This window comes from Papio anubis, chromosome 12, assembly GCF_008728515.1.
Source record: "Papio anubis isolate 15944 chromosome 12, Panubis1.0, whole genome shotgun sequence".
NCBI classification, from domain to species: Eukaryota; Metazoa; Chordata; class Mammalia; order Primates; family Cercopithecidae; genus Papio; species Papio anubis.
Window position 1 is genome coordinate 113,669,733 of NC_044987.1, and position 130,666 is coordinate 113,800,398.

The 130,666-nt window shown below is 57.7% G+C and overlaps 13 protein-coding genes and 1 long non-coding RNA gene across 35 annotated transcripts in view; 11 read left to right on the forward strand and 3 right to left on the reverse strand.

Annotated features, from left to right (window-relative positions):
- Positions 1-286: 286 nt before the first annotated feature.
- FKBP2 (FKBP prolyl isomerase 2) lies at positions 287-3,431 on the forward strand. 6 transcript variants are annotated; one of them, XM_003909619.3, is made up of 6 exons: positions 287-447; positions 1,702-1,876; positions 2,506-2,618; positions 2,758-2,804; positions 3,145-3,180; positions 3,272-3,431. In XM_003909619.3, the coding sequence occupies exons 2-6, from the start codon at positions 1,706-1,708 to the stop codon at positions 3,331-3,333; spliced, it is 429 nt and encodes a 142-aa protein (XP_003909668.1). In that variant the 5' UTR covers positions 287-447; positions 1,702-1,705; the 3' UTR covers positions 3,334-3,431. The 6 variants fall into 6 exon arrangements, with proteins under 6 accessions (XP_003909668.1, XP_003909670.1, XP_031509531.1 ...); XM_003909621.2 differs by having other exon boundaries at positions 443-553; XM_031653671.1 differs by lacking the exon at positions 287-447 and adding an exon at positions 764-852.
- On the forward strand, positions 567-1,431 carry LOC116269777 (translation initiation factor IF-2). Its single transcript, XM_031653670.1, has one exon. The coding sequence runs from the start codon at positions 595-597 to the stop codon at positions 1,393-1,395; it is 801 nt and encodes a 266-aa protein (XP_031509530.1). The 5' UTR covers positions 567-594; the 3' UTR covers positions 1,396-1,431.
- Positions 3,432-3,770: 339 nt separating the features above from the next.
- PPP1R14B (protein phosphatase 1 regulatory inhibitor subunit 14B) lies at positions 3,771-6,109 on the reverse strand. The gene is given in 5 exon segments (XM_003909618.4): positions 3,771-4,114; positions 4,215-4,247; positions 4,489-4,572; positions 5,683-5,964; positions 5,966-6,109. Coding segments are annotated over 5 exon segments (597 nt in total). The 5' UTR covers positions 6,095-6,109; the 3' UTR covers positions 3,771-4,045.
- Positions 6,110-6,211: 102 nt separating this feature from the next.
- On the forward strand, positions 6,212-7,479 carry LOC108581887. The gene is made up of 2 exons (XR_001894722.3): positions 6,212-6,528; positions 7,220-7,479. It is a non-coding gene; the product is annotated as an uncharacterized LOC108581887 (long non-coding RNA).
- Positions 7,480-10,742: 3,263 nt separating this feature from the next.
- On the forward strand, positions 10,743-29,461 carry PLCB3 (phospholipase C beta 3). Of its 2 annotated transcripts, XM_009185744.3 has the most exons (32): positions 10,743-11,011; positions 13,539-13,616; positions 13,872-13,940; positions 14,027-14,167; positions 14,363-14,442; positions 14,525-14,578; positions 14,670-14,745; positions 14,850-14,950; positions 15,507-15,673; positions 15,749-15,895; positions 18,493-18,733; positions 18,898-18,982; positions 19,071-19,257; positions 19,904-20,109; positions 21,527-21,623; positions 21,707-21,791; positions 22,078-22,202; positions 22,532-22,686; positions 22,772-22,933; positions 23,622-23,721; positions 23,815-23,919; positions 24,141-24,232; positions 25,068-25,221; positions 25,310-25,345; positions 25,429-25,621; positions 26,006-26,159; positions 26,246-26,322; positions 26,434-26,523; positions 26,614-26,671; positions 27,311-27,397; positions 27,479-27,698; positions 28,577-29,461. In XM_009185744.3, the coding sequence occupies exons 1-31, from the start codon at positions 10,913-10,915 to the stop codon at positions 27,680-27,682; spliced, it is 3,705 nt and encodes a 1,234-aa protein (XP_009184008.1). In that variant the 5' UTR covers positions 10,743-10,912; the 3' UTR covers positions 27,683-27,698; positions 28,577-29,461. The 2 variants fall into 2 exon arrangements, with proteins under 2 accessions (XP_009184008.1, XP_003909666.1); XM_003909617.4 differs by lacking the exon at positions 28,577-29,461 and having other exon boundaries at positions 27,479-28,036.
- A 408-nt stretch (positions 29,462-29,869) lies between these two features.
- BAD (BCL2 associated agonist of cell death) lies at positions 29,870-46,009 on the reverse strand. 2 transcript variants are annotated; one of them, XM_017948297.2, is made up of 4 exons: positions 45,904-46,009; positions 45,011-45,205; positions 31,197-31,387; positions 29,870-30,375 (listed from the first exon to the last, which is right to left on the reverse strand). In XM_017948297.2, the coding sequence occupies exons 2-4, from the start codon at positions 45,195-45,197 to the stop codon at positions 30,250-30,252; spliced, it is 504 nt and encodes a 167-aa protein (XP_017803786.1). In that variant the 5' UTR covers positions 45,198-45,205; positions 45,904-46,009; the 3' UTR covers positions 29,870-30,249. The 2 variants fall into 2 exon arrangements, with proteins under 2 accessions (XP_017803786.1, XP_017803785.1); XM_017948296.3 differs by lacking the exon at positions 45,904-46,009 and adding an exon at positions 45,472-45,588.
- A 34-nt stretch (positions 46,010-46,043) lies between these two features.
- On the forward strand, positions 46,044-50,317 carry GPR137 (G protein-coupled receptor 137). Of its 5 annotated transcripts, none has more exons than XM_009185742.2 (8): positions 46,044-46,221; positions 47,340-47,711; positions 47,795-47,844; positions 48,551-48,776; positions 48,896-49,045; positions 49,171-49,299; positions 49,433-49,551; positions 49,971-50,317. In XM_009185742.2, the coding sequence occupies exons 2-8, from the start codon at positions 47,355-47,357 to the stop codon at positions 50,236-50,238; spliced, it is 1,299 nt and encodes a 432-aa protein (XP_009184006.1). In that variant the 5' UTR covers positions 46,044-46,221; positions 47,340-47,354; the 3' UTR covers positions 50,239-50,317. The 5 variants fall into 5 exon arrangements, with proteins under 5 accessions (XP_009184006.1, XP_009184007.1, XP_021781306.1 ...); XM_009185743.3 differs by lacking the exon at positions 46,044-46,221 and adding an exon at positions 46,285-46,405; XM_021925614.2 differs by lacking the exon at positions 46,044-46,221 and adding an exon at positions 46,288-46,448.
- A 2,999-nt stretch (positions 50,318-53,316) lies between these two features.
- On the forward strand, positions 53,317-60,600 carry KCNK4 (potassium two pore domain channel subfamily K member 4). The gene is made up of 6 exons (XM_031653672.1): positions 53,317-54,052; positions 57,412-57,535; positions 57,670-57,830; positions 58,022-58,208; positions 58,664-58,803; positions 59,922-60,600. The coding sequence occupies exons 1-6, from the start codon at positions 53,864-53,866 to the stop codon at positions 60,300-60,302; spliced, it is 1,182 nt and encodes a 393-aa protein (XP_031509532.1). The 5' UTR covers positions 53,317-53,863; the 3' UTR covers positions 60,303-60,600.
- Positions 60,601-60,868: 268 nt separating this feature from the next.
- Positions 60,869-65,010, forward strand: CATSPERZ (catsper channel auxiliary subunit zeta). Of its 2 annotated transcripts, none has more exons than XM_031653673.1 (5): positions 60,869-61,010; positions 61,241-61,571; positions 63,739-63,818; positions 64,038-64,148; positions 64,781-65,010. In XM_031653673.1, exons 1-5 carry the CDS (start codon positions 60,990-60,992, stop codon positions 64,790-64,792), a joined length of 555 nt encoding a protein of 184 aa, XP_031509533.1. In that variant the 5' UTR covers positions 60,869-60,989; the 3' UTR covers positions 64,793-65,010. The 2 variants fall into 2 exon arrangements, with proteins under 2 accessions (XP_031509533.1, XP_003909658.1); XM_003909609.4 differs by having other exon boundaries at positions 60,875-61,010; positions 64,038-64,104.
- A 743-nt stretch (positions 65,011-65,753) lies between these two features.
- ESRRA (estrogen related receptor alpha) lies at positions 65,754-76,127 on the forward strand. Of its 3 annotated transcripts, none has more exons than XM_003909632.4 (7): positions 65,754-65,965; positions 67,411-67,747; positions 73,359-73,475; positions 73,648-73,776; positions 74,131-74,298; positions 74,388-74,657; positions 75,094-76,127. In XM_003909632.4, the coding sequence occupies exons 2-7, from the start codon at positions 67,423-67,425 to the stop codon at positions 75,351-75,353; spliced, it is 1,269 nt and encodes a 422-aa protein (XP_003909681.2). In that variant the 5' UTR covers positions 65,754-65,965; positions 67,411-67,422; the 3' UTR covers positions 75,354-76,127. The 3 variants fall into 3 exon arrangements, with proteins under 3 accessions (XP_003909681.2, XP_009183995.1, XP_009183996.1); XM_009185731.4 differs by lacking the exon at positions 65,754-65,965 and adding an exon at positions 66,057-66,922; XM_009185732.4 differs by lacking the exon at positions 65,754-65,965 and adding an exon at positions 66,057-66,678.
- On the reverse strand, positions 75,939-78,023 carry TRMT112 (tRNA methyltransferase subunit 11-2). The gene is made up of 5 exons (XM_009185733.4): positions 77,962-78,023; positions 76,832-77,060; positions 76,651-76,752; positions 76,446-76,535; positions 75,939-76,356 (listed from the first exon to the last, which is right to left on the reverse strand). Exons 1-5 carry the CDS (start codon positions 77,982-77,984, stop codon positions 76,249-76,251), a joined length of 552 nt encoding a protein of 183 aa, XP_009183997.1. The 5' UTR covers positions 77,985-78,023; the 3' UTR covers positions 75,939-76,248.
- On the forward strand, positions 77,480-81,928 carry PRDX5 (peroxiredoxin 5). 3 transcript variants are annotated; one of them, XM_003909610.4, is made up of 6 exons: positions 77,480-77,779; positions 79,117-79,251; positions 80,020-80,151; positions 80,224-80,262; positions 80,366-80,427; positions 81,703-81,928. In XM_003909610.4, exons 1-6 carry the CDS (start codon positions 77,606-77,608, stop codon positions 81,806-81,808), a joined length of 648 nt encoding a protein of 215 aa, XP_003909659.1. In that variant the 5' UTR covers positions 77,480-77,605; the 3' UTR covers positions 81,809-81,928. The 3 variants fall into 3 exon arrangements, with proteins under 3 accessions (XP_003909659.1, XP_009183998.1, XP_009183999.1); XM_009185734.3 differs by lacking the exon at positions 80,020-80,151; XM_009185735.2 differs by lacking the exon at positions 79,117-79,251 and having other exon boundaries at positions 77,516-77,779.
- Positions 81,929-101,326: 19,398 nt separating this feature from the next.
- CCDC88B (coiled-coil domain containing 88B) lies at positions 101,327-118,335 on the forward strand. Of its 5 annotated transcripts, none has more exons than XR_004177578.1 (28): positions 101,327-101,462; positions 101,716-101,861; positions 101,995-102,106; positions 102,197-102,266; positions 102,358-102,416; positions 102,509-102,592; positions 102,687-102,830; positions 103,082-103,227; positions 103,382-103,463; positions 103,610-103,768; positions 104,245-104,391; positions 104,573-104,681; positions 104,845-104,981; positions 105,063-106,223; positions 110,399-110,526; positions 110,619-110,736; positions 112,220-112,315; positions 112,564-112,704; positions 113,218-113,474; positions 113,809-113,952; positions 114,119-114,305; positions 114,418-114,563; positions 114,778-114,876; positions 115,067-115,107; positions 115,185-115,233; positions 116,013-116,219; positions 116,379-116,447; positions 117,840-118,335. XR_004177578.1 is itself a non-coding variant. In XM_031653674.1 (28 exons), the coding sequence occupies exons 1-28, from the start codon at positions 101,403-101,405 to the stop codon at positions 118,203-118,205; spliced, it is 4,662 nt and encodes a 1,553-aa protein (XP_031509534.1). In that variant the 5' UTR covers positions 101,327-101,402; the 3' UTR covers positions 118,206-118,335. The 5 variants fall into 5 exon arrangements, 3 of the variants coding, with proteins under 3 accessions (XP_031509534.1, XP_031509535.1, XP_031509536.1); XM_031653674.1 differs by having other exon boundaries at positions 115,067-115,109; positions 115,189-115,233; XM_031653675.1 differs by having other exon boundaries at positions 115,067-115,233.
- A 318-nt stretch (positions 118,336-118,653) lies between these two features.
- The window catches only part of RPS6KA4 (ribosomal protein S6 kinase A4), a 14,868-nt gene continuing 2,855 nt past the window's right edge, over positions 118,654-130,666 (forward strand). The window contains exons 1-13 of one of the 2 annotated variants that reach the window (XM_003909604.5): positions 118,654-119,978; positions 120,066-120,137; positions 120,849-121,067; positions 121,163-121,278; positions 122,137-122,244; positions 122,469-122,549; positions 122,641-122,744; positions 122,854-123,004; positions 126,296-126,460; positions 129,145-129,273; positions 129,465-129,598; positions 129,697-129,790; positions 130,432-130,605. In XM_003909604.5, coding sequence (XP_003909653.1) covers positions 119,924-119,978; positions 120,066-120,137; positions 120,849-121,067; positions 121,163-121,278; positions 122,137-122,244; positions 122,469-122,549; positions 122,641-122,744; positions 122,854-123,004; positions 126,296-126,460; positions 129,145-129,273; positions 129,465-129,598; positions 129,697-129,790; positions 130,432-130,605 — 1,602 coding nt within the window. In that variant the 5' untranslated portion in view covers positions 118,654-119,923. The remainder of the gene's footprint in view (positions 119,979-120,065; positions 120,138-120,848; positions 121,068-121,162; positions 121,279-122,136; positions 122,245-122,468; positions 122,550-122,640; positions 122,745-122,853; positions 123,005-126,295; positions 126,461-129,144; positions 129,274-129,464; positions 129,599-129,696; positions 129,791-130,431; positions 130,606-130,666) is intronic. The other variant, XM_003909606.3, reaches the window with a different exon arrangement.

Consider the following 130,666-nt stretch of genomic DNA (forward strand, 5'->3'; position numbering starts at 1 on the left):
AGAACACAGCCGACCCGTAATTCAAACCTGAGGGTCACTGTGAAGCCCAGGCGCTTTCCACAGCGACTGAGGGCTGTGGGCTATGATGAGGCCTGGGAAAACAGAAGTGCTGTGGGAGAGGCTGGAGGCGACTTGAAATGGCGCCTCAAGACCCCCTCCGGGAACCCACGCCGGCCTGACCTTACTATCACCTCGGCCGGAAGTGCCTCCGGCCTTTTCGGAAGTCACTTTCACCTAACCTTACAGACTACCGCTCCGCCGGAAGTGACGCAGCAGCGCCGTCGTGGGGGCGGGGCTAGGGAAAGACCCGCGCCAGCGGGCGTGTGGCCGCGGGTTTCGCACGGCCCAATGAGGGAGGGCGGCGTGGCCCGGCCTGGTAGCGACAAGGACGCGCCTGCGCAGAGGCGGCACCACCACCGGGGTTGACTCCGGGGGCGCGGCGAGGAGGTGAGCGGGGGCCACAGCCCGGGCTGGGGGGAGCCGGGGTGCAAGAGGGCAGGCTGGATCAGGCCGGGCAGGAGCGGACCGGGCTCCGAGTGTCAACGAGAGCTAGGTGACTAGGAAATTGGGGGTGGGGGCCGGAGCTGTCCGGAGATGCCGCAGGGGGAGGGTTCTCACGCCGCACGGGGCGGAGCCCTGGGACTCGGGGCGGGACGTGGAACCGGGACGGGTGGGACCTCCGAGCTGGTGCCAGTGGAAGGCGGAGCCCGGCGGCAGGGGGCGGAGCTAGGAAGGTCGGGGGACGGAGCCTGGCTCTTGAAGGAGGAGGAGCTGGAGGAGGTGAAAGGCGGAGCCTCGGGGTCGGAAGCAGAGGGGGACGGAGCGCAGGCGCTGGGGGCGGGGCTTCAGCCGGTGAGTGGCGTGGCTACGGCTCCGGAAAAAGGGTCTAGTTCTGTCGAAGGCGGGGCTGCAGGCCCAGGGGCGGCACCGCGTCCTTCGAAGGGCGGTGCCAAGGAGTCAAGGGAGGAGCCCGGCCCGACTAATGGCCCCGGGCGTCCTCGCGGGGGTGGTCTCCGTGGTGGCCGGGCTTGGGGACGCGGTAGGCCGAGAACTCCACCGGGAGAGGTGGTGTGGGTGGAGCGGGCTCGGCGGCCAGAAGACACAGGGCCAGTCTGGGTGCCCCGGAGACCCCCAAGGGCTCAGAGTTGGGGCGGCGCCTCGGGCGGAGGCACAGGACCAGGCTGGGGGGTATCTCCCGAGGACCCGGGCTCCTCGGAGCCACCCAGCGGGGATGTGTGGGTGCCTCGGGGCCGGCCCCCGGCAGCGGCCGCAGAGGTGTGGGTGTGCTGGGCCGGGGGCAGCTGGGTGTGGCGTGAGTGGGACCGCCCAGTCGGGGCAACTGCAGTGCAGCCAGATAGGGTCTGGACTTTACGCAAAGGGACAGGCGGGAACTGAAGAGCGGAGGTGGGGACCGGGAGGGAGGGAAGGTATGGGGGTGAGCAAAGGGGCGGGGCCCTGGCTGCTGTGGCCTCCCCTGACCCCCTCCCCCCGCTGCTGGGGTCCTCGGCCAAGCCCCCTTCTCACTGGACTGGTAAGTGTGGCCCCGGAGCCCGGGGGAGAGGGCGGTGACCCGGGACAAAGGGGATTCCCCGGGGCAAGCAAGATGCAGTGGTGGTGGAACCCTCCTGTTACCTACCCGTGCTCCATATTCTCCCTGCCCTCCCCCACGTTCAGTCGGTCGGTCGGGGTCTGTGCCCACAGAAACATGAGGCTGAGCTGGGTCCGGGTCCTGACAGTACTGTCCATCTGCCTGAGCGCCGTGGCCACGGCCACGGGGGCCGAGGGCAAAAGGAAGCTGCAGATCGGGGTCAAGAAGCGGGTGGACCACTGTCCCATCAAATCGCGTAAAGGGGATGTCCTGCACATGCACTACACGGTGAGTGGGATGGGCGGGCCTTTTGGAAGTGGATGGGGCTTCCAAGGACCAGAACGTGCTTGGGAGTCTGGTTCTCCATCAGCCAGGTAGATGACCTTGGACAAGTCCCCTCTCCCCTCTAAGCCAGTTTCCATGGTTCTGCCTTGTCCTTGCCTACTGCCCAGGTGGGCACCAGCAGGCAGTGACAGTATACTGTGAGCTGCCCAAGGCTCTGTCCTCTTAAAAAACTATGACCAGCCGGGCACAGTGGCTCACCCCAGTAATCCCAGCACTTTGGGAGGCCAAGGCACGTGATCACCTGAGGTCAGGAATTTGAGACCAGCTTGGCCTCATGATGAAATTTTCTCTACTGAAAATACAAAATTAGCCGGGGGTGGTGGCAGGCGCCTATAATCCCAGCTACTTCGGAGGCTGAGGTGGGAGAATTGGTTGAACCCGGGAGGCAGAGGCTGCAGTGAGGCAAGATCATGCCACTGTACTCCAGCCATGGCAACAGAGACTCCATCTCAAAAAACAAAAAGGACTGACCACCAGTGCTGTGGGGGCCAGCTTGATGGGGAAAGCAGCTGAGGGAGGGGGACGTCTGGGGTGGTCCCCTCTTCCTCACTGGCCTTCTCCTGGTCCCACAGGGGAAGCTGGAAGATGGGACAGAGTTTGACAGCAGCCTGCCCCAGAACCAGCCCTTTGTCTTCTCCCTTGGCACAGGCCAGGTCATCAAGGGCTGGGACCAGGGGCTGTTGGGGTGAGTCATGGGGGAATGGGCTTGGGAGCGGGGGCGTGCATGGCCACCGCCCAGGAGGTAAGCTGTGGGAGGCAAGCCCCAAGAATACAAGACAGAGGCCCTGGGTGCTGCCATGGGCTGAGCATGTGTCTTCCTGCAGGATGTGTGAGGGGGAGAAGCGCAAGCTGGTGATCCCGTCTGAGCTGGGTAAGAGGCCCCTCCTGAGGGTGCAGAGCAGGTTGCGGTGTGTGACTGGGAAGGGTGAAAGCTGCTTCAGCCTTTCATTGGTCTTCACCATATCCATTCATTACAATACACGCCTTCTCCAAGTTTGGCTGTCTAGCAGTGAGTACAGGGCAGGATCCTTGAAGCACTCAGCTGTAGTGGCCCAACTCTGCCCTTGCCAGGCCTTTGGCACCCCCTTCCCATCTCCATTACCCTTCTCCATTTCTGGCCTTCTTGCTGAGAGGGGCAGAACACCTTCCCTTTGCCGAAGCTGGAAGGGAGCTTGGCCGTCACTGACTGTTTCTTTGTGCATCTTCAACAGGGTATGGAGAGCGGGGAGCTCCCCCAAAGATTCCAGGTAGTAAACCTTTTGACGCCCCCCATCACCTGCAGCCAGCCCATCTCCCTGTGGCCCTGGTTGGCCTTTTGACTCCCCTTCTCCCCTACAGGTGGTGCAACCCTGGTGTTCGAGGTGGAGCTGCTCAAAATCGAGCGACGATCTGAGCTGTAACCAGACTGGGGAGGGGTAGGGGGAGAGGCCCCCATCAGGGACCAGACTGTTCCAAAAACAAAACAAAACAAAAAAAACAAAAAAACTTAAAAGCCCAAGGAGTAAGCCTGTGTGTGTTTGTGGGCCCTTAGAGACTCAGAGACCTCAGCTCTGGCATACCCCACCACCTTCTCTTTTCCTGACTGTGGAGCCTTGGGGATCTAGGCTCAATGGACATGGTGGCCCTTGCCCAGAGAAAAAGGAGTGTTCCTGCCTGCCAGCAGCAATAGCACTGCTCCCCACAGCTCCCCAGCCACTTCCAGCCCCTGGTCTGGGAGCCAGCACTGGGCTATCATCATGGCTACATGGCCCTCAGGAAGGCCTGTGGTCACCTGGGGAGAAGCTGAGCTGGCAGAAGTCACAGAGCAGGGTGCCCCCTAAGAGACCAGCCGAGCCTGTTAGCTGCACCAAAGGCATCTCCTAGCTTTATTAACGGGCCCGCGCTGCAGAGTCAATATAAAAACACAAAAAGTCCCATCAGTTTAATAACAATAAAAAACCCCAAAAGTGGAAAACTGAGGGGGCAGGGGAAGAGACCCCTGGGCCAGGGGCACGAGGAGCCCTGCTCATGGCACCAGGCCTGGCCGCAGGGTCCCCCGGTATTGCTGTTGCTACGAGGTCAGGGGGCAGCGATTGTCCTGTGGGAGCCACCGTTCGCCTGGGTCGGGGACCCTCACTTCTTCTGGGGTGTGCTCAGCTTCTGCATGCCCCGGATCTTGTCCAGCAGGCCAGAGATGAAGGCCTGGGTGGGAGGATAAACATTAAGGAGACCAAACCCCTAGACGACAGGAGCCAGGCTCCCCTCCCCCCCGCCCCCCCCCCCCCCCGGGGAAATCTCTTACCTCTGTGGGTTTGTAACAGTCAACCAGCAGCTCCTAGCAGGGGATAGGGGAGGAAGGATAAGTGAGTCCTCTGGAGTGGGGGCCTGGAGCTCACCTTTACCGACTTCCAAGGGACTGGGGCCACCCTGAGGCACAGGAGATGCCACAACCACCTCACAGCTAGGCATTGGCCCCATTCCGCTGAGGCAGGAGCTGAGGCTTGAGGGCCTGGCTCCACAGCCTCGCTTTCCCAGGGCAGTGCCTCAGGCAACCCGCTGCCCCTCAGCCCCCTCACCTTGACCCTGGCAGCCCGGGCATCATCACTCTCCATGTCCAGGAGCTCATCCACATCAATCTCCAGTTCTGGGATCTCCTCTTCCTGGGGTGGGGGTGGGGGAGGAGGGAGAGACATGAGCCTGAGTTGGAGAGAGGGGTTGAGGCCCCTGCCTACCTCTGAGGAACCCGGCCCTCTGCCCAGCAGACACAACGGCAGCTGCTCTGAGGAGGAAAACAGATCAGGCCCGTGCCAAGGCAAACTGCCCAAAGCAGGGTGGGGGGGGGAGCTTCCTGTCCCTGCCAGTGGGCACCAGGGGTGCCAGACAAGGCCAGACAGCCAGGGCTGGGGACCTTGGGCTGGGAATCCAGCAGATGTGTCTCCCCAACATCCGGGCCCCCCATCTCACCAGAGCACCGGTGGGTGCAGCTGTCCCAGCTTATCATGCCCCCTTCCCCTCCCCCAAACACCTGTCACAGCTCCCCGGGAGCGAGGAGGAAGTGAAGGCTGAGGGGTCACTGGGAAGGACCCAGGCCTGGCAAAGAGGAAACAAAGAGCCCATGCTTTGGTGAGGGAGGGGTGCCCACCACCCTGCCCCACCCTCCGCAGGAAGCCCCTATCCTGTTTGTGGTCAGCTGCATTCCAGGGCTGGGCTAGGGTAGGCAGGCAGCACCAGGCAAGCCCACTCCTCCACCCTGCCCCCCGGGGCCTGAGTCACCGTCTGAACAACCAGGGAGTCATGGGGGTGGAGAAGCAGAGCCCAGAAAGCGGGCTAGCCTGCACGCACGCCAAGATGGAGCTCCAGGCTAGCCCACAGAACAGCCCAGCCCCAGTCGCCTACCAGACCAGCCCCGTGTAACCACAGTCTAAGCCAGTGGGCACCAGGCGGTGAGACCTCCTGCCGCTGCCAGCCCAGACTAGCCCCCTTGCCTCTTGCCCAAGGCCCAGGCCACCCCTTGAGGCTTCTGGAGGACACTAAGCTGGACGCGGGGAGTGGCATAATGGGGGCCAGGGTCCGAGGCAGCGGAGAAGATAGAAGTGACTTAGGTCAGGGAAGAAAGAGTATATATTGGGGGCAGGGAGTGCAGAGGGGAGGGGAGCGCGCAGGGAAGCAGAGCGCCCTTTGACTCCGGTGACAGGCAAGCTCATAGTGGGGCTCCCAGGCGGACCGGCTCGAGACCGATTTTGGGGTGTCGGCGCGGGGTGGGAACACACCTGGCAGTCGTAGAGGCGCGTAAGCTGCTCCAGGATCCACTCCTCTAGGTTGAGGCGCTTCCGTAGTTCCTTGCGGTCATACTTGACGGTGACCTTCCCTTGGCGCCTCACTGGGCCCTCATCGTCCGCGCCACCCGGGCCCTCTCCTGCGGCCCCGGGGGGGCTCTGAAAGTAGACGCGTGGTCCTGGGCCGCCACTGCCCGGCCCGGGGGCCGGGGCCGCCAACGCCGCGCCCCCCGCCGTGCCGCTGTCCGCCATGGCGGCCGCCGGGGCCACGTGCGCGCGTTGGGCCCCTCCCTGCGCCGCCGCCTCCGGGACGCCCGCCGGCTGGCTCGGGTTAGCTCGCCGGCTCAGCTCCGCGCGGCTCCGCGGCGAGGGCGGCGGCGGGGGCGCCCGGGGGCAGCTGCAGCATGCGGAGCCCCCGGGCCTGGCCTGGCCGCGCCCCGCCCCCTCCCCGCCGATCCGCCCGCCCTTTGTCCCCCGCGGCCGCCGCCCGAGCTGCCGCCGCCGAAGCGCTTTCTCTGTCTAGCTCTTCCTCCGCCCCCCGACCACACCCCCTTAAAGGGCCAGCCCCTCTACGGGCCCCTCTCCCCTACTCCGCCCCCGGGCAGGGGTAGGGGAGGGTCTATTCGGCAAGGGGAGGCCTAGCTGTCCGTTTCGCCCCCAAATGCAACCTTCCAGTCCCGAACCCAGGCGTTCTAAGCGCTCAGGACGACGATTTGCGCTCACGCCAGGACCCTAGTCCTCATTGGACCCTTCCTCATTCTATCCTCATTGAGGCCATCTGAGAATAGGAGCCATCTGAGAATGCAGGGGAGTGGACATCATGTGCAGACAGGGAGTCTGGTGAGGAGACGCTGCGGTCCCCGATGTTCAGGTCCTCCAGCCCTCGGCCGGCGAGGGGCAAACGGGCTGCTCCGCACGGACCCACACGTGGACTGGGCTCCCGGGAAAGTAGGAGTGGAGAAGGCGGGCAGGAGCTGTTCGGGTCCCTAGACTCTGACTAGCAGGTCCCACGCCCCCAGCGGAGGAAGCCGGGGCTGGGGGGTGAGCGGTGGCACCCGGCCGGCCCGAACGGCCGACCCCGGGCAGCCACCGCCCACCGGCAAGATGGCGCGGGGCTCGGGCTTGTGGGAAACGGAGTCCGCGCCCGGCACCGCCCCTCCCCCGCTGTGCGGCCAGGCCGGGAAGCGCAAAGTTGTTTGGGGCCTCCTCTGCGCCCCGCGACCCGTGTGTGCACAGAGGGGGAAACTAAGGCGCAAAGAGCTGGGCAGTGCGGGGGCCGGGACTCATAATAATAAAGGCGATAATCGCGGCTGCCCCTACAAGCGTGCGTCCGGACCGCCGCCCAGTCGGCTCCGCCGAGAGGGGGCCTTGCCGGGGCTTCTGCACGCCAGCCCTGCGGCCCCTCGGTCCTTCACATAGCCCTGGCTCACCTCCTATAAGTGGACGGCGCATCCCGTTCCCTCCTCTACTTGATTTTCTGCATCTTTAAATGGCCTCATTCATTCGTTTATTGTCTGTCTCCCACTTTTAGATTGTGAGTTCCGTGGGGCTGAGCCCTGCTTGGACATGGCCTGCTGGTGCCACCAGGCTTGAATGGTCTTCAAATCCACTGCTATTAGGCAAATTATCTGGTTCCCGCTGAACCCCAGCACCTAGAACTATGTCACACTCAGTAGGTCGCCGCATTGGTTGAACAAATGATTTTGAAAGAATGAATGGCTTCCTCTGTGCCTGCATTTCCTCAGAAGGTTGTAACAAAGATTAAATAGGAAAATTCGTAGAAAGTTCAATTACTACACCACAGAGGTTAATTAAGTCGCACTTCTAGATAAAACGGGAGATGAGACTTTGAACCCAGGCTGTGTAGCTCAAACCCCCGACACGAAGTCTCTACTCAACCTTCTCGCCTCCCTGTAGACACCACCCAGTAAGGCTGCGCAGCTCCCGGGGGAAATTTCTGTGGAAGGCAGGCTCACCTTGTGCCATCCCAAACAGAGTCTTGGATCTGAGAGGCAATGTTTCTGCTCCAGCCCCTCACAGACACTCTTTGGATGTTGTGGGGGGAAGCCCTCTGCAGTGGGTGGGGTTCAGAGATGGATTGGGATTGGCCCCGGGGTCACACAGCTGGGGCTGCATCCAAACTCCAACCCAGGACGTTGGGCTCCTCCTTTGCCCTACAGTCAGAGAGAGGAGACAAAGAGAAGACTGAGGCTGGGCATTGTAAGGGCGATGGGCTCACAGGGCTCAGTTCAGGGAAGGGTAGAGTGAGCTGACCCCTCCCCTTCCTGTGCCCCTCCTCTGGCCTCAGCCTCCCTTCAGCCAGTCTGGGCCCCGAGGAAGGGCTGACCCTCACTCTTGCGGATTAGACAGGATCCACCCTCTATACCGGGAGCCCCGTCTGTGGCCTGGCCTCCTGCCCTAAGCCTGGCCTGACAGGAGGATCACTTGACCCCAGTCCAAATTTCCCACCACACCCCACCAGGCCAGGCCAGCTTCCTCTGAACCCAAGCATTGTTTGCACCTTGCAGGTGCACACGGATTAAAGGGGAAGACCCTCAAACAGCCCCTAATGCCCAACAGCTTCCGTGGAAGTGGGGCCTGCAGGCCATGAGGACCTCCAGCCCTAGCTCTGCCCCCAAGATGCTATGACCCTGAGCACTGACCTTTCTGTCTGTCCTCCCTCAGGGTTGGTGTGAAGGTCTCCGGCCATGTCCACAGGTCAGGCATTCTTCCTGACTCTCCCTCTTTCCCCCTCCTGTGCCATGCCCAGGCACACCCAGATTCCTGTCCAGTTCCCATGGCTATCCACCCAAGATGACTTGGTGCAGGTGGGCATGCTGGCCTGCCACCTGCTTGGAAGCTGGGCCACAGAACCTTAGTCTTGGAGTAGAAGAACTGGGTTCAAATCCTGGCTCTGCCCCATGGGCTGGGAGGCTGTTTGCAAGTCATTTACCTGCCCAGAGCCTCTTCACGGGGCTTGCGGTCCTGACCTCTTGTGGTTGGGACCCGTGCCCAGCCCTGGCCCTCCTGCCTGAGCCCTACTGGGACTGGAGTGTACCACTGCTCCTCCTCCTTCTAGCCTCAGGCTGTGGCCTCCTCGGCCCTACCCCTCCCAGGGCCCCAGCCCCCCTCCATTAGAGTACATCATTGAAGCAGAGGCTCTGGGGAGGGTCCTGTGGGTCAAGACCGCTCCTTAATCAAGGGGAGAGTCCGGAAAGGCTTCCTGCCTTCACCATTACTGCCTGCTGAGAAACCCTATTACCGTTACCAAGGATGGAAGTGTCTGGGAAGGAAGGAGCCCTGTAATGGGGGCTGCCCTGGCCTCCGGAGACACAGGGTTGGGGGAGGAGAGAGGCTTAAGCCCAGGAAACAGGTGCCTATCCTGTTTTTTTCCCCAAGGAGCTGCCGCCCAATGCTTCTCTAAAGTACCCTTGCCCAAGGCCTAGGGCCCACAGCTGAGACCCCCTAAGCTAAAGCCTTGGCTCCAGGCTTTGCTAGCCCTGGCACAGGCTGGAGGTTCCCCTGCCCCAGAGCCGACCTATGCCCTTTGCTCCCTCCCTGGTGTCCCCACAGCTTCCAGCCACTCATGTCCCACCCATTTGCTTATGTATCTAACAACCTTTAGGTTCTGGACAAGGTGACTGAGGCACCTAGAGAGACTAGGTTCTGCCACTAGCAAGAGGCTGCTAGCAAGAGCCGGACTTGAACTCCAGCCTGTGAGGGCAGAGGCCAAGCTCCACCTTGCATGGCTCTGTTTTCCCAATGAGGTCTAGAGGCTCCTGGGCCTCAGGAAGTGGGAGGGTTGAAATCCTCCTAAGAAGCCGTGTGACCTTGGGCAAGTCCCTTCCCCTCTCTGGGCCTCAAGTGGAGATCGTAATCACACCCCACAAGGCCAGGGCTGAGAGCTAGGAGATCTGCTAGGTTAGACTTGATGGAGAACTTGGTGGGGTGTGGAGGAAGGCCAGGGCCAGGCAGGGGTCCTTGTGGGGGTCTCAGAGCCTGGGGCAAAGGGGCCTGCAGGGGAGCGCCTCCTCCGCTGACCCCTCCTCCCCCAGAGCCAGCTGCATCTCTTTCTGGGTTTCTAGGTGACTTGGCTGGCCCCTCTGGATGAGTTCTACTTTAAACCTGCTGCTGTTACTGCCTCTGTATTGGGGGGGCTCCCACAGGGGCCCCCAGGCAGGAACCCCCCCCCACCAGCCAAGCCCTGCGGGAGGGGCTGCAGCCCCCACCCATCCCATTGCCCATGCGCCTTCCCCGCTCCCATCCCTGGAACGCAGATTTCAGGGCACCTGCTGTGGGCCAGGCACTGCAGAGCCCCTCCTCAACCCTCCTGTCTGGGGACACCCGCAAAGCTTCTGACCCCTCTAGGCAGACAACAGCGTCCCCCCCGCGGTTCCCAGCCAAGAGGCTCACAGTCAGGCTCCAGTCATGGGAGTCTGCGGCAACAAGAAGGGGGCTGTTCTAGGGCCCACTCTCGAAGACCAGGATGCTTGGGTCCTCAGAGGAGGTGGCAGGCGCCCGGCCTCCCTGGGCCAGGGACGGGGGAGGGGCGCCTGCCGGCGGGAGGCCCATTAGCCGGCTAAGTGCTCCCAGGGAGGGGGGACCGCGCAGCAGAAGAGTGGGTGAGGCGAAGCCAGGGCAGAGGGGGGCGGGAGAAGCTTTTCCTGCATTCAGCTAAGTGCGGCAGAAGAGGGTGGGCGACAGGGCTCTGCGGCGACCCCCGGCCCAAGTCCAGCTCTCCAGTGGTATTGCAGCCCCCGTCGCTCAGAAACCTCAGTGGGCTGATCCCGGACCGCCTTAAGCAGCGCCCTCTACACCCAGTCCCTCCAGCTGCTCCCCAACAGCCACTTCGGCCCCCAGCACCCTCCTTCCTCCATAGGCCTGAAGAATCAGGTCCTGCTGAGCCCCGCAGCAAAGCCCCCAACCGGTTCGCGTGCCCCTGCCCCAATCCTTGCTCCGGCTGCAGTCGCCGCCCCGGCCGCCAGGGGGAGCCGACGCGGGGCGGGCGGGTCCGACGCGGCGGGAGGGGGCGGGGCCCGGGAGGCCCCGCCCCGCCCCCGCCCCGCCCGGGCCCCGCCGAGGCTCTGGTCGGTCCGGGACAGACTGGCGGGCGGGCGGGCTGGTACTGACGCCGCGGGGCCGAAGCGGGCCGGGCGGTGGGAGCAGCGGCGCCGTCAGTCCCCGTCAGGGCTCCGTGGGTCCCCGACCCGCCCCTGGCCCGGCCATGGCGGGCGCCCAGCCCGGCGTCCACGCGCTGCAGCTGGAGCCGCCCACCGTGGTGGAGACCCTGCGGCGCGGGAGTAAGTTCATCAAATGGGACGAGGTAAGCGTGCGGGCCCCTGCTCCGCCCCGATCCCAGGACTCTTTCTGTCAAGCTCGACCAGTCGCTGGGGACCCCTACCCCAGCCTCGCCTGCCCGTGGCGCCACCCTCATCCCAGTCTGGCGGCGTCCCGGAAACTTAAGTCCCCGATCGTCTCCGTAATGAAGACTTTGTCCCCCCAACTCCCAGTCTCTCAGCTCTGGAAAACTGGGCTCCACTCCTTGGCGCAGAGACTTTGAACCCCAATAAACCCCGTTCCCCCGTTTTCATTCGCCCTTCCCACCACTCCCTGCCAGACTAATTCTGGTTCCCCGATCCTGGCCTGGTCCCCAGACCCCTGCCCAGCACTAGACTCCCCGGCTGCAGGACCCTGACCTCCAGGCTGGCTTGGGGCATCCTCATTCTGGGTGTGTGCCAGGGCGTCCCTCCTCTCCCCGGTGCCCTGCCTGAACAGTCCTCGTCCATTCATCATTTTTCCCCCTATTCTGGTTGGCACCCCTTCGCCCTGCTTCTAGATCCCAGCTCAGCTCCCTGCTCAGGTGGGAGCACCCAGTCACCCCCTAGGGAAGACTTTGCCCCCCAAGTTCCTCCACCCCTGGGAACTTTGCTCCCCACTCCTTAGGCTTGGGATCTTGAACCCCAATACATCCTGGCCCCCCTTTCCCTGTCCTGCCCCTGGTGCTTCCCAAATGCCCGTGTCCCCACCTTTGGCTGCCCATCCCCATCCTGGGTCCCCTCTTCTGCCCCCTGGGCCTCTCCTTCCCCAGGGCCTCCACCCGGCCGGCCTGAGCTTCCTCGCGGCTCCTTCCCAGTCAGGCCACGGGCCTGGAAGACTCTGGGCTCTTTTCCGGCTGGGTGGGGCCCCGGGGTAGGCGTGGGAGCTGGGGGGAGGAGATGGGGGCGTGGCCCGAAGCGGCAGGTGTGTGAGGAGGGGTGCCTGGGTGCCCCAGAGGCCGGGGGAGACCCCTCCCCCCAGGCTGGCCTGAAGGGAAAAGTTTCTTCTTTTCCTTCCACTGTGATAAACCCAAATAAGGAAGTGGGAACAGGGAGAGGGCCCTGGGGGTGGGGTGGGGGGTGCAGACAGAGGCTTGGGGCAGGAGAGCAGGGGGCCTGGGCTGTCTTTGAGAGCCAGACCTCTGGGGAGAGGTTGGGGGGAAACCCGAGGGGCAGTACCCATAGACTCCCCTCCCCCCTCGGCACACCACTGGGGGGCCTCAGACTCAAGGTAGGGTTGGGAATCCCGAGAGGGGCTGGGGGCTGGGTGTCAGCACACTGAAGTGGGGAGGCCTATGCATCCCCAAAGTTTTGAGGCCTTCTGTCCCTTCTGTTCCCAGATGAACACCCATACTTTGTAAGCAAAGCCTGCCATGGGTGGGGCTGCTGCAATCCCCATTCTCCAGAAAAGGAAACTGAGGTCTGGAAAGCAGAGACTTATCCCAGGCCCCACAATGGGGTGTGGCTGAGGCCAGGAGCTGGGAGTCTCCGCTCCCTGCTTCCCAGGTCACAGGACGCTGCGACCACACTGCCTGCAAGCAAGTCCTGGCTCCAATGACCTCGGGCAGGCTACGAAGTGTGCCTGTAACTAAGTGTCCTCATCTGTGAAATGGGAGTGACAACAGCACATCTCTTAGGCTGGTTAGAGGGCCTTTGTGTGCTCGAAGATGCTAGGTGCATAGAACTGTACCCGGTGTGCAGTAGGGGCGACGTGTGTATATGAGATGTATTGATAATGACAGTATTGTCCACCAGACACTGAGCAGCTGTTTAGGGGTGGTGCCCAACATGAGGTGGGGTCCTTTTCTGGCTGGAAGAGCCTGGAATAGGAGGGTTCTACCTGTAGCCACTTGGTCAGTCTGGCCCTGGCTGAGTCTAAGCCCTGGAGAACAGTCCCTCTGGCTGCTGGTCCTGAGTCACACGGGGTGGCCCTGGGAGTTTGCCAGGGACCGGGCCCTTCTCAGAAAATGGTGCTGGCATGCACTTCCCTGCCCCCTGCCAGCTGCAGGGCTGTTTGAGGGAGGAAGAGCTCACTGCCCTGTCCTGAGAGTAGGGCGAGTCCCCTTCTAGGGGGACTGTTCTTCTGTAAGATGGGATGAGCTTTGAAGCTGTGAGGGCCCCGGCAGATGTGGTAAGGTGAATAGTGGACTTTGAGGCAGACCAAGGGGTCATTGTGGTATCCCAAGGGATGCAGAAGGGCAGTGGGAGTCAGACTTCTCACTTTCATGCCTTAAACATTCTGTAGTGGGGTGAATTAGGGGGGCTGTCACCGTCACAGAGCTCTCAGCACTTCTGGGGAAATGGAGCCCAGGATGGGGGCTGGGGAGCCCTTCCAGGTGTGACACTGAATGTCACACCTAGGACCTTGGCTTTGTTCTGAGGGCCACAGGCAGCCACACAGGACCTGTGGACTGGATGAGGTTTTGTCTTAGCTCACGGGCAGGAACTCTGGGGTGCATGATGGGAGAGCCCCAGGTGCCAGGCCTGCACCACAGCCCTCACTCCCTGACCCCTGCTGCCCTGTGCCGTCCCCAGGAGACCTCCAGTCGGAACCTGGTGACCCTGCGTGTGGACCCCAGTGGCTTCTTCTTGTACTGGACAGGCCCCAACATGGTGAGGGGGGGCGCTGGTGCAGCTCGCTCAGGCCAAAGGCCCCTGTCCCAGAACCCTGCCCTGCCCATGGGGGTGGGGCCCCGCTGCAGGCTGACCTCTCCCACTGCTGCCCAGACAGGAAGTGCTCAGGGCAGGAGCTGAGGCTGGGGCTATTGCCAGGGGCTGGCCACTCCCTGGCCTGGGTAGGGAGCTTGGAGGCTCCTGGCTGTCACCCTACAGCCTCTCATACCCAGCCCGGCATCTGGTTCCCCCCAGGAGGTGGACACACTGGACATCAGTTCCATCAGGGACACACGGACAGGCCGGTACGCCCGTCTGCCCAAGGTGAGTGATGGAACCTGGGAGTGAAGACCACAGCGAGGCTGTGAGGCCTGGGAGCTCCTCCTCACCCTTCGCTGTCACCTACTCAGGACCCCAAGATCCGGGAAGTTCTGGGCTTTGGGGGTCCCGATGCCCGGCTGGAGGAGAAGCTGATGACGGTGGTGTCTGGGCCGGACCCAGTGAACACAGTGTTCTTGAACTTCATGGCCGTGCAGGATGACACAGCCAAGGTGGGCTGGCACCAAGGGGACAAGCGGGGAGTCACTGTCTTTTTCTGTGAGTTGGCCGTCACTTACCGAACACCTGCTGTGTTCTAGGCTGCTCTGTGACCTACTGTGTACCAGAGATAGTTGTGGACCTGGGTTGTGGCTGGGCAGCCCCTCTGTCCCCCATTCACCGCCTCCCCATGTATACTGGCCCCCCAGGTCTGGTCCGAGGAGCTGTTCAAGCTGGCTATGAACATCCTGGCTCAGAACGCCTCCCGGAACACCTTCCTGCGCAAAGCGTGAGCCCCAGGCCACCTGAGGGGGAGCCGGGGGGTTCACGTGGCCGTTTTCAGGGTGTGACCTCTTCACCTGCCTCCCCAGATACACGAAGCTGAAGCTGCAGGTGAACCAGGATGGTCGGATCCCCGTCAAGAAGTGAGCACCCCTTCCCCCAGCACCTTCCTCCTGCCCTGACCTTGGTAGCCTTTGTCCTCCACTGACCCTCAACCCCTCCTGCCCGCATCAGCATCCTGAAGATGTTCTCAGCAGACAAGAAGCGGGTGGAGACTGCACTGGAATCCTGTGGCCTCAATTTCAACCGGGTGTGTGGGGTGGGGGCAGGGGCGGGGTGGGGTGTCATGGTGGGCACCCACCCTTCCGGGGCTGACTGCCCCTGGCCTCTCACCCCACACTCCTTGACCTCCAGAGTGAGTCCATCCGGCCTGATGAGTTTTCCTTGGAAATCTTTGAGCGGTTCCTGAACAAGCTGTGTCTGCGGCCGGACATTGACAAGATCCTGCTGGAGATGTGAGCAGGGCCTAGCCTGCCTCCCAGCCCCTGTGCTCTGTGTTTGGCTTTTGCTTAGTGCGCCTCTAGCTCAATGGGGAGAGGGGAAACTGGTGGGCCGGGTCCTGGAGCGCCGGGGGCAGGTGGGAGTGCCCGGGGAGAACCTATCAATGATATGCCTGTGCTCAGAGCGGCTATTTCTGCCCCTCAGTTACAGGTAGCTCTGGGCTAACCCTGTACCAGGGTTGGTTTAATCAGCCCACTCTGCAATGGGGTCCAAGGCTCAGGTGTGTTGTGAGGTCTGGAAGCAAGGGGTGGTGGGCTGATCACTTGGCAGCTCCTCAGCCCTGGCCATTGCCAGTGCCCACTAGTCTGTTGCCTTGACAATCCTGAGTGGTCAGGAGAGTGAACGGGGAAACTGAGGCCCAGAGGTTGGCCGTGACTCACCTAGAGTCCCACTCACTGGGTGCCAGACCCAGGAGTAGGCTTTCTGACTCCTTTGCCCAGGGCAAGGGCTTGGTGAGGGGATGGGAGCCCTGCAAGGCTCCATCCTCACCCGGCTTCCTGCCCCCTCCAGAGGTGCCAAGGGCAAGCCATACCTGACACTGGAGCAGCTCATGGACTTCATCAACCAGAAGCAACGCGACCCGAGACTCAACGAAGTGCTGTACCCGCCGCTGCGGCCCTCCCAGGCCCGACTGCTCATCGAAAAGTATGAGCCCAACCAGCAGTTTCTGGAGCGAGGTGAGCTGGCCAGGGTGCAGGTGGGCGGGGGCAGGTGGGGCCCCAGCTGACCCTGCTGATCCCCTCCCACCCCAGACCAGATGTCCATGGAGGGCTTTAGCCGCTACCTGGGAGGCGAGGAGAACGGTATCCTGCCCCTGGAAGCCCTGGATCTGAGCGCCGACATGACCCAGCCGCTGAGTGCCTACTTCATCAACTCCTCGCATAACACCTATCTCACTGGTGAGCGGGGAGCAAGGGTGGGGCCCATGACCTCTGCCCTGTAACCCTTGCATTGCCCCACTCCTCCTGGGTCACAGTCCTTTTGGCCCATTTGCTCATTCATCGGCCAGTGCTGGGGATGCAGGCAGGGAACAGGCAGTGGCCCTGAGCAGGGGGCCTCTCTACGGGAGCGTGCCCCATGGTGGCTTTACCAGGCAAGGACTGAATGGTTTATGGGGTTAGGGGCCTGCAGCAGGAGAGACTGTGCATTTTTTTTTGACGGGAGTCTTATGCTGTGTCACCCAGGCTGAGTGCGCAGTGGCTGATCTCCTGCTCACTGCAAGCCTCGGGCCCCAGGTTCACTTATTCCTCCTGCCTCAGCTCCCAGCTGGGACTACAGGCTCGGGCCACCACTTCCGGGCTAGTTTTTGTATTTTTAGTAGAGACGGGTTTCACCCATGCTAGCCAGGATGGTCTCATCTCCTGACCTCGTGATCCACCCGGCCGGGCTCCCCAAAGTGCTGGGATTATGGCTTGAGCCACTGCTACCGGCCGATTTCTTTTTTTTTTTTTTTTTTGAGATGGAGTTTCCTTGTTGCCCAGGCTAGAGTGCAATGGGAGATGGGATCTCGGCTCACCTAGTCCTGCCTGCCAAGCTCAAGTGATTCTCCTGCCTCAGCCTCCCAAGCAGTTGGGATTACAGGCATGCTACTCACATGCCCAAAGTCACCAGGCCAGGACAAGCCCACACAATCAGGCTGCTCTCAAACTGACCTCAGGTGACCTGCCTGCCCCGCCTCCCAAAGTGCTGGGATTATAGGCATGAGCCATCACACCACCTGCAGGGTGCTTTTTTTTTTTTTTTTTTTTTTGAGACGGAGTTCACTTTGTCGCCCAGGCTGGAGTGCAGTGGCGCCGATCTCGCCACTGCAAGCTCCACCTCCCGGGTTCACGCCCATTCTCCGCCAGTCTGGTAGTTGGGGACTACAGGCGCCACCACTCGCTAGTTTTTTGTATTTCTAGTAGAGACGGGTTTCACCATGTTAGCTAGGATGGTCTCATCTCCTGACCTCGTGATCCACTCCGCCGCCTCCCAAAGTGCTGGGATTACAGGCTTGAGCCACCGCTACCGCCGCGAGGGGTGCTTTTAAGAGGCTGGAAGGGAGTTGGGTGTGGGTGACTCATGCCTGTAATCCCAGAACTTTGGGAGGCTAAGGCAGGCAGATCACTTGAGCCCAGGTTTCAAGAGACCAGCCTTGGCACATAGCATGACCCCATCTCTACAAATAATTTTAAAAATTAGCTGGGTATTGTGGCGCATGCCTGTGGTCCCAGCTGCTTCTGGGAGGCTGAGGTGGGAGTATCCCTTTGGTTCTGGGAAGGTTGAGGGCAGGAGCAGCTGTGATTGCACCACTGCACTCCAGCCTGGGTGACAGAGTGAGACTCCCTTTCTCAAAAAAAAAATTAAATAACATTAATTAAAAAAAGCAGAGCCAGGCTTAGTGGCTCAAGCCTGTAATCCCAGCACTTTGGGAGGCCGAGACGCATGATCACGAGGTCAGGAGATCGAGACCACCCTGGCTAACCCGTGAAACCCCGCCTCTACTAAAAAAAAAAAATACAAAAACTAGCCGGCGAGGAGCGGGAGCCTGTAGTCCCAACTACCGGGAGGCTAAGGCAGGAGAATGGCTGGAACCCGCAGGCTGGAGCTTGCAGTGAGCTGAGATCCAGCCACTGCACTCCAGCCTGGGTGCATAGATGACCGCCCGCAAAAAAATAATAATTAAAAAAAAGCAGAAAGGGAAGCTGGAGGGGGCAGGGTGCAGAGTGCTGGGGATAGGTGCCTGTTAAGAGAGGGAGAGCAAGGCAAGCTAGGCCCAGGGACCCAGAGGCACTTGGATTCATCCTGAGTGGGAGGGAGAGGCCTTTTGGAGGGTGAAGCAGAAGAGGTGATGTGACCTGATATGATATGTTCTTAGAAGGATGATGCCAGGTGCTCTGTAGAGACTGGATTCAGGCCAGGAGCAGTGACTCACGCCTGTAATCCCAGCACTTTGAGAGGCTGAGGTGTGTGGATCACCTGAGGTCAGGAGTTTGAGACCAGCCTGGCCAACATGGTGAAACCCTGTCTCTACTAAAAATACCAAAATTAGCCAGGCATAGTGGTGGGCGCCTGTAATCCCAGCTACTAGGGAGGCTGAGGCAGGAGAATCGCTTGAACCAAGGAGGCGGAGGTTGCAGTGAGCCAAGGTCCTGCCACCGCACTCCAGCCTGGGCGACCGAGTGAGATTCGGTCTCAGAAAAAAAAAAAAAGACAGAGAGATTGGATTGGAGGCAGGGAGGCCTGAGTCTTCCACACAGGAAGTGGTGTGAGCTGTGCCAGGGCCGAGATGGGTGGAGGGAGGGAGGAGAGGGGGCGATTGTTGAGTCAGTGGGGAGCTATAGTGAGCCTCGGGGATGACTCCCCCAGCTCACGCTGGTGGGATGGTCAGGTGGTGGGTATCCATCTGAGAGATGGAGAGCCCTCTGCAAATCCAGCATGGCCTGGTTCCGGGTGGGGCCGGGATGGTGAGGAGCTGGGCTGGTGGGCGGCCTTGGTGACAGAGCCTTGCCCCCAGCTGGGCAGCTGGCTGGGACCTCGTCGGTGGAGATGTACCGCCAGGTGCTGCTGTGGGGCTGCCGCTGTGTGGAGCTGGATGTGTGGAAAGGACGGCCGCCCGAGGAGGAACCCTTCATCACCCATGGCTTCACCATGACCACGGAGGTGCCTCTGCGCGACGTGCTGGAGGCCATTGCCGAGACTGCCTTCAAGACCTCGCCCTACCCCGTCATCCTCTCCTTCGAGAACCACGTGGACTCGTGAGTGAGCCCCTGGCATGAAACCCCATGGACCCAGGGACAGCCCTCCCGCCTCAGCACTGTTGGACTGCTCAGGGACCTCCAACCCTGTGAACCGCCACTGACCTGTCCTGTAGACCCCAGCTTCCCCTAGGGACCTCTGACCTCTGACCTCGGCTCCGCAGGGCAAAGCAGCAGGCAAAGATGGCTGAGTACTGCCGCTCCATCTTTGGAGATGCGCTACTCATCGAGCCTCTGGACAAGTACCCGGTACGGGGGCTCAGAGCGAGGGTGGGGGTATGCGGGCCACGGTGCTGTGGACCTGGTCCAGGGCCCTGACTCGTCCATGCCTGCCCAGCTGGCCCCAGGTGTTCCCCTGCCCAGCCCCCAGGACCTGATGGGCCGTATCCTGGTGAAGAACAAGAAGCGGCACAGACCCAGCACAGGTGGCCCAGACAGCGCCGGGCGCAAGCGGCCGCTGGAGCAGAGCAATTCGGCCCTGAGCGAGAGCTCCGCTGCCACTGAGCCCTCCTCCCCGCAGCTTGGTAGGCCCCAGCCTGGCCCGCCACCCTGACCTGACCCCAGCCTCTGGCCTCATGCTGTCGGCGCTGTGACACTTCATCCCAGACCCCCAGCCCACCCTCCCGCCTCGCTGTGCACCTGTTCCCACAACTGGCCTCTCTCCTCACCACCTGTTGGCTGGTGTGGGGCCTCTGACCCCTGACCTCAGGTGCATGCCTCACCGAGCTGCATTGAGTCCACCTGCCCAGTTAGTTATCATTTCAGCTCACCTCTGACCTCTTACCCCTGACGATTCACTTCACTATGCCCCCTCCTTAGACATGGCTCTGACTTACCCGTGACCTGTAACCCCTCTGTGTCATCTCTTACCCCGCTATTAAGGCTGTGGTACCCTACTTCCTGACTTCTCACCCTACTGAACCACCCTATCTGCCTCCCTGCTGAATATCACCCCAGACCTTTACCTTTGACCTATGACCCCTCTCAACCACTACTGGATTTAATACTGTCTGACCCCTGACCTCTTGGCCTCTCCCCAAGCCACACTTCTCTGAGAGTACCCCTTGAATTCCCCACTGAGTCACCTGCACACACTGGGAAAAACCCCTTCACGCTTCCTAAGCAGCTGTGTGGTCCTGACCCCTGACCTTGTGGCCCTGTCCTCTGCAGGGTCGCCCAGCTCTGACAGCTGCCCAGGCCTGAGCAACGGGGAGGAGGGGGCCCTTGAGAAGCCCAGCCTGGAGCCTCGGAAGTCTTTGGGTGAGGAGGGCCTGAACCGGGGCCCCTATGCTCTTGGACCTGCTGACCGTGAGGATGAGGAGGAAGATGAGGAAGAGGAGGAGCAGACAGACCCCAAAAAGCCGACCACAGATGAGGTCAGGCCCAGAGGGTGGGCAGGTCGGGGAGGTAGCATCTATTTACCTCCCAAGTAGTTTATTACCTCCACTGGGGGCTGAGGGTCTGACCACCAACAAGACCGACATCACCCTGCGCCCTGGGGCTCAGTGTGGGTGTGAGTGAAGGTGGGAGGAGGGGTCTTCAGTCATCAGGAATGGAAACAAGCATACAGTTCTCCTGGTGATGTGGCCTGGGAGGTGCGAGTTAGGGCACAGAACTGGCAGAGGGCAGCCCTGGGCAGGGAGGTGGGGCTGGCAGAGCTCAGGAAGGGGGACAGCATGTGCAAAGGTCCTAGGGCAGAGCCAGGGGGTGCAGGAGCGGGGAGCGTTGTCATGGGGAGCGTTGAGTAGCTGTGAGGAGTGGTATAGAAAAAACCAGTCTGGGCCGGGCGCGGTGGCTCAAGCCTGTAATCCCAGCACTTTGGGAGGCCGAGACGGGCGGATCACGAGGTCAGGAGATCGAGACCATCCTGGCTAACATGGTGAAACCCCGTCTCTACTAAAAAATACAAAAAACTAGCCTCCCAAGTGAGCTGGGACTACAGACGCCACTGCCACCTCCAGCCTGGGCGACGGAGCGAGACTCCGTCTCCAAAAAAAAAAAAAAAAAAAGAAAAAACCAGTCTGAGCCGGGCATGGTGGCTCACACCTGTAATCCCAGCTACTCAGCAGGCGGAGGTACGAGAATCCCTTGAACCTGGGAGGTGGAGCTTGCAGTGAGCTGAGATCGTGCCGTTGCTACGATTTTGTAGCCTGGGCTACAAAAGGAGACTCTGTCTCAAAAAAAAAAAAAAGACATTGCTATAAAGACAATTACTGGGGCAATTAGTGAAATTTAAAGATGAACTACATATTAGATAATATGTCAATGTTTTGTTTCCTGAATTTAATTATTGTATTGGAGTTATATAAGAGAATGTCCATATATGCTGAAGTATTTATGGGTAAAGGGTCATGATGTCTGTAATTTACTCCCAAATGATTCAGTAAAAGTAATGATAATTTTAACACCTATATGTGCTGGGCGAGGTGGCTCACACCTGTAATCCCAACACTTTGGGAGGCCGAGGTGGGCGAGTCACCTGAGGTCGGGAGGTTCAAGACCAGCCTGGCCAACATGGTGAAAGCCCCTCTCTACTAAAATTACATAAATTAGCCGGGCAAGGTGGTGGGCGCCTGTAATCCCAGCTACTTGGGAGGCTGAGGCAGGAAAATTGCTTGAGCCAGGTGGTGTCCAGGGCGCATCAGTGAGACCCTGGGAAGAAGATTGTTGGCACCACCAGCAGTGCATGGATAGTGGTGGGAAGAGGGTCAGCACCTCCTTCATGGGGGGCAGGTGAGGGAATGGCCAGCTGTGGTGGGAGTGGCACTGCTGACCCTGGGTTGGGGCCCACAGGGCACGGCCAGCAGCGAGGTGAATGCCACTGAGGAGATGTCCACGCTTGTCAACTACATCGAGCCTGTCAAGTTCAAGTCCTTTGAGGCTGCTCGAAGTGAGTAGGGGTGGGTGGCAGCCATGGGAGCTTGCCCAGCTCAGCCCTGCCAGGTCTGATGCCGTCTCTTGGCTCACCCCAAGAGAGGAACAAATGCTTCGAGATGTCGTCCTTCGTGGAGACCAAGGCCATGGAGCAACTGACCAAGAGCCCCATGGAGTTTGTGGAGTATCCTTTGAAGGTGCTGTGGGCGGGCAGGCCAGAGTGGGGCGCTTGGAGGCTGGCTGTGGTGTTCTGTCCCCACGTGTGCCACCTGCACAGGGTGCTGGCCCTCCGGCGGCCCTCCTGCACCCTGGCCTGTGGCTTGGGCAGGTCCAGGCAGTCTCAGGGGGCATGGCTAGGCTGAGAAATGGAGGCTGGGTGTGGGAGTCACAGGAGCACGTGGCTGAGGCCGGAGGTGAAGGCTGATGGGGTGGGCCTTGGCACCTGTGTGGCCCCTGACCACCAACCTCAGATACAACAAGCAGCAGCTCAGCCGCATCTACCCCAAGGGCACCCGCGTGGACTCCTCCAACTACATGCCCCAGCTCTTCTGGAACGTAGGGTGCCAGCTTGTTGCGCTCAACTTCCAGACCCTCGGTGAGCCCTGGCCCCCTCCATCTTGATCCCGACCCTCAGTCTTACTGACTTCTGACCCATGATCCTGCTGGTCTTGCCTGAACAGACCTCTGACCCTGTCTAATCCCAGATCCCAGGGGAACCCAGCCCCCGACTCACCCGCCTCCTGCCCTTGGCTGATGCCAGACCCCTCCCCTGTCTGATCTGTCCTGGATCCGGACCCTGATGCCATTTGAGCCCACCCCTGGCCCTGGACCTTGGATGCCATCTGACCTGATGGTCTCCCGTTCCCCACATGGCACCGTCCTGCGTGATCCCTGGCCCTGCTCGACTGGCCCATGGCACCCCAGATGTGGCGATGCAGCTCAATGCGGGCGTTTTTGAGTACAACGGGCGCAGCGGGTACCTGCTCAAGCCGGAGTTCATGCGGCGGCCTGACAAATCCTTCGACCCCTTCACTGAGGTCATCGTGGATGGCATCGTGGCCAATGCCTTGCGGGTCAAGGTGGGGCCTGGGGGTGCTCAGGCCAGGGATGTCCTGGGGGCAGGACTCTCAGCATCTGCCTCACCTTCCTTGGCCCACCCCCCAGGTGATCTCGGGGCAGTTCCTATCCGACAGGAAGGTGGGCATCTACGTGGAGGTGGACATGTTTGGCCTCCCTGTTGACACGCGGCGCAAGTACCGCACCCGGACCTCTCAGGGGAACTCATTCAACCCCGTGTGGGATGAGGAGCCCTTCGACTTCCCCAAGGTGAGCCTGGCCCCCGCACCTGCTCAGGCACAGGGCAGATCCAGCACAGACCGCCCCGGTTCTTGGGTGGGAGAACAAAAACCAAGCACACTGTTGGCGACTGGGGATCAGAAAGCGGGGGGCACCATGGGTCCCCCAGGACCTGCCTGTCCGAGCGTCAGGCTCCCTGCCCTCCTCAGGGTAAGACACCAGGGTGAGAAGGTGAGATGGGGTTGGGGGGTGTCAGCTAGAGATCTTGTATCCTCTGCGAGGAGTGAACGCAGCCTGCCCCATCTCCGAGGCAGGAGCTGAGGTCACAACCCCAAGCTCATATCCGCTCTTCCGCACCCTGCACGGCCCTGCATGGACGCGGCCTCTGCTCCCAACCTAGGCGCATGCGTTCTTGGTTTCCTGCTCATGGCTCACTCGCGTTTCTAAACTGGCGATGACCAGAACTGTCTGTGGGGGCCCTGAAGGGGCCTGGCTGCCTGTCATCTTGCCTCAGGGTCCTGATGGCTATAGTCATCCATTAGGCCAGGCCATGGAGTTGGGGTCAGCCATCAGCTTAGTGGCAGTGGTGACTGATGGTCAGTAGGCCAGCTTGTCTAAAGGTCTGCTCTGTTAGGCTTTGATGGCTGTGGTTGGCTGTGGCCTGGTGGCCACGTGGCTCAGGGTCAGCCCCGTGGCTCAGCTCCAGTCTGGCCCACAGGTGGTGCTGCCTACGTTGGCTTCACTTCGCATCGCAGCCTTTGAGGAGGGGGGTAAATTTGTAGGGCACCGGATCCTGCCTGTCTCTGCCATCCGCTCTGGTGAGGCCTTGGTGGGCTCTGGGAAGCACAGCGGGCAGTGGGTAGGGCCCCCGCCTGGCCTAGCAACCCAACCTTGCCTTCCTGCCCACCCAGGGTACCACTACGTCTGCCTGCGGAACGAGGCCAACCAGCCGCTGTGCCTTCCGGCCCTGCTCATCTACACTGAAGCCTCGGACTACATTCCTGATGACCACCAGGGTGAGCTGGGGGTGGGCAGGGCCGGCCTGGCCAGGGAGTGTGAGGGACAAGGGCCATCCCCAGGGTCTGGGAGTTGCCGAGCTGGATGGCCCCGACTGAGTGGGGAACAGATCCACAGATCCAAGGACAAGCTCTGGAATTCCTCATTGTGACCAGAGCTGGCGGGTGGGGGTGGCCTGGGGGCTCTGTCTCTGAGACCCTGGCCTTCTGCCTCCCCGCAGACTACGCGGAGGCCCTGATCAACCCCATTAAGCACGTCAGCCTGATGGACCAGAGGGCCCGGCAGCTGGCCGCCCTCATTGGGGAGAGTGAGGTGAGCCGGGGCAGGGCAGGGCTCAGGCTCACTGTGACCCAGGGGGCCTCTGGACACGACTGCTGTGGCCACGTGAGGAGGAGGCTTCTGGTCTCTCTAGTGCAACAGGCTTGGCAGCCCTGGGATTTTGCGGAGATGAAAACCACCCATTTGCATTCAGGGTGCCTTCAGGTCAGACCTGGGCTGGAATTCCTCCAGCCTATACAGGCTCCGAGTGGGGGTACAGGGGTCCCACTCACTTTGTCAGGGCAGTGCGAAGCCACAGAAGCTGTTCATATGTGGTGTCCTGGGAGCCATGAGGAGGGCAGTGGCTCAGAGGGGTCAGGCTCAGAGGTTCACCTGTGCTTCCAGACCCAGTCCCCCCGGGGCCCGTGGCAGGCAGGCAGGGAGAGAGGACTGCAATTAGGGCTGCCCGGAGCTGTTAGTGGAGAGGCTGGTGCCCACTCTGCGGCTGGTGGAGTCCTCTGTTGATTTAATCAGGAGCTGAGCAGCAAGGAAAATGAGCGACTGTAGGCAAGGCTGGGGGACATAGGCAGGGGAGGAGAGGAGGCTTGGGGCTGGGCCAGGCCTTTCCAGAACAATCTGGGTGTTCCTGAGCGCATGCAGTGGGCTGGCATTATGTTATCTTCCCCACAGCCCATGTGGAAAAGGGGTTTAGAAAGGCTTGATTTATAGCTCTTTTCATGCAGACAGCCTCCTGTTACAGAGCAGCTCAGCAGTGGCTTGGACTAAGGGAAGCTGACAGGGGTGCTAGGGGCCCCGGGAAGTGGTAGAGGACAGAAGGGTCTGGAGGGAACAGCATTTCTGGAAAGAGCATTCTCCTTTCTCCCTATAGGCTCAGGCTGGCCAAGAGATGTGCCAGGACACCCAGTCTCAGCAGCTGGGGTCTCAGCTGTCCCCAAACCCCACCCCTAGCCCACTGGATGCCTCCCCCCGCCGGCCCCCCGGCCCCACCGCCTCCCCTACCAGCACCTCCCTCAGCAGCCCAGGTAAGGAGCAGCTCGGGTCAGGGGTGGGCTGCAGGGAGGTGCCCCACCACCCTGTCCTTCAGCTCCTCACAGGGCCTCTGTTCCCTAGGGCAGCGCGACGATCTCATCGCCAGCATCCTCTCAGGTAGGGGGCGGGGTACCTGGAGGCCGGGGGGCTGCCTTGCAGTTTCCCCCACCCCCCGCCTACCTTTCCTCTGCCACTCCCAGAGGTGGCCCCCACCCCGCTGGATGAGCTCCGAGGTCACAAGGCTCTGGTCAAGCTCCAGAGCCGGCAAGAGCGAGACCTGCGGGAGCTGCGCAAGAAGCATCAGCGGAAGGCAGTCACCCTCACCCGCCGCCTGCTGGATGGCCTGGCTCAGGCACAGGCTGAGGGCAGGTGCCGGCTGCGGCCAGGTGCCCTGTGAGTGTCTGGGCCGCCTGTGTGCTATGTGTGCTGGGTGCACTGAAGTGAACATGGGGGTCGGTGGGCATGGAGAGATGGCAAGAGCCGCTCCTTGACCCCCAGGGAGGAGGGTTCGGGTGCAAGGATGGAGGAGGCTTTCCACACCAGGCACCTCCGTGTCCCCCAGGGAGTGACATCTCTTTTGAAGTCCATGAGGATCGTGTTGCCCAAACAGGCTCCCATCACTTGTGCGGAGCTAACAGGCCTCCTGGTTTGCATAACAGACCTGGCCCCATGGGGTGGTGTCTGCCATCGCTTGCCGGGGTGTGCCCCCCCACACACCCTCCCCATCCCAGTTCATGTGACGGACCCAAGCATCACCCAGAGGGGTTCTCCTCGCAGAGGCGGGGCCGCTGATGTGGAGGACACGAAGGAGGGGGAGGACGAGGCAAAGCGGTATCAGGAGTTCCAGAACAGACAGGTGCAGAGCCTGCTGGAGCTGCGGGAGGCCCAGGTGGACGCAGAGGCCCAGCGGAGGCTGGAGCATCTGAGACAGGTAGGGGGCCTGCAGTGGCCAGGGAAAGCCTCCTGGATAGACTGGTCATCAACCCGGCATCACCTGTCGGCTCCCTGTGTCCATAGGCTCTGCAGCGGCTCAGGGAGGTCGTCCTTGATGCAAACACAACTCAGTTCAAGAGGCTGAAAGAGATGAACGAGAGGTGAAGGCCTAGGATGGTCTATGGGAAGGGCTGAGGACTTCTAATACAGAAGGAAGGCAGAGTCTGTGCTTCTGCCGCTGACCCCTCCTTTTTCCCTGCTGGCTTCTCAAGGGAGAAGAAGGAACTGCAGAAGATCCTGGACAGAAAGCGCCATAACAGCATCTCGGAGGCCAAGACGAGGGACAAGCATAAGAAGGAAGCGTAAGGGCACCGGGGCCGGGGGCCACCTGGGTACTGGGGAGGCAGGGCGGGTGTCTGGGCCCCGAGCCATCCTGCATTGCTCCTGTGCAGGGAACTGACGGAGATTAACCGTCGGCACATCACTGAGTCAGTCAACTCCATCCGTCGGGTGAGTTGGGCTCCTGGGCCACCCTACCCCACGTCCCTTCCTTCACTCATCAGACACCCTTCTCCGTGCCTGGCCTGGTGCCACGTTGCCCTCAAAGTTCTTCTAGAGCCTTTCTCGAGTGCCCAACAGCTCCAGGGTACCCGCATCATACCCAAAGCCAACTGTCTGCACCAGTGCCCCTGGCTTTGGTGTCCTTGGGCCCGGTCCTTTCACAAACCTGATACATCACCCTGGGAGCCTTCACCCACCTGACTTCCTTTATTTTTCTTTGAGACAGAGTCTCACTTTGTCACCCAGGCTGGAGTGCAGTGGTGCAATCTTGGCTCACTGCAACCTCTGCCTCTTGGGTTCAAGCAATTCTCTTGCCTCAGCCTCCCAAGTAGCTGGGATTACAGGCGTCCGCCACTACACCTGGCTAATTTTTGTATTTTTAGTAGAGATGGGGTTTCACCATGTTGGCCAGGCTGGTCTGGAACTCCTGACCTCAGGTGATCTGCCCACCTCGGCCTCCCAAAGTGCTGGGATTACAGGTGTGAGCCACTGCGCCTGGCCTCGCCCACCTGACTTCTATACCCAGCCAGAGCCTCGAGGCCCTAGCCCCTCAGGGCCCCTCAGCTGAGCCCTTGCCCACCCCTGTAGCTGGAGGAGGCCCAGAAGCAGCGGCATGACCGTCTTGTGGCTGGGCAGCAGCAGGTCCTGCAACAGCTGGCAGAAGAGGAGCCCAAGGTGAGGCCATGGGCGAACAGGCGGGCAGATGGGGTGCAAGGCAGCCAGGCCTCGCCTGTGATGCCCGTCCTCCTCCCACAGCTGCTGGCCCAGCTGGCCCAGGAGTGTCAGGAGCAGCGGGCGAGGCTCCCCCAGGAGATCCGCAGGAGCCTGCTGGGCGAGATGCCGGAGGGGCTGGGGGATGGGCTTCTGGTGGCCTGTGCCAGCAACGGTCACGCACCTGGGAGCAGCGGGCACCTGTCGGGCGCTGACTCGGAGAGCCAGGAGGAGAACACGCAGCTCTGAACTGGCTGAGCAAGAGGTGGCCACAGGGCCAGGGTGGGCGCTGGGTGGAGGGCAGGAGACAACGACACTAATGCTTTTTTTTTTTTAACTTTTTATCTAGAAATTTTATTTTTTTAAACCTGGGGCAAGTACCTGAGCTAACTCCCTTCATCCTCCTGGGGCCCCTCCTTCCTGCCCTCAGTCTTAGGTTAGGGCCCTGGTCAGGGCTTTGCTCCCCGTGACACCCACACCCTCGAGGTAGCAGTGTCTCCTCCCTTCCCTGGGAGAGCTGCTGGAGCTTCAGGAAGTAGGTGTCACATTTTTTCTCTATTCTTTGGGGATTTTTTTTACATGAATAAAAGTGGATTTCAGGGACCCTGTGTGCAGTGTGATTTGGGGTGAGAGGACTCTGTACGTTTCCTCATCTGTAAAATGGGCTTTGGGCGTTTGGTGGGGTTGAGGGCACGCCTCCAGCCAAGGACTGCTGGGTTGAACCTGAGCCTGCCCTGCCGAGTCTGCTGAGCTTCCCTGTTCCTGTTCCTCCATCCCCACGACTTTCATCTCTCCGAGGCTCTCCCTATTCTCTCTTCGCTGAGGCTCAGGCCTCTGCTTCAGGAAGCCTTCCCTGCCCCGCTTCCTGTGGCCTGATATGACCCAAACGCCTAGCATCTTCCGCCCGGGCTGCTCTGGGCCCCCGACAGGCAGTTGACTCTATCGGGTGATGGATCAGCCAGGGTGGAGCAGGGCAGCTCAGAACCTGCCCAACACCAGGGGACGGGGGTCTTCAGAGAGAGGTGGGCAGTAGGCCTGCCTGTGACCCTGAGGGAAGGGAAGTGGACAGTCACAGACATGCAGGGGCTGGGCCACCCAGCATACCCTCATCCCTGTGAGGGAGATATTATGCCTGTTTTACAGATGAGGAGACTGAGGCCTGGAGCCATCTCTCATGTGCCAGGCCACAGCTAAATCAAGATGTCCTGACCTGGAGGCAGGGCGGGCCTGGACCGTGGTGGACTGTCTTCAGCCAGCCTGGACCTGTCCTATGCCTCAAGACCAGCGAAAAGTGGCGGAGAGCCCACAGTGCGGGCTCGAGGGCGGGGCTGGGCTCGCAGCAGGGTCGGCTTGGCACCTCTTCAAGGCCTCTCCCAGCTTCCTGGCTCTTCCTAGGCTGCCCGCCTGCATCCCTCCTCCAGGGGAAGGAGGCCTCTTATCTGGGCTTATCTCCTGCCAATTGAGTATCTTCTTTGCTTTGTTTTTGCTGCAGCCTCAGGCAAACAGATGGGGTGGGGAGGCCAGGGAAATAGGCTCCGGAGTAGGGCCCTCCTCCCTCAGGGTCAGTGCAGTGGCCCCAGACTTCCTCACTTCTGCTGTGGGGCCCTGCCCTATCCCCTAGTTCTGCTCACTCCAGTGTATTCCATATCCAGGCTCCTCAGCAGCCAACTCCCATCTTCCTGACTCTAGCTGGTGTCCACTGAGGGACACCAGCTAAATTGCTAACTCCTGGGTGTGACATTCCAGCCCCTCGGAAGCCTGGCCTCTACTGCTCCCCTGTCCTTCCACGGGTCCACTCCTCCCTGCGCCGGGAGGGATGACCCTCCCCCTCACCTTCAGGTAGCGGCTCTAGCCGCCTCCTCCCTGAAGCCCTCTGACTGCCCTGCCGACTTCGGGCCCTCGGGAGCTTCCGAGAGCAGGGCCGTCGCGCAACGGATCTCTGTGCCCAGCACGAAGCACCGGGCCGGGTTACAGGGGGCGCCAATAAATCTTTCTGGAACGGAGCCCCCGCTCTGTTCGGGTCCCTGCGTGAAGCCTCGGTTTCCAGCGACCGGGCTGCTGCCAGCCTGGCTCCGCCGCTCCCTCCCGCCCCGCGCGGTCTGCCAGGCCCCCGGGCCGGCCATACAGCAGCTGACCCAGCTAGGTCAGTCCTATAAGGGCTGACCCAAATAGAAGCGAGTGACCCTCCCTGGGGGGCCGCGGCGCGGTTTACAAAGCGCGAGATTCGGCGGCCGGCAGCGCTGCGGTCCCAATGCGCGTGCTGGGGACTTGGACCTGGGCCTCACAGCCCTGGCCCGCGAGCCGCCGCGACCCCTTCCGTCTCTGTCGCGGATGTCAGGCAAAGCCTATATCCCTCGTAAGACAGCGGCCTCTTTTGAAAGTATCCGTGAGAGCACTACCCGGCCTGCGGAGCCCCAGTCGACGCACAGAAAAGGCTCGGCGGCACAGACGCGGGCTTTATTAACATTTAGTAGTGAGCGCGGCCCGCGGGACATCGCGGGGACTCGGGTCCGGGTGACGCAACGGTTAAGCCTGGTTCACGACTTGGCGCAGGCACTTGGAGGGTAGCCCGGAGCCGGAGGGCGGGGCCACGAGCCACTTCTGGCGGCTATGGGCGGAAAACCCAAAACTTCCGATGGGACCAAGCCTTCTGCGGCTTCACATGCACCGGAAGGGAATCTGGGTCAGCCCTCCCACCGAAAGAGGGAGCACGGATCCTCTTTTGCATAAGGCCTGAGGGAAGCACTTCCGCCCATATCCAAGATGGCCGACCAGGACAGTGAGAGCGGGTGGAGTTTCGGGGCGTGGAGCGAAGGTCACTGGGAGGGGGCGGAGCTTCCCCTGCCCAAGTTCCGATCCCACCAGGACTGGAAGACTCGCGTCCAGCTGGAGCTTTGCCGCATCTGCGTCGCTGTGCCCGCGCTCTTCGGGCGAGGAAGTCCCTTCCGGGTTGTGGGAGAAAAGGGTTACATGAGTTAGATTACCATGGCAGCTGGTGCCAGGCTCTCCACTTCCGTGAGCCTTCCTCTAAGTGAGATCGGGGGGAGATAATGAAGGCCACAACTCCCAGGAGGCTCCACGCCGGGTGGTCAGGGACGCTCGGGAGGACGCATGGGCCCCCAGGAATGGGAACTGGTTAGATCCCAGGAATTCCGTGCCGGGGACGGGAAGAGAGGATGCCTAGGGCCCTAAATGGAAAGGCCAGAGCTGGAGACCTAGCACCCAGAAGATGGGACCGCAATTCAAGAATCAAGGCTGGGAGTGGTGGTGAGCGCCTGTAATCCCAGCACTTTGGGAGGTTGAGGCGGGAGGATCCTTTGAGGCCAGGAGTTCCAGGATGCGATGAGGCGTCATCGCACCACTGCACTCCAGCCTGGGCGACAGAGCGCACAGGTGCCAGCAAGGAGCACAAATACCAGCATGCCTAGTCTTCCAAGAATTCGGGGAATCCAAGAGCTTTGGCCTGGAGTGGGAGCTAGACTACACGTCCCAGCATGCCCTGTGACACACACACCCCCACATCCAACCACCAGGAGGGGGAAATTCTGGGACTTGGAAGGGAAGAGCTGGCGGGGCGGGGGGGTTAGGGGGAGGTCTTGTGACTACAAATCCCATAATGCTATGGAGCTAGGAAGGGGCAGGACGGCGTTGGGGAGGGATCGTGGGACATCAGATCCGGACGTGCCTTGGGACTAGGAAGGGACAAACCGGCGCGGGGCGGCCTGGGACTGCAGGTCCTGGCACGCGGGGGACCGGCGCTCACCTTAAAGGAGTCCACAAACTCGTCACTCATCCTCCGGAGCTCGCGGCCATAACGCTGTGCTGCCCAGAGGTTGGGGGGCGCGGAGCGCGAGCGGCCCCGAAAGGGGCTGGGCTCCTCCTCCATCCCTTCGTCCTCCTCCGTCCCCGCGGGGTAGGAGCTGTGGCGACTCCGCGTCTCCACAGCCCCAGCGCCTGGAGAGGGTCAGTGGGTAGGGGGCGACGTTAATCTCAGCTCCTCTAAGTCCCTGGCCCTGCCTGAACCCTCCCCATCAGCTCTGCAGGCCCACTCGTAGGTCTTCCAGGGGCGCATCACAGTCCACCTCTCGGAGCCCCAGTCCCTTCCAGGGAAGCTCTAGGGCCTTTGTTGAAGATTCAGGTTAACTTTTCATTAATCCCACGAATCCTTACTGAGTGCCAATAATGGGTGAGGCCCTGTGCCCGGCACAAAATAAGGGCATAAGAAATACTAGTTACATCACGAGGTCCGGGGATCGAGACCATCCGGCCAACATGGTGAAACCCCATCTCTACTCAAAACACAAAAATTAGCTGGGCATAGTGGCGCACGCCTGTAGTCTCAGCTACTTGGGAGGCTGAGGCAGGAGAATCGCTTGAGCCCGGGAGGCAGAGGTTGCAGTGAGCTGAGATCGTGCCACTGCACTCCAGCCTGGGTGACAGAGTAAGAATCCGTCTCAGAAGAAAAAAAAAAAAAAGAAAGGCATATTATTAGAGCAAAACCTTCATGGGGCTTCGTGGCAAGCCCTGGGTTGGTAGCTATTTCATAGCGTCTATTCTACATCAGCGGAAGCCAATCCCTTGGACAGGAAAGTGTCCTGCCACAGCTGGCAGGATTGAACGCTGCCTCTGCAAGGGACCTGCAAAGCCCCTGGAGAACAAGAACCTGTCCGCTACATGTCTGCATCCCCCCCAGAGCCTTCTTTGGAGACAGTGTCTGGAACTGTTGACGTTTTTAGGTACCATTGATGGTGCACTTATGTGTAGGCCAAGACATTCCCTCATTATCCTCCTAACCACCCTAGGAGGTGAGTACTAAACATGCTTAGGTGAGAAGACAGAAGCTTAGAGAGTTAAGACTTGCCCAGTTTCTGTGAAGCTGTGGAGGCCTGAGGCTGGAAGGTTCCAAAGGCTTGGTGGAATCCAGAGTCCAGTGATTATCAGTGGAGCTCTGTGTCTCTCCCCTTGTCTATTCAGCCTTTGACTCTCTGAGCCTGTGTCCTCACCTTTATGAGGGGATAATCCTAGCCCTGACTCCCAGTGATTGTGTAAAGGTCACATAAAATAAAAAAATGTGAAAGTGCTTTGTGGCTGGGTGTGATTCCTCACACCTGTAATCCCAGCACTTTGGGAGGCCGAGGCAGGCAGATTACTTGAGTTCAGGAGTTTGAGACCAGCCTAGGCAACATCGCAAAACCCCATCTCTACTAATTTAAAAAAATTATAGGCCGGGTGCGGTGGCTCACGCCTGTAATCCCAGCACTTTGGGAGGTCGAGGCGGGCGGATCACAAGGTCAGATCAAAACCACCCTGGTTAACATGGTGAAACCCCGTTCTCTACTAAAAATAAAAAAACAAAACAAAACAAAAAATTAGCCGAGCATAGTGGTGGGTGCCTGTAGTCCCAGCTATGCGGGAGGCTGAGGCAGGAGAATGGCGTGAACCCTGGAGGTGGAGCTTGCAGTGAGCGGAGATCACGCCACTGCACTCCAGCCTGGGCGACAGAGCGAGACTCTGTCTCAAAATAAATAAATAAATAAATAAATAATAATAATAAAAGAAGGCCAGACGGGCAGTGGCTCATGCCAGTAATCCGAGCACTTTGGGAGGCCAAGGCAGGTGGATCACCTGAGGTCAGGAGTTCGAGACCATCCTGGCCTCAAACTGGTGAAATCTTGTCTCTACTAAAAATACAAAAATTAGGTGTGGTGGTTCACGCCTGTAGTCCCAGCTCCACAGGAGGCTGAAGCAGGAGAATCGCTTGAACCCAGCAGGTGGAGGTTGCAGTGAGCCGAGATTGTGCCATTGCACTCCAGCCTGGGCGGCAAAGCGAGACTCTGTCTCTAATAATAATAATAATAATAATGACAAAAGAAAAAAGAAAGTGCTTTGCAGGCCGCAAATACACTATGGGTTATTATTCAGAGGCCCGCCTACTGTTTGAACTGTGTTTGAACTGTGCTCCATGCCATCTCCCGACTGCTGCCAACTCCACTCTTCTACCCAGACTGATAAAGACTTGGAACCACGCCCTGGAGCAAACACTCAGAGCACAATGATAGAGTGAGAAGCAGGTGGGGGGCTGGGCGCGGCGGCTCACGCCTGTAATCCCAACACTTTGGGAGACCGAGGTGGGGGGATCACGAGGTCAGGAGTTCAAGACCAGCCTGACCAAGATGGTATACCCCATCTCTACTAAAGATACAAAAAAATTAGCCAGGCGGGGTGGCAGGTGCCTGTAATCCCAGCTACTCGGGAGGCTGAGGCAGAAGAATCGCTTGAACCTGGGCAGCAGAGGTTACAGTGAGCCGAGATCACGCCACTGCACCCGTCTCAAAAAAAAAAAAAAAAAATAGAGGCAGGTAGGGAACATACTTGGTGTTTATGGAAAAGTATGTCTGTCAGGGAGCTCTTTGGAGATGGTAAATTACAGGCCAGGAACTGAAAGCGGGGGATAACCATCAGAATGTCTCTTCTCCCCTCAGAGGACCTGAGGCAAGGCCTGTGGGCCAGTGCAGGGCCTCCAGGGGTCCCAGCTAGGACACATAAATGAGACACATGACTAAGAAAGCAGGTAGGCGGCTGGGCGCAGTGGCTCACGTGTTTAATCCCAGCACTTTGGGAGGCCGAGGCGGGTGTATCACAAGGTCAGGAGATCGAGACCATCCTAGCTAACACGGCAAAACCCCATCTCTACTAAAAATACAAAAAAATTGGCCGGGTACGGTGGTTCACGCCTGTAATCCCAGCACTTTGGGAGGCTGAGGTGGGTGGATCACCTGAGGTCGGGAGTTCGAGACCAGCCTAACCAACATGGAGAAACCCTGTCTTTACTAAAAATACAAAATTGGCTGGGCGTGGTGGCACATGACTATAATCCCAGCTACTAGGGAGGCTGAGGCAGGAGAATCGCTTGAACCTGGGAGGCGGAGGTTGCGGTGAGCCGAGATCGTGCCATTGCACTCCAGCCTGGGCAACAAGAGTGCAACTCCGTCTCAAAAACAAAAAACAAAAAACAAACAAACAAAACAATTAGCTGGGCTTGGTGGCGGGCGCCTGTAGTCCCAGCTACTTGGGAGGCCGAGGCAGGAGAATAGTGTGAACTCGGGAGGCGGAGCTTGCAGTGATCCGAGATCGAGCCACTGCACTCCAGCCTGGGCAACAAGAGTGAAACTCCATCGCCAAAAAAGAAAAAGAAAAAGAAAAAGAAAGCAAGCAAGTGGGCGTAGTGGCTCACGCCAGTAATCCCAACAGTTTGGGAGGCTGAGGCAGGTGGATCACTTGAGGCCAGGAGTTCGAGATCAGCCTGACCAACATGGTAAAACCCCATCTCTACTAAAAATACAAAAAAAAAAAAAAAAAAGGCCGGGCGTGGTGGCTCACGCCTGTAATCCCAGCACTTTGGGAGCCTGAGGCAGGTGGATCACGAGGTCAGGAGTTCAAGACCAGCCTGACCAACATGGTGAAACCCCGTCTCTATTAAAAATACAAAAATAAGCCGGGTGTGGTGGCGCGAGCCTGTAATCTCAGCTACTTAGGAGGCTGAGGCAGGAGAATCACTTGAACCTGGGAGGCAGAGGTTGCAGTGAGCTGAGATTGTACCACTGCATTCCAGCCTGGGTGGTAGAGCAAGACTCTGTTTCAAAAAAAAAAAAGAAAAAAAGAAATTAGCCAGGCATGGTGGCGTGGGCCTATATTCCCAGCTACTAGGGAGGTTGAGGCACAAGAATCGCTTGAACCTGGGAGGCAGAGGTTGCAGTGAGCTGAGATCTCGCCATTGCATTCCAGCCTGGGAGTCACAGTGAGACTTTGTTTCAACAACAACAACAAAAAAAGCAAGGAAGGGAACAAGAGGATGGAATCCGGAAAGGCCTAGGGTAAGGTAAGGTGCGATCAGAGTGCCTGGCCATTCTGAGCACCACCAAAGCCCGGAGCTGCCCCCAGGTCAGGTGGGGATTCCTTAAGACCCCAGAGGAGTGAGGTGGCAGTAGGGAGAGGCAGACTAGGTCAGGAGTAAAGATGACAGATGAGAGCTGGATGTGGCGGCTCATGCCTGTAATCTCAGCACTTTGGAAGGCTGAAGGATTTTGGATAGGGGCAGGAGAGCCAGGAACAGAAGGGACACTGACGGAACAGGCCTGTCCGCAGAGTAATTTCCAGTTCTGTGGGGTGGTGGATGTGGAGCAGGGGTCAGCTAGGTGGGCTGGGCCCTGGTCAAATTCCTGCTCTGACCTTGGCCCATTCTCCAACCCTTTGGGGCCCCAGTGTCTTCTGTGAAATGGAGGCAGTTCCCTATCTGCCAGGACCACCGTGACAACAAATGAGAGCAGGAGAGCCCCTACCTGCCCCTCACAGCCTGAGGGCTCTGAGAGTCCCAGCGAGGGGAATACCCAGCTCTCCCCATTGTATAGATGAGGAAACAGAGGCAGAGGTTAGGAACTTGCCTGAGGCCATGTGACTGGGACAGCCTGCTTAGCCACCTAAATACGAAGGAAACAGCAGCTGTTCTCCTCCACTAGCTCTGAGTGGGGCCACAGGACCACTGCGCTTGCCGGACACAAGGCCCCACAGGTGGAAGGTGAGTGACTTGCACCCAGGCACTTGGCCTGGGCACCGCCCTTTGCCCAGGGATCAGAACAAGCAGCAGACACTGGCCAGGTACGGTGGATGGTCGGAAGCCCTCCCTGTGTATTCATTCATTTGATCCTCGCCACACCCTATCAGGGAGCTTCCTCATGGTTGCCACTTTACAGAGGGAGAAACTAAGGCAGAGAGCCTAAGTAACTTGCCCAAGGTCACAGAGCTAGTAGGTAGCAGAGCTGGGATCCCAACCCAACCAATGTGGCTTCAGGGGCTGTGTGCTTGGCTGTCATGCCCCAGGCTCCTCTCAGCTGTACCGTGGGCTGCCTTGGAGGCCTAGGCTGGGGAAGGCTCCCTTGGGCGTTCTGCTGGCACCAGTTCTGCCAGGAGCCTGTCCTATGGGGTGGGAGTTTCTCACCAAATTCGTGGACTTAGCAACGCCAAGCCAGTTGTTATCAAGATGACACTCATTTGTGTAAATTGAATTATATACATGTAAGTACAAATATATATATATTTGTGTGTGTATATATATGTGTGTGTATATATTTGTGTGTGTGTGTGTGTATATATATATGTATGTATTTTCTCTTTAGAGGGAATCTTGCTTTGTCACCCAGGCTAGAGTGCAGTGATGTGATCTTGGCTCACTGCAACCCCTGCTCACCGGGTTCAAATGATTCTCCTGCCTCAGCCTCCTGAGTAGCTGGGATTACAGGCGCCTGCTACCATGCCTGGGTAATTTTTGTATTTTTAGTAGAGACGGGGTTTCACCGTGTTGGTGGGGCTGGTCTTGAACTCCTGACCTCAGGTGATTCATGTGCCTCGGCCCCCCAAAGTGCTGGGATTACAGGCCTGAGCCACCATGCCCAGCCCTAAACTGAATTTTTAAAAAGTGTCCTATTTATGGGAAAAAAACCCTGTGAATTCCCTGGGGGAAGGGGAGGGCTGGGGCAGGGCCTGGGCCAGCCTCTCCCTCCTCTGGGGAAGGAAGGGGGTGTGGCTCCTCCTTGGGTGCAAGCGTGGGTGGGTGCCCAGGCCTGCCTACTCTTGCCATCCGTCTAGAGCCTGGCCCGGGGCTGGGGTGTGGAAGCGGGGGATGGTGGCTGTGGCTAGAAGTGCCCCAGGCCCCAGCATGGCACCTTCAGCTTTACATTCTCTGCGTGTTGGGCTTCTGAGTCAGTGGCTGGGGCAGACATCGGTGCTGATGCTTCCGCGAGCATCCTTGCACTGGGATTTTCAGAGTCCTCAGATTCCCAAGAAGGAGAATACCAAGCTCTCCCTGTTTTACAGATGAGGAAACAGGGGCACACTTAATTACAACACTCTTGCACACTGAATTGCACACTTAATTAAAACAGTGGTGTTCTAGACCATTTGGAGCAGTCAAGCTCTGCCATCAGGCAGGGCTGGGTTTGGATCCTGCCCCAACCACATACCGACCACACACAATCTGCTGCCGGGGGAGGCTGACGTCACGGTGGCCAGTGCTGCCACCCCACCCTGGGAAGACACTTGCAGCCTGTCAGCCTCTGGCACCTGCAGGCTTCGGCCTTGACGTTAGCCTTCCAGGACAGAAGCCCCTTCAGGCCTGCAAAGAACAATCCCCAGTCTTGCTCAGAGCTGGTAAAATCAGAAAGCACTCTAAAGTTGGCAAATGTTTCCTTTTTCTTTTTAAAAAACAGTGACAGGCCGGGCGCGGTGGCTCAAGCCTGTAATCCCAGCACTTTGGGAGGCCGAGATGGGCGGATCACGAGGTCAGGAGATCGAGACCATCCTGGCTAACACGGTGAAACACCGTCTCTACTAAGAAATATAAAAAATAGCCGGGCGAGGTGGCAGCTCCTGTAGTCCCAGCTACTCGGGAGGCTGAGGCCGGAGAATGGCGTGAACCCAGGAGGCGGAGCTTGCAGTGAGCTGAGATCCGGCCACTGCACTCCAGCCTGGGCGACAGCGCGAGACTCCATCTCAAAAAAAAAAAAACAGTGACAGGGTCTCTGTCACCCAGTCTGGAGTGCAGTGGCACGATCTCAGCTCACTGCAGCCTCAAAATCCTAAGCTCAATTAATCTTCCCACCTCAGCCTCCCGAGTAGCTTGGACTACAGGCACCACCATGCCCAGCTAATTTTTTAATTTAAAAAAATTTTTAGAGACAGGGTCTTGCCATCTTTCCCAGGCTGGTCTTGAACTCCTGAGCTCAAGTGATCCTCCTGCCTCGGCCTCCTGAAGTGCTGGGATTACAGGCATGAGCTACTAAGGCCGGCTGGTAAATGTTTGTTCACTTTCTTTTCCCTTTTCCCGTTAGCTGGAAATGTTTTCTATAAAGGGGGTTCAGTGGGCCACATGGTCTCTGTGACAACCACTCAGCTTTGTGGCCAGAGCTGAAAGGAAACCATAATCAATGTGTAAATGAATACACTGCACCTTGCTGTGTTCCACTAACACTTTCTTTAGGGACCTGGAAATTTGAATTTCATAGAATGTTCACGTTACAAAATATAGTTCTTTGGATTTTTGTCCACAATTTTAAAATGTAGGCCCAATGTGGTGGCTCATGCCTGTAATCCCAACACTTTGGGAGGCCAAGGCAAAAGGACTGCTTGAGGCCAGGAGTTTGAGACCAGCCTGAGCAACATAGAAAGACCCTTGTTTCTATGAAAATTAAAATAAAAAATTAGCCAGGCATTGTGGCATGCACCTGTAGTCCCAGCTACTTAGGAAGCTGAGGTGGGAGGATGGCTGGAGCCCAGAAATTCAAGGCTTTATAAATATATAAAATACTGGGCCAGGCGCGATGGCTCATGCCTGTAATTCCAGCACTTTGGGAGGCCGAGGCGGGTGGATCACGAGGTCAGGAGATCGAGACCATCCTGGCTAACACGGTGAAACCCCGTCTGTACTAAAAAAAATACAAAAAATTAGCCAGGCGTGGTGGCGGGCGCCTGTAATCCCAGCTACTCGGGAGGCTGAGGCAGGAGAATTGCTTGAACCCAGGAGGCGGAGGCTGCAGTGAGCCGAGATTATGTCACTGCACTCTCCAGCCTGGGCAACAGAGCTCAACTCAGTCTCAAAAAAAAAAAAAAAAAAAAAATTACTGACTGGGTGTGGTGGCTAGCACTTTGGGAGGCCAAGGCAGGAGGATCAGTTGAGGTCAAGAGTGAGACACCAGCCTGGCCAAGGTGGCAAAACCTCATCTCTAATAAAATACACAAAAAAATTAGCTGGGTGTGGTGGTGTGCGCCTGTAGTCTCAGCTACTCGGGAGGCTGAGGCAAGAAAATCACCTGAACCGGCCGGACGTGGTGGCTCACGCCTGTAATCCCAGCACTTTGGGAGGCCGAGGTGGGTGGATCACGAGGTCAGGAGATCGAGACCATCCTGGCTAACACGGTGAAACCCCGTCTCTACTAAAAACACAAAAAATTAACCGGGCGTGGTGGCGGGCGTCTGTAGTCCCAGCTACTGGGGAGGCTGAGGCAGGAGAATGGCGTGAACCCGGGAGGTGGAGCTTGCAGTGAGCTGAGATCGTGCCACTGCACTCCAGTCTGGGAGACACAGCGAGACTCTGTCTCAAAAAAAAAAAAAAAAAAAAAAAAAAAAGAAAATCACCTGAACCTGGAAGGTAGAAGTTGCTGCGAGGCGAGATTGCACCACTGCACTCCAGCCTGGGCAACAGAGCGAGACTCCATCTTGGGGAAAAAAAATTATATATATATTTACATATATATAAATACATATATAATAAAAATATATACATAAAGTAATAACAATGTCAGTACTAATAATAAGAGCAGCAAACACTTAGCCCCTCCTCTGTGCCAGGCACTGTTTCCAAGCACTTTTCCTGTATTAACTCATCAGGTCCTTGCTATACCCCTGCGAGGTTGGACTAGTTCTATTCCCGCTTACAGATGAGGAAACTCAGGTAGATGGAGTTCATTAACCTGCTCAAGCTCAACCTGCTAGGAAGGGCAGAGCCACATTTGAACCTGCAGTCTGGCCCAGGGGCTAGCACTGGGCTGCTTCTCTCTGCCTCTCCACTGTACACACCTGTTTCAGACACTGGGCTGTGTGGGCTGTCACAGCACAAGGTGGCTGCGGTCCCTGCCCTGGGGCACCTTAGCCTCCAGCAGGGGCCTGGTGGCAGGGGCTGTGAAGAGTGACCGAACCAAGTGTGAGCTGCTCTGCGCAGGTAGAGGGGCAGACGCCCCGTGGCTCTGGAAGGGCACTGGCACTTGCTGATCTCTTTTGGGAAATCACTTGCTTTGGAGACACTGAAAACTACATCAAAAGGTTCAGAAATCCAGCTCTGTCCTCACCTAGCAGCTGTCTTCTCCCGCAGCCCTCTTTCCTTCGGGTCTGCAGCTGGGGGTGGGGGGAGGTGTCGCCCGCTTTGCTCCTTATTACCTCGCAGGCCCCTCCCATGCCCTGCTCCTGGGTCAAGTCCATGGCCAGTGCAGAATGTTACTCCTGTCCTCTGCCACTCCACCAGCACCCCATCTCCTTTCTGTACCTTGCTACTCCTTCTATCATGATCTTGTCCCACTCTCCCCTCAGACTCATTCCCAGGGACATAACCTAGGCCTTGTCACCATCAAATAACTCCATCCCAAGCTTCCCACCAGCTGACCCGACCTGTGTGGATCATACCCCTGGGACCCCAACTCCAACCATGCTGCGGCTTCCCAGGGCTTGCTACTTTCCCTGAAGCTCAGCCAGCTTGGACCCCACACCTACCCTTCCTTCCTTTGCACACACTTGAAGCCCCTACCCCTAACTGGGCTGAGACAAGCACGACTCTGATTGACTCCAACTCCCAGCCAGCTCCCACTAGCACCCTGCTAAAAATCCCACCAGATGCTTAAAATCCACCTCTAGTGGCCGGGCGTGGTGGCTCATGCCTGTAATCCCAGCACTTTGGGAGGCCGAGGCAGGTGGATCACGAGGTCAGGAGTTCGAGACCAGCCTGGTCAACATGGTGAAACCCTGTCTCTACTAAAAATACAAAAATTAGCTGGGCATGGTGGCACATGCCTGTAATCCCAGCAAGACTCCATTCCAAAAAAAAAAAAAAAAGCCACCTCTAGCCCACCCTCTAGGGTGGCTTCCAGATCCTTCCCCACCCTTCAGTGTTTCTTCTCTATTAAACGCAACTTCATCTTACTGGATGCTCAAGCCAGATTCCTTGGTGTTGGCTGGGCTCTGTGGCTCATGCCTGTAATCCCAGCACTTTGGGAGGCCAAGATCACTTGGGGCCAGGAGTTCAAGACCAGCCTGGCCAACATAGCAAGACCTTATCTCTAAAATTAATAATAATTTATTTTATTTTTATTTATTTTTTGTTTTTTGAGATGGAATCTTGCTCTGTCACCCAGGCTGGAGTGCAGTGGCACAATTTCAGCTCACTGCAACCTCCACCTCCTGGGTTCATCCAGTCCATCAGCAGATCCTGCCAGTTCTGCTTTAAAAATAAATCCAGAGGCCAGCTACTTCTCACCACCTCCCTGGTGACTTTCTGAATGTCTAAATCTGACCATGCTGCCTCTGTTCAAAGCCTTTCCAGGTTTTCACCCAAAGGCAAAGTCAGAGTCCTTACAATGACCTCCAACTTTAGGTCTCCAAAGACCCTTTCCTAACCCCCTCCCCTAGGCCCACCCTAGCTGGGAGCAGGTGTTGCCCTCAGGGCCTTAGCACCTGCCCTTCCCTCTGCCTGGAACTCTCTTCCCATCCTCCCTGTGGCCTTGGTTCCAGTGGTGCTTCTCACCAAGTGAGTGCTGACCACCTCTGCTACCATCACTCCCCCAGCCCCGTGACTCTGGAGTCTCTTTTTTTTTTTTTTTTTTTTTTTTTTTTTTTGAACCCAGAGTCACCAAGCTCTCTCTGCTGCCCAGGCTGGAGTGCAGTGGCGGATCTCAGCTCACTGCAAGCTCCGCCTCCGGGTTCCATCATTCTCCTGTCTCAGCCTCCCGGTAGTTGGGACTACAGGCCACGCCACAGCCCGGCTAGTTTTTGTATTTTAGTAGAGACGGGGTTTCACCGTGTTAGCCAGGATGGTCTCGATCTCCTGACCTCGTGATCCGCCCGTCTCGGCCTCCCAAAGTGCTGGGATTACAGGCTTGAGCCACCGCGCCCGGCCGACTCTGGATTCTCTTAACTCTTTCTCTCTTTTTTTTTTTTTTTTTTTGAGACGGAGTCTCACTCTGTTGCCAGGCTAGAATGCAGTGGTGCGATCTTGGCTTATTGCAACCTCCGCCTCCCGGGTTCAAGTGATTCTCCTGCCTCAGCCTCCTGAGTAGCTGGGACTATAGGTGCGTGCCACCATGCTTGGCTAATTTTTGTATTTTTAGTAGAGATGGGGTTTCACCATGTTGGCCAGGCTGGTCTCCATGTCTTGACCTTGTGATCCGCTCGCCTCAGCCTCCCAAAGTGTTGAAATTACAGGTGTAAGCCTCCGCGCCCAGCTTCTCTTTTTTTTTTTTTTTTTTTTTTTTTTTTTTTTTTTGAGACGGAGTCTCGCTCTGTCGCCCAGGCTGGAGTGCAGTGGCCGGATCTCAGCTCACTGCAAGCTCCGCCTCCCGGGTTCACGCCATTCTCCGGCCTCAGCCTCCCGAGTAGCTGGGACTACAGGCGCCCGCCACCTCGCCCAGCTAGTTTTTTGTATTTCTTAGTAGAGACGGGGTTTCACCATGTTAGCCAGGATGGTCTCGATCTCCTGACCTCGTGATCCACCCGTCTCGGCCTCCCAAAGTGCTGGGATTACAGGCTTGAGCCACCGCGCCCGGCCTCCAGCTTCTCTTAACTCTTACATGCTGCCCCCATACAAATCTTCTCATCCATGATAGGATGCACTTTTGTGCTTGTCTGCTTATGGACCCACCACGTCACTAGAATGTAAGCTCCACGAGGGCAAGGATTCCTGATGCTTGGGTTCACCGAGGTCCCCCTAGCAACTGGAACAACCTGTGTCACATGGTGAACACTCACTCTGAGACACGAGTCAATGCTGAGTGTGTGTGGCGGGGGGCAGAAAGCAGGGGGAGTTTGTGAGCAGAAAAACAGCCAAGTGCAAGCTCAGGAAGTTAAAGAAAGCTGTGGAGGCCGAGCATGGTGGCTCACGCCAGTAATCCCAACACTCTGGGAGGCCAAGATGAGAGGATCGCTTGGGCCCAGGAATTCGAGACCAGGCTGGGCAACAAAGCAAGACCCCACCTCTACAAAAAATAAAAAATGAGCTGGTGTGGCAGCATGTACCTGTGGTCCCAGCTGTTCTGGAGGCTGAGGCAGGAGGATTGTTTGAGCCCAGGAGTTTGAGACCTGCCTGGGCAACAAAAGGAGACCCGCCCCTGCCCTCGTCTCTAATGAAAACATGAAAAATGTCGGGCGTGGTGGCTCACGCCTGTAATTCCAACACCTTGGGAGGCCGAGGCGGGCGGATCACAAGGTCAGGAGATAGAGACCACCCTGGCTAACATGGTGAAACCCTATGTCTACTAAAAATACAAAAAATTAGCCGGGCATGGTGACACATGCCTGTAGTCCCAGCTACCTGAAAGACTGAGGCAGGAGAATTGCTGGAACCCAGGAGGCGGAAGTTGCAGTGAGCTGAGATTGCACCACTGCACTCCAGCCTGGGTGGCAGAGTGAGACTCTGTCTCAAAAAAAAAAAAAAAAAAAAAAGAAAAAGTTAAAAATAAATTAACTAGGTGTAGTCCACACACCTGTATTCCCAGTTACTTGGGAGGGTAAGGTGGGAGGATCGCTTAAGCCCAGAAGTTCTAGGCTGCAGTGAGCTGAGATCACACCTCTGTACTCCACACCTCTGTACTCCCTCCTAGGTGATAGAGCGAGACCCTGTCTCAAAACAAACAAAACAACAACAACAAAAAAAGAAAGCAAGCTATGGGATCCAATCTGAGAGAATCGAGTGTGTGTGTTTGTGCGTAAGAGAGGGAGGGGAAGGAGGCCTCTTAAGCCTTCTTAATCCTGAAAATGGGAAGGAGGTTGTTTAAGCTTCAGTGCCAGAGTGACATGACCTAGTTTTCTATTTTTAGAGATGGGGTCTGGCTATGTTGCCCAGGTTGGTCTTGAATTCCTGGGCTCAAGCCAGCCTCCTGAGTTGCTGGGACTACAGACATGGGCCACCCCACCTGGCTTGACCTGGTTTTTGTGTTCAGAAGATATATGTTGTTGTTCCAGGTGCCAAGGCCAGTGCTGGGCACAGGGGTGGTGGAGCCTACTGAGAAATGGACACTGAACCCCAGTGTCTATCCTTCCATCTTGGAGCCTGTGCTTCCCACCCCACACAGCCCTGCTGTCTGGGAGGACCGTCTGCCCCTTGAGGTCACCTGCCCCTGGCCTTTGTGCCAGGACAGGCCTGCTGTGGGTGCAAGCCTCGGGGCAAGAAAGAACACATCTGGGAGCTGGAAGGCCCAGTCCCAGGGAAAGCATGGAGCCTGGGGCAGGGCACCAAGGAGTCTTCCAGCCCCCACCTTCTCAGGAAAGAAATGCCAGGCAGGTATGGCCTTAGGTAGGCCCCTTTTCCTTTTCGGATCACTGCCTGCCTGCCTGTCACTAATTTCTGTCCTGGCCCCACACTAATAGCTGCCATATATATATATATATATATATATTTTAAGAGATGGAGTCTCCCTAAGTCACCCAGGCTGGCTTTGAACTTCTGGGCTCAAGCGATCCTCCTGCCTTGGCCTTCCAAAGTGCTGGGATTACAGGTGTGATCCGTCATGCCTGGCAGCTACCATTTTTTAGCTTTAATGTGCACCAGCTCTGTAATCAAGTGCATCCTATATGTTCCTGCTAATTAACTCAATAGTTCTACAATGGTGGTTATTAATTGCTCTGTTTTACAAAAGAGGAAACTGAGGCTCTGAGAGGTTAGGGACCGACCCAAAGCCTTCAGTGCCCGTGGATACAACTGGGATGCAGGGAGCCAGTGGGCTGGGGGTGAGGTGACCCGGCAGGTGGAGGTGGTGGGGTACTCACCTCCATGATGGCTGCTGCTGGTTGGCTGCTCCTGCTGGTGACTGGCGTCCCACAGGAGGCCTGGGGCCTGGCGATGATGCTTGCCGGAGTCTGAGGGCTTGTCCCCCGCGGGGCTGGGGCCCAGGCCCCTCTCTGCAGAGCTGGAGTCTTCCTGCTCACTAGGCTCAAACTCTGGGATCTGGAACATGCTCTGGGCTATGAGGACAAGATGTTAGGTAGTCAAGGCACAGCTGGGGCCAACGGTGGCCCTGGAAGGCAGAGGCAGGTACCCTTGGCTCCCTCTCCCACCCTAGGGCCCCCAGGCCCGCCAGGCCTCCCGGGCCCTCATTTGTCTGCTGGGTCTGGCCTGGCAGGGAGCTGATGCTGTCGGCTCAGGGCCTCAATCTCCCCTCAGAACCCTGGTGGACCCAGGCCCCTACCCAGCCCCCGCCCCGCCCGTGGTGACGGCGCACAGGTCTCACCCCAAGCCCGATCTCGAGGCCCCTGACCCGGGCCTGCCGCCTCCCTCCTGCACCCCGGGCTCCCGGCCCTAGTTGCTTGGGCAACGGGAACTGTCAGCGACCTGGCCCAATCACCTCTCGGAACGTCACTCGGGTAGGTCCAGAGGCGGGGTCAACCCGGCCCGGCCCCGCCCCCCCGCCGGACCTACGGCTACTCGCCCGCAGCCTTTTTTCTCCCTCCTGCGGCCCTGGTGCTCACATCCTCGCTGCCTCACACCTTGGACGTGTGTGGGAGCAGGAGAGGGATTCTCTGGGGTCCCCATTTGGAACCTGGAGACCCACTTCTGCCAACAAGTCCTTCAGCCCCTCTGGACCTTAGTTTCCCCCCCGTGAAGTGGGGATAGTGACAGCTCCCCCAGGAGCCAGTGAAAACTTTGTGAAGGGAGTGATTACTGCGGGCGAAGGCGCTTGGCACAGCCACAACTGAAGCTCAGCCGTCGGATGCGATTATTGTTGCTATTGTTACCGCTCCGCCTGGACTGGGTGCCCGGTCGGAAAGTCCCGCTCCCCGCTCCTCCTCCCAGGCGTGGAAGCTTCGCGCCGCCCGCCTCGGGGGACACCTCCCGCGCCACCTCGGGGGCACTGGAGATAAGGAGAGGAACCTCCTCCCTGGCTGGGATGGCTGCCCGGGCGCGGGAGGAGGGCCGGGGACCCGGTGAGGGTGGACCGTAGGGTCCGTGGGGGCTTCACGCCTGGCAGGCGGCCGGCCAGGTGAGCAGGGCCGCGGGCGCGCCGGGGCGGGGGGCGGGCCCGCGCTGGGGATTCGGGACTCCGCGGGTTCAGGCCCGGGGGCGGGGCCCGGGGGCCATCTTGGCTATGGGCGGAAGTTTTCTTCAGAGGCCGAGAGACGGGAATCCGTTGCCGCCCCCGGCTGGGTGGCACGACCCCGATTTGGGTATAGGAGAGAGGAGCGTGGGAACTGGCGGCCCCCCATACAAGTTAAGGCGGACCGCCCAGGCACAGCCCACCCGGGGACCCCCTGGATGCGGCACGGCCCCCGCAATTCGGCCGCCCTCCAGCCGCCTCCCGTAACCCCGGGCGCCCGCCAGCGGCGCAGCTCGCGCCAATTCTCGTACGGTTTCACGCCGGGTGCGGCGCTGGACTGCGGAGCCGGTCGGGCCCCTGCGGAATTTGCGTAGCGAACAGCGCCCGCGCAGGCGCAGGAGGGGGCGGAGCAGCGGGAGCCGGGGAGCCGGAGCCCCGGGTCCCCACGACCTGAGCCGGCTCTCCCATCAGCGGCCTGAGGACCTGGCATCCGCCTCCTCCCGCCCCTTGAGGCTGGAGAGTGGACGCGGTGGGGGGGGTGGGGCGGGGGGCAGCTTTCGAGAATTACGAGGACAGAAGGCAGAGGCCCTCCCCATCCGCATTATTGGAGGAGAGCCTCCCCCAGCTTGGGGAGGGGGAGAGCGGGGCATTGGGCGCCCCCTGCAGCGGCCGCTGCCCTGACCCGACGGGCATCGGCTGGCTCTCCCCCTCCAGCCAGGACGACACGAGCGACCGAGGCCAGGGACTCCTCTCCTTGGGCCTCTGCATCCCCCCATCCCTGGCTCTGGGGTAGGCCCAGGGAGGAGACACCCCCAACCCCCACCCGGTCTGCCCTGGAGAGAAGAGACTGCCCTTCCATGCCCCTGAGTGAGGGGCCTGGGGCCCAGGCTGCCCGTGTTCCCCAAGGGCAAGGGTCTCTCTGTTGAGGAGGAGGGGCCTGTCAGCCACAACTTCTTTCCTCCTCAGCGCCCCATCTCCCTCTCTGCACCCTGCAATTCCCACCCCTCCGTATTTATTTCCCTGGCCCTGCCGACAGCCCCTCCTTCTCTGTCTCCGGGATTCAGGCCTCCCTCCCTGACATGGAGAGTAACCTGTCTGGCCTGGTGCCTGCTGCCGGGCTGGTGCCTGCACTGCCACCTGCTGTGACCCTGGGGCTGACGGCTGCCTACACCACCCTGTATGCCCTGCTCTTCTTCTCCGTCTATGCCCAGCTCTGGCTGGTGCTTCTGTATGGGCACAAGCGTCTCAGCTATCAGACGGTGTTCCTGGCCCTCTGTCTGCTCTGGGCTGCCTTGCGTACCACTCTCTTCTCCTTCTACTTCCGAGATACTCCCCGCGCCAACCGCCTGGGGCCCTTGCCCTTCTGGCTTCTCTACTGCTGCCCCGTCTGCCTGCAGTTCTTCACCTTGACGCTTATGAACCTCTACTTTGCCCAGGTAACCAACTGTGGTCCCGGGTGGGGGGTGGGAGCTGGCAAGCCTTAAGGACCCACGGGAGTGAAGGGCATCTCTGCTCCTAGGTGGTGTTCAAGGCCAAGGCGAAGCGTCGGCCGGAGATGAGCCGAGGCTTGTAAGTACTCGGGACACTGGTGGGCTCAACCTCCAGGTCAGGGGCAGGGGACAGTCCCATGTAGATCCCTTCCCACCTCTCAGGGCTGAGACAAAGACAACCCAGGGAATGTCTGTGGAAGAGCTTGGAAAAGTTAAAGCACCTGGCGCAGATGGCTCAGCAGAGGCGTTGCAGATCTGCAAGGCACAAGAATAGGAATGGTTGTGGTAGTGTGAGGGAGAGGAACCCAGTGGCATCCACCATGGAGGGTGAGCTGGAGGCTCCAGCCCATGGAAGCACCAAAGCCATATGCACTCCTGGGTGACCTGGGGCCGCAATGCCCTCGTCATTTGTACAGTGTCTTACGGTTTATAAAAAGCTTTCCCAGCCATCTTTCATTTGTACAATTTCCCTGAGAGGCTACTCTCCTCCCTTGAGAGATGAAGAAACTGAGGCCCAGCCAGGTAAGGCATCAGGATCAAGGTCGCAGAGCTGGGGCTCAGACGGAGACTTCTGACTCCAGTTGGTGCCCCTTCCGAGGTACCATGGTTGTCAGTCACCTTCTGACCTCTTTGAGCCTCAGTTTCTCCATCTATAAGAATGGAGGAACAGGGCTCAGACTGGATGCCCTGAGTTCTGTGGACATTGGGGTTTCCTGCAGGAGGTGGGGCAGGTGGTGAGTGCTGAGGGCTGTTGAGGGCCCGGGCTGACTGTGCTGTGGCTGCAGGCTGGCTGTCCGAGGGGCCTTTGTGGGGGCCTCGCTGCTCTTTCTGCTGGTGAACGTGCTGTGTGCTGTGCTCTCCCATCGGCGCCGGGCACAGCCCTGGGCCCTGCTGCTTGTCCGCGTCCTGGTGAGCGACTCCCTGTTCGTCATCTGTGCGCTGTCTCTTGCTGCCTGCCTCTGCCTCGTCGCCAGGCGGGCCCCCTCCACTAGCATCTACCTGGAGGCCAAGGTAGGGCCGCAGCACTGATGCCCAGGTGTCCTTTGGGATCTCTGGGCAGCGGTTCTCAGGGTGTAGAGGAAGCTGGGAGTCTTCTCTCCCTGAGGGTCCTCTGTTGTTACCTGTGCCAGGGGACCAGTGTGTGCCAGGCGGCCGCGATGGGTGGAGCCATGGTCCTGCTGTATGCCAGCCGGGCCTGCTACAACCTGACAGCACTGGCCTTGGCCCCCCAGAGCCGGCTGGACACCTTCGATTACGACTGGTACAATGTGTCTGATCAGGTGGGCATACGCATGTCTGCCACCTCCTTAGTAGCCATGGCACCTTGGCCCCAGCTGGCCTGGGCCCTGTCCCACTGCCCCCTTGGCGTGACTGCAGACTGGCACCAGCCCCTGCCTTCCCACAGGCGGACCTGGTAAATGACCTGGGGAACAAAGGTTACCTGGTATTTGGCCTCATCCTCTTCGTGTGGGAGCTGCTGCCCACCACCCTGCTGGTGGGCTTCTTCCGGGTACACCGGCCCCCACAGGACCTGGTAAGGGTCTGCACCCTCCCCTGTGGGCCCATGGAGAGGGGCAGATGCTGGGAATCCTGGGTTAGCATCTGGGGATGGGCAGGGAGAACAGTGTGGGACAGGAGTAAGTATCGATGATGGCTTCCTCCTCCAGAGCACCAGCCACATCCTCAATGGGCAGGTCTTTGCCTCCCGGTCCTACTTCTTTGACCGGGCTGGGCACTGTGAAGATGAGGGCTGCTCCTGGGAGCACAGCCGGGGTGAGAGCACCAGGTAGGAGCCATGGCACTGCCTCAGTACCCCTGCCCCCCTCCACCCACTGGGCTCCATCGAGCTATGGGGGACTGAGAGAGCCGGGTCTTGCCCTTCCACCCCTGCCATGGCCTTTGCTTCCCCATCTGTACTAGGTGAGGTCCCCTGGGTTCCTATGGCTAAAGCCTCCATCCCTTGCCTAGAGATGTACTTTGCCCTGGGTCCCGAAGGTCTAGGTCACAGGGGTTCTGTTCTAAGCCTCTGTTCCTCCTGCAGCTCTTGTGACTGTGGCCCTGGTCACTGTCCTGAGACTGACCCTGTTTCTCTGCTGCAGTATGTCAGGCAGTCTAGGCTCTGGGAGCTGGTATGGCGCCATCGGGCGTGAGCCGGGCTGGTATGGGGGCAGCCAGACGAAGACCACTCCTCTGCTCTTCTCCCAGGTGCCAGGACCAGGCGGCCACCACCACAGTCTCTACTCCACCCCACAGACGTGATCCCCTTCCCTCCCCCACAGAATACCCAGGCCCCAGTCCCCGTCACCCTAAGCCCCTGTGCCAAGTTTGCCACTTCTTGCCCAGGATCCTGGGGGTCGTGGCTGCCCCCTCCTCTGGCCAGCTCCTTGCTGCTCCTGTCATAGTGAGCTTGTGCCGTCCCCCTAGGATGGGGGCGTGGCCCTGGCTGCCAGATGCCCACAGCACCCTGGCATGACCTGCCACCTCCGCTTCCACACCGGAGCCAGCTACCTCTCCTGTGCCTGCCACTCAATAAACAGTGTCTGCGCCCCACAGTTGTTCACCTGTCTGTCATCTGCCTTGTGTTCCTGTCACTTTTGCCTGTTTGGCCTAAGGCTGAACAGACAGTGGCTCTTGAAGTGGGCTGCTAGGCTGGGCAGGGGCCACTTACCCCATCAAGGCTGGTGGGCTGGGAGAGGAGGGGCCTGCAGTTTGCAAGGGAAGGAGACCACACAGGCCTTTGTTCTCAAAGCTCTGCTGGCCCAGAATTGCCCCACTAACTCCAGATCCCTCTCCACTTGAACAGTTCCTACTCTTTCCTCAAGACCTGCGTCAACTGTTACTATCTTTTTTTTTTTTTTTTTGAGACGGAGTCTCGCTCTGTCGCCAGGGCTGGAGTGCAGTGGCGCTATCTCAGCTCACTGCAAGCTCCGCCTCCCAGGTTTATGCCATTCTCTTGCCTCAGCCTCCCGAGTAGCTGGGACTACAGGCGCCCGCCACCACGCCCAGCTAGTTTTTTTGTATTTTTTTTAGTAGAGACGGGGTTTCACCGTGTTAGCCAGGATGGTCTCGATCTCCTGACCTCGTGATCCGTCCAACTCGGCCTCCCAAAGTGCTGGGATTACAGGCTTGAGCCACCGCGCCCGGCCCTAATTTTTTAATTTTTTATTTTAGAGGTGGGGTTTCACCATATTGCCCAGGCTGGTCTCGAACTCCTGGGCTCAAGCAATCCACCCACCTCAGCCTCCCAAAGTGCTGGGATTACAGGCATGAGGTACCATGCCTGGCAGCTACTGAGTCTTAACCCCAATGGATTAGACTTTCTGGAGGCCCTGTTTCCCTATCACCACCCCAACCTGGTCTTTAGGAGCCAGGAGTTAGTCCAGGGCTTGCCGGGGAGTTGGCGTGGTGACTGAGCAGCCCCCATCTTCCTACCAGGGTGTGGGTTTGCGCAGATGTACAGGTGGTCCCCTAGCTGTGCCCTCTCAGTGGCCCCCTTTTCCACTGTCCTTAGTAGCATAGTCACTGCTCTCTGCTCCCATGGTCCTGGCAGGTCTGTCTGATGGCTAGGAGTCCTTTACTAGAGGGTCTGTCCCCTGCCCACATAGGTGGTTGTCCCAGCTTTTCAGAGTTCCCTTGGCTTATTGCTGGGCCTGCCTCAAAACCCTTTACTTGGGACCATCGTGGGCACCAGGCCCTCAGGGCCTCCAGAGAGGGCATCTGAGATTCAGAGAATCAGCTTGAAGCTGGACAATCACTTTTTGTGGAAAGGAAAACTCCTAACGTTTGTGGGGCACTTTATTGCGTGTGCTAGGCTCTGTTTTGAGGATTTCTAAACACTGGCCTCCTTAATGCCCAGAACAGCACCCCGAAGTGATGATTAATCACCCCTTTTCTGTAAGTGGGAACAGGGACACTCCAGAGTTTGGAAACCTCTCCAGGTTCCCTACCAGTAGGGGGTGGTCAGCCTCAAAGCCCAGCCTGAAAGCCATCCAGCATGAGGGCTGAGGACCCCAGCAGGCACCAGAGGGTCTTTGGAGAGGTCACAGGTTGTCAAGCGGGTGAGAACAGGGCAGGGCAAGTTCAGGACCAGCCAGGGCCTGGGTGTTCAGGCAGTGGGAGAGCGGATGCTGGCACCAGTGCCATGCTGGGATCTGCAGGCAGCTCCAGCCACAGCCTTCTGGGGCTGATTTCTGGTCATGGAAGTGAGAACCAAAAGCTGGGGCTGGGAGCACCCTGGAGGGATAGCCCGGGAGCAGGTAGAGGGCCAAAACTGGAGTGGGGGCAGGAAGTGCTCCAGCAGTGACTCCCCAGAGGTGGGTCCCAACCTCCATGTCGGCCAATTCCAGGTGACCCCACCGGGTTTCCCCCACTCCTTTGTCCCGCGGAGCCCCTCCCTCATGAGTGCTGAGCCCAAGGGCCAGGCTGTCCCCAGGGGCGGAGAGTTGCGGGCCCTTCCCGATCCAGTAATGGGCCTGGGAGATGCCAGATTAGCGTGTTGCCTGTCCGGAGAGGTGGGCCAGCTGATGCCCAGGTCGGGGCCCTGCCGCTGGCCACATTGGGCTCCGGTCCAAGGCTAGAAGGCTGGCCCCAGCTGCAACCCCTTTCCGGCTCCTCTGCCACCCACCTCCCGGGGCTGGCCAGCATTGGGGAGCCGGGCGGCCGCAGGTAAAGGGCTTGGGGCGGCGCCGGCGGCGAGGGCGCTGCAAGGAGGGAAGAGCGGCGCCGGAGGGGTTAACCGCGGGAGGAGGGGGGCTTCTGCCGGCGGGAGGGGGGTCCCAGCCCCAGCGGCCGCCCGCTCCGCCCCTGCCGCCTCCGCGGCCCAGTCGGCACCGGCGAGGCCGTGCTGGAACCCGGGCCTCAGCCGCAGCCGCAGCAGGGCCGACAGTAAGTGTGGGGCGGGCTCCGGTGCGCGGGCAGGACTCCGGGGCAGGGGCGCCCCGGGGGCGACTGGCCAGGCGGGGTGCCCACCTCCCACGCGTGGGCGCCTCAGGGAGTGGTGTGGCCGCCGGTCCCGCCGCCCGCCACGCTCCGAGGCGTAGCTGTGGGGACGCGGGGGAGGCGGTGGGAGCGAGCTGCGGGCGCTGCGCGGTGGCCCTGCGGTCCGGCGTGTGCACGCGAGTGTCCGCACACATGTGCGTGGGCTTTGGGTGCCCTGGCGCGGCCGGCACGCCCATGGGGGCCGGGGGTGCCCAGGCGTCTGCGGAGTGTGCAGGTGGGGTGCGTGCGTGCAGCAGGGCGGTGCGGCGCTGCAGCCTCGGGGTGGAGCGTGGGCGCGCGGGTCTTTGTGCCCGCGCGTGGCGGCGCGTGCCGGGGCGTGTGTGCGCGTGGGCGCCGCCGCCCGCTGTCAGGGACTGACAGCTGTCCCGGGGACTACCGCCCCGGTGTGGCCTTTGCGGACCCCCTCCCTGCTTTTTCCGGGAACTGGGCGTCCCCCGCACCCCTCCTCGCCTGGGTGCGGGACCCACCCCTGGGTTCCTCGAAAGTCCGGCGGGGCGCGGGGGCACCCTGGAGGGCCAGCCGGGAAGCTGGGGGAGGCAAGAGGGGACGGAGAAGCCGCGGAGATGCTGTCGCAGCCGCAGCCGGCGAGCCGGGACCCACCATTCCCCTGTCCCCGCCCTACGCTGTCCGGCCTCTCCTCCGGGTTTCCCTTCGGACGTCTCTGAGCCCCCCTCAGCCTCCTCCTCGAGGGCCAGTTCCCCACACCCCCCCAAACCCTCCACATTTCCTCACTCGCCCCGCTTCCCCCTAGCCAGGCTTAGGCTCTCTTTCGGCCTCCCACTCGCCTTCCTTTCCCTTCCCCGTGCCCTCCTCTCTTTCCTCACCCGGTGGTCCCCGACAGGGGCAGCGGAGGTAAGGGGAAGGCTGGAGATAGGAGGGGGACTGGGTGTGTTCAGTCAGAGGGATATCTGTGGACAGTGCGGCTGGGGACTTCATGGATCTTTGGGTGTGTAGGGGATCGAGGAGAAGGGTGTGGATGTCAGGCCAGCTCAGTGACCCCAGCATCCCTGGTTTTGCCCGCAGTGACGACAGCTCCCCAGGAGCCCCCTGCCCGGCCCCTCCAGGGGGGCAGTGGAGCTGGCCCGGCGCCTGGGCGCGCCATGCGCAGCACCACGCTCCTGGCCCTGCTGGCGCTGGTCTTGCTGTACTTGGTGTCTGGTGCCCTGGTGTTCCGGGCCCTGGAGCAGCCCCACGAGCAGCAGGCCCAGAGGGAGCTGGGGGAGGTCCGAGAGAAGTTCCTGAGGGCCCATCCGTGTGTGAGCGACCAGGAGCTGGGCCTTCTCATCAAGGTGCGTGGGTGGGCCTCAGCCCTTTCAGCTGTCACCCATCACCCCTGGCACTAGCTGCGTGCCAGTGAGGCCCTGTGCCGGTGCTGCTTTCAGATCAGTATCCCTGAGGACGGGGTGCAGCCGGAGGCTGTGGGACAGAGGCTGGGGTCCAGGTCTCTGTGTTTTCAATAGGGCAGCAATGGGGTCATTTGTTTTCCTTGGAGAGCCTGGCACAGGACTGTGAACCTAGATTGTGTCCTTCAGGGTGTGATGGTGGTGGGATGAGGGGAAAATGAATGAATGATTGGCCATAGCACAAGGGCTATGTTACATTTGCACAGGTCTCACTCACCGGTCTAGTTGCCACATAAAATCCAAGACTCTCATTTAAATGTGAATTACAGTTAAACCACAAATGCCCTTTTTTTTTTTTTTTGAGACGGAGTCTCCCTGTGTCGCCCAGGCTGGAGTACAGTGGTGTGATCTCAGCTCACAGCAACCTCGGCCTCCCAGATTCAATTGATTCTCCTGCCTCAGTCTTCCAAGCAGCTGGGATTACAGAGATGCAATGCATCACCACGCCTGGCTAATTTTTGTATTTTTAGTAGAGATGGGGTTTCACCATGTTGGCCAGGCTGGTCTCAAACTCCTGACCTCAAGTGATTCACCCACCCCAGCCTCCCAAAGTGCTGGGATTGCAGGCATGAGCCACCACGCCTGGCCCACAAATGCCTTTTTAATACAAGTCCATCCCGTGCAATATTTTTGTTTGCTAAAATCTGGCAACCCTACCTACACCGATTCCCATACATTTTTTGGAGTCATGTGTCTTAGAAAAACCCAAGAACACAGTGAACACACCCCCTCCCCCTGGAAAAGTGTGCATATGAGCGTGTGCAGGTGATTTGGGAGGGTTCCAGGATCCATGCCACCAGGGATGCCAGGTCAGGTGCCCCTTCCCCCTAGGATGCATGCTTACCATGTGGGGAGAAGGGGGGTACGTCAGGGTTCCCTGAGGCACTTCTGGTCAGACTCCAACCATAGACTCAAGAAAGTTTTGGGCTGCAGCCTTCTGGGGTACAGTCAGCCAGGCACCTCTGTTGCTTTCTCTGATTTCGGAGTCACTGTCATACAAAAAAATGAAGACCTAGCTTTAATAAATTAATGTCTATTACTTGAAATTGAAGAGTACCCTTTGTTCCCTGCCTGTTCTTTGTGGAGGGAGGGACCATTGGCACGGAGGCCTCAGTGTTCCAGCTGATTCTCAAGGCAGCAGGACTCAGAGCAGAGATGTGTGTGGGGTGGGGTCAGGACACAGACCACCTGACATCATCTCTGACACTTCCAGAATGCCAGTGGAGGCTCAGAGAGGCCTGGGAAGAATGTGTCTGGCCAGACCACAGGGCAGAGGGAGGGAGGGAGGGAATCTGACCTAGTTTGTCTTCACAATGGAACTGCTTTTTTCCTGGATAAGAAAAAGGAAGAAAAGGAGAGGCAGGCCTGAGAAGGGCGGGTGACAACCACTTTATTTCTCTTTCACAGTAGGATTCACTCCCTGAATTAGTTGTGCAGCTATTGTGCACCTACTGTGTGCTAGGTGCTGTAGTGTTATACGCCAAGGGGATATTGGGGTGGATCAGACACAGGGTCTGCCTTGGAGGGTTCACATCTGGGGGAGGGGAGAGATCCATGGTCAGACAGATCACTGTAGGATTCAGTGGAAAGGAAGTTTCCTTCTTTCTGTGAAGCACCAATTGTGCTAGGCCTTGAGCTAGGTGCTGGGGACCAGGAGGGAGATGGCAGCGGCCTGAGGGATGACCTGGTGATTGAAACACACCAGGCGAGAGGGATAGAGAGTAGAGACGAGGGGCAAGAGATGCCCATGTGGAAAGATAGCATGGGCAAAGGCGTGGAAGCTGGAAAGTTCCGGAGCATTTTGCAGAACCTGGAGTTAGCAGATGCCTAGTCATTTGAAGCAAAAATTAGAACACACAGGATGACACAGGATTTTCCCCTTAAGTCGTGAATTTATTGGAAAAGGGTTGCAAAATACACATTAAATCACTTTTAATTAGCTCTTTCACTTCTTGCTTTTATTAAAAATTATTACAGGAAATGCAATCATGTCAGAAAATCTGGGGGGAAGGTTGCTGTAACATGGGGTGCCAAATTGGAGTCCCAGGGACAAGACTAGGGGAAGGGAGGTGGGGACCAGTTTGAAAAAAGGGCTTCAATGCTGGGCTGGGGAGTTTAGGCCTGCAAGGAGTGGGGAGCCATGGAGGGCGCTGAGCAGTCACTTTAGGAAGATCAGTTGGGACTGAGTCTTGCTAATGAGGACTGCAGTCAGGGAGAGAAGAAGTGCTTTACGATGTGCCCCACAGACACCCTTCTTGTGCCTTGGCACTGCTGCTTGGGGAAGAGTCTCTTTGGCTTCCTCTCACCTGGGGCAAGCACTCTCAAAATAGTCCCTGCCCGTGGGAGCTGCATGCTGGCGAGAGGGAGACATCCAAATAGGGACATTACGTTCATTTAATAATATGTATTGGCTGGTCTGAGTACAGTGGTGTTGTTTACAACTAATTGATCACAACCAGTTACAGATTTCTTGGTTCCTTCTCCACTCCCACTGCTTCACTTGACTAGCCTTAAAAAAATAGTAATACTTATTGAGAGGTGCTCAATCAACATTACTTACACTGCAGCACAGGGTTTGGCTTAGACTTCGGCAGGGTTGGGATGTGTGTGTTTTTGTGTGTGCGTATAAACCTTCTAAAAATTGGAAGCAAAATTTTGTGGCACATAAACCTTCCTAGAGAGAAAGGCCCTAGCTTTCATGAGATTTTCTAAGGAAACGGACTCAAATTCAGCTTCCATAGGTACAATGGGAGGGTGGGTTTGGAAAGCTAGAAACACAGGGTGTGGTCACTGCTTGGGAACTTAACAGTCAGTGCTTACTTTGTTGCAAGTTCACAAAAAATCTGGGAGGCAGATGCTGTCATTATCATCCCCATTTGAGACATGTAGAAGCCGAGGCCAGACAGTTAACTTGCCCAAGGTCCCACAGCATAAACATTTGAAGCCAGGCAATCTGGTCCCAGGTCTGCTCCTGACCATGGTAAAAGTGGAAATTTGTTGTCTGAAGTTAGGGGCCAGATACCAAAAATGTTTCTCAGACATTGCAGAGGTCAAACAAACTTGCCTGCAGGTAGACTAGACCCAGTTTGCATCTTCTGCTGTAAGGGACTGCCTCCTGGGAGACCAGAGAGAAGGGGAGAACAGGGAGGAGCGGGGGGGAGCCACCCTACAGACTGGAGGGGCCACAAGTTGGCCTAGACAGGAGGGAAGAATTGAAGCTCCTCCTTCTATACCTTATCCTGCAGGAGGTGGCTGATGCCCTGGGAGGGGGTGCGGACCCAGAAACCAACTCGACCAGTAACAGCAGCCACTCAGCCTGGGACCTGGGCAGCGCCTTCTTTTTCTCAGGGACCATCATCACCACCATCGGTGGGGGAGGGGATTGGCATGTGGGGGACGGTGGCATGTGGGGGATGGGCAAGGAGCTTCCTCATGGGGAAGGTGCAGGGAGACGGAGGGGTCCCAGGCAGCCCCTAGACTTCCTGCATCGCCCCTCTGCCCAGGCTATGGCAATGTGGCCCTGCGCACAGATGCTGGGCGCCTCTTCTGCATCTTTTATGCACTGGTGGGGATTCCGCTGTTTGGGATCCTACTGGCAGGGGTTGGGGACCGACTGGGCTCCTCCCTGCGCCGTGGCATCGGTCACATTGAAGCCATCTTCTTGGTGAGCTGCTCCATGCCCTGCCTGCCCTTGTGCTGGCCTCCAGCTACCCTTCCCCATGTCCCTGGCACATGAGTGCCCCCCACCCCCGCCGCCTAAGCCTCTCCCCACAGGCTCCTGGGGGCGGGAGTGGACAGTATGGGAGTGGGGATTGTTGGTGTCTCCTGGGTCCTGTCTACTGCCCCTCCCCGCAGAAGTGGCACGTGCCACCGGAGCTAGTAAGAGTGCTGTCAGCGATGCTCTTCCTACTGATCGGCTGCCTGCTCTTTGTCCTCACGCCCACGTTCGTGTTCTGCTATATGGAGGACTGGAGCAAGCTGGAGGCCATCTACTTTGTCATAGTGACGCTTACCACCGTGGGCTTTGGTGACTATGTGGCCGGTAAGGCCGCCCTTCTTGTGCTGCACTTTCCCATCTACTTTATTCCTGATCAGGGGCTCTGCACTCCCACCTTTCCCTCCAAATCCATGTGGTTGCTCTAACGCCTGCGTCCATCATGGAATGCACCATCACAGCCTTGCACACACACCAGCGCCTTATGCACACTCACATTCTTGTATGCTTGAGTCCCATGCATGCTCACACATATATTAAACACACCCCTCGCATGTGTCACATTCTTGCACAGGAGCGCCCCTTCTTGCATGCTTTGATCTCGCACACTTTCAACTCATGCACACCACTCATTTTCCTGCCTCCACTCACACACTCAAGCACATACCCATTGCCCTAGGGAGCACAGGTCCTCTCCAGGAGCTGGGAGGGGGACACTGAACCAGAGCTCACAGGCTTGCCCCACAATCCAGTTCTTTCTGCCTTTCCTGGTGGTATCCCAGGCGCGGACCCCAGGCAGGACTCCCCAGCCTATCAGCCACTGGTGTGGTTCTGGATCCTGCTCGGCCTGGCTTACTTCGCCTCAGTGCTCACCACCATCGGGAACTGGCTGCGAGTAGTGTCCCGCCGAACTCGGGCAGAGGTAGGCGCCCAGGGTTGGCACTGCGTCTGTGCACTGTGGTGCAAATGTGCTGTTCCCTAGCAGGGGATTGAGCAGGTTGTCTCCTATCCAGGGTGTGGGCTCCTGAGGCAGGGGCTGAGTGAGCCTTTGTGTGTGCCTCGCAGGGAACAGAGGGGTATATGTTTGTGGGTAACTTCACCACCTCTGCCCTCATGGGTAGGATTGCCAGATTTAGCAAATAAAAATGCAGAAAGCCAGCTGGGGCAACATGGTGAGACCCCGCCTCTAGAAAATACACAAAAATTAGCCCTGCGTGGTGGTGTGTGCCCAGTTACTCGGGAGGCTGAGATGGGAGGATCACTTGAGCCAGGGGAGGTCGAGGCTGCAGTGGGTCATGATTGCACCGCTGCACTCCAGCCTGGGCAACAGAGTAAGCCCTGGTCTCACAAACAAACAAACAAATAAAACAAAAAAAACCAAAACTCAGTTAAATTTGAATTTCAAATAAATGAAATTTTAATTTGGCCGGGCGCGGTGGCTCATGCTTGTAATCCCAGCACTTTGGGAGGCTGAGGCGGGTGGATCACGAGGTCAGGAGTTCGAGACCAGCCTGGCCAACACAGTAAAACCCTGCTAAAAATACAAAAATTAGCTGGGGGTAGTGGCAGGCCCCTGTAATCCCAGCTACTTGGAAGATTGAGGCAGGAGAACTGCTTGAACTGGGAAGGCAGAGGTTGCAGTGAGCCAAGATCCGCCACTGCACTCCAGCCTGGATGACTGAGCTAGACTCCTCTCAAAAAAAAAAAAAAAAAAAAAAAAATATATATATATATATATATATATATATATATATATGTGTGTATATATAAAAGCATGTCCCAAATATTGCACGATATAGTTACTAAAATTTATTTGTTGTTTCTCGGAAATTCACATTTAGCCGGGCAATTTGTATTTTGCCACCTTTCTGGGAGCACCCAGCGGAGGAGCCCTTCCATCCTCGGGGCTGGCTGAGGCTAGAGGACCAGGCAGAAAAGAGGGTTGGGGGTTGATCCCTGCTGGTGAAGGGGCAGGTTCCTGGGGGGTCGCGGAGGGGATCCAGGACCTCTAGTCGAGGGCTGCTTTCCCTCTCCGTGCAGATGGGCGGCCTCACGGCGCAGGCTGCCAGCTGGACTGGCACGGTGACGGCGCGCGTGACCCAGCGAGCCGGGCCCGCTGCCCCGCCGCCAGAGAAGGAGCGGCCACTGCTGCCTCCACCGCCCTGTCCAGCGCAGCCGCTGGGCAGGCCCCGATCCCCTTCGCCCCCGAAGAAGGCTCAGCCGCCTTCCCCGCCCACGGCCTCGGCCCTGGATTATCCCAGCGAGAACCTGGCCTTCATCGACGAGTCCTCGGACACGCAGAGCGAGCGCGGCTGCCCGCTGCCCCGCGCGCCGCGAGGTCGCCGCCGCCCCAATCCCCCCAGGAAGCCCGTGCGGCCCCGCGGCCCCGGGCGTCCCCGAGACAAAGACGTGCCGGTGTAGGGGCAGGATCCCCGGCCCGGGCCTCTCAAGGGCTTCGTTCCTGCTCTCCCCGGCATGCTTGGCTTGTTTGACCAAAGAGCCCTCTTTCCACGAGACTGAAGTCTGGGGAGGAGGCTACGGCTGCCTCTCCGCCGTCCCCCGGCCCTTTCCTCACTTCCATCCATCTCCAGACCCCCCACGGCTTTCTGTGTCGCTGCCCCGGGCGGGCGTGTCCCTCACAGCACCTCACGACTGTGCCTGAAAGCCTGCATCAATAAATGAAAACGGTCTGCACCGCTGCGGGCATGACGCTCCCGGACGCTAGTGAGTGTGGAAGTGCTTTCCTCGGGCCACCGTGGGGGCACATCTGGCCTCCCGTGGCCCCCGGGCCGAGGGTCCCCGGGCACCCAGGTCGGTCAATTCTCCGCCCTCTCGGCTGGGCTCAGGCCCGCGTCTCTGCCTGGAGGCTGCTGGGTAGGGTCCGGCGTGGGGATCAGCCGGGATGGGCTGTGCGTCTCCAGCCTCTGCACACACTTTGGGGGGTGGGGTGCGGGGGTGGAGAGGCAGGGGAGAGAGGATGGCATCTCGCGTGGCGGGCTGTCGTTTGAACTCTCCCGGCGCGAGAGGCCCTGCCCCGCCCCCTTTCTGGAGCGTTGACCCCCTTCTCGTCCTGAGGCCTGTGGCGTCCGGGTCCGTTGGGGCAGAACCATGGAGGAAAAGCCTTCGAAAGTAAGACCTCTCCCCGGACCCCTTACTCTGTCCGCTCCCAACCCACCTTTGGTCCGACTCGGGTCCCCGGCGCGATTTCTTACTCAGCCTTGGCTTCCCGCAGCCCCCACCCAACCAACCCCACGCTCTACGGGATCCCCGCCCGGACCCGGCTCAGATCCCCAGCCTGCTCTTCCTTCCGGCTCCAGCCACCCGCGACCCTTGGCTCCCTCCTTGTATGTGGCCCACAGGTGTCGCTCAAGTCTTCCGACCGCCATGACTCGGACAAGGAGAGCGTGCACAGCGACATTCGGGACCTGTGGACCACGACCACGCTGTCCCAGGCACAGCTGAACATGCCGCTGTCCGAGGTCTGCGAGGGCTTCGACGCCGAGGGCCGCAGCATTAGCAAGACCCGCGGGTGGTACAGCCCGGGGAGCCGCTCGTTGGACGAAGGGGACAAGGCCAGCCACAAGCCGGAGGAAATGGACGAGCACGCGCTGGTGGAGCTAGAGTTGCACCGCGGCAGCTCCATGGAAATCAATCCGGGGGAGAAGGACACCGCATCCCAGATCGAGGCCGGTCAGTGTGGCCTCGCCAGGCCGTGGGCGCCCGCGGGGCAATAAGCTAGCCGGGGACTCAATTTCTGGAGCTGTAAAATGGGGGGAAGCTGATGGGATCCAAGTTTCTAGGATTCCCTGGGAGAGGCGCCAGCGCGAATCTTTCGCCCTTTAAATCCGCCAGCATTCTTGGAGCGCCCCCTCCCGGGCAGGCATTGTAACAGGCCTTTCAGTCGTGGCGCGCAGAGTCCGGCGAAGGACGCACCAAATAAATTGCGCAAAGATCCCGCGGTAGGACCTGCGGGGTTTTCTTGTTTTGTTTTGGAGACAGGATCTCGCTCTGTCGCCCAGGCTGGATGGAGTGCAGTGGTGCGATTATAGCTCACTGCAGTTCAAGTGATCCTCCCGCCTCCCGCCTTTTTTTCTTTTTTTTTGAGACGGAGTCTCGCTGTGTCCCCCAGACTGGAGTGCAATGGCACGATCTCTGCTTACTGCAACCGCCGCCTCCCGAATAGCTGCGATTACAGGCGTGCGCCACCACGTGCGGCTAATTTTTGTATTTTTAGTAGAGACGAAGTTTCACCATGTTGGCCAGGCTGGTCTCAAACTCCTGACTTCAAGTGATCCGCCAGCCTCGGCCTCCCAAAGTGCTGGAATTACAGGCTTGAGTCACTGCACCCGGCCTTTGTTTGTTTTTTAGAGACGGCGTCCTGCTTTGTCGCCCAGACTGGAGTGCAGTGTTGTGATCATAGCTCACTGCAGCCTCAAACTCCTAGGCTCAAGGGATCCTCCAACCTCAGCCACCCCCACTACCCTGAGCTGGGAGGACAGGCCGGCACCACCCTGCTCAGCTAATTTTTTATTTTTTTGTAGAGAAAATTTCGCCATGTTGCCCTGGCTGGTCTCAAACTCCTGGGCTCAAGTGATTCTCCTGCCTCGGATTCCCAAAGTATTGGGATTACGAGTGTGAGCCACCGTGCCCAGCAAGACCTGCGTTTTTAATGGAATCATCCCGCCTTGTCTTATGATTTGCGCTGGTTGAGGAGGTGTATGTCTTTCCATTCGTCAGTTGCTGGTTACAATTTCTAAGCCTCTACTACACGCTGGACACTGTCTGGCACCCCCTCAAACCACTTCATCAGAGTCAGAACCAATAACAGTATAACAATGGTCACATATTGAGCACTTGCTGTGTGCCAGGCACGGGGCTTCCCCCGGATTGTCACCTTCAAACTTCACAACCTGCATAAAGAGCTATTTTCTTTCTTTTTTTTTTTTTTGAGACGGAGTCTCACTCTGTCGCCCAGGCTGGAGTGCAGTGGCCGGATCTCAGCTCACTGCAAGCTCCGCCTCCCGGGTTCACGCCATTCTCCGGCCTCAGCCTCCCGAGTAGCTGGGACTACAGGCGCCCGCCACCTCGCCCGGCTAGTTTTTTGTATTTCTTAGTAAAGACGGGGTTTCACCGTGTTAGCCAGGATGGTCTCGATCTCCTGACCTCGTGATCCACCCGTCTCGGCCTCCCAAAGTGCTGGGATTACAGGCTTGAGCCACCGCGCCCGGCCTAAAGAGCTATTTTCTTTTCTTTTTTTTTTTTTTTGAGTTGGGTCTCACTCTGTTGCCCTTGCTGGAGTGCAATGGCGTGATCTCGGCTTACTGCAACTTCCGCCTCCCCGGTTCAAGCAATTCTCCTGCCTCAGCCTCCTGAGTAGCTGGGATTACAGGCGCCTGCCACTATGCCCAGCTAATTTTTGTATTTTTAATAGAGATGGTGTTTCACCAGATTGGCCTGGCTGGTCTTAAACTCCTGACCTTGTGATCTGCCCACCTTGGCCTCCCAAAGTTTTGGGATTACAGGCATGACCCACCACTCAGCCAAGAGCTATTTTTATTACCCCATTTTACTGATGAAGAACTTGAGGGTCAGAGAGTGTCAGTCACTAGTCCTAAGTGTCACACTGTGGGGCAGTCAGAACTGGAACCAGGTGGGTGGGGCTCTAAAGCCCAGGGTTGTAACCTCTGTCCCATGCTGACCCCACATATGTGGCGCCCGCTGGTGGGGAGACCTTTCGGTTGCACCAGGAGCTGGTCTCTGAAGGCCATTCCCTCTCACAAGGTGCCTACCCATCTCCTCTGCCCCAGGGAAGGCCCAGGAGTCTGCAGATGACTGACCCTTTTTTCTCTTCTCCCAGAAAAGTCTTCCTCAATGTCATCGCTCAATATTGCGAAGCACACGCCCCATCGAGCCTACTGGGCAGAGCAGCAGAGCAGGGTTTGAGGGGCTGGGGAGACTGGGAATTTCAGTGGGGTAGGGGATAGGCAAGTTGGGGGTTGCTGATAGGACATGAAAGTTGGGGGTGGTTGGCAGGGTGGAGGGGCGGGCAGGCAGGCTGGTTGGGGGTTTGGGGGCCACAGGGAGCAGGTGGGGGCATTTCAGCTGTGGGCAGGGATGAAGTCCCCTGGACGCCTAAGCCTCTTGCTGCTTCTCCAGCTGCCGCTGCCCCTGATGGAACTCATGGAGAATGAAGCTCTGGAAATCCTCACCAAAGCCCTCCGGAGTGAGCTCCCCGCCAACCCCCAAGAGCTACCACGACAGATTCTGGTGGATTTTGCAGGGCTGGGGCCCAAGGGTTGGGGTTTCAGGGTGCCTTATGTCTTGTCAGATGCCCTTGGCACTCACAAGTATTCCAAGGGCCCCATAAAAGTTAAAAGCTGAGGGACTGGGCACAGGAAGAACCAGTGGGGGACATGTGGTGATGGGCAGAGGCCTGGGCTCCAGGCTGAGTGCAGGCCCTCTCTAGCTGAGGGAGGCTTTTCTGTGGCTGTTTCTCCACCTGCCCAGTGGGATAACCGCCTTGGTGTGGCCTCGACTCCCTCTGGTTGGGGAGCCTTTGGACAGTGGATTATGTGGGTGAATTTCTGCTGCTGGGGTAGGAAAGCCCAGTGGTGATAAAGGGCCGGCTGATGGCTTAGAGCGGGTGGCTGGTCCAGAAGGTGGCCAAACTGCTCGCTACCACTGCCCTAGTTCAGGCCTGCAACGGCTTCCCTAGCCTTGACCTTAACACTCAGCACCCTTAGAGATGCAAAGTTCCCCAGGCTAACAGAGACCTGAGTGCCCTGCGCTGCTGCTACCGCGAATCATCTGCGGTTCCTCGAACTACATATGGGGCGCCCGCTGGTGGGGAGGCCTTTCGGTTGCTCACTGCCCTGAGCCGAGCTCTGCCCTCCTCCTAGGCTACCAGTTAGGGATCGGCAGGGACCACTTCCTAACTAAGGAGCTGCAGCGATACATCGAGGGGCTCAAGAAGCGCCGGAGCAAGAGGCTGTACGTGAATTAAAAACGCCACCTTGGGCTCGAGCAGCGACCCGAACCAGCCCTGTGCCTGCCCGGTCCCCAGACCCAAGCCCGAACCCATCCGAGTGGAATTTGAGTCCTAAAGAAATAAAAGAGTCTATGCATGGTCCGTGAGTCAGTGCATGGCAGCCCGCGTGAGGCGGACGCACGTGGCCCCGCCCTTCCCCGTGACCTTCATTCGGTCACCGCAGTGACCTTGAGCTTTCTCCGTCCGGGCCCTATCGGCCCTACCTTCCGGGACTCGCAATCCAGGGCTTCTTGCATGTTTTAAGTCGGCTTCACCCACCCCGAGTTCCGCAGCTCTGTGGGGATACTGGGTCTATGGTTCGAGTGCCCAGTTGGTGTCGCTTTGGGGGAAGTGGCTAGGGGGAAGAGAGAAGGGGGAAGGGGGCAGCACCTCCCCCTTCGCGACGGCGCGCTAGGCTCCGCCCCTCAAGCATAGGTAGCAGGTCCAGCCTCTCCACCCGTCCCGCCCTTGCGTTTTCATATGTAAGTGGTCTCTCGGCTCGGCGGTTGCAGCCTGCACAGCCTCTCCCACTCCTCGCGCGCGCAGCGCGCCCCACCTCCTCCGTTACGAAAGCGCGCTTCTGGCCCCACTAGCTCCCGACTCTAATCCCCCAACCCTCCGCGTCTCCGGCCCCGCCCCTCCCAGGGGCCGCGTACGCATGTGCGCCGCAGTGGCTCGGCAGGCTGCGGGGCGGGACTTGCGCGAAGGCCCGCCCACTGGCGCTGCCGGCTCCGCCCCGACTCGTACGGGCGCGCAGGCGCCGCCCGCCCCGCTGGTCTGATTAGCATAGGACCCCGGGCCCCGCCCCCTGTTTTGCATGCGCACGGCCGGCCCCGCCCCCGCTGTCAGCTGGAGGAAGCGGAGTAGGAAGCGGCCGCGATGTCCTTTTGTGTCCTACAAGCAGCCGGCGGCGCCGCCGAGTGAGGGGACGCGGCGCGGTGGGGCGGCACGGCCCGAGGAGGCGGCGGAGGAGGGGCCGCCCGCGGCCCCCGGCTCACCCCGGCACTCCGGGCCGCTCGGCCCCCATGCCTGCCCGAACGCCCTGTCGGAGCCCCAGGTCCGGGGGCGGAGGGGAGCGCTGCCGCGGGGGTGGGCGGGCGGGGCGCGGGGGCCATGTGCGAGCGCGGCAGGGAGGCGGGCGGGGCGGGCTGCAGGCGGGGTCCAGCTCTGGGGCCAGTCCGGGCCATGGTTGGGACCCAGTCGACGGTCGGACTGGTCAGGGTTCAAGCGGGATCCGGCGTCTGAGTCCTGGTGGGCCGGCCTGGGGCAGGATCTGGCTCTGGCTACGGGTCCTGACCCGGGTCAGGGTTGGGCCTCCGATCCGGCCCGCCCCGGGGCAGGGTTCAATCCCCCACTTGACGAAGTCCCTGGGGCTGGCCCGGGTGGAAGACGGGGAGGGCTCTGTGTCGGGGAAGGGGCTCTGAAGACCACGTGGGGGCGCTCGAAGGGGCCTGGGGCCACCCTCCTCTCTGGGTCAAAGGTCATCGCACCGGCAGGGGAGAACTTCCTCCTCCTTGGCTCTCCCCACTTACTTCCTGATAACCTGGTAGAGGTCTCCCGCGGGCGGGGTGGGGAGGCATAGCAACTTTAGGCAACTTCCCAAAGGTGTGCGCAGGTTGGGGGGGTGGTACGCGGCGCCCCGGGAGGTGGCGGCCTCTGCGACAGCGGGAGTATAAGAGTGGACCTGCAGGCCGGTCTCGAGGAGGTGGAGCGGCACCCGCCGTGTGCCTGGAATCGGCATGCTGGGGCAGGAGGGCAGCCGCGTGTCAGGTGTGAAAAGCTCTGGAGGTGTTTTCATGAGTCCGTGCCTGTGCTTGTGGATGTGGGGACCTAGTGAGAGTGTGTGTGATCATGAGCCTTGATTGAGTTCGCAGATGGGGTGTGCGCTCCAGGAGAAGTATGTGAGCACAGGTGTGAGCAGGAGTGAGCACGGGTTTGGGAAGGCCGGTGCGAATGTGAAAACCCCCAGCAGAGAGCGAGCCTGCGTGGGCTTGTGGGGCCCCTGAGCACCTCGGTGAGTGGAGTGTGTGAACTCGGTGTGAGCACGTCCACTGGCCTTGGGTCTGGGCTTCAGTGCACGCTCTCCAATGCAGAATATCCACATGAGGGCAGGGTCTCAGAGGTCCCCCCAACATCTGGAGAAAACTGGGAAGTATCCTGCCCCTGTCTAGGGATTCCAGGTGGGGTTGAAGGTTGCCTGGGGGCTACGGTTACCCTGCTCCCTGGACTGGGTGGGAGTAGGGCCTTTCTAAGCCTCCCCCAGGTTCCCAAGGGAGAGACCAGCTGTCAGTTACTGGCCCTGAAGACTCTGTTTCCATGGCAACAGCTGGGAGGGGGGCAGTGTTACTGGGCAGTCCTTCCTTGGACTCTGCCCCCATTCCTCCCCCCTTGCTGGGCCTGGAAGCCTGGCCCTAGGCCCGAGGTTGGGCAACCCGTGTGGCAGGGTGTCTCCCATCCCCCATCCCAGTGCCTCCCTACGAACCCACGGGTCTCTCCCTGCAGGTGACCAGCACCATGTCCAGCCAGGTGGTGGGCATTGAGCCTCTCTACATCAAGGCAGAGCCGGCCAGCCCTGACAGTCCAAAGGGTTCTTCAGAGACGGAGACCGAGCCTCCTGTGGCACTGGCCCCTGGTCCAGCTCCCACCCGCTGCCTCCCAGGCCATAAGGAAGAGGAGGATGGGGAGGGGGCTGGGCCTGGCGAGCAGGGCGGTGGGAAGCTGGTGCTCAGCTCCCTGCCCAAGCGCCTCTGCCTGGTCTGTGGGGACGTGGCCTCTGGCTATCACTATGGTGTGGCATCCTGTGAGGCCTGCAAAGCCTTCTTCAAGAGGACCATCCAGGGTGAGCCCCCAGCCCACTCCCCTGCCCTTTGCCCTGCACCCTCTGGGTGCAATAGGCCCCCAGATGGCTGTGGCACCGCTTGAGGCTGGCAATCTGGTGTTTCCAGGGTCTCTACCTCCCAGAGACACCCTTTCCCTGAGAAGTATGGTAAACGCACTGGGTGTACTGATGCATTGCAGTGGATGTGAGTGAGCTCAGGGTACCACCTGGGTACTCTAGGCCCAGCACCTTCTACAGTGGCTCTGAAAGAGTCCAAGGCAGCCTCTGTTCCTAAGCTTTGTTCTTGCTTCTGGCAGCTTTTGACCTCTCCCCAGCATAGAACATGTCCCCTTTTTCTTAATTTTCCCAAAGCAGCACCAACACAAGGCAGATTTTAAATTTCTTTTTTTTTTTTTTTTAGACAGAGTCTCACTCTGTTGCTTAGGCTAGAGTGCAGTGGCACGATCTCTGCTCACTGCAACCTCTGCCTCTGGGTTCAAGAGATTCTTCTGCCTCAGCCTCCTGAGTAGCTGGTAGTACAGGTGTGCACCACCACGCCCAGCTAATTTTTGTACTTTTTTTTTTTTTGAGACACAGTCTTGCTCTGTCACCCAGGCTGGAGTGCAGTGTCGCAATCTCGGCTCACTGCAAGCTCTGCCTCCTGGGTTCATGCCATTCTCCTGCCTCAGCCTCCCGAGTAGCTGGGACTACAGGCGCCCACCACCATGCCCGGCTAATTTTTTTTTTTTGTATTTGTAGTAGACATAGGGTTTCACTATGTTAGCCAGGATGGTCTCGATCTCCTGACCTTGTGATCCGCCTGCCTTGGCCTCCCAAAGTGCTGGGATTACAGACGTGAGCCACCGCGCCTGGCCAATTTTTGTATTTTTAGGAGAGACAACGTTTAACTATGTTGGCCAGGCTGGTCTTGAACTCCTGACCTCAAATGATCCACCTACCTTGGCCTCCCAAAACAAGGCAGATTTTTATCAGTGCTTGAGAGGGACTACATCATAGTTTAGCACCCAACTTTAAAAAGACTAAGAGGCGAGGCTGGACATGGTTGCTCACACCTATAATCCCAGCACTTTGGGAGGCCAAGGTGGGTGGATCACCTGAGGTCAGGAGATTGAGACCAGCCTGGCCAGCATGGTGAAACCCCATCTCTACTAAAAATGCAAAAAATTAGCTAGGCATGGTGGCTCCCACCTGTAATCCCAGCTACTTGAGAGGCTGAGGCAGGAGAATTGCTTGAACCCAGGAGGCGGAGGTTGCAGTGAGCCGAGATCACACCACTGCACTCCAGCCTGGGTGACAGAGCGAGATTCCGTCTCGAAAAAAAAAAAAAAGTTGGGCTTGGTGGCTCATGGTCTGTAATCCCAGCACTTCCAGCACTTTGGGAGGCCAAGGCGGGCAGATCACGAGGTCAGGAGTTCGAGACCAGTCTGACCAACATGGTGAAACCCCGTCTCTACTAAAAATACAAAAATTAGCCGGGTGTGGTGGTGAGTGCCTGTAATCCCAGCTACTTGGGAGGCTGAGGCGGGAGAATCGCTTGAACCTGGGAGGCAGAGGTTGCAGTGAGCTGAGATTGTGCCACAGCACTCTAGCCTGGGCAACAGAGTGAGACTCACGTCTCAAAAAAGAAAAAAAAAGACAGGCATCTCTGCTCTTAAAAGTCACTAATTTTTTTCTCACTCAGGAAAGCTTATCAGAATTCGGGGGAATGAGCAAGATGCTGACGTAAACATTGCCTGGGAAGCGCCTATTATTTCCATTATTTCTGCTTTTATGTAACCATTGGTTACTTTGGGGGCCATAATACGTATAATTAAAAAAAAAACAAAGGCCAGGCATGGTGGCTCCCACCTTTAATCCCAGCACTTTCAGAGGCTGAGATGGGAGGATAATAAGGTCGGGAGTTTGAGACCAGCCTGGCCAACATGGTGAAACCCTGTCTCTACTAAAAATACAAAAATTAGCCAGGCGTGGTGGTGGGTACCTGTAGTCCCAGCTACTCAGGAGGCTGAGGCAGGATAATCGCTGGAACCCAGGAGGCGGAGGTTGGAGTGAGCCAAGATCGTGTCACTGCACTCCCAGCCTGGGCGACAGGGTGAGAGTCCGTCTCAAAAAAAAAAATGTCTTGAGTGCTTACCTTGTGCTAGGTACTGTGTTCTTTTATGATCTCAGTTAGTCCCCATAGCAACCCTCTAAGGTGTCAGTACTGTTATAAGTGAGACTAAGAGAGGCATTTGAAACTTTGTTGAAGTCTCACAACTAGGAAATGGCAGAACCAGGATTTGAACTTGGGTCAGTATAGGTCCAGAGCTGAGCTCTTCAATGTTAGACTGCTGCCTCTGCTTATTACTAGTAACACGAAACTTTGGACAGACGCCAAATGACTGATTGTGACATTCCAGCAAGTTTTTTTTTTTTTTTTTTAATTTGAGATGGAGTTTTGCTCTTGTCCAGGCTGGAGTGCCTGCGGTCGTGGCTCACTGCAACCTCTGCCTCCCGGCTTCAAGCCATTCGCCTGCCTCAGTCTCCGAAGTAGCTGGGATTACAGGCACCTGCCACCATGCCCGGCTAATTTTTGTGTTTTTAGTAGGGATGGGGTTTCACCATGTTGGCCAAGCTGGTCTCAAACTCCTGCCCTCAGGTGATCTGTCCTCCTCACACTCCAAAAGTGCTGGGATTATAGGTGTGAGCCACTGGGCCCAGCCAATCCAGCAAGTTTTAACTTGGCCAAAATTCACTGATCTAAAACTTTGTGCACCCTTCCCGCTCTGAAGACCAGTGAGCCAGCAGGCCAGGGTGCAGATGTCTCCTACCTACCCTGGGGCCCCTCACTGTATGTTGACTCTTGACAAATATTTATTGCGTGCTGGCTGTGAACAGGAATTGTATATTGAGCACTTAGGTGTTATGAACCATGCTAGATGTTTTGCCCACATTATCCCCTTTAATTCGGGGCACTTTTACAGCTGGGAAACTGAGGGTTCAAGGGGTTAGGTATGGGACTTGCCCAAGGTCATAAAGGTATGTGGTAGCCAGAGTCCCTGCTCGGCACAGACCTATGCTTTTCTGTCCTGGCCAGTGTTCCAGGCCTTGGGGACACAGCTGGGGCTGAAGCAAGGCTGTTTCTGCCCTCAGGCACTTTTCCTCCTGGCAGAGGGGAGAGCTGGGCAACAGTGAGTGGCACAGACTTGTCTTATTACAGCTGTGGTATGTGCAGGAAAGGGAGTTGCTGGTTCTGAGGCTCCAGAGGGCTTGTCTTTTTTTTTTTTTTTTCTGAGACGAAGTCTCGCTCTGTCGCCCAGGCTGGAGTCCAGTGGCGTGATCTCGGCTCACTGCAAGCTCCGCCCCCCAGGTTCACGCCATTCTCCTGACTCATACTCCTGGAGTAACTGGGACTACAGGCGCCCACCACCACGCCTGGCTAATTTTCGTGTATTTTTAGTAGAGACGGGGTTTCACCATGTTAGCCAGGATGGTCTGATCTCCTGACCTCGTGATCCACCCACCTCGGCCTCCCAAAGTGCTGGGATTACAGGCGTGAGCCACCGCGCCCGGCCTCTTTTTTTTTTTTTTTTTAGACGGAGTCTCGCTCTGTTGCCCAGGCTGGAGTGCAGTGGTGCGATGTCAGCTCACTGCAACCTCTGCCTCCCAGGTTCAAGCGATTCTTCTGCCTCAGCCTCCCAAGTAGCTGGGACTACAAGCACACGCCACCACGCCCAGCTAATTTTTGTATTTTTAGTAGACACGTTGGTCAGGCTGGTCTCGAACTCCTGACTTTGTGATCTGCCTGACTTGGCCTCCCCAAGTGCTGGGATTATAAGCGTAAGCCGCTGCGCCCGGCCTTTTTTTTGAGACAGAGTTTTGCTCTGGTTGCCCAGGCTGGAGTGCAATGGCACGATCTCAGCTCACTGCGCCCTCCACCTCCCAGGTTCAAGCAATTCTCCTGCCTCAGCCTCCCGAGTAACTGGGATTACAGACATGCACCACCATGCCCAGCTAGTTTTTTTTTTCTGAGATGGAATCTCGCTGTGTCACCCAGGCTGGAGTGCAGTGGCATGATCTTGGCTCACTGTAACCTCTGCCTCCCAGATTCAAGCGATTCTCCTGCCTCAGCCTCTTGAGTAGCTGGGATTACAGGCGCCCACTACCATGCCAGGCTAATTTTTGTACTTTTAGTAGAGACGGGGTTTTACCATGTTGGCCAGGCTGGTCTCGAACTCCTGACCTCAGGTGATCCGACTGCCTTGGCCTCCCAAAGTGCTGGGATTACAGGTGTGAGCCACTGCGCCCGGCCATGGTGTCTTGAGCTGAGTGTAGAAGCCCAAGTAGGGGGTAGGAGAAAACGCACTGCGAGGAGAAATGCGCTGCTGGCCTGCTGTCTAGCTGTGTCATTTGGTCCTTGTGACGCCCTGTGAGGCCGGGAGGACCGCCAGCACCACGTTACTAGTGCTGAGGACCTCCAAAGTGACAGTGAGCAGAGGGAGGTGAGGGAGCCTGTGTGAACTTCAGGACCAGAGCTCCAGGCAGGGCCTGTTGGAGGAACATGGAGGAGGCGAGAGCAAGGAGCAGAGGTCAAAAGGTGGCAAGGAGCAGGGGCATAGGCCTGGGAGGACGTGGGTTTGCTTTGGCTTGGACTCAGAGAAGGGAAATCCCTGGAGGGTTTTGAGAAGAGGAGGTACAGGATGTGATGGAGGCTTAATAGAACCCTCTTGGCTGCTGTGTTGAGAACAGACTGGAGCAAGCAGGGATAGAGCAGGAGGCCAGCGAGGGGTGGGGTGACAGTGACTATCGGGTCAAAGGTGGAAGTAGTTGCCAGGAGCAGGAGGTGGATTCTGGACCTAGGGGGAGGTAAAGCCCACCAGAATGTGTCGGTGGCTTGGATGTGGGGTGTGAGAGGAACCAGAGATTCTGCCCAGGTTTCTTTTTGGGCAAGTGAACACGTGGAGTCCACGTAGGCTGTGTTCAGTCTGAGATGCCTTCTAGACATGCAGGATGTCGAGGAGGCAGCTGGAGAGATGGGTCTGGAGCTCACAGCAGGTCCAGGCTAGAGATAGAAACATGAGAGCCCCACAGCTGGAGAAGATCGCCATAGGATTGGAGATGAACTCCAAGGACAACCCTGGCAGTCTGGATGGAAGAGCTTGGGAAGATGCACAGAAACCACAAAGTGGCTGGTGTGGTGGGAGGAAAACCACAGTGTATGGTGTCCTAGAAGCAAAAGAAGAAAGTGTTTAAGTGTTTCTAGGAGCAGAAAGTGATCAACGGCCTTAGATCCTTCTTTTAGGCCAAGTAACATGAGGACTGAGAATTGACAACTGGATTTAGCAACGCAGAGGTCTTTGTGGCCTCATCAGCAGATGAGGGCTGTGGGCCAGAGATGAGGCTTGGGGCCGAGATGCAGCCCCTCTGCCTGTTCCAGCTCCTCCCTCATCCAGGCAGGGTCTCCCCGCCCAGCAACCATTCCCCTCCCTGCCCGCTCATGGCTGCCTGCTCTCCCTTTCCTCCCCGTACCCCCAGACCTGTGTTTGCCCGGGGAGAGTCAGGGTTCTCCTGTCAGCTGGGTCCCCTCCCCACCCTGGGAGGCTGCCTCTGGAGCCCTGCCTCTTCTTGGCAGGGAGCATCGAGTACAGCTGTCCGGCCTCCAACGAGTGTGAGATCACCAAGCGGAGACGCAAGGCCTGCCAGGCCTGTCGCTTCACCAAGTGCCTGCGGGTGGGCATGCTCAAGGAGGGTGAGCGCTGGGCAGGGGCTGGGCGAGGGCTGGGGGAGTGGGGGGGCCCGGGCCGGATGGGCACGAGGCCTGGGAGTTCTGGTGAGTGGACTGGGGGAGGACAACTCTGGAGAGCAAGCCCCACCCCGCCCACAGCACCGCAGTCACAGTCCTATCTGTCCTACAATTCAAGGAGTGCGCCTGGACCGTGTCCGGGGTGGGCGGCAGAAGTACAAGCGGCGACCAGAGGTGGACCCACTGCCCTTCCCGGGCCCCTTCCCTGCTGGGCCCCTGGCAGTCGCTGGCGGCCCCCGGAAGACAGGTGAGAGCACTGTGGGTCCCTGGGACTAGGACACGGGAGGCTTATGTGTGGCATCATAGTTAACCTTTGGCACTGGGACCTGTATTTCCCCTTCGTCTCTTCACTCACTCATTTCCCCAAGACATGTGAAAATGCCTTTCCCTGCATTGGGAAAAGTAGTAGGACGGGGAACAGGGACGATTTTCCAACACTCACAGCCTGTCCACAAACACACGGGCTTTCCCTGGGAGACCGCGCTCTTCCCGGAGGGAAGTCGCTGGCCAGCTGCTACTGAGGAAGGCCACAGGGGGAGCGACTCTGGGAAGATGCTTGACCCCTTGAGGCTTGACTCTTGTCCTCTAATTGTCACCGCAGCCCCAGTGAATGCACTGGTGTCTCATCTGCTGGTGGTTGAGCCTGAGAAGCTCTATGCCATGCCCGACCCCGCGGGCCCTGATGGGCACCTCCCAGCCGTGGCTACCCTCTGTGACCTCTTTGACCGAGAGATTGTGGTCACCATCAGCTGGGCCAAGAGCATCCCAGGTAAAGGGCCCAGGTGACCTGGGGCTGCCCTGAACAGGCCCGGCTCTGGTGCGCTTGCTCAGCCAGGCCCGCTCCCCACTGCCCCCTAGGTTTCTCATCGCTGTCGCTGTCTGACCAGATGTCAGTACTGCAGAGCGTGTGGATGGAGGTGCTGGTGCTGGGTGTGGCCCAGCGCTCACTGCCACTGCAGGATGAACTAGCCTTTGCTGAGGACTTAGTCCTGGATGAAGAGGGGGCACGGGCAGCTGGCCTAGGGGAACTGGGGGCTGCCCTGCTGCAACTGGTGCGGCGGCTGCAGGCCCTACGGCTGGAGCGAGAGGAGTATGTTCTACTGAAGGCCCTGGCCCTTGCCAATTCAGGTGAGTCTGGAGCAGGCACGGACAGGTGTCTCCGTAAGGTCTTCAGGTTTTTAACTCAGTGATGGTGACACAGTCCCATTTTGCAGATAAGGAAAACTGAGGCTTAGGGAAGAACAATGATTTGCTCAAACTCAAAAAGGAAGCCAAGTGCAGGCTCCAAACTGCACACAGGATTTTGAGCCCTAGTGCCATGCTAATGCAGAAAGGTCAAGTTTAGTGGGAGGGAAGATGGGGACGGTACAAGGTGGCCACAGTTGAGGGAGAAAAGGTGGGGTCCTGGCCCACGTGCTGGAGCAGTGAGTGGTGCCCCTCAATCAGCCAATCAACAAATCCTCATTTGGCTCCTCCTTAGACCCCATCCATCAGTGTTCAAGATGTGGGGAGTGCCCTTGCCAGAGATAGCCCAGGCCAATACCATGCTCGTCTCTTCTTGCAGACTCTGTGCACATCGAAGATGCCGAGGCTGTGGAGCAGCTGCGAGAAGCTCTGCACGAGGCCCTGCTGGAGTACGAAGCCGGCCGGGCTGGCCCCGGAGGGGGTGCTGAGCGGCGGAGGGCGGGCAGGCTGCTGCTCACGCTACCACTCCTCCGCCAGACAGCGGGCAAAGTGCTGGCCCATTTCTATGGGGTGAAGCTGGAAGGCAAGGTGCCCATGCACAAGCTCTTCTTGGAAATGCTCGAGGCCATGATGGACTGAGGCAAGGGGTGGTCCTGGTGGGGGTTCTGGCAGGACCTGCCTAGCATGGGGTCAGCCCCAAGGGCTGGGGCGGAGCTGGGGTCTGGGCAGTGCCACAGCCTGCTGGCAAGGCCAGGGCAATGCCATCAGCCCCTGGGAACAGGCCCCACGCCCTCCCCTCCCCCCTCCTAGGGGGTGTCAGAAGCTGGGAACGTGTGTCCAAGCTCTGGGCACAGTGCTGCCCCTTGCAAGCCATAACGTGCCCCCAGAGTGTAGGGGGCCTTGCGGAAGCCATAGGGGGCTGCAGGGGATGTGTGGGAGGCAGAAGCCTATCTCAGGGAGGGAAGGGGATGGAGGCCACAGTCTCCCAGTGGGTGATGCTTTTGCTGCTGCTTAATCCTACCCCCTCTTCAGAGCAGAGTGGGACTTGGAGAGCAAAGGCCCATACCCCTTCGCTCCTCCTCTCATCATTTGCATTGGGCATTAGTGCCCCCCCTTGAAGCAATAACTCCAAGCAGGCTCCAGCCCCTGGACCCCTGGGGTGGCCAGGGCTTCCCCATCAGCTCCCACCCAGCCTCCTCAGGGGGTAGGAGAGCAATGCCTCTATGCCCTGCAGAGCAATAACACTATATTTATTTTTGGGTTTGGCCAGGGAGGCGCAGGGACATGGGGCAAGCCAGGGCCCAGAGCCCTTGGCTGTACAGAGACTCTATTTTAATGTATATTTGCTGCAAAGAGAAACCGCTTTTGGTTTTGAACCTTTAACGAGAAAAAAATATATAATGTCGAGCTCAAGAACACTGTGTGTTTGGTGTCATTGGGTCAAGGGTTGGGGATATACACGGCAGAATTTGGAAACAGGGTATACATCAACAAAAACATTAGTCATAACAAGAAAAACTGGCGCCTGGCACAATCAACTCTCAGTTTCCTCTTCACTCAGCAGCATGTTGGGGATCCCGCGGCTGATGGGGAACATACGTCCAGACTCCGGGCACTGCAGGGTGCCCTCTATCACTTCCACCTGCGGGCGGGGAGGGACAGAGCTGAGCACTGGCAGCCTCAGTGAGGGAGGCAGGTGGCCCAGGAAGCAAGTGATGGGCCGCTTCTCACCTCCAGCAGCAGATGGTGCATGGTCCTCAGAAACTCTTCATTCTCCTCATATCCCTCAACCGGCCCTTTAGGCACCTGGATCAGGCTCAACTGTGGGCAAGAGGCGAAATTATCTCCGGGCATCCCGAACTCCCGCCTCAGCCCGGCTGAGGTGTGCCCGCCCCGCACTCCCCGGGATATGCTCGGGCGGGGTAAGGATCCTCACATTATCGGCCGCTTCCAGGAACGCCGCCCACTCCACCTTAGGTATCATACGCGCCACGAAGTTGGGGTTGAACTCCACAGGGCAGATACGGACCTCAGTGGCCTGGCAGGGCGGAGGAGTTTAGGCAAGCACTGGACCCCGGCCCACCATCCCACCCGAAAAGGGAAGCCCGCCGTGGTACCTGGAGGCGCAGGGGGAAGCCACGGGAGCCCACCCCCCGCACATGCGAGCTCAGCAGATTGTGGGTGAGCAGTTTCATATCGCCGAACAAGCTCTCGTCAGGACGGAACCGGAAAGAGGGCGTCCTCCGCTTCGTCACTTCCGGGGATGCTCCACTCGATGCTATTGGCTGGCCAGGAGAACCGGAAGTGGCGAACTTACTGGAAATTCTCGTGCTTGCGGGAGCCGAGCTAGGTAGGTGAAAGACCTGTCGGGTCACGCGCCACTACCGGAAGCGTCGCAGCAGGAGGTTCCTACAGCGCACGCCCAGCTTTTTTTTTTTGGCACAAATCCGTCGTAACATGCAAATCATATGCAAAATAGCTGCAATGCAGGGGCTCTCGTTGAATGCAAAACAAACATGTTTTAGTCCTACACAGGCGCCTAACACCGTCGTCTTCTGTACCCCGCTTTCGGCTAAGGGGCAGAAATACTGCCCTATCTGTAAATTAGACCCGTGGAAGCCGAGCGGCACCTCATTCTTATATGCAAATTAGCTGCCCCATTGCCGAAAGCTCTGCCCAATTTGTAATTGCGTCTGCTGTCCAGCCAGCCCCCGATGCAAATAAGGCGAGGGTCCCGGAAGCTCTGTTACACGCGTGGCCGCTCGCGCCTGCGCAGTGGAGGCGGCCCAGGCCCGCCTTCCGCAGGGTGTCGCAGCAGTGCCTCCAGCCGTGCCCCGCCTGCTGCGGTGGCCCCAGCTAGGGGGCGGAGTGAAAGTGGTCTTAGGGCGGGTATGGGACTAGCCGGCGTGTGCGTCCTGAGACGCTCAGCGGGCTATATACTCGGTGGGGCCGCCGGTCAGTCTGTGGCAGCGACAGCAGCAGCAAGACGGCGAAGTGAAGGAGGGTGGGCGTCTGGCGGGGTCCGCAGTTTCAGCAGAGCCGCTGCAGCCATGGCCCCGATCAAGGTGACCGCTGGCCCGGCCGGGCCTGACATCCCTCACTACCCCCATGCCAACCCCCGTCGCGCTGGTCTGGGAATATCGCCTTATTTCCTGCCTGCCAGACCCCTCCCCGCCGGCCGCCCCGCTCATCCCTTCAGAAGGCCCTCGTGGCTGCCCACCCTTCTCGCCAGTCGTGGGGACCTCACCTCCCGGGGCAGTTCCGAGGCATTGTTTCTTTTTTTTTTTTTTTTTGAGATGGAGTCCCTCTGTGTCGCCCAGGCTGGAGTGCAGTGTCGCAATCTCTGCTTACTGCAATCTCCGCCTCCCGGGTTGAAGCGATTCTACTGCCTCAGCCTCCTGAGTAGGTGGGACTACAGGTGGGAGCCACCACGGCCGGCCACTGTATTTTTAGTAGAGACGGACGGGGTTTCACCCTGTTGTTCAGACTGGTCTGGAACTCCTGACCTCAGGTGAACCGCCCGCCTCGGCCTCCCGAAGTGCTAGGATTACAGGTGTGAGCCACCGCTCCTGGCCTGATTTCCCGTATCTTCTGAAACAGCTGTCCCTTAGTGCCCCCGCCGGGGCTTCCCCCATCCCGCTCCGCCCTCCCCTCCTCCCATGGCGAATTCCCACCTTTCTGCTCGTCTTTCACTCACCTCCTGGAACCGTCCCCGGGGTCCTGGACCTTCCCCCTTCTCCTCCCAAACCCTGTGAGACCCCATTCCCTTTCTACTTCATCCTGCTGCCAACCTTTGGGCTCCTCAGAGACTCCACCACCTCAGACTCTCTCTCCCTACCCACTCTGGCCCCATGAAGCCCTCACATACTCCAGGGGCGGATCCTTCCCCTTCAAGAGATTCCTTCTTTTGTTCTACCCCTCCTGGGTGTAGGGGCCTGGACAACCTCCCGCAACGTTCCACCTGCCGCTGCCCTCCCTCTTCCTCCTCTTGAGGGTGGGACCCTTAGACCTGGCCAAGATCCTCTCCCTCCATGTTGTCAGGGACTCCTCCTCACCCCCAAATACAGCCCTCTAGCCCCTGCCCATTTTATCCCACTCCTTTCCTGTAACAGACAGCATGTTATGTAACCCTTTGTGACACTAGGGGAAGCCTTCCCTCCCTTTCTCTGTTGTCACCAATGGCCCCTTAAAAGGAGCAGGGCCATCTTGAAACCTAGAGGATATGGGGTAACCCGGTGTGAGCGGGCAGGGAGGGCCCTTGGAAACTCTGACAGGGCTGGAGCATCCTGCTGGGTTTCAGCCCCGGCTCCTGAAGGCCCGGCTGCCAGGCGCTCTGTTCACCTTCCTGCCTATGGTTTGCCCCGCTCCCTCACCTCCCTTACCTTGGAGTCCTTCCCTCTAGGTGGGAGATGCCATCCCTGCAGTGGAGGTGTTTGAAGGGGAGCCAGGGAACAAGGTGAACCTGGCAGAGCTGTTCAAGGGCAAGAAGGGTGTGCTGTTTGGAGTTCCCGGGGCCTTCACGCCTGGATGTTCCAAGGTGAGGCCCTTCCCCTTCTGAAGATCAGGACCTGGGATCTCTTGTGTTGTTCTTAAGTCCTCCACATAGTCCTGACAGGACTCCTAAAAAGCATTTCAGTGCCATCAGAAAACAAGTAGAGCTGGACGCGGTGGCTCACGCCTGTAATCCCAGCACTTTGGGAGGCCAAGGCTGGTGGGTCACGAGGTTGGGAGTTCAAAAGCAACCTGGCCAAGATGATGAAACCCTGTCTCTACTAAAAATACAAAAAAATCAGCCAGGCGTGGTGGTGAGTGCCTGTAATCCCAGCCACTGGGGAGGCTGAGGCAGAGAATTGCTTGAACCCAGGAGGCGGAGGTTGCAGTGAGTGGAGATCGTGCTACTGCACTCCAGCCTGGGCGAAACAGTGAGACTACGTCTCAAAAAAAAAAAAAAATAGAGACTGCAAAAAGGGAACAGTACCAGGAATGTTGAAGAAAAACATATTGCAATTAAATCCAACACCCCTGTTCGTCCTGCTAAATGACAGGCACCTTGGAAGGTGCTTGGAACTCAGGTAACTAAGACATAGTTCTGCCCATGGAAAGTTCACGTCTGGACCATAAGGCATTAGGTTTCATTCTGAGCTTCCTAGTGGCCAAGGCAAAAAGGAAATAGAGTGGTTTAGACAGCTCTCATTGTCTGATCAAAGGTGTTGAGGCAGAGCAGTGAGGAGCGCCTGGAGATGAAGGGTGGGCTAGGGGGCAGATGCAGTTATCACTTTGCCAACCCTTTGTTCCCCTTCCCCAGACCCACCTACCAGGGTTTGTGGAGCAGGCTGAGGCTCTGAAGGCCAAGGGAGTCCAGGTGTTGGCCTGTCTGAGTGTTAATGATGCCTTTGTGACTGGCGAGTGGGGCCGAGCCCACAAGGTGGAAGGCAAGGTGAGGTGTGGGGCCTGCAGGGAGTCAGGGCCAGGTAGGATATTCTTCTTGTGACCTTTACTTTCTCTGCAGGTTCGGCTCCTGGCTGATCCCACTGGGGCCTTTGGGAAGGTGAGTGTTCCCCTGACCACCACAGGAACATGGTCGTGTGGGGAGCAGTGGGGGCCCTTGGTCTCTTCAGGGATTTCTGATACTTTTCTCTGTCTCTTCTTAGGAGACAGACTTATTACTAGATGATTCATTAGTGTCCATCTTTGGGAATCGACGTCTCAAGAGGTAAAAGTGGAGAGTCCTCTGTGGGGGAGAGTCCCCTGTGGGGAGAGTCCTCTGAGGAGAGAGTCCCTGTGGAGAGAGTCCCTGTGGGGGAGAGTCCCTGTGGAGAGAGTCCTTCTGTGAGAGAGTCCCTCTGTGGGGAGAGTCCCTGTGGAGAGTCCCTCTGTGGGGGGAGAGTCCCTGTGGGGACAGTCCCCCGTGGGGAGAGTCCTTCGTGGAGAGTCCTGGTGGGGGAGAGTCCCTCAGGGGAGAGTCCCTCTCGGGTGGGAGAGAGAGTCCCTCAGGGGGAGAGTCCTCTGTGGGGAGAGTCCTCTGTGGAGAGAGTCCCCGTGGGAGAGCTCCTCTGGGGAGAGTCCTCTTGTGGGAGAGAGTTCCTGTGGAGAGTCCTCTGTGGGAGAGTCCTCGGGGGAGAGTCCCCAGGGAGAGAGTCCTCTGCAGAGTCCCCCTGTGGGGAGAGTCGCCTGTGGGAGAGAGAGTCCTCTGTGGGGAGAGTCCTCCAGGGAGAGAGAGTCCCTGTGGAGAGAGTCCCCCTGTGGGTAGAGTCCTCTGTGAGAGAGTCCTCTGTGAGAGAGTCCCTCTGTGGGGACAGTCCTTGGGGAGAGTCCTCTGGTGGGGAGAGTCCCTGTGGGAGAAAGTCCTCTGGTGGGGGGAGAGTCCTCTGTGGAGAGAGTCCTCTCAGGAGAGAGTCCTCTGTGGGAGAGTCCCTGTGGGGAGAGTCCCCTGTGGGGAGAGTCCCCTGTGGGGACAGTCCCTCTGTGGGAGAGTCCTTCTGTGGGGGAGAGTCCTGTGAGAGAGTCCTTCTGTGGGGGAGGAGCCCCGGGAGAGTCCCTCTGTGGGGAGAGTCCTCGTGAGAGAGTCCTCTGTAGAGAGTCCTCTGTGGGGAGAGTCCTCTGTGGAGAGAGTCCTCTGTGGAGAGAGTCCTCTGTGGGGGAGAGTCCTCTGTGGGAGAGTCCTCTGTGGGGGAGAGTCCTCTGTGGAGAGAGTCCTCTGTGGGGGAGAGTCCTCTGTGGGAGAGTCCTCTGTGGGAGAGTCCTCTGTGGGGACAGTCCTCTGTGGGAGAGTCCTCTGTGGGGACAGTCCTCTGTGGGGGAGAGTCCTCTGTGGGGACAGTCCTCTGTGGGGGAGAGTCCTCTGTGGGGGAGAGTCCTCTGTGGGAGAGTCCTCTGTCGGGGAGTCCTCTCTGGAGTTCTCTTGGGCCCCTGGCTCTTCACCGCCTGTCTCTATGCCCAGCCTCCAAGTCCAGGCTGAGGCAGCTGGCTGGGCCCTTCTTTCCGGCAGGTTCTCCATGGTGGTACAGGATGGCATAGTGAAGGCCCTGAATGTGGAACCAGATGGCACAGGCCTCACCTGCAGTCTGGCACCCAGCATCATCTCACAGCTCTGAGGCCCTGGGCCAGATCGCTTCCTCCACCTCTCCCTATCTCACCTGTCCAGCCCTGTGCCGGGGCCCTGCAGTTGGAATCTTGGCCAGATTTCTGCAATAAACACTTGCAGTTTGTGTCCATCTCCTTGGTTATGAATGGCTGTTTTGCTGAGTGCCAGGCATTCTGGCATCATCACAGACTGGGTGAGAGTGGTGAGGGTACAGATGGGCTGAAAGGGAGAATGTAGGGGGTCCTGGCTTAATTAAGGGGAAGCTAGGGAGGGCCTAGGGTTTTTTTTTTTTTTTTTTTTGAGACAGTTTCACTCTGTCACCCAGGCTGGAGTGCAGTGGCATGATCTCGGCTTACCACAACCTCCGCCTCCCAAGTTCAAGCGATTTTCCTGCCTCAGACTCCTCAGTAGGTGGGATTACAGTATCTGCCACCACGCCCGACTAAGTTTTTGTATTTTTGGTAGACGTAGGGTTTTACCATGTTGGCCAGGCTGGTCTCGAACTCCTGACCTCAGGTGATCACCCGCCTCCACCTCCCAAAGTTCTGGGATTACAGGTGTGAGCCACGGCACCCGGCCTCGAGGGAGGTGTTACTGAGCACTGAGAAGGAGCCAGCAATCTGAAGAGGAAGGGAAGCAGCGGTCCCCACAGAGGCAGCACAGAGGGCAAGGCCCGGCCTATGCCGCGTGGCGCACAGTGTGGCCTTTGTACCTGCTCTCTGGGTGCTGACTGATGCCATTTTGTCTGGAAACCCCATGGTGGGAACCCTGGCTCCCAGCATTCCTGCCGGGGCTCAGCCCCACCATCCTTTCAAACTTGAACCCCTCCTGGCTGCACCCTCATCCCAGGGAGAGCTCAGGTCACCTTAGGACCGTCTGATGAACAGGGAGAGGGGCTCTGGCACAGCACTTGCTCAGTCCAGGGGGGCTCCCTGGGGGAAGAGTCTAGGTGAGCTGTGGAGGGGAGAAGACGCTGGTGAGGTCTGACCAGTGGTGGCTGGGTATGAGGGGCCTTGAGCGGGGATGCCAGCACGGTGTGGGGATGGGGGCCATTGCCATCGCAGGCCCTGCTCCTGGGCCTCTGTCCCTTGGTGCTGGAAAGCCACATGTGTGATGGTGAGGCCCCGCTGCATGGAGTCTAGGGCGCCTCTGTGCCCTGCGCGATGCTGCCTGCCCGCCCCAGGTGTCGTAACAGCCTTCACAAGAGTCAGTGAGGTATGGACTGCTGCTGCCTCTCAGCCGCCTACAGGGAGTCCGGATTCCATCACCGTGTGGAGCTGCCCTGCCGTGAGCCACATCAGTACCTGGCTCCCGGGCACTTCGTGCTTAGTGGTCCCCAGGGGTCAGCCCCCACTGCTGACTCGGGCAGGCCACACTCGGGAGGTCAGGGAGAAGGTCAAAGCGGGGCCTCAGAGCAAATGACCCTTGAGGCAGTGGGAGTGGCACCTCAAGTGGGAGTCGGAGGGAGTCCCGTCATCCTAGGGGTGAGCCCCATAGCCCTAGGGGTGGAGGGTGGGACAGTCCCATGCTGCCACAGCAAGATGGGTAGTGGGAGTAGGGGGAATGTCGGGGACAAGAGAGGATGCCTGGAGGTCAGTGGGGCCCCTGAAGCTGACGAGCAGCTTGCCTTCCACCCTACAGTCACCTTGGCCATGGGCTACCGGGTGCAGCCCCCAAGCGGGGAGGCTGGGAGAGGCACCAGGTGGGCAGCAGAGAGCAGGACCCATGATGAGAGCAATGCCCAGGAGGTGGGGGTGGGGACGTGTTGGGAGGGAGGGTGCATCCAGGCAGCCGCTTGCTGAAGGTGGAGGGGCTGGGTGCTTATGGTCACGTCTGTGAGAACAGACAGTAGGAGGGGAGCTGGCCTCCCTGCCCAGGGTTGCAGGTGCCCAGCCTGCCCGAGTCGCACTGCCCACCAACCTCTGTCACCATGGTTCTCTCCCACAACCTGCCACCCCTTCAGGGGTCCCGGGTAGGGGCAGGGAAGGAGGCTGACTGCACCTCCAGCCACCCTGGTAACCTGCCTGCCTCTCCTTTCCTGCTAAACTCGGGGGTACAGTGTTGTCCTCGTGGACACGCATGGCACAGAGCCCCTATCATTCCCTGATACCACCTCTTTATTCTCTCTCATCATACAAATGAGAAAACAGACGTGGAGCTGCCTGTGAGCTAGTGAGTGTCTCCATCAGTAAACAGGGGGCGGTGGTGGCAAATAGCCCACCCCACGGGCTGTGCACCCCGTTCCTCGTTCCTGCAGCCTCGTGCTACCCAGGCAGCTCCCTGCTATCGGGGAAGCCCAGCTCCATCTCTGTCACTCCGCTGCCTCTGTTTCCTCTGCTCCTGGGTTTTTATCTGGGCTGGCTGAGGCCAAGAAAGGCCTCTAGAGGAAGTGTCCCCTCCAGGGTCCATTGCCACTGGCTGGGCCTCTAGGAAGGGTTGAGGGGGCTTCCAGGGCTGGGGTGGCCCTCTAGGACAGCCTGGTGTGGGTCGCGGCGGGGCTGTGGCCTCAGTGGCCCTGACTGCTGAGCATGCGGCTGAGCTTGCTGGGGTGAGGACGTCCTTGGGTGGGGGCAGGGAGGACTGGCCCTGGGAGCTGTTCCAGGCCCTGGAGGGCCCAAGATTAAACAGCACCTGGCAAGAGAATCTTGCATAGCTGTCTCCAGGGTGGACAGGTGCGGCTTCAGGCCTGGGGATAAGGGCAGACCAGGCCATGGTGTCCTGGACCAGAGAGCCCTGGACACCTGGGCTGCATCTGGCAGAGCTGTGCGTGTGGCCTTCCTGGGCTCTTGGTGGCCGAAAGACCAAAGTTAAAAAAACATAATAGGCCAGGCACGGTGGCTTACACCTGTAATCCCAGCACTTTGGGATCAAGGCGGGTGGATCATTTTAGGTCAGGAGTTCAAGACCAGCCTGTCCAACATGGTGAAATCCCATCTCTACTAAAAATACAAAAATTACCCGGGCATGGTGATGCATGTCTATAATCCTGGCTACTGAAGAGGGAGGCTGAGGCAGGATAATTGCTTGAACCTGGGAAGTGGAAGTTGCAGTGAGCCAAGATTGCGCCACTGCATGCCAGCCTGGGAGACAGAGCAAGACTCTGTCTCGGAGAAAAAAAAAAAAAAGAAAAGAACCTGAAACATCCACCCAGCACATGCCCCAGTGAAACTCACTTGCCTGTCCTGGCATGCCCAAGGCCATAGCAACTCAGACCCAGAAGGCCAAGGGTGTTACTCAGCATCAGTGGTTCTGGGCCTTCCTGGGTCTAAAGTCCCTTTGAAACGCAGCTGAACAGACCCCCACATGAGCCTTTGCATTAACTTGCCAGCTGGTCAGTTTTCCGATTTCTAGTACTTGAGGCCGAGACGGTGACTGCTTGTACGAGACCACATCCTGGCTAACACGGTGAAACCCGGGCTTCTACTAAAGACAAAACCAGCCGCGTGAGTTGGCGGGCGCTTCGTAGTCCCAGCTACCGGGAGGCTACAGAAATGGCTGAACCAGGGAGGCGGAGCTTGCAGTGAGCTGAGATCTGCCACTGCACCCTGCAGTCTGGTGACAGAGCCAGACCCGCCTCAAAAAAAAAGAAAAAAAAAAAGAGTGTTGACCTCATAGGAAGAAGCCTAGGCAAAATTAATATCAGCAGAGACTTTATTTGGGCCAAGCTTGAGGATTGCATCCCAGGAGCACACATGCAAGTTGCCCTGAATATACACTCGGATTAGCAGCAGTAGAAATGGATTTTAAAAGGACAAGAGAGTTCTTGAGTTGTTTATTGAGAATTTACATTAAAATAACAAACTGGCTGGCTGCAGTGGCTCAGGCCTATAATGCCAGTTCCTCTGGCAGCTGAGGTGGAAGCGTTGCTTTAGGCCAGTTTGAGACCAGCTTGGACAACATAGCAAGACACCGTCCCTACTAAATAAATGAATAAATAAATAAGTTGTAGTGCGTACCTGTGGTCCTGGCTACTCAGGAGGCTGAGGCGGGAGGATCGCTTGACACCAGGAGTTGGACACTGTAGTGAGCTATAATTGTGCCACTGCCCTCCAGCCTGGGTGACAGAGCGAGACCTTATCTCTAAAAAAATAAAAATAGGCCAGGTGTGGTGGCTCAAGCCTATAATCCCAGCACTTTGGGAGGCTGAGGTCGGTGGATCACCTGAGATTGGGAGTTCGAGACCAGCCTGACCAACATGGAGAAACCCCGTCTCTACTAAAAATACAAAATTAGCCAGGCGTAGTGGCTCATGCCTGTAATCCCAGCTATGTGGGAGGCTGAGGCAGGAGTATCGCTTGAACCCAAGAGGTGGAGGTTTCGGTGAGCCAAGATCGCACCATTGCACTCCAGCCTGGGCAGCAAGAGCCAAACTCTGTCTCAAAATAAATAAATAAATAAATAAATAAATAAATAAGTGACACCCCGTCTCTACCAAAAAAATAAAATAAATAGGCGGGTGTGGTGGCACATGTCTGTAGTTCTAGCTACTCTAGAGGCTGAGGTGGGAAAATCACTTCAGCCGAGGAGGCCAAGACTGCAGTGAGCTATGATGACGCCACTGCACTCCAGCCTGGGTAATACAGCAAGACCCTGCCACAAAAAAAAAAAAAAAAAAGAAAAGCTCAATAAAAGGTTATTTGAAAGATAAAAATCAGGCCGAGCATGGTGGCTCACGCCTGTAATCCCAGCACTTTGGGAGGATGAGGCGGGCGGATCACCTGAAGTCAGGAGTTCGAGACCAGCCTGACCAACATGGTGAAACCCCTCTCTACTAAAAATACAAAATTAGCCAGGCATGGTGACGCCATGCCTGTAGTCCCAGCTACTTGGGAGGCTGAGGCAGGAGAATCACTTGAACCTGGGAGACAGAGGTTGCAGTGAGCCAAGATTGTGCCATTGCGGTTCAGCCTGGGCGACAGAGTGAGACCCTGTCTCAAAAAAAAAAAGAAAGAAAGAAAGAAAAAAGAACGATAAAGATCTCCATTCTCTACCATGCAGCCTGTCTGTCTGTAGGGAAGGAGCTGGGAGTTAAGACAGGTCAAATCCCAGTCCTGTCATTCATGATTCCTGTGACTGTGCCTCTCCGAGTCTCAGTTTCCTCATCAGTAGCATGGGGATAATGACCCTGCTATTACCTGTTGTCTGCAGACCCCAGGGGTTCTCCATACATTGTCTGGTGCCTGAAGCCTCACAGGTTAAGGAGCTGGGAAGACGTCACCAGGGGAAGTTTTCTTTTTTTCTTTCTTTCTTTTTTTTTTTTTTGAGACAAAGTCCGGGAGGCTGAGGCAGGAGAATGGTGCAAATCTGGGAGGCGGAGCTTGCAGTGAGCCGAGATGGCGCCATTGCATTTCAGCCTGAGCTACAGAGCAAGACTCCATCTCAAAAAAAAAAAAAAAGAGACAGAGTCTCGGTCTGTTGCCCAGGCTGGAGTGCAGTGGATCTCGGCTCACTACAACCTCCGCTTCCTGGGTTCAAGCGATTTTCGTGCCTCAGCCTCCTGAGTAGCTGGGACTACAGGTGCATGCCACCATGCCCAGCTAATTTTTGTATTTTTTTTTTTTTTTTTTTGAGACGGAGTCTCGCTCTGTCGCCCAGGCTGGAGTGCAGTGGCCGGATCTCAGCTCACTGCAAGCTCCACCTCCTGGGTTTACGCCATTCTCCTGCCTCAGCCTCCCGAGTAGCTGGGACTACAGGCGCCCGCCACCTCGCCCGGCTAAGTTTTTGTATTTTTTAGTAGAGACAGGGTTTCACCGTGTCAGCTAGGATGGTCTCGATCTCCTGACCTCGTGATCCGCCCGTCTCGGCCTCCCAAAGTGCTGGGATTACAGGCTTGAGCCACCGCGCCCGGCCTGTATTTTTTAATAGAGACAGGGTTTCACTATGTTGGCCAGGCTGGTCTCAAACTCCTGGCATCGTGATCCGCCCGCCTCGGCCTCCCAAAGTGCTGGGATTATAGGTGTGAGCCACCGAGCCTGGCCTATCGGGGGGTGTCAATAGGCCCTAAGGGAGCCAAGTCTGGGTTTCTGAGACAAAGAAAAGGTTGGAGGGGTCCTGGTGTTCCTGGCCTAGATCAGGCTTGGGCTACAGCCATGAAGGTGCTGTGATCGGGGGAGTGGAGGCTGCTAGCCTCAAAGGGACACACTCTACTGGGCGTGGTTGGGGTTTGGTGACACAGGCATTGAGAAGTGACAGCAGAGAGTGCAATGTGTGCATGGGTATAACTTCTGGAGAAGTTCGGGTAACATCTATGTGAAGGCACAGATTCTTGGTGTTAACGAGCATGCATACTGGCCTGCCAGGTGATTATATTTGTGTCATCAACTCTCACTCCTGGAGTTGGGAACCATGTCTTTTTACTTAACACAGGTAAGGAGCCCTGCTCAGGGTGGGGAACACAGATAATACCCAACACATGTTTTGGGAAGGAGTAAAGAAGTGAAGTCCAGGCATGGTAGCTCACACCTATAATGCCAGCACTTTGGGAGGCAGAGGTGGGCAGATCACCCTAAGTCTGGAGTTCGAGACCAACCTGACCAACATGGAGAAATCCCTCTACTAAAAATACAAAATTAGCAGGGCGCGGTGGTGCATGCTTGTAATCCCAGCTACTCAGGAGGCTGAGGCAGGAGAATTGCTTGAACCTGGGAGGTGGAGGTTGCAGTGAGCTGAGATTGTGCCATTGCACTCCAGCCTGGGCAACAAGAGCAAAACTCTGTCTCAAAACAAAACAAAACAACACAACAACAACAACAAAAAAAACAAAGGCTTAGCTCACAGGTATGCACTAGAGAGGTTGAGCTAGTATGCTAGCTGTGTGATTATTCCTTCTGTCTTGCTGCTCTGCCATTTTAAACATGTGTCTTTACCTTATGATCCACTGTGGCTGCTTGAGTTCCAGCCATCACATTCATCATCCAGTATGCAGGAAAGAGGAAATGAAGAACAGAAGATAAAAGGCCCATGCCAGCTGTCTGTCAAGAAGCTTCTTCTGGAAGCTGCTGTATATCACTTACATCTCACTGGACAGAACTTAGTCACATGGTCATACTAGCTGCAAGGGAAGCTGAGAAGTATCAACTTCATTCCAGGGTGCCATGTGTCTAAATTAAAAATTATGAGTTTTGTTAGTCAGGGAGAGAGAGAGAAAGGATATTGGGTGGACAGCAAGCAGTGTGGGCCACACGGGGATCACCTCTGAGAAGAGGAACCTTTGAAGGCTCCATGCCTCCCAGGAGATGTTCACTTCCCTGCCTTTCCCATCAGCCTTGGAAGGGCATGGTTAATATGAAACTGGCCCAGATCCCTGTGTGGTCCCCTCATCTCACCAGTGACTTCTCTCCAAGCCTCTGTTCCCATTCCCTGCAACCTGGGTCACCAACATCACCCTGATTCCCAGTTGTGGGTCCTCCAATTGCTTCCCTCTTCAGCATCTACCAGACAATGTTCCCCGCTGGGATGCCCCTGCCCAAGACACTCTAGCCTTCGGGGTCCCAAGTTTCACTGCTGAGGACAACAGCCCTCTTTCCTGGTTCCCTGTCCCTTTCTTGAATTAGTTTCTGTGGGAACTGAGTGACACGGTTAGGCTTCATCAAAGATAGATTTGCCAAATTGACATACAATTCACATAAAATTCAGCCTGTAAAATTGTACAAAGGCAAGGCATGGTGGCTCATGCCTGTAATCCTAGCACTTTGTGAGGGCAAGGGGGGTACTTACTTGAGTCCAGGAGTTTGAGACCAGTCTGGGCAATATAACGAGACCTTGTCTCTATTTTCTTTTTTTTTTTTTTTTGAGACGGAGTCTCGCTCTGTCGCCCAGGCTGGAGTGCAGTGGCCAGATCTCAGCTCACTGCAAGCTCCGCCTCCCGGGTTCACGCTATTCTCCTGCCTCAGCCTCCCGAGTAGCTGGGACCACAGGCGCCGCCACCTCGCCCGGCTAATTTTTTGTGTTTTTAGTAGAGACGGGGTTTCACCGTGTTAGCCAGGATGGTCTCGATCTCCTGACCTTGTGATCCGCCCGTCTCGGCCTCCCAAAGTGCTGGGATTACAGGCTTGAGCCACCGCGCCCGGCCTATCTTCTTTTTAAAAGTATACAAGTTGGTGATTTTTAACATATTCACCAAGTTATGCAACCATCACCACTAAGGCAAAGGCGGATCTTTTTTTTTTTTTGACATAGGGTCTCACTCTGTCACCCAGGCTGGAGTGCAGTGGCATGATCTTGGCTCACTACCAGCCTCTACCTCCTGGGTTCAAGTGATCTTCCTGCCTCAGTCTCCCTAGTAACTGGGACTACAGGCATGAACCACCATGCTCAGATAATTTCTGATTTTTTTTTTTTTTTTTTGAGACGAAATCTCTCTCTGTTGCCCAGGCTGGAGTGCAGTGGCGCAATCTTGGGTCACTGAAACCTCCTCCTCCCGGGTTCAAGTGGTTCTCCTGCCTCAGTCTCTCAAGTAGCTGGGATTATAGGCACCCGCCACCACGCCCAGTTGATTTTTTGTATTTTTAGTAGAGATGGGGTTTTGCCATGTTGGCCAGGCTGACTCGAACTCCTGACCTCAAGTGATCTTCCTGCCTTGGCCTCCCAAAGTGCTGGGATTACAGGCATGAGACACTATGCCTGACCCTAAGACAGATCTTTAATCTCAGTGACTTCTCACCAAAAGAAGCTGCTTCTCTCCTCTGAGCATTGCAGTTCTCATGTCATGAGAGGCCCAATCAGGTGTTCAGAGGTTCCGCTTGCTCGCCTGTGTCTCCTCGCAGTTACGTAGGTATCTTCTCTTCAGTGGCTCTTTGCTGAAAATCATCTCTGCACCAGGCACCGTGCCAGGCTCTGGGGACACAGCAGCGAATATGCCGTGCATGGCCAGGAAGATGAAGGAGGTCTGGGCTGAGCAGTGGTGAGGATGGAGATGGGACATTGCCCGCAAGCTGCAGCTCGCATAGGTTCTCTTGGTGGAGAGCTGGGTATTTCCAGTGTTTGGCTGGGGCAGCTTCCAGCTTTGGACACACTTCTATTTTTGTTTCCTCTTGGACTCCTTCTACAGGTCTTATTCCCAAACGCCGGAGTGCTGGGTCTAAGGGCTGGGGTGGTTTTATTGGTCTCAGGAAATTCTGAGACCGTGCTGACTTGTACGCTTTTAGAGAGTGAATTTTATGACATGTGAATTGTATGCCAATTTGGCAAATCTATCTTTGATGAAGCCGACCAGTTGTGGTCCAATTCCCACATGGAGCAATTCAGGGCAGGGACAGGGAGCCAGGTGCAAGGGCTGTTGCTTCTGAGCCACCTGTGACCTGTGCTGTGTTCTCTACTGCAGTTGCCAACTAGAGTTGAGTTTTACCTTTGGGATTTATTTTTGCCAGTTTATTGGATGTTTAATGACACCTCGGAGCTGTCTTTAACGTGTGTGTCTTTAATTACGAGGGCAACTGGCAGCCACGGGACTTGGCTCTGGGTTTCCACCTTGTTTCCTAATTGGGTGCTGGGCTCCAGCCTTGCTGTCACACCTGACAGCAACAAGGAGTGGGGTGGAGGCAGGTGCAGTGGCTCACGCTTGTAATCCCAGCACTTTGGGAGGCCGAGGCGGGTGGATCACCTGAGGTTGGGAGTTCGAGACCAGCCTGACCAACATGGAGAAACCTCGTCTCTACTAAAAATACAAAATTAGCCAGGCATGGTGGTGCATGCCTGTAATCCCAGCTATGTGGGAGGCTGAGGCAGGAGAATCGCTTGAACCCAGGAGGCAGAGGTTGCAGTGAGCCGAGATCCAGTCACTGCACTCCAGCCTGGGTAAGAGCAAGACTCTGTCTCCAAAAACAAAACAAAACAAAAAACAAAACACAAAGGAATGGGGTGGAGGAGGTGGTGGGGAGCAGGGGGTGGAGGGTGGCGTGGGGTTGTGGGTAGAGTGGGGCTGGGAGACCGTGAACTCTTAGCACCAGAGGAGGACTGAGATTTCAGCCTCAGCTGCCCCACTTACCCCCATTCCTTTCTGAGCTGCACTTTCCTGGCCTCTGAAACAAGAGTTCATTTGTTCAAAAACATTAAAAAAAAAAAAAAATCTGCCTTAAGTATCTTGGCTTCACCACTTCCTGGCTGTGTGGCCTTAAGCAAGTGACTTAACCTCTCTGGGCATCCATTTTTTCATTGTAAAATGGGGATAACCAATAGTTCCTGTGTTTTACAGCTGAGGAGAGGATTAAGTGATTGAGATGTGGGAAGTGCTTCGAATGGAGCCCAGCACAGATCAGCGAGCAGTGGACGTCGGTGCTCCCATGGACCCAGTGGGCTCAGCACTGCACTGTCTGCACTGCAGTCATGGGTGAGCCTATGATGGCTTCCACTTGAGAGGGGAGCAGGCAAAGCAAACACGCGAAGGTGCTGGGTGGCCACAGAGTGGAACCCTGCTGTGGGAAGAGGATGGGGTTGCTTTTTACAAGAGGAAAGCACTGTCTTTCTCTTCTTTTCTTTTTTTGAGACGGAGTCTGGGCTTCTTTGCCCAGGCTGGAGTGCAGTGACACGCATCTCGCTCACTGCAAGCTCTGCCTCCCGTTCAGGCTTTCATTCTCCTGCCTCAGCCTCCCCGAGTAGCTGGGACTACAGGGCCCGGCCACCACACCCAGCTAATTTTTTGTATTTTAGTAGAGACGGGTTTCACTGTGTTAGCCAGGATGGTCTCTGACCTCGTGACCTCAGATCCACCCGGATTTCGGCCTCCCAGCAAGTGCTGGGATTACAGGCGGAGCCAACGCGCCTGGCTTTTCTTTTTCTTTTTTTGAGACAGGGTTCACTTTTGTCACCCAGCCTGGAGGCCAGTGGTGATCACAGCTCACTGCAGCCTTGAACTCCTGGGCTCAAGCGATCCTTCTGCCTCAACCTCCCTTGTTGCTGGGACAACAGGTGTGCTCCATCATGTGAGGCTAATTTTGATTTTTTAGAGACGAGGTCTCACCATGCCTGCTGGTCTTGAACCCCTGGCTCAAGCTGCATCCCTCTTGCCCTGCTCCCCACAAAGTGCTGGGATTACAGGTGTGAGCTACTATGCCAGGTCATGAAAGGACTTTTCTGAGAAATGGACAGTTGAGAGACCAGTATGGGATAAGGGGCCAGTCTTGGAAAGGGTGTGTGTGTGGTGTGTGTGTGTGTGAGTATGAGTGTGAATGCATGTGACAGCATGCTTGTGAGTGTGTGAGTGTGAGCATGTGTGTGTGACTGTGTGTGTGACTGTTAGTGTGTGAATGTGTGTGGGCGTGCAATGTGTGGATGGATAAGGCATGATCCGCAAGGTGGTGGATCGATGGAGTGGAAGGAATGGATCTGGAATGGATGGAAGGAATGGAATGGAAGGAAGGAAGGAATGGAAGAAGTGGAATGGAATGGAAGGAAGGGAATGGAATGGAATGGAATGGACCATGGATGGAATGGAATGGAAGGAATGGATGGAATCAGGCTGGAATGGAAGGGAATGGATGTGTGAGCATGTGTGAATGTGGGAGTGTGTGAGCATGTGTGAATGTGTGTGGGGAGCTGGGGAGGGTGTGACTCAGATATTTTGAGCTCCAGGCCGAGCGGTCGATGATGCAAAGGTGCTGAGTGGAGCAGAGCGATTGAGGAACCAGCGTGGCCAGAGTAGAGGGGAGGAGGAAGGATGAGGTCAGGGTGGTGAGGGGGCCCCTCTCCAGGGCCTTGAATGTCATGGTGAGTCACTGAGTCAAAGCACAGGGAGAAGCCACTGGAGAGCTTTAAGCCGGGCATGGCCGAGAGCCAGGCAGTGTCTGAATGACTCCTTGAGTGCTGGGTGGATGCCCCCTGGAGGAAGATTCGAGCCTGCAACCCAGCATGGCTTGGAGGCACAGGGCGAGGCACAGCAAGTGCCCCCCTGGAGCATGGGAGTGCCCGGGGAGAAGAGGAAGGGCGAGCTGGCCTGGTGTCAGGTAGTGGGGGTGGGGCTGGACCTCACTCTACAGTTGTGTGACCCCAGGCCCTGCAGGCTGCACTCTGAGTCACGGGGCACCTGGACGGGCACTGGGCAGATGGCCCTGGGCCCCACCCTTCCTGGCTCTGGCTTCCCACGGCTTCCTGCCACCTCGGTAGCTCTTTGGGACCACTTCCTTGGGCATTACTGCTAACTCTGGCTCCACTATTTCACCCTCAAGTGGTGGGTGGGGAGACGACCCTTTCTCAGACACTTGGGTGGGGAGGAGGGGTACCCTGAAGACCTAGCACCAGAGGGTCAGCTGCCCAGAAGGCTTTGGAGGCTGTGTTTTGTTTTTTGAGCCTGGGGCCTTGAATCATGTACTTACAGAGCTGGGCCCCAGCCAGGCCGCTGGGGTGCCAGGCGGAGCTCCAGGGCTGCCTCCAGCAGGGAGAAAGCCTCACTCTGACCTGCCTCTGGTTGGCTCAGGGCTCTTGCTGGACCTGGGCCCCCAGCTGCCCTGGCCTCCCTGGCTTCCCCTTCCACCCAAATCCCAGAGTCCTCCTGCTTCTAGCCTTTGAGACTGAACCAGAGCTAGCTAAAAAATTCGAACCCAGGCCAGGTGCAGTGGCTCACACCTGTAATCCCAGCACTTTGGGAAGCTGAAGCAGGTGGATCACCTGAGGTCAGGAGCTCCAGACCAGCCTGGCCAACATGGTGAAACTCCTGTCTCTACTAAAAATACAAAAATTAGCCGGGCGTGGGGGCACACGCCTGTAATCCCAGCTACTCGGGAGGCTGAGACAGGAGAATCACTTGAACCTGGGAGGCAGAGGTTGCAGTGAGCCAAGATCGCGCCTTTGCACTCCAACCTGGGTGACAAGAGTGAAACTCTGTCTCAAAAACCAAAATAAAACCAAAAACCCCCAAAAATTAGAGCCTAAAAGAGGACTGGGAGATGGAGTCCTTCCCAGCCCCGCCTGGGTGGATGAAGAAGCCGATTCCCTGGGAAGGAAACAGAGGTTGACTGTGCTGTCCCTCTGTCTGTCTTTCTCAGCTTCTTGTCCACCTCTGGGGTCCCCATGCTGGGCAGCAGTGGACAATGAGCCCTCCCCCACTACTTTTTTTTTTTTTTTTTTGAGACAGTCTCGCTCTGTTGCCCAGGCTAGAGTGCAGTGGCACGATTTTGGCTCACTGCAACTTCCGCCTCCCGGATTCAAGCAATTCTTCTGCCTCAGCCTCCAGAGTAGCTGGGATTATAGGCGTGTACCACCATGCCTGGCTAATTTTTGTATTTTCAGTAGAGGCAGGGTTTCACCATGTTGACTAGGCTGGTCTCAAACTCCTGACCTCAAATGATCCACCCGCTCCGGCCTCCCAAAGTGCTGGGATACAGGCGTGAGCCACCGTGCCCGGCTGACACTGAGCCTCCTTAAAAGCTGCAAGGAAGAGATATCTGAGAAAGCCAGTCATTATGCCACTGTAGTCATAGCAAAATATGCAAACATTTAAAATATCTGTCAGCAGAAGGCTATTTAAATGATGACGAGATAGCAAGGTGGTAAAATACTACACAGCTGTTAAAAAGGTCAAGGTTCTGAACAGAAATGAAATGGACTGCAAAATATATTGTGAAGCAAGGAAGGTGTGTGGCTGTATATGTGGTTGCAGCCACTTGTTACAAGCTCACACATGCAGCCATTTGTATCCTCAGGAAGGACACAGAAATTGCCTTTGGAGAGGGGATGGGGACCCGGTGAAGGGATGGGAGACAATTTTTTTCTCTATACTCTTATGTGCTTTATTTTTTTTTTTTGGAGACAGAGTCTTGCTTTATCCTCCAGGCTGGAATGCAGGGGAGTAATCTCGGCTCACTGCAACCTCCAACTCCCAGGTTCAAGCGATTCTCATGCCTCAGCTTCCTGCCTGAGATTATATGTAGGCGCCTGCCATCACGCCTGGCTAATTTTTGTATTTTTTTTTTTAAGCAGAAACGGGGTTTCTCCATGTTGGCCAGACTGGTCTCGAACTCCTGACCTTAGGTGATCTGCCTGCCTCAGCTTCCCAAAGTGCTGGGATTACAGGCGTGTGCCACGGTGTCCGGCCTCGATGTACTCTTGACATTGTTTTTCTTTTTCTTTTTTGAGACGGAGTTTCACTCTTGTTGCCCAGGCTGGAATGCAATGGCACTATCTCGGCTCACTGCAACCTCTGCCTCCTGGGTTCAAGTGATTCTCCTACCTCAGGCTCCCAAGTAGCTGGGATTACAAGCATGCGCCACCATGCCTGGCTAATTTTTGTATTTTTAGTAGAGACAGGGTTTCTCTATGTTGGTCAGGCTGGTCTCGAACTCCTGGCCTCAGGTGATCTGCCCGCCTTGGCCTCCCAAAGTGCTGGGATTACAGGCGTGAGCCACCGCGCCTGGCTGACATTGTTTTTTTTTTCTTGAGACAGGATCTTGCTCTGTCACCCAAGTTGGAGTGCAGTGATGTGATCACAACTCACTGCAGCCTTGACCTTCCTGGCTCAAGGGATCCTCCCACCTCAGCCTCCCGAGTAGTTGGGACCATAGGCATGCACTGCCATGCCCAGTTAATTTTTTAGTTTTTTGCACAGATGGGGTATTGCTGTATTGTCCAGGCTGGTCTCCAGGCTCAAGTGATCCTCCTGCCTCGGCCTCCCAAGATGCTTGGATTACAGGCATGAGCCACCACGTCCAGTCTCATTCTTGACATTTTTGATCATGTGTATGTATCTGAAAAAAAATTTTAAGGGAAAAGTCCAAAGTAAAGGGACCACTTCCACCCTTTAAAGAACACCCCTGGCCAGGTGCGGTGGCTCAAGCCTGTAATCCCAGCACTTTGGGAGGCCGAGACGGGCGGATCACGAGGTCAGGAGATCAAGACCAGCCTGGCTAACACGGTGAAACCCCGTCTCTACCAAGAAAAGACAAAAAACTAGCCGGGCGAGGTGGCGGGCGCCTGTAGTCCCAGCTACCCGGGAGGCTGAGGCAGGAGAATGTCGGGAACCCGGGAGGCGGAGCTTGCAGTGAGCTGAGATCCGGCCACTGCACTCCAGCCTTGGCGACAGAGCGAGACTCCGTCTCAAAAAAAAAAAAAAAAAAAAAAGAACACCCCTGAACACCTAATTGAGCCTTGGAATCCCCAGATCTCAGTGTCAGCTGATGAGCGAAGCCCCTCTCCGGCCTCCCCCTCCTCCCCGCAGACTCTCTCTGCCTGACTCAGCTGAGTCGAGTCAGATAACCAGATGGAGGTGCAGCCAGGCTTGTCTGGAGTGACAGAATGTGAAAGCAATAGAGACACAGCCCTGCCCCAGAGGCCCGAGGAAGGGTGTGACCCAGATGTTGAGCAAGACAGAGGCCCTCAGTCACCAGGAGGTGAGCCCTTGTCACCACACTTGGCTAACCCTGAGGGAACTGCTGGGCACGCACAGCACAGGTGCTCCTGAGGGATGCCTGTGAGTGGGTGGGTATGCAAATAGGAACAAGCTTTGCCGAGTGGGCAGATGCTTGATATTATTATTATTTTAATATTATAAAATAATTTATTAAAATTCAGGAAGGGTTAGGTCAAGTGTGGCTCATGCCTGTAATCGCAGAACATTGGGAGGCTGAGTCACTTGAGGTCAGGAGTTTGAGACCAGCCTGGGCAATATGGTGAAAACCCTATCTCTACAAAAAATACAAAAATTAGCCAGGCGTGGTGGTGATGGGTGCCTGTAGTCCCTGGGGAGGCTGAGGCATTAGAATTGCTTGAACCCAGAGGTGGAGACTGCAGTAAGCTGAGATCACACCACTGTACTCCAGCCTGGGCAATAGAGTAAGACTCAGTCTCCCCAAACAAAAAGTAAAATAAAAAAAAAAAAAAAAAATTCAGGAAGGGTTAGTATTTTTAATTCAGTATAGATTTTTTTTTTTTTTGAGACAGAGTTTCGCTCTTGTTTCCCAGGCTGGAATGTAGTGACCTGGTCTCGGCTCACTGCAGTCTCCGCCTCTGAGTTCAAGCAATTCTCATGCCTCAGTCTCCCCAGGGACTACAGGCACCCATCACCACCATGCCTGGCTAATTTTTGTATTTTTAGTAGAGATGGGGTTTCACCATATTGGACAGGCTGGTCTCAAACTCCTGACCTCAGGTGATCCGCCCACCTCGGCCTCCCACAGTGCAGGGATTACAGGTGTGAGCCACTGCGCCTGGCCAGGTATAGACTTAAAAAAAAAACTTACATTTTTAGGTTCAAGGGCACACGTGCAGCTTTGTTATATAGGAAAACTCATGCCACGGGGGTTGGTTGTACGGATTATTTTGTTACCCAGGTATTAAGCCCAGTACCCAATAGTTATTTTTCCTGCTTCTCTCCCTCCTCCCACCCTCCACCCTCAAGTAGGCACCAGTGTGTGTTGTTCCCGTCTTTGTGTCCGTGTGTTCTCATCATTTAACTCCCACTTATGAGGGACAACATGCGGTGTTTGGTTTCCTGTTCCTACATAAGTTTGCTAAGAATAATGGCCTCCAGCTCCATCCATGTCCCGCAAAGGACATGATCTCTTTCTCTCCCTTTTTTTTTTTTTTTTTTTTGAGATGGAGTTTCGCTCTTGTTGCAGGCTGGAGTGCAATGGCGTGATTTCAGATCACCACAACCTCTGCCTCCTGGGTTCAAGCGATTCTCCTGCTTCAGCCTCCTGAGTAGCTGGGTTGAGAGGCATGAGCCACCATGCCTGGCTAGTTTTGTATTTTTAGTAGAGACGGGGTTTCTCCATGTTGGTCAGGCTGGTCTCGAACTCCCGACCTCAGGTGATCCGCCCACCTCAGCCTCCTAAACTGCTGGGATTATAGGTGTGAGCCACCGCGCCTGGCCTTAATCCTTGATATTATTAATACTAAAGATAATAATCAGGCTGGGTGTGGTAGCTCACACCTGTAATCCCAGCACTTTGGGTGGCTGAGGTGGGTAGATCACCTAAGGTCGGGAGTTTGAGACCAGCCTGGCCAACATGATGAAACCTTATCTCTACTAAAAAAAATACAAAAATTAGCCAGGCACGGTGGCGCATGCCTGTAATCCCAGCTCTGTGGGGAGCTGAGGCAGAAGAATCGCTTGAACCCGGGAGATAGAGGTTGCAGTGAGCCGAGATTGCTCCACTGCACTCCACCCTGGGTGATAGGGCGAGACTCCATCTCAAAATAAATAAATAAATAAATAAAAATTAATTTATTAATTAATGATAATAATCACCCCAGGGACATTTAATGAAGGCTTGCGCTGGGCATCAGCGCCTGGAATTCTGGCAACAACTCTGTGAGAGGATCACTCCCATTTCCAGAGGAATTTCAAAAGGGCTGAACAGCTGGCTGTACTCCTCTGCTACTAATCCTGTGTGGTTTCCTGTGGGCTGGTCAAGCCCAGCTCACCTTGACCATGGGTGCCCCTTGCGCCTTGCACTCTTGCCCCACTGCCTTCTTTTAGTTGGCTCTGCCGCTTAAAAGCTGTGTGACCTTAGGCAAGTTACTTAACCTCTCTGTTTCCTCCTTTATAAAATGGAGATAATCCATAGTCCTTATTTCATAGACTAGTCCAGAGCCAACAAGTTAGTAAGTGTAAAGCACTTATAACCATGCCTAGCTCAAGGGAAGCCCATGTTTGTTATGATGTCATTATTATGCCATATTTCATCAAATCTAAGATGTTGACCAGACGTGGTGGTGCACGCCTGCAATCCCAGCACTTTGGGAGGTCAAGGCAAGCAGATTGCTTGAGACCAGGAGTTCAAGACCAGCCTGGGCAACATGGTGAAACCCCATCTTTACAAAAAATACAAAAGTTAGTTGGGTGGATGGTGGATGTCTGTGGTCCCAGATACTGAGGAAGATGAGGTGGGAGGATCCCTTGAGCCAGGGAGGTTGAGGCTGCAGTGAGTTGTGATTGCATCACTGCACTCCAGCCTGGGTAACAGAGATCCCGTCTCAAAACAAAAAACAAAAAAAACTAAGATGTCATCGATTATAAAAATGTAATCCCGGCACTTTGGGAGGCCGAGGTGGGCGGATTACGAGGTCAGGAGATCGAGACCATCCTGGCTAACACGGTGAAACCCTGTCTTTACTAAAAATACAAAGAATCAGCCGGGCATGGTGGTGGGTGCCTAGCTACTTGGAAGGCTGAGGCGGGAGAATGGCGTGAACCCGGGAGGCGGAGCTTGCAGTGAGCCGAGATCATGCCACTGCACTCCAGCCTGGGAGACAGCGGGATTCCGTCTCAAAAAAAAAAAAAAAAAAAAAAAAAAAGGGAGTGTCACTGACACACTGACAAGCCTGGTTCTCTTCCCCTGGGGATTCCCACCATTTGGGTCCCAGGGCTAAAAAGGGCTCCACTTGCTCTAGGATTTCTTCCAAGCTGCTGACACTCTTCTGAAGGATTTGATGCTGGCGCTTTTGAGACGTGGGTCCTGACAGTGATGTTGGGACTGCAGTTAGCCAGACAGCAACTGTACCAGGTAAACTCACTTCAGAGATGTAGAATGGGGACTGCGTGTGGCAGCTCACACCCTGTCATCTCAGCACTTCAGGAGGCCAAGGCGGAAGGATCACTTGAGCCTAGGAGCTCGAGACCAGCCCAGCCAACATAGCGAGACTCTGTCTCTACAAAATACAAGCAAAAGAATTAGCCAGGTGTGGTGGCACACACCTGTAGTCCCAGTACTCAGGAGGCTGAAGTAGGAGGATTGCTTAAGCCCAGGAGGTTGAAGTTACAGTGAGTTGTGATCTTGTAACTGCACTCCAGTTTAAGTCACAGATTGAGACTCTGTCTCTTAAAAAAAAATAAAAAAGTGAAATGTGAACATTAAGCATCTTGGAATAGATAAAACGTGCATAATTTCCAATCTTTATGCTGACCATACTTCCAGCTGCCTCACAGCAGTTGCACATTCTGTTCTTGCTGCCTGGAATACCCTCCCTTCCTTTCCACTTTGCTCTGTTAAGCCGGCCATCCCTGATCTCATGCCTCCTCCAGGATGCCTTCCCTGATCATCCTGCCAAGGTCAGATCCCCTCCCCTTCATAGCACCTAGTACGGCTACAACAGTCTCGAGTGTATAGAGGATGGGCTGGGGTGAGGCCACAGGAGTGATGCTCTCCCTTCTGTCTGGGGTTCAGAGGAGGCTTCTTGGAGGAGCATCTGAAGCAGACCTCCCAGGCTGGGGATGTGGTTTGGATAAGTTTGAGAAACACTGAAGGGAAAAGAAAGGACACTGTAGTGAGTGAAGCTTGGCATTTGGGAAGATGGGTGTGTGGGTGCCCAGACTCACCATGCAAGGCCCAGAGCCCTTTTGAGGCCCCAGGCTGGGGTCATCCTCTCCAGTTTCAGTTTGAGAAAACAAGGCCCAGAGAGGTGAAGCGCTGTTCCACCACTGTCCATGGAGCCAGGGGAGCTGTGGGCCTTCCACCGCTGACCTCTGGGCTAGCCCTGCGGAGATGCTGGGAGGATGCAGGGAGGTGAGGTGGGGGCTGAGGTAGGACTCAGACTGCCCAGGCCCGCCTGCACCCGGAAGAAGGAAGCTGCACAGGGTGTCTGTGGCTGGCCCCGGGATCCCCCACTCGGGGACTTCCTCTTCCTCTCAGGGCAGGTGCAGCTGCCACAGCGAGACGGGCACCCTGACCCCGGGCATGGAGGGGGGCAAGGGGCCCAGGCTCAGAGACTTCCTGAGTGGGAGTCTGGCTACCTGGGTGAGGGGAGAGGTGGCAGCGGGTTGGGGAGGGGAAGTGAGCCCCAGCCAGGGGCTGGTGTTGGGGCTGGCTGGGGGAGGGTTGGGTTCAAATGTAGGGGATGGAGATATGGTGGGGGGAGGCTGTAGTGAGGGAAGAGGGCCCAGAGGCACTTAGAGGACTGGTGAGAAGGGGTGCTTGGGCTCACTGGGGCACGTCGGAGGGGCTCAGGGTTCACTCTGCTGGTCAGCCGACCCCTCTGGTCTCCTCACAGGCGCTAGGACTGGCCGGGCTGGTCGGGGAGGCGGAGGAGTCGGAGGGGGAAGAAGAGGAAGAGGAGGAAGAGCGGCCCCTTTGGCTGGAGAAGAGGTTCCTGCGCCTCAGCGATGGGGCCCTGCTCCTCCGGGTGCTGGGCATCATGTAAGGGGCATCGGGCCGGGGAGGTGGCAGGGAAGGATCCGAGGGGAGGGGAAGTGGGTGGGCGGAGCCTGATGGGCAATGGGCGGGGCCTGTTGACGGGAGGCGGGTCCTCGATTCCACCTCCTGCCCATAGTGCCCCCACCTCCCGAGGGGGGCCTCGGATGCTCAGAGGCCTTGACGGACCTGCTGCCTGGCGAGTGTGGAACCTGAACCACCTGTGGAGCCGACTGAGGGACTTCTACCAGGTAAGGGGTCTCGAGCGAAAGGCGAAGACGGGAGGGGAAGGGGAGCCCCTTCGGGAAGGCCCCTCATATAGTCTGCCCCTCTGCCTCCAGGAGGAGCTGCAGCTGCTGATCCTGTCGCCACCCCCAGACCTCCAGACATTGGGATTTGACCCCCTCTCAGGTGCTCTTCCCATCCACCCCCTCCTGCCTCTGCCCCCGCACTACTCTACCTTCCCTGCCCCAGTTAACCCCTTGTGACATGTGCCTTGCAGAAGAAGCGGTGGAGCAGCTGGAAGGCGTTCTTCGGCTACTGTTGGGAGCGTCAGTACAGGTGAGCTGGCGGTGGGAAGGAAAGGCTAGGGTCGAGCTTTGGCGGCAGAGGAGAGAGATCCTGCACCAGCTCCCCTTCCTGTTGCCCCTCAGTGTGAGCACCGGGAACTCTTCATCCGCCACATCCAGGGCCTCAGTCTCGAGGTCCAGAGCGAGCTGGCCGCTGCCATCCAGGAGGTATTGAGACGGGTCGGCAGCCCAGACTGGTATGGCGCCTGGGACGCCCTTGCCGTACCGCGTCTTCCACTGAACTGTTCTCCTTGCGCCCCAGGTGACCCAGCCAGGGACCGGCGTGGTGCTGGCACTCTCTGGGCCAGAGCCTGGGGAGCTGACACTTGCCGAGCTGGAGATGCTGTCCCGGAGCCTGATGGGGACACTGTCGAGGCTGGCGCGGGAGCGTGACCTGGGGGCCCAGGTAGGGGCAGCAGGGGCATCGTGGACTCAGGCTGAGGAACTGGAGGACCATCAGGGGGCCGGTTGTGCAAGGGAGATGGAAGTTTGGGGCCCAGGCATGGGGTTGTGGTCTGAGGTCTTGGGCCATCGGGGCTGTCACAACCAGATGGCCCAAGACCCCAGACCACAACCCCATGTCTGGTGTTGTGGTTGGGGGTCGATGTGCAGAGGCATTGGATAAGTTAGTCCTGACCCTTGACCCCGGACCTACAGCGGCTGGCTGAACTGCTGCTGGAGCGAGAACCCCTCTGCTTGAGGCCTGAGGCTCCCTCTAGGGCTCCCGCCGAGGGCCCCTCGCACCATCTGGCCCTGCAGCTGGCCAACGCCAAGGCTCAGCTGCGGCGTCTGCGGCAGGAGCTGTGAGTGTGCGCAGCCTGGGAAGGGGAATGAGTGGAGAGGGGCAGATTAAGCCTGGATGAGACCCTAGCCCTGGTGGCTACAGGAGGGGCCAGGCTTGGGAAGGGCTGGGGGTTGTGGGCCCCCAGACCCTCTCCAGCCTCCCCTTCCCTCCAGGGAAGAGAAGGCCGAGTTGCTGCTAGACTCCCAGGCCGAGGTGCAGGGTTTGGAGGTCGAAATAAGAAGGCTCCGCCAGGAGGTGCGCTCATATGCTCCCCGCCACCGCGGTATTCCCTAACCTCCTCGCACCCGGTCCTATTGCCTCCCTCCCAACCCGGCTCCTTCCCGTCCCTAATCCCTCTGGCCCGCGGCTGGCTGTTCCCAGCTCCACACCGTCTGGCCCAGGCCCAGGCGCTGTCGGGACAGGCCAAGCGGGCCGAGCTGTACCGCGAAGAGGTAGAGGCGCTGCGGGAGCGGGCCGGCCGCCTGCCCCGCCTGCAGGAGGAGCTGCGGCGCTGCAGCGAGCGGCTGCAGGCGGCTGAGGCCTGCAAGAGCCAGCTGGAGGTGAGGCGGAGGCGGGGCCGCGGGGCAGGGCGTGCGCAAGGGGGCGGGCCAGGAGGAGGAGCGAGATTGGGTCCCGAGGGGAGAGAGGCAGATTCTCTGGAGGTGACAGTCACGGGTGGAGAAATGGGTGAGGACAAATTCAGGGAGGAAGCGTCTAGAAAAGGGCCTCCGGAGGATGGGGCAGGTGGAGGGGAGAGGCAGCCTTGGAAGGAAGGCGGTTCCTGGGGGGGAGGGGCGGGGCATGGACAGAAGGGCGGGGCCTGCACAAAGGGCGGGGCCAGGGGTGGGGGAGAAAGTACCTGAAGAAACCTCGCAGAGAAGATGGAAGGGAGTGGCGGGGCCTAGAGACTGATGGGGTGCAGGGTGTGGGAGGGAGGCAGGGTCTGTGACAGGCCGAGGGGAAGGAGTTTGGAACCCTCAGGCCCTGGAGTGCATGGGAGCTGCATGGCTACCGGTTCTCCCTGCTCTCCCACCAGGAGGAGCGGGTGCTCTCAGGGGTGCTGGAGGCCTCCAAGGCGCTGCTGGAAGAGCAGCTGGAGGCTGCCCGAGAGCGCTGCGCCCGGCTGCACGAGACCCAGCGCGAGAACCTGCTGCTGCGGACCCGGCTGGGCGAGGCCCATGCGGTGAGGTCACCAGAGTGATCCCAGCTGGGTTGCCCCATCACCCCGTGGCCCCATTGATTCCCTGGGGGTCCCTAGTGATTCCTGCAACCTCTGCTCTTGGTGACCTCTAGTGACCCTCCGACCTACACACTGGGCCTGGCCATGGTGTGGAGGGCTTGTCTGACTCTACCCTCACCCCCAGGAACTGGACTCTCTGCGGCATCAGGTCGACCAGCTGGCTGAGGAGAATGTGGAGCTGGAGCTGGAGCTTCAGCGGAGCTTGGAGCCGCCCCCAGGATCCCCTGGGGAGGGTGAGGGACCCCAGTGGAGGGGTTTGGGTGGGGGCTGCCTGTGCTTTCCAGCAGGTGTATTGGGGAGAGCCTCTGACTTCCTCCCTTCCCCCAAGCCTCTGGGGTGTGTATGTGAGGAGCCAGGCAGTAAGGGAGGAGTCCTGACCTCATCTCTCATCCTCAGCACCCCTGCCAGGAGCAGCCCCCTCGCTGCAAGATGAGGTGAGGGAGGCAGAGGCTGGGCGGCTTCGGACCCTCGAGAGAGAGAACCAGGAGCTTCGGGGGCTGCTTCAGGTGCTTCAGGGGCAGCCAGGGGGCCAGGTGAGTCCCCTCCCCATGGTCCTGGCTGGCCCTTCCCCTAGTCCCTCCTTGTGCCTGACTGTCCCTCTCCTATGCCCTCAGCACCCCCTGCTGGAGGCACCGAGAGAGGACCCTGTGCTTCCAGTGCTGGAGGAGGCTCCCCAGACTCCTGTGGCCTCCGAGCACAGTCCCCAGGGCTTGGCTCAGAAGGCAAGGGATGGAGGCCCCCAGGCCTTGAACTTGGCTTCCCCAGCATCAGACTCAGTGCTCAAGGGGTCAGCTGAGTGTCCCCAGGCACCTGATTCGGACCCACAGGAGGCAGAGAGTCCCCTTCAGGCAGCTACTGTGGACCCCCAGGCCTCAGACTGGTCCCCCCAAGAGTCAGACTCTCCTGTGGAGACACAGGAGTCCCCGGAGAAGGCTGGCTGTAGATCCTCTCTCCAGAGCCCTGCCTCTGTGGCCCCACCTCAGGGTGCAGGGACCAAAATTCAGGCCCCGCAGTTGCTGGGAGGAGAGACCGAGGGAAGAGAGGCTCCCCAAGGTGAGTTGGTGCCTGAGGCCCGGGGGTTGAGACAGGAGGACCCTGAGCACAAGCCAAGGCCTTCGGAGCCCAGCTCTGTGCAGCTGGAGGAGCAGGAGGGCCCCAACCAGGGCCTGGACCTGGCCACGGGACAAACAGAGGCCAGAGAGCATGACCAGAGGCTGGAGGGGATGGTCGGGAACCCAGCCTCGCAAAAACCACAGCAGAAGTCAGAAGGGGCCCTTGAGGTCCAGGCCTGGGAGGGCCCAGTCACGGGGGAGAGCCTGGCCAGTGGTGTCGCAGAGCAGGAGGCGCTCAGGAAGGAGGTGGCACAGCTGAGGAGAAAGGCTGAGGCCCTTGGAGCTGAGCTGGAAGCCCAGGCCCGCAAGCTGGAGGCCCAAGACATGGAGGCTGCCCGCCTCTCCAAGGAACTGGCCCAAGCGCGAAGGGCAGAGGCCGAGGCCCACCGGCAGGCAGAGGCCCAGGCCTGGGAGCAAGCCCGGCTGCGGGAGGCAGTGGAGGCTGCCGGCCAGGAGCTGGAGGCTGCGTCCCAGGAACGGGAGGCGCTGGTGGAGGCGCTGGCATCAGCGGGCAGGGAGCGGAGGCAGTGGGAACGTGAGGGGTCCAGGCTGCGGGCCCAGTCGGAGGCCGCGGAGGAACGGATGCAGGCGCTGGAGAGTGAGGGCCGCCAGCACCTGGAGGAGGCTGAGAGGGAGCGCCGGGAGAAGGAGGCCCTCCAGGCGGTAGGTCAGGTCGGGGCTCACAGCCGGGGTTGGGAAACAGGGTTCCAGGCTATTGGGAGTTACTGATTCCATCAGCAGCTGTTCAGTGGGTGCCCAGCACCAAGCTGGGGCTGGAGATAGAAAGGCCAAGACCAACCCTGCCTTCCAAAGGTGTGCCTGGCCTGGGGCACAGAGCCATGTCCACTGTGTGATGGGGCACTGTGGGAGGGAGTGAGATTGCCCAGTGCACATCTTGACTGTCTGGCTGCAGCAGTCGACTCACCTCCACTCCAGTCCTCCTTCTGTAAAACAGAGGTGCTATTCCTGGCCAGCTGGGCCCGTCTTAGGGAGGACCTCGGGAGACAGTAGCTGTAAAGGTTCATGCCGGCAAGGGTATGTTGTAAGTGTTCAAGCACTGGTTATTCAGAGCCAACTGCTACGAGAGCCCGTGGGAGGGTGAGCTGATGCCTAAGTGGAGGCAAGGAGGCTTTAGGAGGAGTGACCACAATATCACTAGGTGGGGAGGACATTTTGTCCAGAAGGAATGGCATGTGCAAAGACAAAGGCATTAAAGACGCTCAGGGCCAGGTGTGGTGGCTCACACCTGTAATCCCAGCACTTTGGGAGGCTGAGGCAGGTGGATTACTTGAGGTCAGGAGTTCGATAACAGCCTGGCCAACATGGCGAAACCCTATCTCTACTAAAAATATAAAAATCAGCCTGGCGTGGTGGCAGGCGCCTGTAATCTCAGTTACTTGGGAGGCTGAGGCAGGAGAATTGCTTGAACCCGGGAGGTGGAGGTTGCAGTGAGCTGAGATTGTGCCACTGTACTCCAGCCTGGGCGACAGAGCGAGACTCTGTCTCAAAACAAACAAACAAACAAACAAACACCATCCAATGAAACAACAACAAAAAAAGAATGCTCAGGGCTCAGGAGGAAGGGGAGATGAGGGCCAGCTTTGAATGTATTGGTCCTGCCTCCCCAGGCAGGGAAAGCCAGCGCAGAACTGTGTGGGGCTAGGCTTGAGGAGGGTCACCTTGGTGGACAGGGGAGCTTGGGGTTATCAGGAGGCAGTGGCCATGGTGTAAGTGGCAGAGGAAGCTGACTAGGGCGGCATGGGAGCGGGGGTGAGAGAAGGACTGGACACTTTTTTCTGTTTGAGACGGAGTCTCACTCTGTTGCCCAGGCTAGAGTGCAGTGGGGCGATCTCGGCTCATTGCAACCTCCGCCTCTCAAGTTGAAGAGATTCTCCTGCCTCAGCCTCTTGAGTAGCTGGGACTACAGGCACACACCACCATGCCTGGCTAATTTTTGTATTTTTAGTAGAGACCGGGTTTCATCACGTTGGCCCAGCTAGTTTCCTTTTTTTTTTTTGAGACGGAGTCTCACTCTGTCACCAGGCTGGAGGCGCGATCTTGGCTCACTGCAACCTCCACCTCCCAGGTTCAAGAGACTTTCCTGCCTCAGCCTCCCGAGTAGCTGGGACTACAGGCGTGCGCCACCATGCCCAGCTAATTTTTTAAATTTTTAGTAGAGACAGGGTTTCACCATGTTGACCAGGATGGTCTTGATCTCTTGACCTCAGGTGATCCGCCCACCTTGGCCTCCCAAAGTGCTGGGATTACAGGTGTGAGCCACCACGCCCAGCTGACACACTTATTCATTTAAACATGTTTATGGGCATCTTCTTGGTGCCAGGCCCTGTACCAGGCTCTGGGCACACAGCAGTGACCAGGAAGCTAGCACTCCAGTGTTTGGGCATGGCTTCAGCTTCCTTCCAAGCTAAGGAAGGGGTTAGGGCTTTTGCCATGGGGGACTGTGCAGCCACTGAAGGCTCCCCAATGGGCAAAGTGAGCAAAATGGTCAGGTCTGCATGTGAAAAGGCGCCAGGAAGGGTGTTTGGGCCAGTGGGCCCCAGTGCTAGGGGACCTGTGAGATTGCAACACAGGTAGGGACTGAGTCCTCCTGCACAGGCAGTTTCCAGTCCCATTTCTGTACAGACAAGGACACTGAAATTCAGGGAGGAAGAGTAATTTGCTCAGAGACCCCTTATGAGGATGGGGGGTGGGGAGCACCCTGCTGGGTAGATGTGGGGTCAGGTGTTGTGCAAGACAGGCCCAGGGTAAGGTGGTTCTGGTGAATGTGAGGGAAGGTGAGAGACTGTCTCTGGGGTCCACTCTGTGGGGTGTGGCTGAGATGCTGTCTGGCCCGGCGACCTGCCTACTTTCCAGCTGTGTGGCTTGGGGCAAGTTACTTAACCTCTCTGAGTCTCAGTTTTCTCGCCTGTAAAACTGGAATAAAAATTATACCTGCTTCGGCTGGGCACGGTGGCTCATACCTGTAATCCCAGCACTTTGGGAGGCTGAGGCAGGCAGATGACCAGAGGTCAGGAGTTTGAGACAAGCCTGGCCAACATGGCGAAAACCCGACTCTACTAAAAATACAAAATTAGTCGGGTGTGGTGGCACACACCTGTAACCCCAGCTACTTGGGAGGCTGAGGCAGGAGAATTGCTTGAACCCAGGAGGGAGAGGTTGCAGTGAGCCAAGATCGTGCCACTGCAGTCCAGTCTGGGTGACAGAGCAAGACTCCTTCTAAAAAAAAAAAAAAAAAAAATTGTACCTGCCTCACAGGATCCTGTAAGATAATCAGCGTAGGGAGCTTGGGGCAATGCCTGGCACCTAGAATGGACCTGTTCCATGGGAGGGAATGCCAGCAGGTAGGCAGTGAAGGTAGGGTAGGGCTGGCGGGCTGGAAGAGCTGGCTCCAAGGACTGAGAAGGTGGGGGAAGCTGGGGACAAAGGGAGAATTTTGTGAGATTTCCTGGTTGGAGCAGGAGAAGGTGGCTGGCCAGGGCGAGGTCAGGGAACCAGGAGCCTCTCAGGTTGTCCACTGGGTGGGGAAGCCTCCCAGGCTGGGGGGAGGGGGCCCTAGGAGGGCTGTGGCCAGGGCCCAGAGGAGGGCAGGGCAGGGACTGGGCGGGAGGTTCTAGTCACTGTGCCTCCTACCCCAGTACTTGCGCTAGTGGCTGCCAGCCAGACAGGCAGCAGTGCCTCATGGGACTTGTAGTTTTTCAGGGAGAGGTGGTGGCCAAGGGTGTCAGGAGGTGCAGTGCCCCCTGGGCAAGGCCTAGGTACGGTTATTAATCCAGGAAGGTAGTTTTCAGCGGCAAGGCTTGTAGGCTTGTCTTCCAAGGCAGGATTTGGCTGGCAACTGGTCATGGGTGCTGTCCCTGAAGCTTCATCCTTCCAGGCCCCCCACGTGGCAGAATGGTTTGGTCTCCTTCCCTCTGGGGCCCGCAGGCCAGAATGGGCCTCCCATCTCCTTCCAAAGTGGTGCAGCCCAACTGCCAAAGGCCACAGGTCACCTGGCTGGCAGCATCCTGGCTCCCCCCCCCCCCCCCAGCCCCCACTGTCAACTCCCGAATTCCTGTCCCGCCAGTCCTCCGTGACCTTTTCCCTGTAGCCAAGGTCTCTCACCAGACCCGCCTCTGCTGAGCCTCTCTAGCTGTCTAGCTGTCACAGGGCTGGAGTGGCAGCCCACAGGGCGCGTCCACCTTTCACTGCGCACATGAAGAACCGTGGGCTCAGAGAGGTGACGGTACTTTCCCAATATGTGTCACTGACTCCCGGCCCAGGGGCCTTCCTCATGCCCTGCCAGGCTTATGAACCCCAACTCTTTCATGCCAAATTTCGAGGGCACCAGACTTTGCTCCCATTTTATTTTATTTTATTTTATTTATTTATTTATTTTTTTGAGACAGAGTCTCGCTTAGTCGCCCAGGCTGGAGTGCAGTGGCGCGATCTCGGCTCACTGCAAGCTCCGCCTCCCAGGTTCACGCCATTCTCCTGCCTCAGCCTCCCGAGTAGCTGGGACTACAGGCGCCCGCTGCCTCGCCCGGCTAATTTTTTGCATTTTTAGTAGAGACGGAGTTTCACCTTGTTAGCCAGGATGGTCTTGATCTCCTGACCTCGGGATCCGCCCGCCTCGGCCTCCCAAAGTGCTGGGATTACAGGCGTGAGCCACCGCGCCCGGCCGCTCCCATTTTATAGATGGGGAAGTAGAGCCCAAAGGACTAACGATACGTGCCCAGGATTGCAGGTCAAGGACAGAAAGGCAGCTCTCTTGACTCTCAGGCCTCTGTCTCCGGCTGTCCCCTGCCCCCTTGCCCTGAGTCTGCTCTGCCTGCCCTCAGGAGCTGGAGAAAGCTGTGGTGCGGGGCAAGGAGCTGGGGGCCCGGCTGGAGCATCTGCAGCGTGAACTGGAGCAGGCAGCTCTGGAGCGCCAGGAATTTCTGCGAGAACAGGAAAGCCAGCACCAGAGGTGGGGACAGGGCTGAGGGGAAAAGTGAGGGAGGCAGGGGTGTGGTGGGGTGAGCGTGGGGTGGGGCTGGGTGCCAAGGATTCTCCTGGCAGGTACCAGGGCTTGGAGCAGCGGCTGGAAGCTGAGCTGCAGGCGGCGGCGACCAGCAAGGAGGAGGCGCTGATGGAGCTCAAGACCAGGGCCCTGCAGCTGGAAGAGGAGCTGTTCCAGGTGATGCCTGATGGCCTGGGAGCTGGGGGCCATGCCACCCCGCTCTCCATCCCATGAGCAGATGCCAGGGTCGCGTGTGCTGCTGGTCTTGCCCCTGGATTCTTGGCTAGCTACTTGTATCACTCCCCATGTGGGGCCTGTTGGAGGGAGCACTGTGCTGGGAGTCAGGTGGCCGTGTTGACTTACCCGGGGTCTCATTTTCCCCATTCTGCACATGGACAGAACTTCTGCTGTGGATGACTGCTCCGCCTCTCTCACCCGGGGTGCCCCACTGCTTAGGGAGCTCAGCGCTTGGCATCAAGGAAGTCAGTTATGGTTTCTGATGCCTGGGCTGTGTGTGGGCTCCATACGGAGGGTGGGGTGGTGGGGCCTAATCCCAGGCTGCCATCCTCAGGGAGCTCACAGTCCAGGCAGGATAGAGGCAAGAAAACAGGTGATGATAACTAGGTGCCAGGGGCTGTGAGGAGGCCATACAGGGGCTTGGGAGGGTGCCACCCAGCAAGGTACCCAGCAGGTGCATGTGAGTCAATCAGGGGAGGTTTTGTGGAGGAGGTGGGGTTGAAACACAGGCTTAGAGGAGGCCCCGTGCAGCAACTCATGCCTGTAATCCCAGCACTTTGGGAGGCCAAGGCGGGTGGATCACCTGAGGTCAGGAGTTCGAGACCAGCGTGACCAATATGGTGAAATCCCATCTCTACTAAAAATACAAAAACCAGGCCAGGCGTGGTGGCTCAAGCCTGTAATCCCAGCACTTTGGGAGGCCGAGGCAGATGGATCACGAGGTCAGGAGATCGAGACCATCCTGATGAACACTGTGAAACCCCATCTCTACTAAACACACACACACAAATTAGCTGGGCATGTTGGCGGGTGCCTGTAGTCCCAGCTACTTGGGAGGCCGAGGCAGGGGAATTGCTTGAACCCGGGAGGCAGAGGTTGTAGTGAGCCGAGATCGCATCACTGCACTCCAGCCCGGGCGACAGAGTGAGACTCCGTCTCAAAAAAACCCCACAAAAAACAAAAACAAAAAAACCCAAAAATTAGCTGGGCAAGGTGGCCCACATCTGTAGTCCCAGCTACTCGGGAGGCCGAGGCAGGGGAATTGCTTGAATCCGGGAGGCAGAGGTTGCAGTGAGCTGAGATCACACCACTGCACTCCAGCCTGGGCTACAGAGCGAGACTCTGTCTCAAAACAAAAACAAAAACAAAAACCGAAAACCAAAGAGGCTTAGAGGAGTAGTGGGATGGAGAGGTGTTATGAGAAGAAGGCTCTGCTGCAGACAGAGAAGTTGAGAAGGGCAGGGTGGAGATGGTGGAGCTTCAGGAACCAGGAGCAGGGACTTGTGGGATCCAAGGGAAGGCATGAGATTGGGGCAGGGTGGCCCTGGCTAAATGCTGCTGGCAGGACAGGCCCATAAGCGCGGGTCCTTGCGGCATCCCCAAGCCGCTGCCCTGCATGACTTCCAAGGGACTCTCCTTGCAGCTGCGCCAGGGCCCCGCGGGGCTGGGGCCCAAAGAGCATGCGGAGCCTCGGCTGGTGGAGACCCAGAATGTGCGACTTATTGAGGTGGAACGCAGTGTGAGTGTGGGCCACAGTGAGCCCTGGGGAGGTGCCCCATGCAGTGTGAGTGTGGACCCACAGTGGGTCCTGGGCGGGGGGAGTGCCTGGTGCAGTGTGAGCCCTGGGGAGGTGCCCTGTGCAGTGTGAGTGTGGGCCCACAGTGGGCCTGGGGGTGGGGGTGCCCCGTGCAGTGTGATTGTGGGCCTGTGGTAGGCACTGGGGGTGCCCCCGCCACCTGGCTACCGCTAACCCCCACTTCTGGGCAGAATGCAACACTGGTGGCAGAGAAGGCAGCTTTGCAGGGGCAGCTACAGCACCTGGAGGGGCAGCTGGGGAGCCTGCAGGGCCGTGCCCAGGAGCTGCTGCTGCAGAGCCAGCGGGCGCAGGAGCACAGCAGCCGCCTGCAGGTGGGTGGCCGCCCGGGTTCCCATCCCTGCCCATGTACTGCCCCCTCCTGCCCCTTTTGGATCGTCCTGTGGCCTTTTTCTATCCCAGCTCCCAGCCAGCTGCCCCACCTCTTCTACAGCTTCATTTATCCTTGTCCTCTGACCCCAGCCACCATTGTGCACCATCCTCCCTGCCGCTGTCTCCTCCTACCTGCTGCCAGCCCCCACATCTGCACCTGTGTCCCCCTGCCCTCTCACCGTCCCAGCCCTCCCCTCCACAGGGAGCCATTAGTCCCATTCTGCCCTGTGCCTGTCCCGGACAGCCTGGCCCAGCCAGCCTCTGCCGCCTCTCTCCTGCTCGCCATCAGCCTCTGACTGGGGTTTGTGCTGCTTCCTGTGCCCCCAGCCCTCTGCCTCCTCCACAGCTCTCTCCTTGTCTTGAGCCCTACCCTCTGCCCTTAGCCCCCGACCCTTCACCCGATTTCCAGCCAGGGGTTCCTCCCCAGCAGCCTCTGCTTCCCTCCTCCATCCCAGGCCGAGAAGTCTGTGCTGGAGATTAAGGGCCAGGAGCTGCATCGGAAGCTGGAGGTGCTGGAGGAGGAGGTGCAGTCGGCGCGGCGGTCCCAGGAGGAGACCCGCGGGCAGCAGCAGGCCCTGCTTCGGGACCACGAGGCCCTGGCACAGCTGCAGCGGCGGCAGGAGGCCGAGCTAGAGGGACTGCTGGTGCGGCACCGAGACCTCAAGGCCAACATGCGGGCACTGGAGTTGGCTCACCGGGAGCTGCAGGGCAGGTGAGCATCACCAAATGCCCAGCTCCTCCCCTGGCACCCCCTATCTGCCAGAGAAGACTCCCCTTGGCAGGTCTGACTCCCATCAGGAAGCACCTCCACCTCCGCTCTGTGATACCCCCGCCACTGTTGTGCTCCCCACACTTCTGGGCTGGGCTCCCCGTGGGGCTCACCTGTTGGGAGTGGTGGGCACCTGGCATGGCTTTCTGCCCAATGGCTTTCCCTGGGGGACCTATGCTTAGGAGGTGACAGACCTCCTCTGGGCTCAGATAGTCCAGCTGGCTGCTTGTGGTGGCCATAGGTTCATGCAGCCCTCTTAGCCCCTTGTCCATCCCAGGCATGAGCAGCTGCAGGCCCAGCGGGCCAGCGTGGAGGCACAGGAGGTGGCCCTACTGGCAGAGCGTGAACGCCTGATGCAGGATGGGCATCGGCAGCGGGGCCTGGAGGAGGAGCTGCGGAGGCTTCAGAGCGAGCACGACAGGTGCCGGCCCTGCCACAGCCCCTAGCAGCTCTCAATGGCCCCATCCCGAAAGTGGGTTGGGGGTGTGGGGTCCTGCCTGGCCTCCCCTCTCCGGCATAACTCCTCTGGCCAGCACTCGGACTGAGGACCCAGGTCCCTTGGAGAACAGCTCTCCTTGCCTCCCAAGGGCTCAGCTGCTGCTGGCAGAGGTGTCTCGGGAGCGGGGTGAACTTCAGGGTGAACGCGGGGAGCTACGGGGCCGGCTGGCGCGGCTGGAGCTGGAGCGGGCACAGCTGGAGATGCAGAGCCAGCAGCTGCGCGAGTCCAACCAGCAGCTGGACCTGAGCGCCTGCCGGCTGACCACACAGTGTGAGGTGTGGATGGGGGGCCGGCGGGGGTGTGGGTGTGTGTGGGGGAGCAGGAAGCCTATACCCAGGTGGTCCTGAGCTGGGTCCCACCCCCTGACCCATGTTGCCCTCCTGCCAGCTATTGACACAGCTGCGGAGTGCCCAGGAAGAGGAGAACCGGCAGCTGCTGACTGAAGTGCAGGCCCTGAGCCGGGAGAACAGGGAGCTCCTGGAGCGCAGCCTGGAGAGCCGGGACCACCTGCACCGCGAACAGCGGGAGTACCTGTGAGTGGGCCGACTGGGAGCGGGGTAGGGCCTCGCCTTTGGGCATTCCTGGGGAGATCCCCCAGTGAGGGCCTAGGGACAGGGTTGGAGCTGACCTTCCAGGTCAGTCCGATCTGTGGCATGGGACCAGTGCGTCCTCGCTGCAGCCTGTGCCTTGCTACTGCCTTGGCTTCCCTGGGCCTCACACCCACCTCTCCCTTCTCACTCCTGCCAGGGAACAGCTTAATGCCCTGCGCCGAGAGAAGCAGAAGCTCGTGGAGAAGATCATGGACCAATACCGCGTGCTGGAGCCTGGGCCCCTGCCCCGGACCAAGTGAGCAGCCCTGTCACCTCCCTCAGGCTGGACATCCTGCTAACCTCTGCCCCTGCCCTGGCCTCTGACCCCAGGCCCAGCTCAGGTCCAGGCCCCATGAAGGTCAACCTGGCCTTTGCCATCCCCAGGACACCCTTTGCTCCCTCCCTCCTCCCTGTCCTGATCCCGTCTTGTGCCCTCTTGCCCCCAGGAAGGGCAGCTGGCTGGCAGACAAGGTGAAGAGGCTGATGCGGCCCCGGCGGGAGGGGGGCCCCCCTGGGGGGCTGCGCCTGGGGGCCGATGGGGCTGGCAGCACCGAGAGCCTGGGGGGCCCCCCGGAGACGGAGCTTCCTGAGGGCAGGGAGGCAGATGGGACAGGTGGGTCTGGGGGTCAGGTGGCCAGGATGGTCCCTGCCCCACATCCTCTGCCCCTACCTTGGCACCTGCCTCACTGCCTGGCCTGCATGCATGACCCCATTGGCCTTCCCTGAGGCCTGCTCAGCCTGCCCTGATGCCACCAGGGGCTCTTTGCCCTGGGCCCTGCAGGGTCACCCTTGGCCCACACCTCTCTCCTGCCTGTGCTATCCCCCACCTAGCCTGCCCCATCTGCAGAGGAGCCCAGGATCTGGGAGGTGCAGAGGACTCTAGGGAGAGGTCATTGATCCTAGACTGCAGATGAGGAGACTGAGGCCCCGGGAGGGGAAGCTCCTTGCCCAAGGTCATGCAGTGAGTTAGTGTCAAGGCCAGCACAGGGCCAGCGTCCTGCTGCCCCCTCATTTGCCTGGCTCCTACCCCCTCTCTGCACCTCCTCTCCCTGGCCCTGGGCAGCTTCACCCACTGGCCCCTCCACTCCACCTAGGCCCCTGCTCCTCTTACCCCCTCCCTACATGAGCCTCAGCCCCCTTCCCCTCCTCTGACCCCCTTCCTGCATGAGCCTCAGCCCCCCCTTTCCCTTCTCTGACCTCCTCCCTGCACGAGCCTCAGCCCCCCTCCCATCCTCTGACCCCCTCCCTGCATGAGCCTCAGTCCCCCATCCCCTCCTCTGACCCGCTTCCTGCATGAGCCTCAGCCCCCCTCCCCTCCTCTGACCCCCTCCCTGCATGAGTCTCAGCCCCCCTCCCCTCCTCTGACCCCCTCCCTGCCTGTGCCTCTTGCAGGGTTCCCTTCCCCGGCACCCATGCGCCGGGCCCAGAGCTCCCTCTGCCTGCGGGATGAGACCTTGGCAGGCGGGCAGCGGCGGAAACTCAGCTCAAGGTTCCCGGTGGGCCGAAGCTCTGAGTCATTCAGCCCTGGGGACACCCCTAGGCAACGATTCCGACAGCGCCGTCCAGGGCCCCTGGGGGCACCCATCTCCCACAGCAAAGGTGAGGGACAAGGGTCACTGTCCCAGCCAGCCCCCCAACTCTTTGTGGACCCACCAGCTCCTTGGGGGAGGAGGCTTCCTTCTTGTCCCCTGTGTCTCCTGCAAGCTCTGTCCGCTTCCGCCCTGGCCCTGGGCCCAGTGGTTGCCTTGTGCCTCCCAGGACCTGGTGTGGGATGGGAGAACTCCGTTGAGACCCTCCAGGAGCACGAAACAGATGCCAACCGAGAGGGTGAGTGGGGGCCTGAGGAAGGAGCAGCGTTCTTTGTCCTGCCTGGGACCCCTGGCAGAACCTCATTCATCCATTCTGTCATTTGACCATGATCCTTTACCAAGTGCCAGGTGACGTGCTGGCAGGGGACACAGCAGGGAACATTCCGGTGTGAGGAGGCAGATAGTAGTAAACAATTTGCCTAAAAGTAATTATTATCTACAACAGCCCTGTTCACTAGAAATACGGTGTGAACCACCTGATAATTTTAACTTTTCCAGTAGGCTCACCAGAAAAAGTGAAAAGAGACAGGTAAAATGGATTTTAATAACATTTAACTCAATATGCCTACACTATTACCATTTCAGCATGTAGCCAGTGTAAAAATCATGAATGAGCTATTAGACATGACTTTTATTTTTTTTTGAGATGGAGTTTCACTCTTTGGCTCACTGCAACCTCTGCCTCCCAGGTTCAAACGATTCTCCTGCTTCAGCCTCTTGAGTAGCTGGGATTACAGGCATGGGCCACCACGCCAGGCTAATTTTGTATTATTATTATTTTAGTAGAGATGGGGTTCCACTATGTTGGTCAGGCTGGTCTCGAACTCTTGACCTCAGATGATCTGCCCACTTCGGCCTCCCAAAGTGCTGGGATTATAGGTGTGAGCCACTGCGCCCGGCCAGATGTGATTTTTTTCATAGTAAGTCTTTGGCAGTTTGGGAGGCCAAGGCAGGCAGATCACTTGAGGCCAGAAGTTAGAAACCAGCCTAGCCAACATGGTGGAACTCTGTCTCTGCTAAAAATACAAAAATTAGTCAGGTATGGGATGCCTGTAATCCCACCTACTCAGGGGACTGAGGCAGGAGAATCACTTGAACCTGGGAGGCGGAGGGTGCAGTGAGCCAAGATCATGCCATTGCACTCCAGCCTTGGTGACAGAGTGAGACTGCCTCAAAAACAAAAAACAAAAAACATAGTAGATCTTTGAAGCACGTCACAGGCCAGCCCCATCTCACCTGCTCAGCTCACCCAGGGCAGCTCAGCCCTACACTCCATGGACCATCAGGAGGCGCTAATGCTCTGGGAAGAAAGGAGAGCAGGGGAGGGGTCAGGAGCTCAGGACCTCTGGGCAGGCTGGTTGGAGTTTTAGTAACTTGGGTGCTGGGGTGGGCCTCAGGGAGGAGGTAAAGTTGAAGCAAAGACTTGAGGGGAGAGTTTATCGTGTGGACACACCTGAGAACACCATTCTGGGCAGAGGGAACCGCTGAGGGAAGAGCAGGCATGGTGCAGCTGGAAGCGGTGGGTATTGGCAGGTCGGGGGTGGGCAGAAGGTGCTCGAGCCTGTAGGCCTCCTGGGACTCTGGAAGTCGTCCTGAGGGAGGCGGGTCTGAGCTGAGCCTTTCCCTCTAGGCCCCGAGGTACAGGAACCGGAGAAACGTCCCCTCACCCCGTCCCTCAGCCAGTGACACCATGGGGACAGCAGGATCGGGAGTGCAGCCCTCTTGCCGCTGGAGTGTCAGCGGGGGCCCCAGGCAGCCCAAGAGCTCAGGGAGCCAGGGCCCCCAAGGGGAGTCCTTGGACAAGGAGGTCTGGGCCTGGAGATCCTCCATGGTCGGTGCCGGGGCCCGGAGGTGGAGCTGGGACAAGTGTGTGGACAGGGGGGACAGCTGGTCCCCACGAGTGGCTCTAGGCCGGGATTCTGGCTTTTCCAGGTGGCTCCCGCTGAGGCAGCGGTCTCTGGGGGATCCCCCAGCTGAAGGAGGCTGGCAGGAGTAGGCAAGAGAGCCCCCTGCCCAGTCCAGGCAGGGAGCTGAGTCCCAGTGCCGGGGGACTGTGGCCTGGGCTGATCTTGAGCCTCAGCTGGACATGAGGGGCATGAGAATAAAGCTGAACTGCAGCCTTCTGAGTCTTGCTCTGTCTGTTGGCTGCATTGGGTACCTCGGGGCACCAGGAACACATGCCGCCCCAGTCCTCCTGGTTGGCGGGGGTCTGTGGGCAGAAGGCCCCTGCCTGGACAGGGCGACACAGGCCTTTCTCCAGGGGCTTGGCCAGTCTGGCTGGCCAAAGCCCGAATGTCCTGGTGAGGTGGAGAGGGGATGACATCCTGGGTAGCCAGCAGGGATTGGAGTCTAAGATCTGGGCTAAGGGGTGGGGGGCAGTTCACAGCCTGGCGGGGCATTACTTAATGCCAGGGGCTGCCAGGAGGGGTGGGAGGGACACTGGCTCTCTGACCAGGGCCTCTAGCATGATGCCTGAGAAGGGGGGCAATTAGGTTGAGGTGCAGGATGTGAGTCAGGGTACCTGGGGCCGCCCAGGGGAGGGTGGGGCTGCCCAGGGCTGAGATGAGGCAGCCTGAACTTGGGGGATGCAGAGCTGGGAGGGGCAGCCCGACCAGCTTCCCAGGTGTGACCTGCAGCAGCCTGAGTCCCTCCTCCTCTCAGCCAGGGCTTCACAGGACACGGCGTGGGGTGGACATCCTGGCCTCTCCAGCTGGCAGAGGAGCAGCGAGCCCCTCCCCACCGGTCTCAGGGCCTGGGGCCTCATGGCTGTCCCACTTTGCTAGGTGGCCCCATTGGTGGTCAGGAAGGGGAAGGCAAGAAGAAGAAGAGGGAGCAGAGGCTCAGGAGGACCAGTCAGCAGGGGCCCTGGGCCTCATGGGGAGAGGGGGCAACCCCGTGTGGCACTGACATCTCTTCTTGAGGCCTACTCAGGGCTCTAAGCTGGGTACTGCATCAGGTTAGGAGACAACAGGGGCAGCACACATGAGGTGCGCATGGCACCTGGTGGGCTCTGCATGGTGGCTGGGGGCTGATGTGATTCTGCAGGCCCCCTCTACAGAGAGCTGGTCAGAAAACTGGCCACTCCTCCTTGCCATGGGGTCCCAGGCTTGGCTCCAGCCCCCTCTTGGTGATGAGGCTCCTCTTTGCAAAGGCCAGTCCGCTGGGGAGTGGGACCCTGGTGGCCACCCCCAGGAAGGTGGAGTAGGGCAGGCCCCACTGCCTGAGAGCTGAGTGACTTCCAGGATCCAGACCCCTTCTCAGCCTGCCCAGCACCAGGCACCTCGCCCCCCATCTTGGGGCACAGACTCCTGGTGTCCTCCAGCCACTGGCTGCAGCCGGCATTCCCAGGCAGACCCCTGTCTTGGGGGCAAATGCCCCAAAGGCTCCAGGTTACCCACGGGCTCAGGGATGGCTCCCACGGGGTGTTTCCAGTTCCCCGGAGAGTCGAGTAAGGTCCCGGAGCGCACGGCCCTGAGGCTTGGCCGGGGGGGCTCGGGAGACAGGGCGTCCCCAGCCGGCCGCCCACCGGCAGCCCGGCGCTGTCACGTTCCAGCCGCCTGACTCAGGCCGCGTAGGGCGGGGAGCCGGGAGGCGGTGCCGGCGCCCGCCTCGGCCCCGGAGGCGGCACCAGGAAGCGCCCGCCCCGGCCGGAGCCGCCATGTAACCGGCGCCGCCCGGAGCCCGAGCCGCGCGGGCCCCAGCGACCCGCCCGCCATGGGGGACGAAGACGAGGATGAGAGCTGCGCCGTGGAGCTGCGGATCACTGAAGGTGGGTGTGGGGCCTGACTGCGGCTGCCCCGGGCGGGCCGGGACGGGTCATGAACCGGCTGGGTTCATTCACCCCCTGTGCCCACAGCCAACCTGACCGGGCACGAGGAGAAGGTGAGCGTGGAGAACTTCGAGCTGCTCAAGGTGCTGGGCACGGGAGGTGAGGACCCCCATCCACCGGGCAGGCGTCCCAGGCGCGGTGCCCCTGACCTCCTGCCTGCTCACTCCTGGGCCTGGGCCAGGCCACTGAGCAGGCCCCCCACCCTTTCCCGGCACAGCCTGCCTTGCCTGCCCCGCCCTGCCTTGCCAGGGTTTGCATGCCCACTTCCAGGGCACTCCACGTTGACATCACTCCTCCCTCCACGGTCCTGTGCGTGCATGCCCCCCTGGATTTGCCAACACCTTGGGGAGGGGGACTTGCACCCCTCTCAAGTTATTTGCATAGCTCCTCCCTTTCTTTCAATATGGGATCCCCTCCCACATTTTGCAAACGCCCCAGCGCTGGTTTGCCCATCTCTTCCCCAGCCAGGTGCACACCTCTGCCTCCCTTCCTTGCACTGGCATCTTTTCACATCCATCTGATCTCTCGCAGATTTGCACATGCCCCGCCCCCACGCCTCGAAGCAGGCCCCCTGGAGTTGCATGCTCTCCAGCCTGGTTTGCACATCCTTTCCCTGGTTTTGCTGGGCACCCTCCCGGGGTGTGCACACCCTTTCCTTAGAAGGCTCTGCCAGCTTTTTGCACACCTGCCTTTGCCCCGGCTCCTTCGCCTAATTTGCACACCCTCCTGGGTTGGCATCGCCCCCACCCCCCAAGCCTGCACCAATCTCCCGCTCACAGCCTACCCTCCACCCACTCGCTGCTCCCACAGCCTACGGCAAGGTGTTCCTGGTGCGGAAGGCGGGCGGGCACGACGCGGGGAAGCTGTACGCCATGAAGGTGCTGCGCAAGGCGGCGCTGGTGCAGCGCGCCAAGACGCAGGAGCACACGCGCACCGAGCGCTCCGTGCTGGAGCTGGTGCGCCAGGCGCCCTTCCTGGTCACGCTGCACTACGCTTTCCAGACGGATGCCAAGCTGCACCTCATCCTGGGTGAGCGCACGCCACATCCTAACGGGGGTGGTGTGGCTGGGGGCAGGCGAGGCCACCTGATGGGGCTGCTTCCTAACTTCCACTGCACCTCCCAGACTATGTGAGCGGCGGAGAGATGTTCACCCACCTCTACCAGCGCCAGTACTTCAAGGAGGCTGAGGTGCGCGTGTATGGGGGTGAGATCGTGCTGGCCCTGGAACACCTGCACAAGGTGGGTGAAGACCTGGTCACAGGCTGTTGCCATGGGAACTGGGTCTGGGCCTTCGAAGGAATCTGCAGGCAGGGCAGCCTCAGGCTTCCCCCTGGGCTTCCTGGGGGGCCAGTGGTGAGCTGGGTGGGAACTGGAGCTACTTCCCCAGGACCCCTTACAAGAAGCCTCATCGCTGCCTGCTGGGGTCCCCTCCCCTGGCACCTCCTTGAAGGGGCTTTCCTTTTTCAGGGAACTCAGGGCTGCATTCACAGAACTTCCTCAAATGGAAACCTCATGGCCTGGCTCCAAAGGCCCCCTTGAAATGGGGCTCTTCACGCAGACTTTCCTCTCTCTGGGACCTTGGGGCCTGTCCCACGGGGCCCTCCTTCTTTGCTTTATATCTTTTTTTTTTTTTTTTTTTGAGACGGAGTCTCGCTCTGTCACCCAGGCTGGAGTGCAGTGGCGTGATCTCGGCTCACTGCAAGCTCCGCCTCCTGGGTTCAGGCCATTCTCCTGCCTCAGCCTCCCAAGTAGCTGGGACTACAGGCGCCCGCCACCACGCCTGGTTTATTTTTTCTATTTTTAGTAGAGACGGGGTTTCACCATGTTAGCCAGGATGGTCTTGATCTCCTGACCTCGTGATCCACTCGCCTCGGCCTCCCAAAGTGCTGGGATTACAGGCGTGAGCCACCGCGCCCGGCCTGCTTTATATCTTAAATGGCCTTTTTTATTCAGTGGCTCTGCCCTGAAGAACCCCCTCTACAGGCAGATGACCTTCTCTGGGGGGGGGGGTCTCCTTATCCTGAGCAGGGCCAGGAGCTGCAGGAGCTGGGGAGGGTTTGGGAGAGGAGGCCTCAGCACCTCTCTTGCTCCTACCAGCTCGGCATCATTTACCGAGACCTGAAACTGGAGAATGTGCTGCTGGACTCCGAGGGCCACATTGTCCTCACGGACTTCGGGCTGAGCAAGGAGTTCCTGACGGAGGAGGTGAGTGGAGGTTGTCTCTGCCTGCAGTGTCCCATTTGATCCTCCTTCCTGCCTCTTCCTGCTCTGGGCCTGCATTCTGGGGCTGCAGAAGTGAATAGCTCCAAGAAGTTTCCACAGCTCAACTCTCCAACCTCACAAGTTGAGCAAGTCTTACTCTGGGCCTTGTGGGGCGCTGGAGCACAGGAGAGGCTTGGCCATCTAAACAGGACCTCTTGCCCTCCCAGAAAGAGCGGACCTTCTCCTTCTGTGGCACCATTGAGTACATGGCCCCGGAAATCATCCGTAGCAAGGCGGGGCATGGCAAGGTGGGTTGGCAGGGAAGTGGGGCTGGGGGAGGTGGAAAGAGGGGGTGTGAGGCAGGCGAGACGCAGGCTCTCACCCTGGCTCCACCCACAGGCTGTGGACTGGTGGAGCCTGGGCATCTTGCTCTTCGAGCTGCTGACGGGGGCCTCGCCCTTCACCCTGGAGGGTGAGAGGAACACGCAGGCTGAGGTGTCTCGGTGAGTAGAACTGGACGTGGAGGGTGGCCAGGGGGCTGCAGGGCCTGCCTGGGCAGCGCTGTGGGGGGGGGGGGGCTTGCTGCCCCTGACGCCCCCCCAATCCTCCCAGACGGATCCTGAAGTGCTCCCCTCCCTTCCCCCCTCGGATCGGGCCTGTGGCGCAGGACCTGCTGCAGCGGCTGCTTTGCAAGGATCCCAAGAAGCGATTGGGCGCGGGGCCCCAGGGGGCACAGGAAGTCCGGAACCACCCTTTCTTCCAGGTGAGGCTCCTGACTCAGGGCCCCACACCCCCTGGTGCATACCCAGGTGGGGCTGCTGTTCCAGGTTGAGGTTGTGCCTGGCCAGTTTCACTTTATTTGGAAATCCCCCCAGAGAAAGAAAGCAAGTGTGTGTAAGCTAGGTTTCTCTTCACATCCATCCCCACTGAAACTTGGCAGATGCATTCCTGAAAGAAAGGACTCTAGGTTCATTGGCTGTTGGGACTGTCAGGGATTTGAGAATGGATTGGTTGGTCCTTTCATTGGACAGACCCAGAGAAGGCAGGTGACCTGCCCCAGATGGCACAGTAAATGGTGCCGAGCTGGGAACAGACCTTGGCTCTAGATAGATCTCCTGCTGGCCCAGATCAGTACTAAAACCCACACTTATGGCTTTTAGCACCCACCCAGGCATTTTGTTCTTTATCCCTGTCCCTGTGCAGTCTGTGTGCCTGTCATTCAGAAGGACAGTTGGTCAGCACACATGGGTGTTTGCTCACTTGTTAGGAGCACACACGTTAGAGTACAGTGCAGAGTGAATCTGGCCATGTGAGAATGCTCTGACTCAGGGGCTGGGCCTGGCCAGCGTCATCGCCCAGCAGGACTTTGTAACAGTGAATACCTACTGTGTGTCGGCCCTTTATAGACATGAACACATTTCACCCTCACAACTACCTGATTCTTATTTTTTAGATGGAGTTTCACTTTGTCTCCGGGGCTGGAGTACAGTGGTGCGATCTCAGCTCACTGCAACCTCTAGTTCACGAGTTCAAGCGATCCTGCTGCCTCAGCCTCCCAAGTAGTTGGGATTACAGGCACATGCCACCACGAGTGGCTAATTTTTATATTTTTAGTAGAGACGGGGTTTCACCATTTTGGCCAGGCTGGTCTCGAACTCCTGACCTCAAGTGATCCACCTGCCTCAGCCTCCCAAAGTGCTGGGATTACAGGCGTGAGCCACAGCGCCCTGCTGTGGGGACAAGGGGCAACCACCTTGATTCTTGTCCCCATCTTTACAGATGAGGAAGCTGAGGCTCCAAACAATTAAGTACTTTGTCCAGGAAGTGATGGAGCTCAGATTCAACCCAAGGCTGGGTGGCTTGAATGCCTGTCCTTAATGGTCTTCTGCTTAAGTGTAGGCATCAGATTTGCCGCTCGCCTGACATCTAAACAAAAGCACCCATTTCTGGGCACTTATTGTGGGCCAGGTACTGTGTTACTCATACTTCAAGTGCCGTCTCTTTGAATCTTCCAAGCCCTGGGAGGGCCTGCCTGAGATGATTTCTTAGATAGGAATCTATGTCTTTGAGGTGAAGATGTCCCTTTGCACAGGGTGGGGAGTTGGGGGCGGGGAAAGCATCTGAGCAGTGTTGGTTTCTTTCAGTGAATTCCTCAAGCCCACCCTTCGCCTATGCTGGGTGCTGCGCCAGATGCTGGAGTGGGTTGACCAGTAATACAGGAGAGGCCCCAAGGTCTTCAAGGCCTGATGTGTGGCAGGGGTCTTTCCCTCCTTCTGTCTTTTCTTTTTCTTTTTTCTTTTTTGGAGACAGAGTCTCACTCTATCGCCGAGAGTGCAGTGGCATGATCTTGGCTTACTGCAACCTCTGCCTCCCTGGTTCAAGTGATTCTCCTGCCTCAGCCTCCCGAGTAGCTGGGATTACAGGTGCGCACCATCGTGGCCAGCTAATTTTTGTATTTTTAGTAGAGTTAGGGATTCACCACGTTGGCCAGGTTGGTTTCAAACTCCTGGCCTCATGATCCGCCCACCTTGGTCTCCCAAAGTGCTGGGATTACAGACGTGAGCCACCGCACCTGACCTCCTTCTGCCTTTTCTTGGACAGCTTCTTTGGTGATAGCAGTGCTTAGGTCCTTGGTGGTAGAACTGGGGCCTTCCAACTTGAGTCAGTCACCTTGGCTACAGTGACAAAAAGTCCAACTCAAAATGGTGATATCTGTTGGAATCAAGTTTGGTGCTAGCAACAGAGATCAGAATGAACAGAGTGACCTAAGAGGTTTGCTTATAAGTAAACCTTTTATTATACTTACTTATAAATAAGTGGCTTACTTATTTTTCTTCTCACATAAAAGAAGCCCAGATTAGCAGACCAGGGCTGCCGTGGTGTCTTCACGGTGCCACATTGTCTTTGGGAATCCAAACTCTTCTTCTTTTTTTAAAAAAATTTTTTTTTTTTTTTTTTTAATTCTTAGCAAGTAGCTTCTATCCCTGGGGTTGCTTCATGGTCCAACATGGTTGCTGGAGCTCTTGCCATCTAAGCTGTCTCCCAGGTAGGGAGCAGGAGGAAGGAGAAGGGGCAAAACGGGCACTTGCCAACTAGCAACCTCCCTCTTGAGGATCTTTCCCTGGAATCCTACGTAATAATTTTTGCTGATAAGTTTTGGTCACCCCTAACTGCAAGCAAGTTTGTAAAATATTCTTTTAACTGTGTATATTGGTTCCTGGAATAAAACTGGGGCTATGGTACTAAGGAAGATAGGGAGAATGGATATTGAGCAGGCAATCCACAGGTTCTGCCACATTAGCTTAAACATAAAAGGGCATGTTTTGGCTCCCATAAGTGAAAAGGCCAAGGGAAAGTTATCTGACTTAAGCACGTCCAGGTGCTGAAACTATGTCCCTTGGTTCTGCTTTTCTGCATGGGGACTTCATCTAACCCTGACAGGGTCCCCAGCAGTTCCAGACCACATCCTTTTAGATTTAAGTCCAGTAGGAGAAAGAGATTTGTTTGTTTTTTCACACCAACTCTTTTTTTTTTTTTGAAACGGGGTTTTCACTCTTGTCACCCAGGCTGGAGTGCAGTGGCGCTATCTTGGCTCACTGCAGCCTTTGCTTCCTGAGTTCAAGCGATTCTCCTGCCTCAGCCTCCCAAGTAGCTGGGATTACAGGTGTGCACCACCATGCCCAGCTAATTTTTTTTTTGTATTTTTAGTAGAGATGGGGTTTCACCGTGTTAACCAGGCTGGTCTTGAACTCCTGACCTCAGGTGATCCAGCCTCCTCGGCCTCCCAAAATCCTGGGATTATAGGCATGAGACACCACGGCCAACCTTTTCACACCAATTCTATTAAAAGTTCCAGAACTGACTAAGTGTGGTGGAATGGTGGTTCTCTAAGGGGAACAGGGATTGTATTACCAGAGGGAGAGAGAAGCCAGGGAGGGAGGAGGAATAGCTGCCCACCCCAAATGCCAGATGGGCCCTTGCCTCATGGAGGAACTGCCCAGTGAGTTTCTCGTTCCTGACCTTTGACACCTAATCTCTGATTCCCTTCCCTCAGGGCCTAGATTGGGCTGCTCTGGCTGCCAGGAAGATTCCAGCCCCATTCCGGCCCCAAATCCGCTCAGAGCTGGATGTGGGCAACTTTGCAGAGGAATTCACTCGGCTGGAGCCTGTCTACTCACCCCCTGGCAGCCCCCCACCTGGGGACCCCCGCATCTTTCAGGTGAGGATAAACTCATGGAACTCAGATGCAGGAGAGATGAGATGTCGCTGTCTGCCTCAGCCCTGGCTGACCCGAGGACACTGCCTAGGCCTTGTGTCCTGATTGGGACTCAACGTCTCCCCTAGATGTCTCCACGTAAAGGGGACCTAGGGTTGTCGGTCACAGAGACCACCGGGGCAGGATGTGTGTTTGATAGTTCATGATTTATCTTTAAACCTTCTGTTAATTTCCCTTCTATTCCATCATCTCTTTATTGTTATGTAAAAATATTATTTAAATTTATTCACTTGCAGCTGGGTGAGGTGGCTCACACCTGTAATCCCAGCACTTTGGGAGGCTGACGTGGGCAGATCACCTCAGGTCAGGAGTTCAAGACCAGCCTGGCCAACATGGTGAAACCCCATCTCTACTAAAAATACAAAAATTAGCTGGATGTGGTGGTGGGTGCATGTAATCCCAGCTACTCCGGAGGCTGAGGTGGGAGAATCGCTTGAACCTGGGAGGTGGAGGTTGCAGTGAGCTGAGATCACACCATTGCATTCCAGGCTGGATGGCAGAGTAAAACTCTGTCTCAAAAAAAAAAAAAACAAAGAAAAAAGAGATCTTCACCTGCTTATGTGGACACCTAGGAGGAGACACATGTTGATATTGTGGCTTTGCACGCCCTTGGCATACCATGGTACACTCCTGGAGGGACGGGTCCCCTCCACTGATTTTTTATTTTTTATTTTTTTGAGATGGAGTCTCAGTCTGTCGCCAGTCTAGAGTGCAGTGGCTCGATCTTGGCTCACTGCAATCTCCGCCTCCTGGCTTCAAACGATTCTCCTGCCTCAGCCTCCTGAGTAGTTGGGACTACAGGCATGTGCCACCACGCCCAGCTAATTTTTGTATTTTTAGTAGAGACAGGGTTTCACCATGTTGGCCTGGATGGTCTTGATCTTTTGACCTTGTGGTCCGCCCGCCTCAGCCTCCCAAAGTGCTGGGATTAGAGGCGTGAACCACCACACCCAGCTCCCTCCACTGAATTTTAGAAGCTTACACCTTTTGGACAAGTCCAAACTCCCTTTGCTTGGCATTGAGGCCCTTCATGATGTGGTCCTTGCTTAGAACCTTAGCCTCAGTTCTCATCATTTTCCTACTTGATGCTCTGGAGGCCATGATCGAACTGCTCAGAGGTTCCAGAATACACCTCTGTGCCTTTGCACGTGCTATTCCTGCTACCTGGAGTACATTCCTTACAGTAGTCTACCTGGCAAGCTTCTCATCTCTTTTAGGCCTCCTTGTCTGCTCACCTGGCCCAGGGGGTCAGTTACCCTTTCTCTGTGCTGCAGTCCTCTGTGGACAGCACCTCCTTCTGTGCAGTTTATCATGTTGCCATAATGATCATATCATTATCACTAAATAAACCAGTATGGTTTGTTTAATAGACAGACCAAGTATGGCTGGATAAATCCCTTCTCTGAAGCTCTTAGAATTGACAACTCTGTGCTTGAATGTCCACATTCCATTCCATTGTCTCACAGCCCTCATGAGAAAGTTCTTTCTCGTGAATTGGTAGGTACTTTCATTCATTCATTTAATGATTCAAAAATGTGTAGTGAGTGCCTAAAATATTCCATGTACGGATCTGGGTACTACATTTTTAGGAGAAAATGACACATAGTTTATTTTTAAAATTATTTTTAAAATTAATTAATTAATTAATTTTTTTAGAGACAGGATCTTGTTCTGTCACCCAGGCTGGAGTGCAGTTGGGCAACCATGGCTCACTGCAATCTTGAACTCCTGGACTTGAGTGATCCTCCCACCTCAGCCTGCCCAATAGCTAGGACTATAGGCAAGTGCCACCACACCCAGATAATTATTATTATCATTTTTTTTGAGATGGAGTTTCACTCTTGTTGCCCAGGCTAGAGTGCAATGGCATGATATTGGCTCACCGCAACCTCTGCCTCCCGGGTTCAAGCGATTCTACGTGCCTCAGCCTCCTGAGTGGCTGGGATTACAGGCATGTGCCACCACGCCTGGCTAATTTTTGTATTATTAGTAGAGATGGGGTTTCTCCATGTTGGTCAGGCTGGTCTCAAACTCCTGACCTCAGGTGATCTACCTGCCTCAGCCTCCCAAAGTGCTGGGATTACAGGCATGAGCCACCGTGCCTGGCCGCAACACACAATTAAAATGACCCTTGAAAGCTCCTCAAATTGCCAGGACATGGATCTTTAGGAAAAGCAAATAATTAACTCTGGTTTCTTTTTGCATTTCTTCAGTATTTCTTCCCCTTGCAGAAGAAGCCAAAGTCTGGCTTGAAAGGGAGGAATAAAGGTTTTTTTCCTCAGCGGATAGAGTTGGATTGTCATAGGCTAAGCGTAAATTCAGGCCACACTTTGAATACATTCAGTGATCCTTTCAGGGCCTTCAGCCCTTGGCACCTGGGGAGGAATAGGTGGTCACTCTGATGAGAAAGTTGGGGTCACAGGCTAGTGGGGACAGACATGACTCCAAGTGATTATAAAACCAGGTGGAATAAAATGTGTCCATACATCCTGTGTGTACCAGGATGCAATTGGAACACCCGCCACTGCCCCCTTGTCCAGGGTCTTGCCTCTGCCTGGTTCCCCACCAGAGTCTCCTCACCTGCACCCCCAACCCCCATGCCCATCCCTCCGACTCCCACCCTGCAGGGATACTCCTTTGTGGCACCCTCCATCCTCTTCGACCACAACAATGCGGTGATGACCGATGTGCTGGAAGCGCCTGGTGCTGGAGACCCGCCAGGTCGGGCAGCGGTGGCCAGGAGCGCTATGATGCAGGTGGGCTGGGCTGGGCTAGGGGGAAATTGGTTTTAGGAGAGGCCTAGGCCCGGGGGACTCTAGGCCTAGATCCAACTGGTGCCTGCAACGTGAGCTCGGTGAGGTCCCAAGCCTCTACGACATGGGGCGTGGCGGGGCCGCGGGGCTTCCAGGTGGGACCTCTGACACGCCTCCTTCGCCTTCGCCTCCAGGACTCGCCCTTCTTCCAGCAGTACGAGCTGGACCTGCGGGAGCCTGCTCTGGGCCAGGGCAGCTTCTCTGTGTGTCGCCGCTGCCGCCAGCGCCAGAGCGGCCAGGAGTTCGCAGTCAAGATCCTCAGTCGCAGGTGGGAGGGCCCAGGAGTGGGTAGGGGTGGGGTGGCAGAGCGCCGTCCCGGGGGCGGGGCCGAAGCACGGAGACCGTAACTCCTGCTGCGTCCCCCAGGCTGGAGGCGAACACGCAGCGCGAAGTGGCTGCCCTGCGCCTGTGCCAGTCACATCCCAACGTGGTGAATCTGCACGAGGTGCATCACGACCAGGTGATGGCTTCCGGCTGGGGGAGGGCGGAGAAAAAAGGGGCAGGCGGCGGGGCTTGGGGGCACTATGGGCGGGATCTAGGGGCAAATTGGGAGGGGTCTAGCGTTTGATTCGGGGCCCGAAGGGACCAGGGAGGCGCAGGAAGTGGAATTTGAGGGGAGTAGGGCCTAAGGACAGGAAGGCGGAGCTGAGGATGGACAGGAAAAGGGACTTTGGCTGGGCGCGATGGCTCACGCCTGTGATCCCAGCACTTTGGGAGGCGGAGGTGGGCTGATCACTTGAGGTCAGGAGTTCAAGACCAGCCTGGGAACACCGCGAAAACTACAAAAATTAGCCGGACGCGGTGGCATGCGCCTGTAATCCCAGCTACTTGGGAGGCTGAGGCACGAGAATCGCTTGAACCCAGGAGGCAGAGGTTACAGTGAGCCGAGATCATGCCACTGCACTCCAGCCTGGGCGACAAAGCGAGACTGGCTCCAAAAAAAAAAAAAAAAAAAGAAAGAAAAAGGATTTTGAGGAGGGGGTGCTTGAACTTGGGCAGGGCCCGAGGGCTGGGGACCGGGCCTGGGTGGTGGGAGAGGGCCCGCCGCCGTGGGCAGGTGGGCAGGCAGGTGGTGACCGTGGCCCGCCACTCCGCCCGCAGCTGCACACGTACCTGGTTCTGGAGCTACTGCGGGGTGGGGAGCTGCTGGAGCACATCCGCAAGAAGCGGCACTTCAGTGAGTCGGAAGCGAGCCAGATCCTGCGCAGCCTCGTGTCGGCCGTGAGCTTCATGCACGAGGAGGCGGGCGTGGTGCACCGCGACCTCAAGCCAGAGGTGGGCGAGCGGCCTCGGCGGCGGGGCGGGGCTGTGGCGTCCGGGGCTGCCTCTGACCACC

What these genes read in the sequence shown, in the direction of transcription:
- LOC116269777 (XM_031653670.1), top strand. Translation starts at nt 595, where the DNA reads ATGCCGCAGGGGGAGGGTTCTCACGCCGCACGGGGCGGAGCCCTGGGA.
- FKBP2 (XM_017948295.2), top strand. Translation starts at nt 1,604, where the DNA reads ATGCAGTGGTGGTGGAACCCTCCTGTTACCTACCCGTGCTCCATATTC. An exon ending in TGGGACCAGGGGCTGTTGGG is followed by an intron (nt 2,619 to 2,757) that starts GTGAGTCATGGG and finishes GTCTTCCTGCAG; the next exon opens with GATGTGTGAGGGGGAGAAGC. An exon ending in GGTGATCCCGTCTGAGCTGG is followed by an intron (nt 2,805 to 3,144) that starts GTAAGAGGCCCC and finishes CATCTTCAACAG; the next exon opens with GGTATGGAGAGCGGGGAGCT.
- PLCB3 (XM_009185744.3), top strand. Translation starts at nt 10,913, where the DNA reads ATGGCGGGCGCCCAGCCCGGCGTCCACGCGCTGCAGCTGGAGCCGCCC. An exon ending in AGCCCTTCGACTTCCCCAAG is followed by an intron (nt 22,934 to 23,621) that starts GTGAGCCTGGCC and finishes TCTGGCCCACAG; the next exon opens with GTGGTGCTGCCTACGTTGGC. An exon ending in CTGAAAGAGATGAACGAGAG is followed by an intron (nt 26,323 to 26,433) that starts GTGAAGGCCTAG and finishes TGGCTTCTCAAG; the next exon opens with GGAGAAGAAGGAACTGCAGA.
- BAD (XM_017948297.2), bottom strand. Translation starts at nt 45,197, where the DNA reads ATGTTCCAGATCCCAGAGTTTGAGCCTAGTGAGCAGGAAGACTCCAGC. An exon ending in CAGCAGCAGCCATCATGGAG is followed by an intron (nt 31,388 to 45,010) that starts GTGAGTACCCCA and finishes GACCCTCTCCAG; the next exon opens with GCGCTGGGGCTGTGGAGACG. An exon ending in AGTTTGTGGACTCCTTTAAG is followed by an intron (nt 30,376 to 31,196) that starts GTGAGCGCCGGT and finishes ACAACCCGGAAG; the next exon opens with GGACTTCCTCGCCCGAAGAG.
- GPR137 (XM_009185742.2), top strand. Translation starts at nt 47,355, where the DNA reads ATGGAGAGTAACCTGTCTGGCCTGGTGCCTGCTGCCGGGCTGGTGCCT. An exon ending in CCGGAGATGAGCCGAGGCTT is followed by an intron (nt 47,845 to 48,550) that starts GTAAGTACTCGG and finishes CTGTGGCTGCAG; the next exon opens with GCTGGCTGTCCGAGGGGCCT. An exon ending in ACCGGCCCCCACAGGACCTG is followed by an intron (nt 49,300 to 49,432) that starts GTAAGGGTCTGC and finishes TTCCTCCTCCAG; the next exon opens with AGCACCAGCCACATCCTCAA.
- KCNK4 (XM_031653672.1), top strand. Translation starts at nt 53,864, where the DNA reads ATGCGCAGCACCACGCTCCTGGCCCTGCTGGCGCTGGTCTTGCTGTAC. An exon ending in GACCATCATCACCACCATCG is followed by an intron (nt 57,536 to 57,669) that starts GTGGGGGAGGGG and finishes CCCTCTGCCCAG; the next exon opens with GCTATGGCAATGTGGCCCTG. An exon ending in CCCGCCGAACTCGGGCAGAG is followed by an intron (nt 58,804 to 59,921) that starts GTAGGCGCCCAG and finishes CTCTCCGTGCAG; the next exon opens with ATGGGCGGCCTCACGGCGCA.
- CATSPERZ (XM_003909609.4), top strand. Translation starts at nt 60,990, where the DNA reads ATGGAGGAAAAGCCTTCGAAA. An exon ending in TGGAGGAAAAGCCTTCGAAA is followed by an intron (nt 61,011 to 61,240) that starts GTAAGACCTCTC and finishes TGTGGCCCACAG; the next exon opens with GTGTCGCTCAAGTCTTCCGA. An exon ending in GGGCAGAGCAGCAGAGCAGG is followed by an intron (nt 63,819 to 64,037) that starts GTTTGAGGGGCT and finishes CTGCTTCTCCAG; the next exon opens with CTGCCGCTGCCCCTGATGGA.
- ESRRA (XM_003909632.4), top strand. Translation starts at nt 67,423, where the DNA reads ATGTCCAGCCAGGTGGTGGGCATTGAGCCTCTCTACATCAAGGCAGAG. An exon ending in GGTGGGCATGCTCAAGGAGG is followed by an intron (nt 73,476 to 73,647) that starts GTGAGCGCTGGG and finishes CTACAATTCAAG; the next exon opens with GAGTGCGCCTGGACCGTGTC. An exon ending in CCTGGCCCTTGCCAATTCAG is followed by an intron (nt 74,658 to 75,093) that starts GTGAGTCTGGAG and finishes CTCTTCTTGCAG; the next exon opens with ACTCTGTGCACATCGAAGAT.
- PRDX5 (XM_003909610.4), top strand. Translation starts at nt 77,606, where the DNA reads ATGGGACTAGCCGGCGTGTGCGTCCTGAGACGCTCAGCGGGCTATATA. An exon ending in TCACGCCTGGATGTTCCAAG is followed by an intron (nt 79,252 to 80,019) that starts GTGAGGCCCTTC and finishes CCCCTTCCCCAG; the next exon opens with ACCCACCTACCAGGGTTTGT. An exon ending in CCACTGGGGCCTTTGGGAAG is followed by an intron (nt 80,263 to 80,365) that starts GTGAGTGTTCCC and finishes GTCTCTTCTTAG; the next exon opens with GAGACAGACTTATTACTAGA.
- TRMT112 (XM_009185733.4), bottom strand. Translation starts at nt 77,984, where the DNA reads ATGCCTCGGAACTGCCCCGGGAG. An exon ending in CCTCGGAACTGCCCCGGGAG is followed by an intron (nt 77,061 to 77,961) that starts GTGAGGTCCCCA and finishes TCACCTACCTAG; the next exon opens with CTCGGCTCCCGCAAGCACGA. An exon ending in TCCTGGAAGCGGCCGATAAT is followed by an intron (nt 76,536 to 76,650) that starts GTGAGGATCCTT and finishes TCTTGCCCACAG; the next exon opens with TTGAGCCTGATCCAGGTGCC.
- CCDC88B (XM_031653674.1), top strand. Translation starts at nt 101,403, where the DNA reads ATGGAGGGGGGCAAGGGGCCCAGGCTCAGAGACTTCCTGAGTGGGAGT. An exon ending in AGCGTGACCTGGGGGCCCAG is followed by an intron (nt 102,831 to 103,081) that starts GTAGGGGCAGCA and finishes CCGGACCTACAG; the next exon opens with CGGCTGGCTGAACTGCTGCT. An exon ending in GGCTGGGCGAGGCCCATGCG is followed by an intron (nt 104,392 to 104,572) that starts GTGAGGTCACCA and finishes CCTCACCCCCAG; the next exon opens with GAACTGGACTCTCTGCGGCA.